General features: G+C 46.4%; 8 protein-coding genes, 5 long non-coding RNA genes and 3 other non-coding genes across 31 annotated transcripts; 13 read left to right on the plus strand and 3 right to left on the minus strand.

The window, feature by feature from the left end:
* Positions 1-16,451: 16,451 nt before the first annotated feature.
* On the plus strand, positions 16,452-17,361 carry LOC100844825 (osmotin-like protein). The gene has a single exon (XM_003578855.4). The coding sequence runs from the start codon at positions 16,498-16,500 to the stop codon at positions 17,185-17,187; it is 690 nt and encodes a 229-aa protein (XP_003578903.2). The 5' UTR covers positions 16,452-16,497; the 3' UTR covers positions 17,188-17,361.
* A 5,599-nt stretch (positions 17,362-22,960) lies between these two features.
* On the plus strand, positions 22,961-23,810 carry LOC100823933. Its single transcript, XM_003578872.4, has one exon. The coding sequence runs from the start codon at positions 23,058-23,060 to the stop codon at positions 23,556-23,558; it is 501 nt and encodes a 166-aa protein (XP_003578920.1). The 5' UTR covers positions 22,961-23,057; the 3' UTR covers positions 23,559-23,810.
* Positions 23,811-25,691: 1,881 nt separating this feature from the next.
* Positions 25,692-26,545, plus strand: LOC100822077. The gene has a single exon (XM_003578866.4). The coding sequence runs from the start codon at positions 25,789-25,791 to the stop codon at positions 26,278-26,280; it is 492 nt and encodes a 163-aa protein (XP_003578914.1). The 5' UTR covers positions 25,692-25,788; the 3' UTR covers positions 26,281-26,545.
* A 1,327-nt stretch (positions 26,546-27,872) lies between these two features.
* LOC100846046 lies at positions 27,873-28,688 on the plus strand. The gene has a single exon (XM_003578859.4). It carries the CDS (start codon positions 27,953-27,955, stop codon positions 28,454-28,456), a length of 504 nt encoding a protein of 167 aa, XP_003578907.1. The 5' UTR covers positions 27,873-27,952; the 3' UTR covers positions 28,457-28,688.
* Positions 28,689-40,601: 11,913 nt separating this feature from the next.
* LOC100843308 (heat shock cognate 70 kDa protein 2) lies at positions 40,602-44,458 on the plus strand. Its single transcript, XM_003578850.3, has 2 exons — positions 40,602-40,947; positions 42,509-44,458. The coding sequence occupies exons 1-2, from the start codon at positions 40,734-40,736 to the stop codon at positions 44,239-44,241; spliced, it is 1,947 nt and encodes a 648-aa protein (XP_003578898.1). The 5' UTR covers positions 40,602-40,733; the 3' UTR covers positions 44,242-44,458.
* Positions 41,837-41,923, plus strand: LOC112269038. The gene has a single exon (XR_002960628.1). It is a non-coding gene; the product is annotated as a small nucleolar RNA Z195/SNORD33/SNORD32 family (small nucleolar RNA).
* On the plus strand, positions 42,027-42,108 carry LOC112269039. The gene has a single exon (XR_002960629.1). It is a non-coding gene; the product is annotated as a small nucleolar RNA Z196/R39/R59 family (small nucleolar RNA).
* On the plus strand, positions 42,177-42,317 carry LOC112269069. The gene has a single exon (XR_002960656.1). It is a non-coding gene; the product is annotated as a small nucleolar RNA F1/F2/snoR5a (small nucleolar RNA).
* Position 44,459: 1 nt separating the features above from the next.
* On the plus strand, positions 44,460-47,498 carry LOC112272414. Its single transcript, XR_002966179.1, has 2 exons — positions 44,460-44,967; positions 47,200-47,498. It is a non-coding gene; the product is annotated as an uncharacterized LOC112272414 (long non-coding RNA).
* Positions 47,499-50,321: 2,823 nt separating this feature from the next.
* Positions 50,322-59,648, plus strand: LOC100843826. Of its 4 annotated transcripts, none has more exons than XM_014902782.2 (3): positions 50,322-51,830; positions 52,989-53,227; positions 59,302-59,648. In XM_014902782.2, exons 1-3 carry the CDS (start codon positions 50,483-50,485, stop codon positions 59,434-59,436), a joined length of 1,722 nt encoding a protein of 573 aa, XP_014758268.2. In that variant the 5' UTR covers positions 50,322-50,482; the 3' UTR covers positions 59,437-59,648. The 4 variants fall into 4 exon arrangements, with proteins under 4 accessions (XP_014758268.2, XP_014758269.1, XP_014758271.1 ...); XM_014902783.2 differs by having other exon boundaries at positions 52,989-53,173; positions 59,248-59,648; XM_014902785.2 differs by lacking the exon at positions 52,989-53,227 and adding an exon at positions 56,594-57,941 and having other exon boundaries at positions 50,325-50,482; positions 59,099-59,648.
* Positions 53,937-54,628, plus strand: LOC112272413. The gene is made up of 2 exons (XR_002966178.1): positions 53,937-54,164; positions 54,396-54,628. It is a non-coding gene; the product is annotated as an uncharacterized LOC112272413 (long non-coding RNA).
* On the minus strand, positions 54,888-67,749 carry LOC100828945. Of its 3 annotated transcripts, none has more exons than XM_014902779.2 (7): positions 66,951-67,749; positions 66,734-66,868; positions 65,267-66,362; positions 64,998-65,125; positions 64,802-64,913; positions 63,421-63,562; positions 54,888-55,106 (listed from the first exon to the last, which is right to left on the minus strand). In XM_014902779.2, exons 1-5 carry the CDS (start codon positions 67,598-67,600, stop codon positions 64,859-64,861), a joined length of 2,064 nt encoding a protein of 687 aa, XP_014758265.1. In that variant the 5' UTR covers positions 67,601-67,749; the 3' UTR covers positions 54,888-55,106; positions 63,421-63,562; positions 64,802-64,858. The 3 variants fall into 3 exon arrangements, with proteins under 3 accessions (XP_014758265.1, XP_024318874.1, XP_014758266.1); XM_024463106.1 differs by having other exon boundaries at positions 54,888-55,157; XM_014902780.2 differs by lacking the exon at positions 54,888-55,106 and adding an exon at positions 59,421-59,964.
* Positions 67,750-72,836: 5,087 nt separating this feature from the next.
* LOC100831294 lies at positions 72,837-76,118 on the plus strand. Of its 2 annotated transcripts, XM_024463109.1 has the most exons (3): positions 72,837-74,352; positions 75,509-75,655; positions 75,692-76,118. In XM_024463109.1, exons 1-3 carry the CDS (start codon positions 73,005-73,007, stop codon positions 75,880-75,882), a joined length of 1,686 nt encoding a protein of 561 aa, XP_024318877.1. In that variant the 5' UTR covers positions 72,837-73,004; the 3' UTR covers positions 75,883-76,118. The 2 variants fall into 2 exon arrangements, with proteins under 2 accessions (XP_024318877.1, XP_024318876.1); XM_024463108.1 differs by having other exon boundaries at positions 72,838-74,352; positions 75,509-76,118.
* Positions 76,119-78,328: 2,210 nt separating this feature from the next.
* On the plus strand, positions 78,329-85,457 carry LOC100835476. 4 transcript variants are annotated; one of them, XR_002966434.1, is made up of 6 exons: positions 78,329-78,533; positions 79,767-79,931; positions 80,020-80,069; positions 83,302-83,692; positions 83,794-84,523; positions 85,002-85,457. It is a non-coding gene; the product is annotated as an uncharacterized LOC100835476 (long non-coding RNA). The 4 variants fall into 4 exon arrangements; XR_002966437.1 differs by lacking the exon at positions 85,002-85,457 and having other exon boundaries at positions 83,302-83,453; positions 83,558-83,692; positions 83,794-84,151; XR_002966435.1 differs by having other exon boundaries at positions 78,331-78,533; positions 83,794-84,075.
* Positions 85,458-85,907: 450 nt separating this feature from the next.
* LOC100844424 lies at positions 85,908-91,598 on the minus strand. Of its 7 annotated transcripts, none has more exons than XR_002966438.1 (9): positions 91,461-91,598; positions 90,641-90,771; positions 90,407-90,541; positions 90,091-90,314; positions 88,639-88,732; positions 88,394-88,557; positions 88,027-88,283; positions 86,315-86,525; positions 85,908-86,150 (listed from the first exon to the last, which is right to left on the minus strand). It is a non-coding gene; the product is annotated as an uncharacterized LOC100844424 (long non-coding RNA). The 7 variants fall into 7 exon arrangements; XR_001407991.2 differs by having other exon boundaries at positions 85,908-86,234; XR_732059.3 differs by having other exon boundaries at positions 85,908-86,237.
* A 3,134-nt stretch (positions 91,599-94,732) lies between these two features.
* Positions 94,733-96,732, minus strand: LOC112272511. Its single transcript, XR_002966440.1, has 2 exons — positions 96,179-96,732; positions 94,733-95,874 (listed from the first exon to the last, which is right to left on the minus strand). It is a non-coding gene; the product is annotated as an uncharacterized LOC112272511 (long non-coding RNA).
* Between the last annotated feature and the right edge of the window lie 9,864 nt (positions 96,733-106,596).

Below are 106,596 nucleotides of genomic sequence, written 5' to 3' on the forward strand. Positions count from 1 at the left end.
TTACTTATACCCGCGGTGCAGTAAACAGGGCGCGTATCCCCCGCGCCCACGATCCCAGTGGCCAACGGGAAGAACGCGCACGATGTTGGGGCCGTTAACCCCATTAAAGCGCACGCGCTCGATTATCGCATGGCGTGGCGCCGAGAATCCCGCAGGATTCGGGAGGATAAGTGTCTCTGTGGGAACAGAAATTCCCCTCTTAATGGCTCTGTCGGCTTTACTGCCCGACGGGACGACGCGCTCGCCTCAAAAAGCGCAGCGGCAGTAACTCGAGTCTTATCCTCCCGTTATTTTATAGAAGCGCAGACTACAAGCAACAGATGGCATCAATGTCGGCAGAAGGAAGTTTTCTACTGTCGGCCATGGAGGAGAAAGGAATCTCGGTCAAGGGCTGATTAGGCAGGCCGACTCGGTATGTCGGGTTAACTTGATCTCGGCTAAGAGAACTCGGAGTTGTCTCGGCATCCTCTTCGGCTGAACCCTTGTAGGCTTTGGTGGTTTGTCTATGGAAAACTGTCGTGGCCCGACATTCTTCCCTGCCGGACCGCAACAGCTTCGGAGACTAGTGTCGGGGGGATGACCCCGGGTAGGGTCCTGACGACATGCTCTAGCCGAGATGACGAAGGCAAAGCCGGCATGGTCAAGTATGCCGACATCGTAAAGCTAAGTTAACACTAAGCCGGCATGACTATCTTGTCTTATGAACTTGCAGCATAAGGACGAGCCCCTTAATCTCGGCCCGGGCCGAGATCCTTCAACGGTCTTATCCTGACCACGCGGCACAAAGAAAAGCAGCGTCATCATTATCGTGGGAAAACTAGTGGCCACTTATGTAGCGGTGTCAGGCGACTGCACAAAAGAAGCACCGAAAGAGAATTTCTGACGGGAGCCGGCAGAGGTCAATAGTACTTGTTGCATGATGCCAGGAAAAGTAAAGTTGTCTTGTCTCCTGCGGTGCCACCCGGAGGGAACCAAGCCTCGTGCCCGGCGGGGCCCAAGGAAGGTGACGTTTGTACTCGGCCCACATGTCAGTGTGACATGGGAGGCCTATAAATAGAGCACCACCCCTCTGTGGAAAGAGAGGGCACTTAGTCGTCTAGGGTTTCCCCTTCTTCTTCTTCTTTTTTCTCAAGAATACAACTCAAGGAGCGCCATCGTAAGAGCTGGTCTATCTCGGCTAATAAAAAAAGTAGGAGTAGGAGTCTTACCTTGGCAAGAGGGCTCCGAACCTGGGTAAATCGCGGTCTGCTTGTGTGTTTGTGCGAGTTTCCCTTCACGACCTCCCTCCTCCGGTTCCTCCTTCGTCCATCGGCCCCAAGTTAAGCCATCCTATGGCATCTGCCGTGACACCACCACGGCAGTTGGCGCCCACCATGGGGCCAGCAGCGGTGCTGGCTAGAGTCTTCATCCAGACGGGAAGTTTTCTTGCCACCGAGAGCGCGTGGTCTCCGGTTTGGTCCAGAGATTCGGCTCTCTGGGCTTCATCGACAACAACGCGGGCTGCTTCAACGACGCACCGCTTCCCTGCGCGGGCCGCTTCATGAGGTTTATGTTGCTACTGACAGCCCTGCAGGTACCCAGAGCAGGTGGTGGTGGTTGAAGACCCCCCCGCCGTTTGCACGGTTCCCGGCCGGCATGTTGACTGCCCCGCTGACCGTGTGGAAGTCATGGTGACGGCTCATGGTGCCGATGCTGGAAGGGACGCTGCGGGAAGTGGAGCGGTCCCAACCAAATCCGGCAGAACGGCGAAGCTCCCCTTGGAGAAGCCGGAAAATATTGTTGCTCAAGCCGGCACGTCGGCCCTACCACCGAAGCGAACTCAGCTCCAGGCCTCCATCGAACGGCTAACTGCACCGGTGGCGTCGAACACTAACCCGGCCTAGCTGCAGGCGGAGCTGGAGTTGGAGCGACAAAAACTGCTGAAGGAAGCTGTTGACGTCGCTCACGCGCGGGAACAACTTGATATTTTGCTCCGTGAGTATAACAAAGCACATGGTCTTAGTTCTACTGCGTTTACTAACCCTAGCCGAGTTGGGGAGGTGCGTAACCGTGGCAAGAACTTGAACGCCGAGATGACTAGAGATGGCAGGGGTGTGCCGGCAGTGTTAGCAAGTTTGCCTCGGCTGCTGAGGCTGCAGCCGAAGAGTTGCCGAATCTTACAGGAGAGGCACTCCGGTAGCATCAGCTGCACGTGAAAGAGCTGCTCCGCACAGCTAATGAGCAGAATGAGGCATACATGAGAATGCACGGCAAGCCCGGTGCATCTCAGGTTATTCACTCGGCAGCAGATGCTGGAGGCCGAGTTGACAAGCAAGTCTCTTCGCCTGGTGGCAAGCGAGACAAAAGTGTCAATTCTGGCCGGGATAAGCAGCTGGAGCGTTATGACCCGGCCCTGGCCGAGAAACAGATGATCAGAAGGGTTGATGACAGCTAGAGTGGCCTACGTCCCGGCGACAATCGCCGAGACCAGCAAGAACGTTCCTCGTTTGATCATGGACACCGACCTCAGGGTCCGGCACCCAATACTGCTGCAGGTCAGCAGGGTGTCGGGCGCAACCCCCCGTATCGAGGTGAAGATCGTCGGTATGACCGTTACGATGATGGATACTCGGCCATGGGTGACGAGGGTTAATATCAGGCGAGAGCGTGATAATCTCGGCCCGCTCGGAGCCCGAGTTGGGAACAGGCAAGTGTTGCCCCTGGATGCCCGACATCGGCTTGACATAATTTATCTGTCTGAGCTTCTGGAGGAGCAAGGCCCTCCAGGACCGCGTTGTTTTGCGCATCGGATCATGAGGGAGAGACTAGCCTCGGGTTTCCAGCTGCCCAGGGTTACGAGAACATATGACGGCAGTACTAAGCCGGAAGATTGGCTGGAAGACTATGTCACTGCAGTAAGCGTGGCAGGCGGCAACCGCAGATGGGCGGTACGTTATGTACACCAGATGCTGGTAGGGCCGGCAAGGATATGGCTGAGCAATTTGCCGGAAGGCAGCATCAATTGCTGGATAGACTTTGAAGAAGCTTTTGTCAGCAATTTCACTAGCACTTACAAGAGGCCAAATCGCCCTCAGCAGTTGTCCATGTGCAAGCAAAGAGACAACGAGACTGACCGGGATTACCTGACAAGATGGAACAATCTACGCAATTCCTGTGAAGGGATAGTGGAATCGCAAGCCATAGTGTGGTTTGCCCAAGGATGCCGGCACGGCAGCATGTTACGGCAAAAGCTGCAAAAAGAAATGCCGGCTACCCTATCTGAGATGATCCGGATCGCCGACATGTATGCGCTTGGCGATCCGACTTAGCCATCGTTGATGCCGGCAGAACCGCAAAGGGAGCAGCCAACATACAATCCTGCCGGGGTATTCCGGAGGAATGATCATCAAGATCACCGCAACAAGAGAAGGGATGACAGGGCGGATTACCGATATGGGCCAGCCCATGTCACCGCTATTCAGGATCAACCTGATGCCGGTTCCAGCCAACGTCAGAAAACAGGAAATCAGCAGTGGGTCAAGAAGGGAGAACAAGATATCCCGGGATATGCCGGAAGAAATGAGTACAAGGAGTGTCACCAAAACTACATGATCTTCATCACTGAGCCGACTGACAAGCAAAGTCAGCACAGGCGAGAGATGGAGGTCAATGCTGTAATGCCGGTTGTTCCGAAGTTCATGTACTGGTCGGAGCAAGAGATCAACTGGAGCCGAGCAGACCATCCCAAGGTTATGCCCAACCCCGGTGGATACGCTTTGGTGGTTGACCCGACACTCATCGGGCCCGACATTAACGTCAAGTTCACTCGGGTTCTCATTGATAATGGGAGCAGCATAAATATCTTGTACCGGGACACGATAATTAAACTCGGCATTACTGATAACATGCTTGAGCCTAGCCGTACTACCTTTCACGGTATTGTGCCGGGAGTGTCTTCTGCCCCGGTAGGCAAGATCCGAGTCGACGTCCTATTCGGCACCAGGGAGAACTGTCGGACCGAGAACCTAGTGTTCGAGGTGGTGGACCTTAGCAGTCCGTACACGCGCTGCTTGGAAGACCGGCACTCGCCAAGTTCATGGCGACTACTCACATTGGCTATCTGAAGATGAAGATGCCGGGATCAAATGGTACCAAAACCATCACTGGCAACTACAAACACTCAATGGAGTGCGCAGCGGCTGGATCTGCTTTGGCCGAGTCACTGGTCATCGCTGGCGAGAAGAAGAAGTTACAAGAAGCTGTTGCAATGGCTCAGGTGGCACAAATTGGCCTGCCGGCTATGACCAATCCCCATGGAAGTGTGGTTGTTCAGGCAGCCAAGGAGACAAAGAAGGTACAGGTTGACAGCGAGTTCTCGGACCGCACCGTCATCATTGGTGCCGACCTGGGTGAAAAATAGGAAGGCGAGCTCACCAGCTTCCTCCGTGAGACTGGGGACATCTTCGCATGTTCAAATTAAGACCTGCCGGGTGTGCCGAGGGAGTTGGCTGAGCACTCATTACATGTCAGACCAGATGCAAGACAGGTGAAGCAGCCCCTTCGATGCTTCGCCGAAGACAGAAGGAAAGTCATATCGGAAGAGAAATCCCGTCTTCTAGCTGCCGGCTTTATCACGGATGTGTTGCATCCTCACTGGCTAGCAAACCCGGTCATGGTTGAGAAGAAGAAAGACGACCCAACTTCTGCCAAGGTGTGGCGCATGTGTATCGACTACACCAGCCTGAACAAGGCGTGTCCCAAAGATCCTTTTCCGTTACCTCGGATTGATCAAGTGATCGATTCTATAGCCGAGTGTGAGTTGCTGTCTTTTGTAGATGCGTACTTTGGTTTTCACTAGACACTGTTGAACCCTAATGATCAAATAAAGACATCATTTATCACCCCGTTCGGGTCTTATTGTTATCGCACTATGCCGTTTGGTTTGAGAAATGCGGGGGCTTCTTATCAAAGATGCATGCAGAACTGCTTGCACGACCAACTCAACAAAAATGTGCAGGTATATGTCGACGATGTCGTCATAAAAACCAAGGAAAGCGCCACGCTTCTGGATGATATCCGGGAAACATTCGCAAATCTGAGGAGATTCCGGATGAAGCTGAACCCGGCCAAATGCACATTCGGTGTGCCGGCAGGGAAGTTGCTTGGATTCATGGTATCAAGCCGAGGTATCGAAACAAATCACGTGAAAATTGCCACCATAGAAAGAATGAAACTGCCGAAATGACTCAAAAATGTACAAAAATTCACTGGATGCTTAGCATCACTAAGTCGCTTCGTTAGTCGACTGGGTGAAAAGGCAATGCCCTTATACCAGCTGATGAAGAAACCGTCAAATTTATGTGGACGCAACAGCCAGACGTGGCTTTTCAAGAGCCTGAAGAAGATGATTTCTACGGCACCAATATTAGCCTCGCCAATGGAGAAGGAGCCAATGCTGTTATACATAGCAACAACGAACCAAGTCGTTAGTGCCATCATCATGGTGGAAAGAGATGAAGATGACAAATCCGTGCAAAGGCCGGTATATTACTTGAGCGAGGTGCTATCGTCGTCTAAGCAAAATTACCCCCATTACCAGAAAATGGCGTATGACGTGTATATGGCGGCAAAGAAACTGAAGCATTACTTTGAGGCACATCGGATCCGAGTTATATGCAAGGCGCCCGTCTCGGAAATCATGAGTAATAAAGACGCGAGCGGCTGGGTCACAAAGTGGGCTGTCGAGTTAGCACCCTATGCACTGCAGTACGACAGACGGGATGCCGTGAAATCTTAGGCTCTAGCGGATTTCTTGGTGGATTGGGCCGAGATGGTAGTCCGGCAAGCTTCCGGCAATTGGGATGCATTGGATGCCAATATGGCGCAATACATTTTCCATGTTCAAAGATCAGTGGCCACTTCGAAGGGCATATACCGCGGGCGGAGAACGAAGCAGCCGACACATGGTCAAAACTCGGCTCAACACGACAGGCCATTCCAGCTGGTGTGGCATTGGAACATTTACGCTAACCATCCATCAAGCCATCGCCAAAGTCGGAGTCAATCTTTATCGCAGCGAGCTCTGAAGCTGACGTCACCCCCATGAACATTGACAGTGGCAGCGGTTCTGGTAACCCGGAGACTGAGCGCCTTAACTCGGCAGAAGCAATGGCGGTTGAGCCAATGGAGATAGACGTACCGAATGAGCCGATTTTACCACTCGTCCCGTGCTGGCTTGGGCACAACCGATAATGTCCTACCTAAAAGATAGGAGTCTCCCGGAAGAGGAGGTGTCGGCAAGGCAAATTCAGAGAAGGGCGAAGGCGTACACCATCATCAATGGCGAGTTATACAAGAGGAGTGTCACTAATGTACTACAACGATGCGTTGAGCCGAAAGAAGGGCAAGAGATACTCCAGGATATTCATCAGGGAGTGTGTGGACATCATGCATCTTCAAGAACGCTAGTGGGCAAGGCATTCCGGCATGGTTTCTACTGGCCAAATGCACTACAGGAAGCAGAAGACATAGCCAGGAAGTGCAACGGCTGCCAGAGGTATGCCAGCAAAATTCATATGCCGGCATCCGAACTCAAGACTATTCCAATCACTTGGCCGTTTGCGGTTTGGTGTTTGGATATGGTGGGACCTTTCAAGCGGGCGCGAGGAGGCATGACGCATATCTTGGTCATGGCCGACAAGTTCACCAAATGGATTGAGATAAAGCCGATCCGAAAGTGTGACGGCAAGACCGCGTTGTCATTCCTGAAGGACATCATCTTGAGATATGGGTACCCGCACAGTGTTATCACGCATAATGGAACGAACTTCGCGGAGGGACCTTTCGCGCGGTTTTGTGCGGAAAAGAAAATCCGGCTGGATATCGCTTCTGTGGCACACCCTCAGTCCAACGGACAAGTTGAAAGGGCAAACGGTATGGTTTTAGCCGGCATAAAACCTCGGCTGATTGAACCACTGGAACGTACTCCGGGATGCTGGCTGGATGAACTCCCAGCTGTGCTATGGAGTCTCAGGACGACTCCCAATCGCTCTACAGGCAATATGCCATTCTTCCTCGTATACGGGGCGGAAGCTGTCTTACCAGCCGACATTGAACATGACTCCCCGCAAGTGACCATGTATACCGAAGCCGAGGTAAAGGAGGCCCGAGAAAATGATGTTGACCTGCTCGAAGAAGCACGGGAGTTAGCTCTATCTCGCTCGGCCATCTATCAATAGTACCTAAGGCATTATCACAGCCGAAAGGTCAGTCCGCGAGTATTCCGGGAAGGAGACCTCGTTCTCCGACTTGTGCAGCGCACAGCCGGCATGCACAAACTGTCACCCCCATGGAAAGGACCCTTCATCGTGAGCAAAGCGCTTCACAATGATTCCTACTATCTTATAGATGTGCAAGATCCCAAGGCGAACAGGATGGACCGATCAGGCGAGGAGACCAAGAGGCCATGGAACGTGGCTTTGCTTCGTCCGTTCTATACTTGAGAGATGAGTATTTATATCGTTTTCTCCTTATGTTGAATGTTTTAAGACAATGAAATTGTTCTCCAGGTTCTCAAAAGGAACTTGGGGACTTCCATGTTATTTAAATGATGTGTTGCAATTATCTTTTGTATTTCGGCATGGCTTACTTGTGTAATCTTATGTCGCTTTAGTAGTGTGTCGGTCTCGAAAATCCCCTCTATGACTTCGCTGCTGTCCGCAACCCGGCTTCATGGCAAGCTAGAGACGGTATGAGATAACCGAACACATGAAAAGCGATTGCGGAAACAAACAAAGAAGCGACCCGAAATGTGCATTGTCTTAACCCGGCATTTCTTTTTTAACTCGGGTATTGCTAACGAATTCGTCGAACGCTGTCGTAGCACGGGGCTTTGCCACCGGGGATGCACGGACACCCCCTTTTTGGTTCAGCAGTGGGCGACGGGGATCGCTCCGGCGATCGCCGGCGAGGCCAATGCGAAGCGTGCCAACACACGATGAACACGAGCGCGCGTTTTTACCCAAGTTCGAGCCATCCGAAGGTGTAAAATCCTATGTCCTGCTTGTCTAAGCTAGTATTGACAGGAGAACAAGTGTTTACAGGTTGCCGGGGGGAGCCCCCGGTTGCTCTCTTTTTGGCTAAGTGTCCTTTGATACTTTGGGCTACTGCTAGCGTGGTACTACGAGTTGGTCCAGCGAACCCTTTGACCGTTGACGGGGGTCCTCCTTTTATAGCCAAGGGGATACCACAAGTGCCACGGTGCATGGTCTACAAGTGGTGAGCAGGGAGCTCGGGCAGCTCCTCCTCAATGTGCTGGCACATGCAAGAGTAGTAGCCCTGTAACTAGGGGTCTAAAGGTCTAAAAACTACTCTTGAGCAGTCACTGTTTGCTTGACTTGATGGGGATTCCCCTTTCTGTCAGTTCATTAAATGCGCCGTGCGCCTCACTCCTTCTCCTGACGAACCCTGCACATAGGGTGCCTGCCGTGCGCCCACGTGGCGTCGCTGTTCTGCTTGCTCAGTCCCGCTCTCGTAACGGAAACCTGCGCCCGGGAATGCCCCTCCCGGCAAGTAGCTTCTCGGGAGGCTCCCAGGCGGGAATTCTCCCCCGAAGCCCCACTAGTCCTGCCGGGCTGGTAGCTTGCCGGACAGCTTGTACACTATTGCCCGGGGTGTGATCCTCCTGGGGAGCAAGCGAGGCGACCCACGCGTCGTGCAGCGGTGGTACCCCGGGTGCCACTGGTGCGACAAACGCCGATAAGGCAGACAAAAGAACCGGGGTCATAAAATTTCACTGAAAGGAAAAATGTACTCGGGGAATCGGTTGGGAATTTGATAAGCAAAAGACTTATATAAATTAAAAATATGATGTCTTACAAACAAAAGTATGTTAACCCGGTTACATATGCACCTGGCATTCCGGGGATCTGATAATTTTCAAGTTCTTTTTGCTGACATGACTAAGAAGAGATGGAGGGATTGTTGGCGCCAGAATTCGGAGCATCCGTGGCGTTGGACGCCGACTCGACGACAATCTCTTCATCGACTGCTTCTTCTTCGTCTTCGTCGGCCATCTCGGCCTCTGCCTCGGATGTCGGGCCCTCCACAAACTTATGCACATCGGCATACTGAATGAAGGAATAGGCCCGCTCTTTGCCCTTGGCGATCAACGCAGGATCCGAGAGATAGGGGGATCCGACTCGCATCGACTGCAGCATTGAGGTGTCGTACCAAGATAGTACGAACGACAACGCCTCGTCGGCGCCGACGCATGCGGCTGACTCCCGCCAATCATTGAGGTGATCCTCCACCTCGAGAAGCCACGTCGCCAGTTCCGGGATGCCGGTCGGAGCCTCTTCTCTCTGCCATAGAGCTCGGAAGGCCCGGATGCCTGCGTTCAACATATTAACCCCGAACGACTTCAGAGGCTTTACCCGGCTAAAAATGCTGACCAGATAATCCACTAAATCATATTCGAAGGGGGTTGTTCCGGCTGGATCCCTCTTCCTGCACACCTTGATCATGGCAGCTTGGGCGGTCTCGACTGATTGTGGGAATTTTTTTGACAAAAGCACAAAAAATAGTAATGAGTCTCGGCATCCTGTTACTATTACTCGGTGATCAGATGAAGAAATTTGTGTCAGGGCAGCTTACTAGTCAGCATATTGTTGATCTTGACGACCTCATGCCGAACAACCTTAAGCAGCCGGGTCTTCTCAGTATCCTCCTTCTCGGCGGCAGTGGCGCGGGTCTCGATCTCGGCGACCAGACCCTTGCATTTCTGCACCTCGCTCTCCAGGCAGATCTTTTCATCGGCCTGGGTAGAGAGGGCCGAGGTGAGTTGACCCACCTCAGTCTTATGCGCCTCCGTCTGCGCCGTGACTTGTGCCTGCAGCCGGGCCACTTCCTTCCGATGCTGCTCGGCTAGCCGAGTCTTCTCATCTGTGTAGCAGACATATATTACAGAAGCTAGAGTTTAAAGTGGATGGAGCTTGAATAAGGATAGGATGATACCTTGGACTTTGGCGACGCGCTTCAGGAGCTCCGCCACTTGAGCATTGTCCCCGGCTGTGAACAAGAGCACGTGTTAGGTTTCGCAACGCATTGATACTCGAACAAAGGTTTTATGGCAGTAAAATATATTTACTCTGGCTCTCGCGATCGGCTTTCAAGGCCTCATGCTCCGCCTCCAACTTCTTGTACTTTGCTAGCAAAGTCTTGAAGGTGGCGGTGCGCTTATTTATGCAGGACTGCAGAACGATGATTCACCGATAAGTTTATGCCAGTAAGAAGTCAACAACTATTCGCTTCAGGCCGACTATTCTAAACCCGGCCTGAATCTCGGGGAATATGTGTTTTAAGTTTCTAAAGCTTCAGGCTGATTATTCTAAACCCGGCCTGAATCTCGGGGAATAAGGGTTTGAAGTTTCTAAACCTTCAGGCCAACTATTCTAAACCCGGCCTGAATTTCGGGGAATAAGTGTTTGAAGTTTCTAAGTGTTGCAGACTGTTTGAAGTTTTAAGGGGATAAGCTTCAGGCCGACTAATTCTTACTCGCCCTAAACCTCGGGGACTAGGAGTATGAATACTATACTGGAATTAAAAGTAAAATCTTTTAAGGAATTCTTCGTGCCTCTGCAGATCGGGTGGCCTCAAACAAGCCACCTTTGCTTGGTATATCCGGGCAGACACCGATTCTGGAGTCGCTGCAGGTGGAGGTCCCACCAAGGGGCTTTGCCGCGCTGACTGGAGGGTGCTGGAGGTCATCTCATAGTTGTCGGCGCTGTTCCAGTCCATTACGAACTGGCCCAGCGACCCCCAGCTGTGCCCGCTGGTCGTCCTGAGGGGAACTCCCTGGTGCCTCCGGGTAGGCTGCGGGTTGGAAGAATCTGGAGGCGCTGATCCCGCCGGGATAGCAGAGCCCTTAGCCTTCTTGGCTTTTGCCACAGCAAGCTGAGTAGCTTCCGGCTGCGGTGGTGACGATGGCGGCGTCAGAGTCGGCTGTGGTCCTTTGGGTTCTTGGGGCCCCGTTGCCGGTTGTTGTGGTGTCTCCGTGACCTGCGGCTCCAACGAAGTCTCAGCCGTTGCCGAGGAAGGAGCAGCACCGACTGCCGAGGTCCCGGCCGCGGGCATCCCGGCTGGGACGTGTCGGATCCGCAGCAGTCTTGGTCTCACCCCTGGCCTGGTTTGCAACCTCGGCGCGGGGAGATGGAGCCGCCGGGATCTCAGACACGATACACGTCTGAGATTGCGTGGCCGTCATAGCCGCCCTGTAGAAGTAAAAGTTAGTCATCTGCGTGACAATAAAGAAGAAAACTGACATCAAGGATCGAGATAGTGTTAGCCTTACCTGGCGATCAGGGGTTTTGGCTTGGGTCCACGGCAAGCAGTCTTCTTCCGCTTAACAGTCTGCGGAAGATCCTTCTCGGCGGCGCGCTTTGGGATGGCGCGCCTCTCTCGGCCCGATGCCTCAATGGCAGCCGGACGCGACGTCTCCGCGGCAGCAGGCTCGTCCGATTCGACTGTTCCCGGAACAGTGCAAGTGTAAGTATCTTGATGAGGAATGTTCTAAGGATTATGAGAAGATAACGGAGATCCTTACATTCGACGCGACGAGGGCCGGCATGGGCTATCGGCATGTGGTTCTCTGAATCCGGATCCTCATGATCGATGGTCCTGCGCGGGACCGCGAAGCGTTTGTCCAGGGATTTCCCGTCTTCGTTGCTTTGACGGGCGAACCTCTGCACAAAAGAATCAAGTGCCGCCGAGTTATGTCTTAATCAAAGTAAAGCCAGTATAACCATATGTCGGATGAGAATAGAAGATACATATAAACAAAAAACTTACCGGGGGCGCACGGTGCTTCTGGCTGTATGCCGGCATACCCCAGTTCCAGCGCTCCGGCATGCTGGTCTTCGCAATTGCTTTAACCCGGCGCCGGACTTCAACCTGGTCAAGCCGGACGGTCGACACCCGGTCCGGGTCGAACTGACGCCGTAGAAGCACATTTTGTGTAACTGGCGCTGAAGTGGGCACAGCCACCGGTATACAAAAGTCACCAATAGATCATCGGTCGTCATCCCCTCCTCCTTGAGCTCGAGGATGCCGGCATGGATTTCGTTGATCTCGGCGTTGGTCTCCTTCGGATCGAACGTCCAGTTTTTCTTCTCCTCCGGCGGGCTGACTACAAATTCCGGCAAGTTGATCTTGTCAGCTTCGGAGGAGTTCTTGACGTAGAAGAAGGTCTTGAGCCATTTTTTACAAGACTCAAGACCTTGAATCCAGAGAAACACCAAACCCCGGCGAGGTATGACAGTGGCGGCGCCGCACTGGGTCATCGGCTTAGCGGCGCCAGGATTTTCTTTGTCGGGAAGAACTTGGGGCCGGAACATGAAGTACCTGGCCCACAAGTCTACGGAAGGCCAGAGGCCGAGATAGGACTCACAGCAAGTGACGAATACCGAGAGCGTGAGAATGGCATTCGCCAAAAGATGGTGTGGCTGGAGGCCGAAAAAGTCTAAGAAATTTCTAAGGAAATCGCTGGCCGGGAGGGCAAAGCCGCGTTCAAAGTGAGCGAGAAACACTACATGCTCACCAGGCTCCGGGGTCGGCACAGTCTCGTCGCGGGAATCCGGCACTCCACGTCCTCCGGAATCCGCCGAGAACGGCGGAGCCACGCAACGTCCGCCGGGGAGACGTCGGAGCTCTCCTAGCCGGCTCGCTCCAAGCCTGTCCTCTCTTCCATCTGTTGAGCAGCAGAGTCGACGGCGGCGGGGTTTCGGGAAGAAGAACCCATGGTTGGGAGCAGATCTAGGGTTTGCTGTTTTCGGTGAGAGGATGCTCGCGCGAGGCTCGGGCGAGCAAGGAAGTGCAGCAGAGACTCAAGCGAGCGCGAGAGAGCTTGCGGCTGCAAGTTCGGTGGCGGAGAGCTAAAGACCGCAGCGGCGGAGGACCTTCGGGCTGGCGGCAATGGCGGAGTGCGCCGGGAGCAAAGAGGCAGAGGAATGTGAGGAGGACGAGGAGTGTGAAGGGTTTTTACCCTCCCCCTCCCCCTTTACTTATACGGGGACGTATCATGTGCATCTAGAGGATTTGTACATCCGTGCATCCGGCCATACTCGACCATCCGATTAAATCACAGGGACAACAGGGCAACCGAGACTAATTTGCACTTGCACGCCCGCCTGGACATGTTGACTCCTTGAATAAACGCCCCCGTGCGATCACTCCAAGCCATCCATGTTTGGGTAGACAGTGGAGGCTTCATCCCAGAGACAATATGGTTAAAACGAGTAAAATCTCAGATGTTCAAGAACTCATATTTGAGACTGAGACCATTCATTAACCAGTCCTTCGCGGCGAGGCGAGTGCCTATCGATGCATCAGGACGTACGAAGGACCATATCTCCTTCATCGAAATCTCTAGCCTGAATAAGTGTTGAGATCACAGGGCACCTAATGCAACATCGATAACTTGTGGGGTGGGCAATGGCTGGCCGAAGCCGAGGTACGGAAGTGCGTCCGCATACCGGATGTATGTCGGCATGACTATCTTGTTTTATGAATTTGCAAGATAAGGACGAGCCCCTTAATCTCGGTCCGGGCCGAGATCTTTCAACGGTTTTATTCTGACCACGCGGCGCAAAGAAAAGCAGCGTCATCATTATCACGGGAAAAGCAGTCGTCGTTTACGTAGCGGTGCCAGGCGACTGCACAAAAGAAGCACCGAAAGAGAATATCTGACATGAGCCGGCAGAGGACAACAGTACTTGCTGCAGGATGCCAGGGAAAGTAAAGTTGTCTTGTCTCCTGCGGTACCACCGGGAGGGAACCAAACCTCGTGCCTGGCGGGGCCCAAAAAAGGTGACGTTTGTACTCGGCCCACATGTAAGTGTGACATGGGCAGCCTATAAATAGAGCACTACCCCTCTGTGAAAAGAGAGGGCACTTAGTCGTTTAGCGTTTCCCCTTCTTTTCTTCTTCTTCTTCTTCCTCCTCCTCAAGAATACAGCTCAAGGAGCACCGTTGTAAGAGTTGGTCTATCTCGGCTAATAAAAAAAACAGGAGTAGGAGTCTTTCTCGGCAAGAGGGTTCCGAACCTGAGTAAATCGCGGTGTGCTTGTGTGTTTGTGCGTGTTTCCCTTCACGCCCTCTCTCCTCCGGTTGCTCTTTCGTCCATCGGCCCCAAGTTAAGCCATCCTATGGCATCTGTCGTGACACCACAAGCACCTGAAAACTGGGCCTAGTTAATTTGAGTGATGTCGTGTATTGGATAAATAGTTCTAAAAGAGAGAATTGGAGAAATCAGTCGAATTCAAAGCACCTTATTAGAAACCAGTTGAAAACTGCGCTTTGTTAATTAGCGACCTCCTCCAGACCAAGCCCCTGCAAGCTTTCTGTCCGCATTGACATTCCATTCAGTTTTACCATTTCTGGCCGTGCTTCCTTTCGACAAACAACAAAAATTGCAACACTTCAATAGTGCGATCTGAAACTGGAAAGCCAATTGTCAGAGAATTTATTAACTTTCCATTCATTTGTCAACTCGGCATGATCAAAATAGCAGTTTCAAAGAACTTTTAGATCCCTACTTTCTGGTCCGTTCATCTGGCCCATTAAGATCCACAATTTGGCCCAGTATATGCCTTTTGCGGTACTTTCTTGAGCTTTTTAAGGTAGGTTCAAAGTTTTTTTTATTTAAAAAGCGGCTACGCATCTTAGTGGCAGCATTTTTCAGCCGATAAGAAAGCTGCTGTGTTAAGCAATTTACCGTTTCTCTAAAACAAGGAATTTTTCATGAAAAATAGGCATCATATATTCATATCATCTAAGAAATGTGACAAGAAATGATGATTGTGAATAAAAGAATTGCATAAGTGCATATTACATAACCAGGTCCAACTTTCAAATTAAAGCCAGGAATTTTTTAGGCCTAGCGGGAGAAAGTAACGCTATTTTCCTCCCCAATTTAGCGTTGTAGCACGATTTAGCAAACTATTAGCGGTACTAGTTTCTATAAAATGTTAAAAGTGCATACTTTTAATGGGAGTGGCCCGGATCTACAGCTATCCTATAGCGCTGAGATAGATGAACATGCTATTTAAAAACTTTGGGTAGGCTTCCGCTAAACCTCCTCCGTTGATCTAGAATTTTTTTGACAAAATGCCACACTTTTTTTGGAATTTGCCACAAACGCACACGTTTTCCTGTCTTAGACAAGATAAACACTTTTTTCTTTGGAACATGGACAGAATAGCATTTTTTTACCCGCTTTTTCCATCCGGACCCACATGTCAGGACGAAATTGCCCCTGCCCCTTCGCATACTTGTGGTTTCATGGATTCCAAAATAAGAGAAGAGGCATCTTCATTTTCATGTCTTCCGTAGAGTTCAATATCCTAAATAAAAGAGCTCAATATGTTCTCAAGTAAAAGTGAGTCCATATCTCACTACAAACAGACTAAGCACAATACTCATAAGTTCAAACAGATTAAATCACAAAATAAGGAGATCTCCAGAAACAGCGGAATGCCATAGCACAACGTGAGGCCAAAATCCTCATTGTCCAGTGCATGCTGCATATTGCTCTGTTCTTCCTTTTTGGTGTAATCTTCTTTGAAGCCGTCACAACAGGCCTAGGTGGAGAAATAGGTGTTTCCGAAGCTCCGTCCAATGCCATTGCAACTTGCAAGAGCAAGTTGGCTGCGTAATACACCAATTTTATCCATATAAATATAGCTAATTGAATAGAAGAATTTGAATAAAGCATTATTTTGTACCTCCTTGTGATAGGACCAGGGATGTCTTGTATGACAGCCAGTGCAGATATGCCTCGAACAGGAGTTCCAATAGCAACTTGGCTGCATAATCCAACAATTAATGTTTTGTATGAAAAATCTCGTGTATCAAAAGAAAGCGAACAGAATCATCAATCCTTTACCTCCTTGTGACAGGACCAGGACTGTTTTGTACAATAGCCAATGGAGTTGTGCCTCAAACAGGTGTTTTAAGAGCAACTTTACCGCAAAATTTAACAATGTTTTGGATGCGACAATGCATCTCACTACCTCCTTGTGGCAGGACCGGGGCTTCTTTGTATGATATCCAATGAAGTTGTGTCTCGAGGGGGGCTGTTTTTTTAGGGATCTAGGCTCTAGCTTTGTTTTGTTTTTTAAGGGGAATCTGGGCTCTAGCTTTTTTTTCCTTTTGAGAGGAAGATCAAGGCTCTAGCTGATTTGGGCAGCAGCGCCCATTGGAGAAGACCACGTTTAACATGCAGCCCATCGATCTCCCTCTTTTGGTCCGATACTAAATCTCCCCACGGCCCACTGCATTGCGCTCGCACGGGCCAACTTTAAAGTGCGTTGTTTCTTCAAACCACCGGCCCAGGAATTATACCAGACCCGGAAACTACAGAGCTTCTCAAAGACGACTCTGCCCCCACATGGCTTCGCTTATAAAAACCAGCCAGCCATTCTACCCAGTCCCCACCAGCTCAATTAGCTCAAGCCATCAGCCATGGCCATGAACCGCGCCATCGCCTGCGCGCTCCTCCTCGCCACTCTCTTCGCCTGCTCGTCGGCGACCACGCTGACCATCCACAACCTGTGCCCGTACCCGGTGTGGCCGCTCATCACCCCCAACACGGGCCTCCCCGCCATCTCCGACAACGCCGCGCGCCTCGACACCAACGCGCTCCTCTCCGTCCGCTTCCCCTCCACCGCCTGGGCCGGCCGCGTCACCGCGCGCACCAGCTGCGACTCCGGCGGCGGCGGCGGCCCGCGTAACTGCGGCTCCGGCGCCGCGCCGCCCTCCACCGTGGCGCAGCTCCAGGTCCACCAAGGCGGGAGCGCGGACGCGGCCGGCTACAGCGTCTCCCTCGTCGACGGCTTCAACGTGCCCATGGTGATCAGCCCGCAGGGCGGCGGCTCCGGCCAGTGCCCGGCCCTGGGCTGCGCCGTCGACCTCAACTGCGACTGCGACCCCGACCAGCGCGCCGCCGAGGGAGCCGCGTGCCGTGGCCCCCCGGAGTACTTCAAGTCCCGGTGCAAGCTGACGAGGACGACTCCCACCGACGTTGAGCCCGTGCCGCAGAGCTGCCGCGCGCCAGGGGAGCTCAAGATCGTCCTCTGCCAGACGTCCATGCTAGCAGCCCACGGCGCCGCCGCCGACACGCTCGTCGGCACCGTCGTGGAAGCCGACAGCTAGACCTCTGTTCCTCTCTGTTCTGCTCGCTTCATTCGCTGTACTGCAGTGCACCGTGGCTGTTTGTGTTTAGACTTTTGAGCTCTGGCTTCGTCGGTCTGTACTCTCGGTGTACGCCCTAAGCATATGGGTTAAGACAAATAATTGAACAGTGAGTTACTCACTTAATTTGGAACATCTCTTGAAACGAAATCTTGAAATGCTGCATCTTAATTGATTGCAGGTATGTCATGCTCACGATGCAGAGAGATCTGACAGACTGTTGTCCAAAAACACTTACTGAACTAATTGCAATTTCAGCAACATAATTTGACCCCAGCTTTGCATAGAAATTATGTTCGATCGCGTACTCTTCGGAAAATCAGAAGGGGAGCAAAAGCTAGAGTCAATATTGAGTCCATGGTTCGTAAAAAAAAAATACTATTGAGTCCATGAACCAGGTACAGAGATGGGCATTATGACTTTATCAAGCTTTTGGCATGCGTAGATGCTTTGCTTCGTTGCATAGAAAAATTAAAGTGCTTAGCTAAAGCCAAAGTTAGATCCCAAGCCAAAGTGGTTAACTAAAGCCAAAGCTGCATGGTTATATGCGCTTTCCATCAACTACAATCTGAATTGTTTGTTTCATATGCCAAAAGTGAGATGTCAGAGCCTAAAGTGGCACGTCGGGCTGAAACTGGGCCTTAGTTAATTTGAATGGTCTCGCGTATTGGATAAATTGTTCTAAAAAAGTGAATCGGAGAAATAAGTCGAATTTAAGGCACCTCATTAGAAATCAGATTAGTATTGGGCTTGGTTAATGAGCGACATCCCCGTTGACAGATCCAGCCCTGCAAGCCTTTTGTCCTCATTGCAATTCCATTAGATGAGCGTTTTTCCGATACCCTTAAATTAATTTGGTGCGTCCATTGACTGAAATCTAACGGGTACGGTTTATTTGTACTCCAGCACATGATTAGGGAGTACCACTTTAGAAAATTGAGGAGTATCAAGTTTGGAGGGGTATAATTGTAATCATGGGTAATTAGTTAGGCAATTACGTATATGCAATACGTGGATCAAATCTTCCTTTTTCGGGTAAATACGTGGATCAATACAGCCATTGGTATCCAACATCAAGACATGCCCAGCTTGTTTAAACCTAAAGCGCCGGGAATTGAGAATTTCTCCGTTTCAGTTTTGCTCTTTCCGGTTTGCGCTCATTCTTCCCATCATCAAACGTTTATCGGGTTGTATGCGTGATCCTTCCTCGACTGAAACTATCTAGATCAATCCATTCTGTCAAAAAAAAATCGAGATCGATCCTTATCAACGAGTTAAAGGATGATGCCAATTATCGAGTTAAAGGAAGCTGCCAATTATCTAGATCGATCCTGATTAACATGTGATTAGATCGATCCTAATAACATATGATTAGACAGTTGCGTCGAAATTGTCGTGTTCGCGGGCGGCTCCCTGATGATCAGGGTGAAGACGACCATGGATGCTAAAGCAAAGATCTCAGCAATCATGGCGCGGCAGCGGCGCGCTGCACCGGGAGGAAATCCCTCAACTAGGAATTGCATGGGAGAGATGGCAGCTGCGGATGCATCAACTGCGATCAAGCGACAAGAATCATGCCTAATCAATTCGGAGTAATTAAATTCTGGAATGTATAGATTAAATTAGATTCTTCAAATATTTACTATCCTTTTCCCCACAACAATCGGCCAGAGGGGGATGAGAGATGACCGTAGTCTAAATTAGCAAGTGCATTATCTAAACAAAAAAACTAAATTACCCTTTTAAATGGATGGCTAGATTTGTCTGGTACTCCAACCATCCTTATGGAGTACCTAGGGTACTGTAAAAATCCTCTCAGTTTTTCCATTGCTGGCCATTCCTGCTTTCGATAAACTACATAAGTTGCAACAGAACTGCAATCTGAAACTGGAAAGCCTATTGTCGGAGAATTTTTTACCTTCCCATTAATTTGCCAACTGAAACAAGAGACAGTTGCAGAAATCTCATCACTGATATGGTGGCTGGCAGTTTCCTTTTCTCATCAAAATAGCAAGAGTAAAGAACACGGCATGATCAAATCTAGCAAGCTACGTAACCAATAGCAGTTTTCAAAATAAATATGCCACCTTATCCTTGCTACGGACAGAATCAATTTCTAACACCAACCACATCACATCATAGGAAAGAGAGCAATGATGTACCACAGACGAAGGATTGAACTTTCATTTTTGCTAGTTGATGCCTGAAATACATTTTCATATGCATTTTCCTACAATCAACCTTCTCGTGCTACAAAAAAGCAAGCAAAAGCTAGTGTGCCATTTGGTTCATGAGTTATGACTGATTTTGACTCTTTGCACAATAGACTGCTCCCTCGGATCCATAATAATTGTCTCAGATTTTGTATTTAGTACAAAGTTGTACTAAATTTGAGACACTTATTATGGATGAGAGGGAATACAAGATAAAGAATGACAAGTGGATAAGGATCACACCATTAACTGTTAAGAGGATAGATAATCTGAAATATGTCTTTGCAGGATAGATTTTACATATGCATGGCTACATGATCTTATGTAAGTGTGGCATGTTTTCATCTGATGCGACAGTGCTCCACCTCCAACATGAATTTCTGGTAGAAAAAAACACATAAATTGTTAATTAAGATGACAACATAGAACAAAGAAAAGACGTTGTTGGAGAGACGTGTTTGAGTCGCTGGAATTTATTCAGACTAAAAGGCAACACATGGCAATGACATTATAGACAGAACAACAACGCCAGCCTAAAACACCAATTAATGCTTTATTTATGTTTGTTTGGTGATTTCTTCAGCCCTTTTTGGCATCTTTTACCAACAATCGAGCCCAAGTTCATTGCATCCTCTGTAAAATCAAGACAATAACTTCATAATTAGATATCCCTTAGTTACATGAATGTAAAGAAACATCTATAGGAAGTGTCTGCGTGCCTTCAGAGACAAAATTATTATGCTATCAATCCCTCAAGTTCATTACTGACAAAACATAGTACTATATATGAACAGTAGCTAATTTAAGTTGGACTTTGAGTTGTACCCGCTAACACCAAGACATCCGACTTTTGTTGTTTTCAGATGTTCTAGTTCAGATTCGTTTTGAAATTTCACGACAAGATTTTTTTGATATGTATTGTATCCATGTTGTACAGAAGTCTTAGGTTTTCTTACAAGTTTTGTTATGTGTTTCTTAAGCTTGGGCACACCTGGCCACAAAGCTTGGGGGCACATGATGATATCTCTTGCGAGTGACGACGGCTAGTAGGAGTGATGATATCTCTTGGGGGCACATGATGCTATCTCTTACTGGGCTGGGCTGTGCACTTGTACGTGGTGGCCCAGGTGCTACCACGACTTGACTCTATTTCTTCTTCTTTTTCGCACGACTATACTAGAGACTATTCTCAAAAAAAAAGAGACTATACTAGAGACTAGAACCAACGTGCTATCTGCTATGTGTCGAGCCAGGAGCCATCCTTTTATGCTGTTTTTACAGCCGTACACTCTAGGAGTACTACAGTAAAGATCTGGCGCGTCAGGTGTTGCCACGGCTTTTTCATATCTCACTGCCGACATGGTCGCCAATCAGTACGCGAGATTTCCTGCTTTATGCAAGGAGGACATATGTCGACGGTCTGAGGTGACTGGGCTTAAATTTTTGAATGCTCTCGAACGTCGCGGCTTAATTTTTGAATGTCACTTCCGACATGTCGACAGTGTGTCACCAACTGCGCATCGAGAAAGTAACTATATTCGTTTACGCCTAATCAAGTGCCACTGATACGTGCATACTGCATCGGAATGTCACATCTATTGTGCAGACGACTCGTTATCGGCATCAGCACGATATCCAAAGCTATTGCTTTATTTTCTTTCAAAAAGTTTTTGCTTTATTATTAAGAGCATGTCCAGGAAATTATCCATGCCGGCTATATTTTTTAGCTTGATGGCAAAAAAATTACTCCCTCTATCCCATAGTATTAAGTGACGAGATATTGCATGTGTTAAATTTTTTTGGACGTAGATACATCACTTAATAGAGCCAAAAAATGTTGTTAGCTTGGGCCAAACATGATCTCAATGCTGATTCTAAGGAGTTAATTAGAAACAAACAAATCGATCTGTCGCGGCAGGCTGTATTTATTTATTCAAAATCTATCGATGAGTTTGCCTGTGACTGAAGGTGTTATCGCTCTGTCTCCTCTTTTTTCACCAGTCGATCTGGCTCCTGTTAGCAAGGAATTTGCTGGAGATGTTTCTACTGTCTGTCTGCTAGTTAAACGGTAAAATGTCGAATGTCCTGCTAAACATGGATGCAGTAGAGAAAACCAGCAACGTTTAGTTCTTGAAATGTTGTTGTTTTTCAGACACAAAATGTTTTTTTGCTTCTTCTTGTAAAATTACACATGTACTTGAGCGCCAACACGCATGCCTTATTAATTTACGGCTTTTTTAGATACACTTGCTTACTATTTATTCAGGGTGCAGGTGTGTGGACATAAAATAAAAGGAGGAAACGATGTTTTAGGAACCAGCAGACATTCCCAGTCACTAAACATAGGGGCAGGCTTTAAACTACTCATGTTATTGTTGAAAAACTTAACTCTAGCACTAGTCGGCAGGGATTCGTGCTAGCCTGCGCCGAGGGCCGTGGTGGCACTAGGCCGTGTCGTTTCGTCCTTGACCGGCCGGTGGTATCCAATGCTTTGCATGCCCCGGTGCCCCTGGCCCTGGCCCTGCCATGATCTTCGAGCTCAGCTGGGGCAGGGCAGGCTCAGGCAGTCAGGCTAGATGCTCGGTCGGTCGGTCAGTGATGTAGCTCAGATCTCCATGCTCATCTAGAGAGTACCCGCAGAGCTGGTACCAAAGGAACAGTTTTCCTTTTGTTTACGCCGTTGCTGCGTACTTCCGTATGTATAAAAAAAAACATTCCTTCCATCCTAGACTTTTATACAAATTTATTTTGGGATGGAGTGAGCATAAAATTTGCGACAAGGACTGAGGGAGTACAAAATTTGCGCTGACTTAACTTAGTACAAAATGGACGGAAGGAGTAATGTGGAACGGATGACAAATTTTTTGTAGAGATGTCTGTAGCCTGCCGGAGGTACGCCTAGTTGATTTTGAAGTGTTGAGTTCTGAATTGTTTTAAATAAATTGAAGTGTAGATGAATCCTTACAAAATCTCGTTTTGATTTCGTCCATGTAAATGTGTAATTACCACGTGTACATGGAGAAGGGGAGACAGGAGAAGGGTACTGCATGCCACGACTGTGGACTGTACACGAACCATGCATGCATGCGTGCAGGAACATGTGCACCCCCATGAATGCTCACATTTGAATGCTGAACGACCCCGCACCAATGGAAAGTCAGGAACACACGTACACGGGGGACCCATCCATAGCACTAAAAAATTGCACAGTACTATAGTGATATTGTCTGATTCGTGTGAATCTCAAAGCAACGGTAGATATTTCATCAGTTGGTCCCGGACCAGCAATAAAAACGCTTCAAATACTACACACACACGCATGTTGCAACTTCACTCTTCACCTTGGAGTAAAAAAGAAAAATCAACACTTTCGGAACGAAAAGAGCAACATGTCGACGGTACGAGAGCTTGATTGAAGCGGACGTACGCGGCTTACACTTTTGAAGCTGCGTACTCGTTCCAAACAAAAACAAAAAAAAGCAAGCCCGGGCTAACCCTTGGCTGGGCCTATAAATAGGCCCAAACCGCAAGCCCCTAAACCTCACCCAATCTCAGTCAGTCTCCTCATCTCTCTCACACACACACATTTTCACCACCTCACTTGCCAGAGCATCAACAATGGCGTCCATCTCGAAGCCCGTCCTGATGCTGCTGCTCATAGTCACAGCAGCGGCGGCCATGGGCGGCGCGGCGGCGCAGGGCAGCCAGGCGACCTGCAACGGGCACAAGGTGACAGTGCAGAACCTGTGCGGGCACGACCTGAAGATGGACGAGCTGACGCCGGTGGCGGACAGCAAGGTGCTGTTCCCGGCCGGGTGGGTGCTGCCAAACAACCAGCACGCCGAGTTCGCCGTGTGCGCCTGGACGGGCCGGCTGCGGGCCCCGGGCGCCGTGGAGGTGGACCTCCACCTGGGCCACGAAGGCGGGGCCTACTACTCCGTCAGCACGGCCCAGAACGGGATGCCCGTCCGCGTCTCCGTCACCCCGCACGGCTCCCCGCTCCAGGGCCACTGCCCCACCGCCGGCTGCAACTCCGGCGGCCACTGCTTCGAGTACTCCGTCCCCGGGAACAAGTGCAGCGGCGTCACCGAGATGAAGGTCGTCTACTACAGCCCCTAAGGCGTTCGATCGGGCTTGTTTAATTAGTGGAGTAATCAATAAGTTTGCAGCTCAATCGTTCGTATTAGTACTAGTTCAGAGTGATTTGGAGCTGCATGTGCCACTTGTTATTGTACCGTCAGTGTCGTGTCGGATTAAGCTAAAAAAAGTGTCATGTCGGATTATTTGAAGTTCAACTGGCTTGTACGTACTGCTTACTACTTGTACGTACTACCGGAGATGCATGGGCTTAATTAGTAGCCGTTGTGTGGATGTCGTCACTCGTCAGCGTGGCCAACAAGTACTCATCGAGAAAATAATTACTACGCGTTTACGCCTAATCAAGTGCTACTAATTCTATCGGAGCTCCTGTTAGCACCAAGAAACAATCTCCTGGAGATGTTTTTAACTGTCTTAAAATGTAAAATGTTGTATCAGAAACATCAAAGCCACAAAATGTCCTGCTATTTAAACCTGAATGTAGTACAAACTTATGGCCTTTATAAAAAATAACAAAGTTTTAGTGCTTCAAATGTTGTATTCTAGGAGCACCAAATATTTTTAGTTTCCGTATTATAGAAAAAATTCCTTCCTTTTCTTGTAAATTTACACATGGACTTGAGCTCCAACATACATATGATTAATTTTTTTTTACGGGTTACTTTAAGAATATATTTTACTGCTCTTTATTCAGCATGCAGACGTCGGCACAAAAAAGTAAATGGAAATGACGTTTTAGGAACCAGCAGATATTATCCTCAGTCGACAAATATAGGGTAGGCTTAAACTATACTCATCATACTAATGTTGAAAAACTTAACTTGTCCGCAGAGTTTCGTGCTAGCCTGCCCGGCGGGCCGCGGTGCACTAGGCCGTGTCGTCTAGTCCTGCTCCGGCCGGTGGTATCCTATGCGAGCCCCGGTCTATGATCTTCGAGCTCAGCTGGGGCAGGGAAGGCCAGAGAAAATTGCACAAACTACTCGTCGTTGTGAATTTTGTTACGCAAAACTACCCGGTCTATGGTTTATGGCAAGGCCGAGATGCCATGTTGGCACTGATTTGTGAGTTCCATCTGTCAGAAACGTCGTTAACATGATAAAACTCAAATTAACACTTATGTACAACAGATTAAGCGAATAGCAGGCGTATTACGCAAAAGATATGAATAGTGCGTGTTTTTGGCGCAACAAGCCTCACGACGACGGTGGTTTGTGCGATTTCGTCGGGAAGGCTCAGGCTAGATGCTCGGCCGGTCAGTGCTGTAGCTCCGATCTCCATGCTCATCTACAGAGTACGGCACCACTACTGCTCCTTCGTACGCGCAGGCCTGCTAACCAAGGAAAAAGAAAACGATTTCCTTTTGTTTGCATGCACAGCCGTTGCTGCCTACGAGAGTCCCTACCTAATGTGCTTAATTTGTTGTACCGATGTCTGAAGCCTGCCCAGGAGAGAGGCCTAGATGATTTTGAAGTCTGGCTGAAGCTTTGAAAATCTCGTTTTGATTCCTGCCGTGTAAATGTGCGTTACCACATGTATATGGGAGAAGGGGAACAGCCAAACAGGCGTCGTGCAATAATTTCAAGAGGTAAACGTCCTTGCGTGCGACCCATGCATGCTCACATTTGAATCTAGACACACGTCGCAACTTCACTTTTCACTTTGCAGGTAAAAAGATGCACACACACATGCGCACTCTGGAAGTATGCATGGCACGGTGTGTACAGGGATGCGTAAAATGCAGCATGCAGGCCACTACCGTTCACTGGACCACAATGCACAACAACAAGCCACTCAATTGGGCAGAGGGCTGGCCACCCACTCGATCCATGTGCCCGTATGGCAACAGTAATTAACATGTCGCGTACAGTAGAATAATAAAAAGTGAGAGCATAGTATTCCCTCCGAACCTGGAGAGTCACGAACGCATTTCAAAATCATCAATTTAAAAACATATGATTAAAATATTTATTCGATTACAAATCAAATGATATTTTTTTACGAAACATAATTTATATTTTGCTAAATTTATAATTTATATCGAGACAGAGGGAGTAGTACGGACACGCGTTCCACAAGCTAGACCAACCATAGGCTACACTACAACAATCTTGAAGCTTCGTGTTAAGCCCTTGGGTGCGCCTATAAATAACCCCAAACCATAGTCCCCTAAACCCCATCCCAATCCAGTCTTCTCATCCCCTCTCTCTCACTCACACAAAGTCACTCACTCACTAGACAGTAGACACCAGCAATGGCGTTCTCCAAGCCCCTTCTCCTGCTGCTGCTGATAGCGGCGGCGGCCATGAGCGCGGCGGCGCAGGGCGGCAGCCAGGCGACCTGCAACGGGCACAAGGTGACAGTGCAGAATCTCTGCGGGCAGGAGCTGAGGATGGAGTCGATCCAGCCGGTGGCGGACAGCAAGGTGCTGTTCAACCCCGGTTGGGTTCTCCCCAACAACCAGCACGCGGAGTTCCCCGTGTGCGCGTGGACGGGCCGGCTCAAGGCCGTTGGGGCCGTGGAGGTGGACATCCACCTGGGCCACGACGACGGGGCCTACTACAAGGTGAGCACGGCCCAGTCCGGGACGCGCTGCCGCGTCTCCGTCACCCCGCACGGCAAGCTCGCCGGCACCTGCCCCACCGCCGGGTGCGCCGCCGGCGGGAAGTGCTTCCAGCACGAGTCACCCAAGGGCGACTGCCGCGGCGTCACCGAGATCAAGATCGTCTACTACGCTGCCGTCTAGTTCATTAGTTATGTTTAGCCAAGCCCAAGCTAGCTGCGCGGCAGTGTTTCAATAAGTCAGTTAGAGGAGTACTCCCTCCGTAGTTTGCTACTAGCTCGATGAGTTGGGCTAGCTGGTTGTTGTAATCTGTCGTGTGGTGTTTGGTGTCGGAATTGTTGCCGGAGCAGTACTATTTGCTTGCCGTGATGCGTGGCTACCTCGCTTTGGTTATGGATAGAGGATGTTCGTCAGCTGTGCTACCAATTAATCGTTCGTGTTTGATTCATGTTAAATTTCCTAAATGATCGTCGTGGTTTTGGTTTAAATTTGCATCAAAACCACGACAGGAATTTAGAAACGGAGGAAGCAGTTATCTGATTCCAAAAACCGACGGAAGGCCCGAGCGGTGCCAGTAAGGAATGAAATGACGATCAAAGAAGAACTTGGCACGAAACGAAACGTTTTCCCGGTTCGAAACGGACCGGCCGGGACCGTGAAGGAACCTAGCTAGCAGAGCAGGGCGGATTCCATGGCATAATCCCTTTCTCTCCCTCTCTATACAGTCACAGTGCGTCCTTATCCGACCGCATCGATGGCCGGGAAAAGGCGGGCGCAGGGAAACCGGGAAAGCAAACAGAGAACGTGGGGCGTGGCAGGGACAGAGACGAGATACGTACACGCTTGCCCGTACGGTGTACCTGTAATTGCACTTTCAACGCTCTTTGGATAGTTATTTTGAATATGATTTTGTTTATACGTAACATTCGTATAAACTGCAAACTTGCTTAATTTATGCTAGGTGTGGCATCTCATACGTTCGGTTTTTTTTGTCAAATACATGCTTAAATCTCTGTCGAAGTTTCACACGATTAAGATCTGTGTGACATCGTCGCTCCCTCCTCTCCCACCGTTTACATTAGGTTAAATCCGATGACCAATCGACTCGGCTAATGTCTAACTAAAAACATGTGACTTCTCAACAACAAAGTTGTACAATTTTAGAAATGTTAATGGCTGATTTTATTGCTTAGCAAAATTCGTTATGCGGACTCTACGGGGCTGACGGCACTACTAGCAAGAAGATGCGCTGCTCTGTAGATTAGGAGAATGCTCAAAACACACCGACTCAAAATTAAGACAGGTAAAAAAGGAGTCTTCAAAGGTAGCCGCTCCGAGGGCAAGATTTACTTGATTGCAAGTTGTAGAAAGGCAGCTCCTATGCGTAGCAGAGATTGTGCGTGGGACGGAATTACCACTTCTCCTCTTATCGACTCCGTCGAAATATTAAGAGATATGCATACTTCGTAACGAATACATTTCCATCGGAGTGAAAAGGGGCTAAAAAATATATTTCCATCGGAGTATGGGGTAGCGTACGTGGTTTAACCTAGTGGCCACGATTTTAAAAGCCGTGTACCGAGACACGACGATCGATCTCAACGATCAGCATACAATTAATCTTGAAGCAGCACGACGAGTTAGCATTTTTTTTTTAAAAACTAGCCTGATGTCGTGCTTTACAGTGTCAGGTTTATCAGACGCATCAGCAGCTAATCGTGAAGCATCCTCCTGCTGACCAAGCCCTAACCCATCGGTGCGCCTATAAATACACCTTTAATTGAAGCAACCGTGGGCCAAAACCAGAGACTAGTACTCACTCCCTCACTCCTTCCCCCGCCCACACCCTCGCAAAATGGCCTTCTCCTTCTCGAAGCCTGTGGCGACGCTGCTGCTCGTGGCGGGGGCGCTGGCGGCGGCGGCGGCGGCGGCGGGGCAAGACAGCTGCGGCGGGCACAAGGTGACGGTCCAGAACCTGTGCGGGCACGACCTGAGGATGGACATCGAGCAGCTGGCCAACAGCAAGCTGCTGTACAGCCCCGGCTGGGTGCTCCGCAACGGGCAGCACGCCGAGTTCCCCGTGTGCGCGTGGACGGGCCGCGTCAAGGCGCCCGGCGCGCCCGTGGTGGAGTTCCACATGGGCTACGACGGCGGGGCGTGGTACCAGGTGAGCACGGACCAGTCGGCCATGCCGGTCCGGGTCTCCGTGACCCCGCACGCGAGATCCCCCAAGGAGCCCCTGCAGGGCCACTGCCCCACGGCGGGTTGCAGCGGCGGGAACCGCTGCTTCGAGCACGCCGTCCCCGGCGGCAACTGCCACGCCGTCTCCGAGATCAAGATCGTCTACTACAAGCCCTAGTAGTACTAGATTCCGTCGATCCGTTTGTGTGTGTGTTCAATAATCGTGTCGAGAGTTTGCGTGCGCGGTTTTTTAACTTTTAGTGGCAGAGCTCGATCACGTGCATGTGTTGTAAGCCGTGCGAATGTCTAAGTGCTTGTCCGCCCTCATCGGCATCGTTCCGTACTTGGTTTCGTTGCAAGATGTCGTGTCAATCTGAGTTCTGAATAAATTTTCTAGTTAATCTGAGTAAGATTCCGGCCAGGGTCACCGAACACGCTGCACTTGGCTTTTTTTTTGTTCTTCTGATAGACACTACTACTTGGCACGCGTGGAAATGTTTATGCATGCTGCTAACTAAAGGACAACAGTAGTGCGTGGCAGCACGTGCTTTACTGATACTGCTGAGTAAAATTACTACTCTTGGTAAAACTGACAGGAGGTTTCCACATTGCGGAGGCCTAACCGGGGCCAACGTGGCTAGCTAGGATCACTTTGAAGCGTGGATTAATATCTCCAGGAGTCGGAAACACTGGAGATCCCAAAATTGGTTTGTACGTACAGAGACCTTAGAGGAGTAAAGGACGATGACGAAGATGTCCATCTTTACAAAATGTGGACAAGATATAAGCAAGATGTGTCGCTCAGAAAGATAAATTTTAGACGTGTATAGATCACAATGAACACGTCGTACAGTTCAAAATGATGAGCGATCGCTACTACAGAAAAGCTTAACAGTAACGGTCGAAAAACAACATCAGTAACGGTTAGTGCCGCCGTTACTAACTTTCTGCCAGTAATGATGGGTATCATCAGTAACGGTCGATCCAACACTGATATACCATCATCAGCGGCGGGCGGCCCGAACCAACCGTTACTGATGAAGACCATCATCAGTGGCGGTCACGTTTCCGCGCCTGTTGACGATAGGTACATCAGTAACGGTCGCTTTGCCACATCAGTGTCGGGCGAGCGACCCACACTGATACATTTTCAGTAATTAAAAAATAATTAAAATCACAGAAAATACATAGAAAAATATATATTTGGAATACACAACACAGCACAGCACAGAAAAATACACAGCCACATCATTTAAAGCATACAAATTTATATAAAGCCGCATCATTTAAAGCATATGAAGAATACAAATGTACCTCACTTCACGACATTGAGTACAAAGTGTCAAAATTTCATAGCAAAATCAAGTTTGAAGCTATTGCTGTGGGTGAACCCTAGTCACCACTTGTTCCACGCGTTCGTAGAAGTCCCCACTAGGCTTGATAATCTCATTGTTGATGAGATGGGCAAACTCCCTTTGAATGTTATACACGACCCATTTAGATCGGTGTGCCATTGTCATTCGGAGCCGTCGGTACTCTTCCATCGCCGCGATTGACCCCTTCCACTCAGACTTGAACATGCTGGCATTCTCCATAAGGATGTGACAGCAGTAGTAGCCACAGTACACACTGCCGGCCAGCTGTTGCTGGCAAAGGAACCTGTGGTTGTGGTGAGGCTCGTCTTTATAGCCTTTACCAGCTAGTTTTCCCTTGGTCGCAACTTTCCAAACAGTGTTAATAAGTGATTTGATGGGTTTCCAGTAGCGACCTCGAACACTCTTCTTCGGAAGTAGTGAACCGAAATAGTACACCGCGCACCAAGGCAAACAAATGAGTAATGTCACCCAATGGTCTCTGTTTTCAAAAGAAACAAACTTTAGTATCTAAGAGTGTATAAGAAAGACTGAATTAGAAAAAACAAACGATTCCATATATAAAATTCAACTTACTCCAAATTAAGGAAGAAGAGGATAAAGTCGTGGTCAGCGTATTTCTCCAGACATGCCACCAACTATTTAAACGCCAGGGTTCTTGAGTGATCCTTTTCTGGCTCAAGACCGATGTCACCGTAGTTGAACACCGCAGGGTCTAGAATGGCTACTTTTTTTACCTCCATTCGCCGCATTTTCCTCATTTGGTAGGCAGATCACAGCCTTAAGAGGTTGATATCAAGCTTTTGGCGGTTGAAGAGGTGGAACAGTTCATTGAACTCCACACCAAAGGTGATAGGACGTTCCTGAATGCTCCCGGTTTCTTGGTCAAAGAAGCCATAGTCTCGTGGGATTCGAACATTGATTTGTTGCGCATGCTGTTGACAACCAGCTGCTGCTTGCATGTAGAACTGATGAAACACTTGCATCTCTCTGGACCCGGCACGCAAGGAATCTTCGGTGAGCATCGGTCTTCCAGGATAGTAAATTAGCACCCGGTCAAGATCCCTAGCCACGAAATAGAATCCGTCTTCGAATCTCTGGCCTTGACGGGGGTTCTTCATGAGAATGTCAGGCCTATTGTCTTCCCTCACTCCAGTTATGTCAGGCACATAGTGCATCTCATCTTGCTTGATATTCGAGGAGTCCTTGATGGTCTTGCCGCCGCGCCCCCTCTTTTTATGCCTCCTCTTATTGTCCCACTCCTTTTGCTCCTCTGCCTTATACTTGTCATCGATCTTGTGGCCACCCATGGACTCAGCGGCACCCAAGAGAGAGAAGGTAGGAGGGACGCTTTCAGCCTGTGCCGACCCTGTGGTCTAACTGTCTTTAAGCTGTGAAGGCATCGACATTGTCCGCTCTTCATCTCCACCGGCATCGACAGGAGGCAGTATCCTAGGGGAAAGACCGGCGATTGAGAAGTACCTTTTGTGGGCGGAGGGAGCTGGAGTCATAGAGGGCCGGCATTGGTTGTAGAGAGATACCAAGCTCTTAGGCCACATAATGTGGTATTTTGGACAACAGCTTAGGATATCCACGCCTTCCTCCGGAGGTAGCGGGATAGCATAATCGGGATGCTCCTCGACGACAGAGTCCATCATCACACTCACTTGTGTGTCGTTCATAAGAATGCCATGCACCAGTGGCGGTGATTGTCTGGGCATCAGGCGGCCAGTGGCGCCTACAGGCTTGTCTACGTGAATACGACACTTCACTGGTGCCTGCGCGTAACAAGAAGAAGGCATATGTGTGTTATCTTTATTCATGAAGGTAAGGAGTGAAAAAGAGTTTGAAAAGTATGCTTACAAGGATGTTGTCGCTCGGGCCCGGATCGTTATCCCGGATGCCCTCGCTTGGGTCCGGTTGGCTAGCGGGGGGGTTGTCCATGCTAGGAGCCGGGCTGTAACCTGGGGTGTATGTGTCATGGTATTCCATACGTGTGTCGGAGCCGGCGCTGCTCTTCAGCGGGGTGCTCTTTCGCGGGGGAAGAGGAGAAAGAGGATGAAGGAGGTTCCTCAAACCGTCCACTCCTCCCCCGAGTATGGCGTCAAGGGCGGGGTGGTCTTTGGCCAATGCCGACACCAAATGATGGACGGCTTGCACGGCATATTCTCTTGACACCTCTTGACACACCATAGATGCCTGCTTTTTCTGGACCCTGCAGAAGCGGGGAGCTTTTTCTAGACCCTGCTTTGCTTCGGAGCAGGCGGGAAATAATCATCCCAGCAGGCCCCTCCGCCTTCCCCCAGAACACGGCACGTGTGCTCCGCCTTTTCCAAGCCGGCGGTCACAGCCGAATCTCACCTCTTGCTCTGCACGGAGTCGGCGGATGTTTCTGACCTCTTGCTCTCCTCCCATTTGTGGTTATTTTCCTGTTATCATATAATACAGGACCTGAGTCTATATGGATCGCGCGTGTTATAATTAACGCTGAAAACAAAGTAATGCACATGAACCCTTACGGTAAAAAATTTAACAGGCGGCTGCATTGCCTCAATGCCCGCCCACTCCTTTGGTGTCATGTGCTGACGTGCATATTCTTTAGCACGTTTATCCTCCAGAATATTATGCACTGGAGGCACCCTGCCTGCCGCCTCGAGAATTCGGTCCTGCTTGCGCCAGACCTTCCTCTTCCCCTCTTTACCTGCACTCCCTAGCCTGTGGTTCAACGGCTTTCTCGCGCGCAACGCCCTCATACGTTCACTCTTCGCAATGAAGGCAGGGTCAGACGATTTCTTCTTGAATTTTTCCCATTTGGCCTCATCAGTTATCGACGGCTAATTCTTCTTGATGATCGCATAGGGTTTGTCCATCCACTTTCTAGCGGTACATTTCCAAGTAGCAAGACCATTCCGCACTGCTATATTGATGGACGCTCAAAATAGCTCGCGCCACTCGTCACCTGGCATGAAGTATTTCCATTCACGGGGTAGTCATGCACGCAGGTCAGAAGCGCTGCTCTCATCGTGAAGTACTCCCTCCTGTTTGCGTCCCAAACCACTCTGCCGGGGTTTCAAAACTGCTTCAGCTCATCCTTCACTAGCTGCAAATACACATTTAGGTTAGCTCCCGGCTGCTTTGGACCCTGTATGAGCATGCACATGTGGATTTACTTTCTTTTCATGATTAACCATGGAGGAAGGTTGTAGACAAACAAGATCACTAGCCATGTGATGTGCTTGTTGTGCATGTTTCCAAAAGGATTTATCCCGTCAGTGCTGAGACCGAGCCTCAGGTTTCTGGGCTCTGCCCCGAAATCTGGAAATGCCGTGTCGAAGTTCCTCCACTGAGTCCCATCGGCAAGGTGTCTTAGGACCCCAGCTTCCTCCACACGGTAGTGCCCGTTGAGATCGAATGCTGCCTGCGCCGGATCGTGATGGACGAGATACCTCGCGTCCTTAACGTTCTGCATCCAACGCTCAACTCGGCCACCTGCCATAAGATACCAGTCAGTCTTTGCCGGCATGTCCTTCATCACTTCTTCCCCATCGTCTTCGCCAGCTCTGGCGTTTTTCTTCTTGTATCTCGATGCACCGCATATGTGGCAGCTCTCATGGTTCTCGTATTCTCTAATGTATATCATGCAGTCGTTTGGACATGAATGATGTTTCACGCAATCTAACCCAAACGGGCATGTAATCTTCTTCGTCTCGTATGTGCTCTTCGGCAACTTGTTTGGCTGTGGAAAAACCGAAGCAAGGTAACTCAACAAGTCCGTGAAGCCCTTGTCCGACCAGCATGATGTTGCCTTCAGCCTCAAAAGTTCGAGCGTTACTTCGAGCACGTTGTTTTCTACGCCAGCTCCATCATACAAGGGTGTGTTTGTGTTCTCCAACAATTTTTTGAACTGAGCAGACTCTGCCTCATCTTCGGGGTCCTCCAGCTGGTCCCGTAGGTACAGATCATCTAGCATTTCGGCCATCCTGCCACATGGAGCTCCTTCACCTTCCACATTTGCATCCTCATCGACCCTTGTTTCTTCCTCGGAATCATTCGCCAGATCATACCCCGGGACATCATCATCTTCGCTACTGCTACCGACATCAACCGCATCATCCCCGTGACAAGTCCACCGTGAATAACCTTTCACAAAACACGATGCCAGCACGTGCATCTAAACATCTTCAGGCTTCATCATGCATGTGTTTTCACATTTGCGACATAGATAACACATCATGACAAGTCCTTTTCGTTCCATATCACCTTTCGTGACTCCAAAAAAGACCGTCCATTTGGTTATCCATCGAGCATTGATTCTTTCCGTGACGTACATCCAAGAACGGTCCTTCGATCTACTACACAATACACAAGAAAACACGAAACAAAATAGTTAGCCTAATCATTAACAAGGAGATTAAGGTGTTAATTAACCGGGGCTAACTAAAAATTTGAAATTAGAGACATTCGGAAAGAAATTGGAGGCCGGCAAGAAAGATCGGGAGGGAGAGAGAGCTCGCAAGGGAGAGGGAAGCTCCGGGATACGACGACGAGGCCGCATTTTGGCCGGCGGCCGGAGCTCAAAAAATTGAAATTGGGGAACTTCGGAGAGAAATTGGAGGCCGGCGAGATAGATCGGGAGGGAGAGAGAGCTCGCAAGGGAGAGGGAAGCTTCGGGCTTGAAGATTGGAGCTCGCCGGGGATATGGCCGCTGCTGACGGGGGGAGAGAGGAGGAAGGGGAGAGGGAGGAGGAGGGGCTACCTGCTGGGCTCGCCGGCGGCCATGGCGGCTTCGGGCAGGGCTCCGCCGTCTCCGGAGAAGAAGGACCCGCAGCTGGTTCGTTACGACGCGTAGCGCAACCAGCTGCGACTCTGCCTCGCGTATTTAAACCGCGACTATCATCAGTGGCGGTCAGGAATTGGGCTACCGTTAGTAATAATAGGGATACATCAGTAACGGTCGCTTTAATTTGGCCCGTTACTGATGTACCACACATCAGTAACGGTCGGGCCGAGAGCGACCGTTACTGACATGTATCACACATCAGTGACAGGTACATTAGGGCGACCGTTACTGATGTGTGGTACATCAGTAACGGTGGTCTCTTACTTGACCGCCACTGATGTCTCTTGCGAGGAATGATGGTACATCAGTGGCGGTCACCTCTTGCGACCGTCACTGATGTATGGCTGGGCGGGGACGGGCAGATCCCGCTCTGTTCATCAGTAACGGTCACGCCGAACCCGTTACTGATGCGCCGTGAGATATAGACCATTTTGTAGTAGTGGATCTTCCATCGTGCAAAAAGAATGGGTTCTCTTATATTTTCACAGCCCAGTTGCTAGCCGTCCCCGTCGCACAGTGAAAGTAAAACCAGCCATGACCATATACTGGTGAAAATACCATCGTCCTCTTCTTCCCGGCTGGGAGCAAATACAGGGTAGGTGGCTAGTTAGGTACTCCTAACTCCACTACAGTAGCAATAGATTTCATGGGCATACAGTCACCATCCTTAGAGCAACCACAATGTGGGCACAAGTATGGCCATAAGGCAAAAAGATGATCTTATTGTTTATCTTATACATTGTGAGAGTTGGCCATAAGACAAAAAACTTATGGGTTGGTCATAAACTTGTCGCTAGCCACAGGAACTAAAGTATAGTATTTCTGTTCTTTTATATCTCTTGTTTCTACAAGTGACATATATACCATGCAGGACCCATCTTATAGCCTATGTTACCATACATATTGTACACATTGCCACAAGCTTTTGTTTTAATTTGTGGGTTCTATGGTCAAATTGTCCACAAACACTTGTGACGCCCTTGTCCCACAGCATCGGTCGCCGGGAAACCAAAGGCAGAAGCAGGTCAGAAACCGTGGAAAAGCAGGCAACGTGGGCGTGGCAGGGACGAGGTGCATGCACGCGTGGACCACCTGTACGCTGCTACACTTTCATCGGTGCCTTGCACGGATCACAGGGTGCATTTGCATACATTTTAGCTAGTACTATCACGTAGGTTGGGGCTGCCTCGGTCGACCAGTAAAGCAAGCACGTGAAGCACCAAAGCAGCTTTGGACTCACTCCACCTCTGAGCTGCTGTGGTCACTGCCTCGCTACTGACTGACCCAGTCGGCCTCATGATTTTGGATGTGTTGATCCGCGTGGTTGGTTGGGGCCCGGCTCTAGGGCGGCGGGTCGTCTCTTCTAGTATTTCAGTTGATTTGTGCACGATTAAGCCGGCAAAATACGCAGACCGTTGGTGTGCTACGTGACCGAATCGGTCATGATTTCAATGGGTTGGCTCTGATCCGATCCAGTCCATCGTGGTAAGATGCTTAGTCCACATTGACACCGACATAAGGTGTGTCAAAACGTGGTTAGCTCGTCTAACACGCTATTAAGATATCTCTGTAACTCATTAAACTAATATGCGATGAAATCTGTAAAAAAAATGGTAAAAATGATGTTCTGCGCAACATCGTCTTCAATAGACGATGAAATGTGCAATTCCATCTAACGAAGGTGCATATTCCAGATGGCAATTGAACATGCATGTATGACAGCCCGACTGAAAAATCACTCGGGCTACAGGCTGATCATATATATACACGTCGATGTCGTTGATGCCTCACCAGCCGCTCATCTCACCTCTAATGTCCTCGGCGAAACGGTTTTGCTATATTAGTATCTTTTCCAAAAAGTTTGAAGGAAGAGAGCGAGAAACTCAAGATCGAATAGAAGTAAGCTGCTATGTGTAATACCACCAAAATCAAGAAAACGATGACTTATCTGGTACTACCTGATATCCCTAACTTGGAACACGTACGGTATGTGTTCGTATGTTATTAAACTCAACACCACCTAAAGTGGTTTATGTACATGCATGCATTCCCATTCTCTTCTGTATGCATGAGTGCATGACCGTTTTGTGCCAACTTTCAAACGAGTTAGGGCGAGATTTTATTTCTTTGTGAAGCAACAAGAAAACACCTGACGAGAATGGTCACTGGATTATATTTGTTTTACTGAAATTTTAAATTTATCTGCAGTTTGAATTTTATGTCAAAAAATCGATACGAAAGTAAAACAGCAAGTTTCTCTTAAACCACCTGTCAATTTAAGCTAAATCTTTATAATACCAGTCACTAAACTATGTTTGATTTTATTGGAATTTTTTCAGCATTTTCTGTGCGGTGAGCATCGTGAACGGTTTCGAGGGTTCCGGGTTGTAATAAAAATAAATTATATATAGGACAAGTGTAGAATGAACTTCTCTCATGAAAAAAAAGCCAAATCACTGCATGGTAACAAACAACTTGTGTATCGTGACATAAAATTGAAATCCATGTTCAGTCCACATCTTGCGAAAAAAGATGCGAAACAAAAGTTTTTGGGTGCAGATTCAACTAATTAGGCTAGCACCTCAACCATTATAACTATCAGCATTAAATTTGTATTATTTCCCCCTCAAATTGTCGTTCGGACTTCGGAATAGAAATGTGAATGCGTGCAATGGTAAACACGACGTGTTGTATCTGTCTGGTGTTTCTTTTTCGAAATTGTAGTACAGGACCTCGCAAGAAAAAAAAAACGTACAGAGAAGAAGCGTTTGTGGTAAAAGTCTCGAGCATATCCTCAACTGGGCCTCCCCGGGGCCATCCGTCGCCGTGTCTCTTGACAGCCCAAATCGGGTTCATCTAGAAAAAGGATACATGAAGCTCCGTGTAGAGTTTCAGGTCCAACCGTCCAAGTGCGCATCCGTTCCGCGTACAGGCCCAGCGCGGCCTAGCGAGCAGCGGCGGCGAGCTCATTCAGCGATCAAATTGAGACTGGAACTGGCCCACGATGCGCAGCGAGGGAATTGACTACGAGGCCGTCTTCCTATGATTGTGATACTAGGCCCGGAGCATGTGTTGTATACAGGAAGAAAGAAGTTCATATTTCATTCCCAAATATATCTCAAGGGACGCATAACTCGTTGAAATCGAAAATCGTTTATTTTTAACCATGTAATTAATAAAACCGGACAAATCATCCCATTAGGCGGTTTTCGTGATGATGGGGCCAATTTAGGACGGTTTTGTTGTTGACTAAAAAATTGACGTGCTGATGTGTCTCCTGTTCTTCCCCTCTGCACGTTCCTCTCTGTGCCTGAACTACCTCCCGTGCCTTGACGCCTGTCCCCGTCCCCAGGCCGCGCCGCCGCCTGCCTGCTGACCCGCTCGCCGCCGCCCGCCCCTGCTGGCATCGCCCGCGCCCTTGGCCGAGCTGGAGCTTGAGCCGAAATCCATGGCCTCCAGCCGCGCCGCCTTCTTCCCGACCACGGCGAGATCCGCCGCCTTCGAGCCTTCCCGCGCTGCCGCTGCCTCCCGAAGGCGCGCCCGGACCCCACGTGCCTCCCTTCGCCCTCACTCGAGCCCGCGCCTGCCCAACTCTTCCCGTCTTCGCCAACGCCCGCACCACGCAACGCAGGTCGGCACGCCAGTCACCCGCGGAATGCGCAACGCAGGGCGGCATGCGGCCGCGCATCTTGGTGTGTGACCCGCGCACGGAAGCGATGTACAAGGCGGCGAGGCAAGGCCTGAAACAGCCAGTGAAGCCAAGTGCCACCGCTGCTCGTCGGCGGCGGCGGCGGCCGTCCATTGCGACCGCGAGAGACCTCCTTTCTTCAATTCCTTCAAGCCACAGCACCACTGATACCTCATGGCTATTTCCCCTCTGTTGATTTCAGATTTGGAGCCCTCCGGCGATCTCGTGTCGAGCGCAACCGCCGCTCGTTGGTGGCTGCCATCGCCCTGCGTCCTCCACCTGACATCGTTCCCCAGAAGCTGCACAGGAGGACATCATTGAACTGCTGATCCGTTCCTCCCCCTTGTCCAGGCTGTGCTCAGAGTCAGAGAGGTCTGCAACGACAATCTAAACAAGTTCCATCCCCGCCGCCGCTAGCTTCCTCGCCGCCTCTATGGCTCTCATGCTTGGTTGCCCTGGCCGGCATCTCTGGATGCGCTGAAAGGGGATTTTTTGTCAAAAAAAGAGACATGAAACCTATAACTGCCACGCCATCAAGTCAAAAGTGAGGTCAACAATCCTAGTCAGCGGCAAAACCGTTCTAGATTAGCCTAATGGGGTGATTTATCCGGTTTTGTTAATTTCAGGATTAAAAATAAACGGTTTTCGATTTCAGGGGGTCATGCGTCCCTTGAGATACATTTGAGGGTGAGATATGGACTTTTTTCCTATAGGAAACGATAGCCTATAGACTGCAATGCAAGGCCTCACATGTTCTATGTCTCCGATTTTGGGCCTCAAACGATAGCTGAACTTGCAAACCCGCTGTAACAGCAAGTTTTTCTTCCTCTAAAAAAAACAAGTTTTTCTTTCATGATCTCAAAAAGGAAGAAAAGAAGGAAGTTTCTCTTTCACATTGGCAACCATCCAAAAGATCCATTTCTCGAAGAGCACATTAACACTTGACACCAATGAGACATGGAACAAATGACCAACTATCGTTTCTCATCAAAGGGCTGTACTCATATGCCATTGTCGAGTTACTATTTGGATCCTTAAGGAATGAGAAAAGGAAGATGGGACGCGAGAGATGCCGGAAAAAAAACTAAAAGATATGATATTTCTTTGTGCATGGAATAGCCGAATTGCGACATGCAATCATTTGGTGTTGGTTGTTGGATGTTGGGTGGGTCTACCAGAATAGCGGCATCTTGGATGGCAATTTAAAGTGACGACTTGGGAATAGATAGAGGAGGATGACGCAAGGAAATTTGGAGGAGAGGTGAAAACGTCATGGTGACTGCGACACATACTGTGGGGCTGATGTGGTCGACGTCAGGGGCAACTTGAAGGCATTGGACTACGTAGGGTCGAAAGAGGCAAGAGAATTTGGCGTCATCCCATCCCAAAGGGATATATCACGGGATGCCTACCGGATTTTAGGGGTGGGCCCGCAAGGACGGTGGGGGGGGGGGTATGGTGGTTTTGTGAAGGAACCTTTGTTGGGGGGGGGGGTGGAGTTTTTCTAGGAACTTTGTGAACTTAGGGTCAGTGATACCAGAGAACGTCACACGACAGGTGTAGTTTGGCAAGACATGCCTAAGTCCAAGGATGTCGGGAGCATATCACAAAATCTGTTGCGGATAGGAAAAGAGAAGTGCCACACTGGAAAAAATTGGGATCGCAACGTATGCAACCATAGATATGCTCCTGACTATAGACACGCCCTTGCTGTTGGACTTGTAGACGTGATCACCATTGCAGTCATCGTTGACGGTGTCATTCCCGTGGACTACCATAGCGACATGACTTTTGTCCTTGGCATGCTATTGGATGACGAGCTCCTCGAGGGCTAGCTTCGAGCTAACGATATCAAAGGAAGGTGACGAGACAATGTTGTTGAGAACGGTCACCAAGGTTTGGAACTCGTGCTCCTAGGCCTGATGAGTTGCATGGTGAGACCCTTGTCAAGAACGTGCGAGCCAATGTTTTTAAGACAAAAGACAATGACTTTTCCAATGCGTGGAATTTTTTATTTCTTGTTGGATATTCTTGGTTCTTAAGGATCTGACATGGAAGAAAGTACAAAATAATATGCTACGAAGAATATTTCCCCTAAAACCAAACGAAGAAGAGGATGCTGCAGAATAGAGTTCACATGCTAATCTTTTTTTTTAAGGAAGTTCACATGCTAATCTTTGCAACGAGTGATTAGATTCCTTAGAAGCATATCAGAGCAAACTCTTTTGCCAAAGCCCCTTTGCCAAAATAGCCGTTTGAATCACCGAAACCCAAAGGCGCCGCCAGCTGCCCAGCCACAAGGACATCCCCGCTCGCCCCGAGCCGCAAGATCAGATCTCAACGGCTCGCAAATACCTAACCCTCACCCAGGAACCTTCTAGAGCCTCACGAGCCCCTCTCTCTCCTATAAAATCTCTGCCTCCACGCCCTGCCCTCCTCCTCTCGAAACCCTAGTCCTCCCCCCTCCTCCGCAGAACCCGCCGCCACTTCTCCGCCTCCGGGAGAAAACACAAAAACCCTAGAGAGATTTCAAGTTCGCCGGAGCTAGAGAGAGATGGCGGCTAAGGGCGATGGGCCGGCGATCGGCATCGACCTCGGCACGACGTACTCGTGCGTGGGCGTATGGCAGCACGACCGCGTCGAGATCATCGCCAATGACCAGGGCAACCGGACCACGCCGTCGTACGTGGCCTTCACCGACTCTGAGCGCCTCATCGGCGACGCCGCCAAGAACCAGGTGGCGATGAACCCCATCAACACCGTCTTCGGTGAGCGTCTCTTCACTTTCATCCCTTCCATGCTCAGATCTGGTTACTGTTTGATAGAGTGATTGGTTTTTGAGTGTTGAATCTGCTCCGTTTAGTGCGTTTTATATTGGATTAGCGGTGGTTGTATGTATTTATTGTTAGGTGGTCGCTCAGATCCAGTTTACATGTAGAGATCTATCATTATTATGTTGAGCTAGCTGTTAGCTAGTTGTTGATATAGCTCTGTTAGGTGTAGAGCAGATCTGGACAGTTGATCAGTTCAGAGTGTTTTGTCACTTCATTGACATGGAACTCAGATCCGATATTATTAGTATATATTCTGTATTTCGGTATTACATTGTTGCCAAAACGCATAGTATACTATGATTCTCTCGGTACGCAATTAGTAATTTATGAATTGTAGCGATTATTGTTCGAATCCAACTAAATTGTATGGTAGATAGCTCTTCTTGTTGCACAATGTGGTATTCACATTGCTTATTTTTTGAGTTCGTGGTTATCTATTTCTGAAGCTGCCAGATTGATGATGAAAAAAAATTCCAAGCGCCTTTATCCTGACTTGTATGATGGATGGCTATGGCCTGTTTTTGTTTGCTATCATGTTTTGCGAAGCGAAATTGGGGCAACTCTCATTTGTGATGTGCTCCTGTTTTGCCCGTTTAATTTTAGGCGTGGCAAAGCTGGCAGCAAGCAAAAAACATGGTCATGGCTTTCATGGTTTTCAATCTGACCCATCTGCAGCTCAATCGTTGCTAATCCTTTTAGTACTTGGTTTTAATTGTATCTTATTATTCTAAGGTAAACCTTTAATTGTGAATTGTTACTTTGTTAGTGTTGTCCAATCCTTTTTTTCATATTTATTCTGTTTTTATTTTGTGAAAAATTGGATTGGAGAAATGACGATATCAAATCCATACCACATTTCTGCATTCACTGTGATGATCAATTTACATCATGCACTACCATCTGATCTCCCATCCAATTTTTATTTGAGATATTTTTAGGTTAAACATCTTTCGTTTTCTTGTGAGATTTTTAAAGTAAACCTGATGCTATACAATGCCTAACTGGTCTTGTTGTGCAATCTGTGATGCAAACAATCCCATTTACTGAATCACTGATTATTATAATCAAGATCACCATCTTTCGGCTGAGATTGCACACTCATTATGATGTTGACTCGTGTTAATAGACTGATTATCCTGCTTTTTGTTGCATTGTTAAGGATCAAATGCCATTGGTATCTGACACGGAGTCAATTTTGTGATTCCCTGTCTCGAAACATGGCAGAAAACAAGCGGGAACGGACCTTTGCGACACTGGCTGCTAGTACTTATGAGCTTCCAGTTACTTTATATCCGTTTACATGGCTTTGCATTTCTTATCTGTTTTGTTGACACAGTAGAGGTGTGTGTTGTGTTAATTTCGTAGAACTTACTGTCTAAAGTATTTTACTGTTTTTTATCAGAAGCATTACTGTCTTAAGTTTCATATCTTGGGTTGTTTACATTCTCTTGCATTATGTTGGCAGCATTTGCTCACGCATGACTCTATTATGCAGATGCCAAGCGTCTCATTGGCCGGAGATTTACTGATTCCACCGTCCAGAGTGATATCAAGCTCTGGCCCTTCAAGGTTGTTGCTGGTCCTGGTGACAAGCCCATGATCAATGTCCAGTACAAGGGTGAGGAGAAGCAGTTTGCAGCTGAAGAGATCTCCTCGATGGTCCTCATCAAGATGCGTGAGATTGCTGAAGCATTCCTTGGAACCACTGTGAAGAATGCCGTTGTCACTGTTCCTGCATACTTCAATGACTCGCAGAGGCAGGCCACCAAGGATGCTGGTGTCATTGCTGGCATCAATGTTCTGCGTATCATCAACGAGCCAACTGCTGCTGCCATTGCTTATGGTCTTGACAAGAAGGCTTCCAGTGTTGGTGAGAAGAATGTCCTCATCTTTGATCTTGGAGGCGGTACCTTCGATGTCTCCCTTCTCACCATTGAGGAGGGTATCTTTGAGGTCAAGGCCACAGCTGGTGACACTCACCTTGGTGGTGAGGATTTTGACAACAGGATGGTCAACCACTTCGTCCAGGAGTTTAAGAGAAAGAACAAGAAGGACATCAGTGGCAACCCAAGGGCTCTCCGGAGGCTGAGGACATCCTGTGAGAGGGCAAAGAGGACTCTCTCCTCCACTGCCCAGACCACCATTGAGATTGACTCGCTGTTCGAGGGCATTGACTTCTACTCCACCATCACCCGTGCCAGGTTTGAGGAGATGAACATGGATCTGTTCAGGAAGTGCATGGAGCCTGTGGAGAAGTGCCTCAGGGATGCCAAGATGGATAAGAGCACTGTGCATGATGTTGTCCTTGTTGGTGGTTCCACCAGGATTCCCAGAGTGCAGCAGCTTCTTCAGGACTTCTTCAACGGCAAGGAGCTGTGCAAGAGCATCAACCCTGATGAGGCTGTTGCCTACGGGGCTGCTGTCCAGGCTGCCATCTTGAGCGGAGAGGGCAATGAGAAGGTCCAGGACCTGCTGCTGTTGGATGTCACCCCTCTTTCTCTTGGTCTGGAGACAGCTGGAGGTGTTATGACAGTCTTGATCCCAAGGAACACCACCATCCCAACCAAGAAGGAGCAGGTCTTCTCCACCTACTCGGACAACCAGCCTGGTGTGCTCATCCAGGTGTATGAGGGTGAGAGGACCAGGACCCGGGACAACAACCTCCTTGGCAAGTTCGAGCTCTCTGGCATCCCTCCTGCACCCAGGGGTGTTCCTCAGATCACCGTCTGCTTTGACATTGACGCCAACGGCATCCTGAACGTGTCTGCTGAGGACAAGACCACTGGCCAGAAGAACAAGATCACAATCACCAACGACAAGGGCAGGCTGAGCAAGGAGGAGATTGAGAAGATGGTCCAGGAGGCTGAGAAGTATAAGTCCGAGGATGAGGAGCACAAGAAGAAGGTGGAGTCCAAGAACGCCCTGGAGAACTACTCGTACAACATGCGCAACACCATCAAGGACGAGAAGATCGCCTCCAAGCTGCCGGCGGACGACAAGAAGAAGATCGAGGACGCCATTGATGCTGCCATCCAGTGGCTGGACACTAACCAGCTTGCTGAGGCTGATGAGTTTGAGGACAAGATGAAGGAGCTGGAGAGCCTGTGCAACCCGATCATCGCCAAGATGTACCAGGGCGCCGGTGCTGACATGGAGGGCTCGGGCATGGACGAAGACACCCCTGCTGCTTCCGGCGGCCCTGGCCCCAAGATCGAGGAGGTCGACTAAGCGAGTCGCCGTCGTTTTGTGGCAGCTGCGCGCTGATGCGTTGCTGCTAGTTATCGTCGTATGGTTACTATTATATCGTGGTCTGTGAAACTTTGAGTTGTGGTCGTGTTATTATTTTGGACCAAGTGATGGTCGGTAGTACTAGTATGGGAACATTGGAAACGAGTGCCACGTCTCTGCGACGTGGATTGATTAATATATTCGGTTTAGCGGTATCTGTGATGCGCCTCATTATTTTGTTTGCCACCATTCTGCTTTCACCGTCTCTCCTTTTTTGAGTCTCTTGGGAAAATTGCGTGCAGCACCGAGCGCCATCTCTTGAGGGCACCACTAATTTTTCTTGTTTATTTTTTTCTAACTATAGTCTGATTTGTATAGGCGATAGATACCAGTATTTGACAAGACATTTTTAATGATTTTGACGTTGATACTGATAAAACTGGAGAACAAGCTTGAGAGCAGGCAACATTGCATTTACCTTCTAATAATACTCCTCGAGAACAAACTGCTTTTTTTGTTCCAGGCGTACGAGGGTGAGAGGACCAGGATCCGTGACAACAACCTCAACTTGCACTCTGCCTGTAGCATCTGTTATAACCATGGTTATAGTTGCTTTGAGAGGCATAGGAGCTGGTGAAGTACATTGATTGAAAATATGCTTACAGGTGATATTGACCAAAAGAAATTCTTTGGTCGGAGGTGTTAGTTCCTCACTTGGTCTGGCAGGTAAATGATGGTTTAATTTGTATGAATGATACACGGAGTATAATTTATTACAACCAAGTATGGGCCTGTGGAAAAGTTGGGAACATTTAAATCTGTTCAGTACATTGAAATGCTTACTGTAGTGTGCAAAGGAATTTTTTTACTGAATACATGTAAATCTAAAAGTTCTGTCGATAGTTGCAATAGCCAATGGTCCTTTTCCTTCTGAAGTTGTAGTTTGACAAAGAGTATTAACAAAGGCAAAAACAAGATGGATAATTTAGCAGCTTATTTTCTGAGTGTGCGGAAATATTGTATGTTATGTCTAACATTTGCCATTTTTAACATATGACTCATAGGAAAGGCTTCTAACATTTGCCATTTTTGTGTGTGTTCAATGTGAATCCGCGTCCAACCAAATTCATAGAGTGACATGAAAGAAGAATAATGGAAACGGTCGTAGTGTTGGCCTTGTATTATTTCTTTAAAATTTTGGCCTTGTATTATTTCTTTAAAATTGGGGTGCATTCCCTCTCCAATCAAGAGTAATATTTGTTATTCCAGTTAGCAGCTTGTTTGAAACTCACGTATCAACTAGAGGAGTTGAATAGAAGATATATTCAAATCATTGCATGATTTATGGATAAAACAAATCAATTAGTCCTAGGACTGTCGCCTAGGGGCTCAACTTGTTGAACCCCGGGCGATGGGCCATGTTGTGTTGTTTTGTGTTGGAACCTGGAGTCGGATTTCATTCTAAGAAGAATTCTGCTTCGAAATTTAGACAATCGAGCATAGATTACATTTCGAGCTAACCACCGCAAAAGTTCTTCATGTGCACTATTGCCACTAAATTATTCCGTTACGAGAAACAAATTCAAAATCACAGTGCAGAAAATTGATACTGCAGGTATGTACTCCCTCCTATCCTAAATTCTTGATTTAAATTTGTCTAAATATGAATATTTATTCTTAAAAACTGTCTAGATCCATGTAATATTTCGACAACAATTTAAGATCGGAGAGAGTAGTAAAAACATTACAAAAGCAAATATTGCTTCGCCTTAAGGATTACAGTCATGCTTGTTCTGGTAGTACAATAAAATCAAATTAGAGTAACGAATTCCGAGGGTTCAGCTCCAACTACCATAAGTTGGCCGACAGTAAGTATGCCAACCAAATGTTTCGAGTTATTTCCTTCGAGGCCTCGTTTGGTTGTGCCCAGCCCGGCGGGGTTTCCGGCCCGATCCACGCAGGGCCCTAGGCGTGAGCCATTTAATACATGTATCATGTAGTAGTGATTTGGCAAGAAATAACTAGCACTCGATTAGCCCCAGGCTTCCATACTTAGCCTAGTTTAGCCATAAGCCTTTGCACGATTCTAAATCCGCCACTGACTGCGCGGTGGGAAAAGAAAAGGACAAAAGGGCTGCATTATGCAGAATTTCTGAAACTGCAAAAATCAGGCAAGCATAAATGTAAGAGTCACTCATAAATCTGAGTTGTGATCATATCATGCATAGACTCTTGATTCTCAAGTGTTTAAGCACCTTTGAATTTGTTGCAGTGACGTTACCTTCTGAAACGTGAATTGAAGAGAAAAGTCTGGTTGCCTTGCATTTTCCTTGGGATATAGGCATATAACAGTGTTAGGGTGGGAATATATTCATGCTGCTGTTGATTTTTTAGTATTTTCATTTTGTGAATTTGGTGCAGTGATATTACCTTCTAGGTTGATGATAGAGTGTAAGAAATACTATGGAACTGTTTTTAAACCTATAATCGGTTGATGTTCGTGCTATGGAAATTAGTTGATTTGCATTGATTTCGACCTTTATGCGTATGATGTCATTTAGGGATGTTTTCTAGCGTCAATTAATCCCTGAAAGTATGTTTATTTGACAGTTACTCTTTTTCCTTTTGGGCATTGTGATAGGCTTTTTGGTCACAAATTACTAATTTTACCATAGTATAACTGGAATTCACCTGAACTTTGAATTATGTGGATGGTCTATCAGGAATAGGAATCTATCCTTTCCTTTTTTTGCTTCCTAGAATACGACTTTCTTCTCCAATGCTTGGCCAATACCCACCAGCCACCTTGCACCCATATTATGTTATCATGGACTGTTGATTGAGCCTGCACTACAGCTTTTCTATCTGTTTTAATCACAGTGATAATACACTGCATAGAGAGGAACCCCTTCTATTATACTCGTTTTTGTGCCTAATCCACTGTCTTGCCAATCACAGGATCGTATCATTCCCAGCAAACATGGATTTCATGATCTTCAACCACCGCGGAAGGGCGCTGCCATCAGACGCCGACTTGAAGCTGAAGATATGAACAACTATTCACCGACTTTGAAGATATGAGCGAAAATTAACCGATCCATCCATACTTTTTGTGTCACCCATGCTAAAGCAGGGGAAACCTTACCAGACCACAACTTATCTACTTTTTAACTCTAGAATTTGTAACACCATTCCATATGTTATATGAAGGTTAGCTCTGAGCTTCTGTCCCAGCCTGATGTAATGCAAGTTTTATGCGAATTGTATCAATTCATCATTAATGCATGCATGCACATTATCAGTCTCCATTTTAGCTTTTGATAAAGTTCATATCATCCATCAGTGCCACGTGTAGCTTGTCTGTTTGATGCAAGAAAATCCTTGCCAAAATGTGGTAAGCACATGAATAATTTGAATCCTTTGCTTTCGCTACCAATACTTTAACTTTGCTTTTGCCATTGTTCTTTTTTTCCGGTGCCAATCGTATCAGTACCCTGTGTTTGGTTTCTGCCCAGCTATGATGTTACCGAAATTTTTGATGCCAAAATTTGGCCTGTGTTTGGACGGTGTCATGGCAATGACCTGCTAACTTCCACTGCATTTCCCGTGCCAATCTGGGTAAAAGAATGAACGACAGGCAAGCAAGACCTTTCTCCAAATATGTTTGAACCACATTTCCCTTGCCAATCTGGGCAAAAGAATGAACAACACCCAAGCAAGACCTTTTTCCAAAAATATTTGTACTACATAGCATTTGTTTTGGGCAAAAGAATGAACAACAAGCAAGCAAGAACTTTTTTTCCAAAAATATTTGTATAGCAATTGTTTTGGTAACATCAGCTTGGGCATCAATCCAACACAATGACCAAACTTGGCTATAAATTAATCATAAACCAAGCCAAAAAGTTCACCAGCCTGCCAGTTTCGGCACTGCCAAATCATCAGTTTTTTGCAATCAAACAAAACAAAGCAGGTATTACGTGGTGTAAACCAATGTTCCTGATTGGGACGTGATGCTCGGATCCCGACCGTCCACCGGGGAATCCGACGGCCGCTACCAGAGAGAATCTGACGGCTTTCCCATCACAGCGAATGGAGCAAGCAAAAGAACAACTTCGATCCAAACCGCCGAAGAGGTTAGAGCAACATAGTTATTTTCTGGCTCTGCTTAATTTGTCATATTATTTATCATTTATGACGTATGTAGAAATTAGTTGAGATTTGTTTTACATGATGGAATTATTTGGCCACACCCTGTCTTCTGAGAACTGCATAGTGTTAACATGAGTGCCATGCCTACTTTAGCAGACTATTGGTATTTCACTTTGATAAAATCTGAGGCAGTATTTTTTTCCTTAAATGATATGACCTGATTTTTATGTATGGAATTTGCTACTTTGCTGTAACTATGGTAGTTCTGATGAAATGACTTGATTTTTATATGGTATTATAAAGCTTGATTTTGGCTGTAGAAATACGGCCAACACTGCACCTGCTAGACTGATTTATTTTTGTTGTAGGTTCTCAGACAATTGGTGTTATCACAAAGGTTTGTTCCTTAACCTTAAATTTTTCGTTATTGGATTGAAAAACTTACTCCACTTCAGTGTCATGCCGCTTCTGATTTTGGATGTTCTTCTGTTTCGTTACAGTAGGACACAATGGACAAGGGCTCCGATGCCCATAACTTTTTGCTGGGAAATGTCATCCCATCACGACTTGGTTATGTTGGCGTTGTAAACCGCTCCCAGCAGGTACATTAATTTGCTGCATATTTGCTTAGTTTAAGGATGTAGATGTGTTAATAATGAAAAATTAATACTGTGTCACTTTCTTTCGCAGTTCAATAGTGACTCATTTGATCTCATACTGCATAATAATGTTAACTTAAAGATGAAAATGACTCAGCTTTGTGGCTATTTGATCTCATACTGCATAATAATGATAACTTAAAGATGAAAATGACTCAGCTTTGTGGCTATTGATCTCATACTGCATAATAATGATAACTTAAAGATGAAAAAAATCATCTAGCAGTATGGACTGTTGCCTGTTCATAAATGCCATGGTAAGCATATTCTTTCGTAGCACCGAATGTTTTATTTTTACCTGTCTAAAGTATTCTGTCCTGAATGATGTAGGATATCAACTCAGATCTCAGTATCAGGGATGCTCTGGGCCTCGAAGAAAAAATATTTCATTCTCAACAGGTATGTTGCAGTGAAGCTAAATTTTTCTCGTTACTCTGAATGTGTCCTTCGTTCTTCCCACATTTAGCAAAAAGAAGCTAAAGAAGGTACTTTTATTTGTAGGCATCCGTTACTCCATGACTTTCGGGTGTAAGCTGTGATTTACGCTGAAAATGCACCTACGTGGTTTCAGATCTTGGTCCAACATATAAAGACTATTCTGCCAGGACTGAAGTCATGCATAAGTTCTCAATTGGAAGTTCTTGCTCCACGACGGCATTGATTGGGAGGGGATTCTTGTGCGTTGGTGTGCAGAGGAGGGGGATGGACACTAGCATTTCCTTCAATCTGAGTCCGATTCTGGTGAAACAATATGCACCATCATCTCTTGCAACCACCGCCGTTATTTCACCATGGTAAGCATACACAAGTTACCCTTTCTAGACAAATTTTGTACGAGGGAGTACTAGAGCTCTCTTTCTCTCCCGTGAGTTCTCCTCTCTCCGGCAAGAACAAACAGCAAGCAAACTGCAGAACGAAACTTAGATGTCGTTCCTGGCCTTTTACTGCAGTATATATAGGCTCAAAACTGAGCAAATCTAACACTAACATCACCCGAGATGAAAAAGTGAATACGACTAGACTACACACTAAACTGTATACTGACATGCGGACCCAGTCCCACCGGTCATTGACTCCTGGTCGGCTCTGCTCCTCGATGAACGCTTCCTCAGGTCAGCCCCTGCACAGGCCATCGGGTACCACGACACATACAATGGATGGGTCTTGGGCACATACCGTAGATGGGTCTTGGGCTCTTGGCAAACTGCCCTGAGGGCCACCGAGGCCAGAGCAGGGGCCCGACCAATTTTCCTAGCCACCCCCCGCCTGTGGCCCATTTTCTCTCCTCAGTCCCCAATCCTCACTTTCGCTCTCCATAGGGGGGAACCCGGCCGGACTGCCGGCGCAAATCCGATCTCGATTCCAGTTCCGATTCCTTCCAAACCCCCCCACAAAAATCAAATCGAGTCTAGGCTGTAGAGGAACTTGAGATGAAGGATCTCAAGTTCCGATTCCTTCCGCCGCATTACGACTCCGGCGACGCAAGGCCATGCTTTTCGCTGCTAGAAAAGCACGCCTACCTCGTCCGCCGCCAAAACGCCACAACCGCCGCCTGCGACCTCGACAGCGGACGGATCCAGGCCACCTTCTGCGCCGCCCACCCGCCACGCGCATCCTACTTGTGCATCCATGCCACCGGCTTGGGTCGCACTAAGCTCCGCGCCGAGCCCCAGATCTTGGCCACGGAGGGGCCCCTCGCCGTCATCCGCGTCGTCGTCAACCGTCGCAAGTCGTTCGTGGAGGTGGAGTACTTCGTCTACCACGCCGGCAGCAGCTCCTCCGAGGGACGCCGGCCGCCGTCGCTCAAGCGCATCCCGAACCCCGCACCCTACTTTTTCTTCAACGAAAATACGGTTGCCATCGTGCGCCACTGCCCTCGTCAAGCCAGCACCCGGCGTCGCCCCGGCGGCCTCAGTGCCTGCGCCCTGCGCCCCAACCGACGAGACAGCAAGGAGGAGGAGGATCATGACTGCGGCGACTGCAACTACATCATCGCGGCACTCCGCAACGACGGGTCCAACACCAGGGCACCCTACCAGCTCTGCCGGTACCACTCCAAGACTGAAACTTGGAGCCCTCCCGAGCCAATGGAAACCGAGTGGGAGCACGGACCTTACCCTTCCGGTTCCGCCTGCAAGGCCATTACCATCGGAGGAGAGCAAGGCACAGTGGCCTGGGTCGATCTCAACAAGGGCGTCAGGGGTATCATCTTTTGCGACGTGCTCACAATAACAGACAGCAGCCCCCGGCCTCCGGTGCTTCGCTGCCTCGACATGCCGCCGAAAATCAAGACTTTCAGTGGACGTTCATATTATGTCCGGGAGATTGACCTCGTCGACGGCTTCATCGTCTACATCGAGTTGCAGATACGTGACCTTGCGCCAGACACACCTACAGATGAATATGTTTGGATGGCCAGCACATGCAAATTCAAGATCGACTCATCTTTGCCGTTTTCATCTATCCAATGGCAGCGGGGATGCAAGTTAGGCTCCTCTGAGGTCAACAAATCCATGCGTGATAAGCTTAAACTTCGTGATGCCGAAACAATCTGCAAGATAGGCCTGCCCGTCCTGAGCCTTCATGAGGATGGCATTGTTTACATCCTCACCACCCTTTTCCGCGAGAAGAGGCACACCAAGTCATGGGTGCTTGCCATTGACATGAAAAAGAAGATGGTGCAGGAGCTGGACGAGTTCGAGAACAACCGAAAAGTCTACTTATTCGGGGGCTTCTTGATTCCAACTAGGATCACCAAATATCTCCAACTTGATCCAGGTAATTCAAAGTCCCTGTTGCCTAACCAGCTGTCGTTAGGAACTGGTATTGTTTATTCTTGGGGTTTAATTTCAGATTTTAAACGAGGACCCACCGGGGAAGGTCCTGATTGAGCTAGAGTTCACTTATAGTCTCTACATTGTTATTATACCTTTTCTTTCTTCTCCATAGGGATAGGTAAAGTAAGGGTTACTAGTTAGAAGCCCGTGCGTTGCTACGGAACAAAAAAAAGTTCAACAGACAATAAATATGGTCCTACGTATAAACAAAATCATTTAGTCCCTCTAGTCTGATCAAGATTACCATCTCCTTACTAAGCTTCTAATTTTTTTTAAATTTCCTATATGTACGTAGCACTGTTTCGATAGTTGTGTAATGACTGATGAAATGGACAAAACCCAAACTGCTATTCGGGGCCTATATTCTTGGGATGGTTTACACTTAATAGTGGCACCTACATATATATACTCAAAAGTGTTACATCTATGCTACTATTATATTGTTAGCCCCCATCTTTGTATTAAACTTTTAAATCTCCTTCCTGATATATACTTGGCCCTACCTTTGATCTAGTTAATCATATGATGGCATCCTATCCTAAAAATCCAGATTTTCTCCAAAGTATTATGTAAATCAGGTAACAGAGGTAAAGAATCTGAAACTGAACAAGGACCAATTTATAATAAACTGATGTTCCCCTTTTCCCCTCCCAACATTTCTTCACAACCATGCATCAGATCAGCACAGAAGTAAATCAGTAATCATTTTTATTCAAAAAATTTGTGCCATGCCGTACAACATTTCACCTAATTGGTTGGGATGTCTTAAACTGATTAGAGATGGATTTTGGTCACCTAAGCTCCCTGAATTTTCCTTTTTGATGCCATGAAGTACAAGGTTTCACCTGATTGGCTGGGGATGTCTTAAACTGATTGGAGATGGATTTTGGTCGCCTAAGCTCCCTGAAATTTCTCCCCTTGGGATCTGGTAGTCTAAACAATAACCTAGGTCCTTGCAAATTTCTCCCCTTGGGATTTTGGTCTTCTAGGTTCCATAGGGATAGGCAGAGTAAGGGTTATTTGGGGCTGCCTGCTACGGACTAGTTGTTTAGGAATCATTTTCTTTTGCTAAACTAAAGACATGTTTTTTGTACTGTAGATACAACAAAGCAAAACCACAAGCGACAAAAGATGATGCTGCAACGACACTCGTGCGTGGACCTGCCCGGAGTCTCCATTGAGTCCCATTCAGATATGGAGTTAGATGATGATGAGGAGGAGGAAGAAGAAGAGGAGGAAGACAATGAGCCATCCCTGCCAGAGCCAGAAGCACAAACCCCAGAGGAGCTAGCACTTGAATTGGCATGCAAGCCGTGGCTTCTTAACTTAGAGGAGTTGGTACTGGAGAAGTCAGGCAAGTCGTGGAACGAGATACTCCAAAGCCGAGGCAGTGCAGTTCCCGTTTCGGAGGGAGAAGTGGAGGACGTGGAGGAGGCGAGCAAGAAGCCACGGACATATGATTGGATTGTCTGATGCCTTTTGGCTGCTTGACATTTGTGCACACTTAGATTATCCTGTGTCTTTTGTTTAGTAAGAGTATGCTAACGGATTCACTTGGGTGTCGCTTAAGATTAATGTTAGCTATGGGGTCTCATCACTAGCACCTGTTTTGAACTCTGCGTGTCATCTGCTTGTCAGTTGTTCGTGCTTTGTCATTGCTCAAACCTGGTGGATTAGGTTTTATTCAGCCTTGTTCATTTCCTGAAATTATGACCAACTCATTAAGCCTGAAATTTAATCCTTTGTTTGTGCAGAATTTTCTGCTGCAATCAAGATATTCGATAGAAAATAAACATACTACCCGCATGATTGTTACTGTTGTGCTATTCTGATAACTAGTGGCTGGGGCGCGCCTCCTAGGGCGGTACTGAGTGCACTGACAACACTTTTCAGAAAACTCTCCGCGAATAGAAGGATCAACCATCTTTGACAGAGAATCAAAGTCATGAAGCTGACAATCGGCCCATCTAACAAAATGTTGCTCAACACGCGGGCGAGAACTGCATATTTCAACAAAAATGTAGGCACATGAGGAAGTACATTCACATTTTTGTGAAGATGTGTGATCTAAAACAGTTACAGAGAAGGTCCTGATTAAGCACTGCGAATTACATCGAATCACTCACCTGTCATATGGTTTACGGCCAGCGAGAAGTTCTAGCATTACCACAACCAAAACGGTGAACATCACTTCGATACGGTGGAACGGTTTTGGTGTGCCTCTGTTGGAAGGAACGACCAACAAAACAAAGGAATGTTGAGGACTCTTGCCCAGGTTTGATTTCTGCTCATTCTTACAGTTTAGTTTCTCCACATCTTTTAGGATTCTTGCCTAGGTTTGATGATACCATGGAAATTTTGGCCGACTAAATTTTATTTTTAGCCGTGCACAAACTATTTCATGTAATTTTTGTGCACAAAATGGATATTCGGAGAAAATGATTATTCTTCTTTTTACTAATCACCCCTGTTTGATCATAGCTTAACGAATTTCCCTTTTTTGTAGAAGTATAGCCAGCTACAAAATGCTGATGCAAATGATATCCATGGACCTTCACAAGCTCGTCCTATATTTTATTTTTCAAGTTTGTAATTGTTTTCATTTTGGAAAAAGTTCATCTTTGGCCGAAATGCCAAACAGACTCAACTTTCAGAATGTCCCAATCTGGCCCCTCAACTTTCCGTTTGCTCTGCAATCAACTAAATTATGCAATGGTGCAATCGAACATATTTGAGCCATCCGATGTGCATCCTCTGGCAATGACTCACGCACGGAGCTCCCACCTTTTTTTTTTGCAGGTGAAGCTCCCACCTCTGGTTGGATACATCTTTGCAAACACCACCCCGCGATCAGCCTTCATTTTTCAAAAACGCCCCTGGAAACAATGACCTCCCCCGATCTTCTTCTCTCAATAGATGGATCTCAGTTTTGGCGATCCTCGCTGCTATTGCTGCCGGCCGGCCAGCCACAAGTTTCCCGGAAATAATCCCCATATCAGAACGAGAACACATGGAGTACTCGTTCATATTGTTCGAATGAACGCGTTCATTTTCAATGTCCATTGGAAGTTGAGCATCCCCACCACTAGGTCCACTACTAATCAAAAACATTTCTCAACAAGTGAACCGACAGGGCCATAACCTTGCTGAAATGTCTCTAACAAACCACCATTCTATCTGATTCCTACTCAGATCGAGTACTTGTGATTGTGACCACCTGGGATGAATGAAACATAAAGGAAGCCAACAAGACACCGATTAGCTCTATCTGTAGAAAAGGAATGTTTCGTATAAGCTATATATCTTGAGGAATATGGAATGCCCAAAATAAATGCCACGAACCTTGTTGACTTTATTTTATTTTTACATAATGGAAAAGGATTCATTACCATAGTTTCCAACTTTCCATAAGAAACAAGCACTGCTAAATGCTGATTAACATGTCAGTACTAACACGCTGTGGTAAATGCAGTTGTCGTAGCCCAACTTCAACACTATATACTAATAACACATAATAATAGTATAGTCTGTGCCCAGAGCTAGTTGAGGGAGGGATTGTCAGCCTGCAATATGCAGATGATACTTTTTTTCCCAGAATGAATTCGCCCGACACGACGAATCCCGCCCCCCATGTCTTTCTTTCTCATTGAATGAACCACTGCATGGGACGCCCTATGCCTATGAATTCAATGATTTAAGGGCCCTGGGGGGAAACTTCGGAAAGAAAGCCTACTGGTTGGTCTGGTTGTCCCCCCGACGGTGCCCGGGCGGTCCTCGGTTCAATCTTGCCGATTCTACCTAGACATGGCTCAAAACGAAAGGGTAAGGCCAAGTGTTCTTAAAACAAAACTCTCGGTGCACACTCCGGAGCACGGTCTTCTGCTTTTTGTGGCAGATGGCACTAGGAAAGCCACCAACCTTAAGTGGATCCTCACCTGTTTTGAGCAGTCATCGGGGACGAGAATAAACTATCACAAGAGTGAGCTCATTGCAGTTGGCATGGAAGATGTAGAGATTAGACCTTTTATTGACATTTTCTAATGTGCAGAGGGGCATTTCCCCGGTAAGTATTTGGGGATTCCCTTGCACTTTGAGAGCTTAAAAAGAGCTGACTTGCAATCTGTGGTAGACAAATTGATGAATATGATTGCTGGCTGAAGGGGGAAATTGTTGTCAAGTGGGGGTAGACTTGCTTTGATCAAAACTGAACAAATCCAACGTGCAACATGATATGAATCCGTATCTAACACTAACATCACCCGAGATGAAAAATCAAACTCGGTTTACGACCTAGTGAATACGACTAGACTACAAACTAAACTGTATACTGACATGCGGACCCAGCCCCACCGGTCAGTGACTCGCTGGTCGGCTCTGCTCCTCGATGAACACTTCCTCAGGTCAGCCCCTGCACAGGCCATCGGGTACCGCGACACATACGATGGATGGGTCTTGGGCACATACGGTAGATGGGTCTTGGGCTCTTGGCAAACTGCCCTGAGGGCCACCGAGCCCAGAGCAGGGGCCCGACCAATTTTCCTAGCCACCCCCCGCCTGTGGCCCATTTTCTCTCCTCAGTCCCCAATCCTCACTTTCGCTCTCCATAGGGGGGAACCCGGCCGGACTGCCGGCGCAAATCCGATCTCGATTCCAGTTCCGATTCCACAAAAATCAAATCGAGTCTAGGCTGTAGAGGAACTTGAGATGAAGGATCTCAAGTTCCGATTCCTTCCGCCGCATTACGACTCCGGCGACGCAAGGCCATGCTTTTCGCTGCTAGAAAAGCACGCCTACCTCGTCCGCCGCCAAAACGCCACAACCGCCGCCCTCGACCTCGACAGCGGACGGATCCAGGCCACCTTCTGCGCCGCCCACCCGCCACGCGCATCCTACTTGTGCATCCATGCCACCGGCTTGGGTCGCACTAAGCTCCGCGCCGAGCCCCAGATCTTGGCCACGGAGGGGGCCCTCGCCGTCATCCGCGTCGTCGTCAACCGTCGCAAGTCGTTCGTGGAGGTGGAGTACTTCGTCTACCACGCCGGCAGCAGCTCCTCCGAGGGACGCCGGCCGCCGTCGCTCAAGCGCATCCCGAACCCCGCACCCTACTTTTTCTTCAACGAAAATACGGTTGCCATCGTGCGCCACTGCCCTCGTCAAGCCAGCACCCGGCGTCGCCCCGGCGGCCTCAGTGCCTGCGCCCTGCGCCCCAACCGACGAGACAGCAAGGAGGAGGAGGATCATGACTGCGGCGACTGCAACTACATCATCGCGGCACTCCGCAACGACGATTCCAACACCAGGGCACCCTACCAGCTCTGCCGGTACCACTCCAAGACTGAAACTTGGAGCCCTCCCGAGCCAATGGAAACCGAGTGGGAGCACGGACCTTACCCTTCCGGTTCCTCCTGCAAGGCCATTACCATCGGAGGAGAGCAAGGCACAGTGGCCTGGGTCGCTCTGAACAAGGGCGGCAGGGGTATCATCTTTTGCGACGTGCTCACAATAACAGACAGCAGCCCCCGGCCTCCGGTGCTTCGCTGCCTCGACATGCCGCCGAAAATCAAAACTTTCAGTGGACGTTCATATTATGTCCGGGAGATTGACCTCGTCGACGGCTTCATCGTCTACATCGAGTTGCAGATACGTGACCTTGCGCCAGACACACCTACAGATGAATATGTTTGGATGGCCAGCACATGGAAATTCAAGATCGACTCATCTTTGCCGTTTTCATCTATCCAATGGCAGCGGGGATGCAAGTTAGGCTCCTCTGAGATCAACAAATCCATGCGTGATAAGCTTAAACTTCGTGATGCCGAAACAATCTGCAAGATAGGCCTGCCCGTCCTGAGCCTTCATGAGGATGGCATTGTTTACATCCTCACCACCCTTTTCCGCGAGAAGAGGCACACCAAGTCATGGGTGCTTGCCATTGACATGAAAAAGAAGATGGTGCAGGAGCTGGACGAGTTCGAGAACAACCGAAAAGTCTACTTATTCGGGGGCTTCTTGATTCCAACTAGGATCACCAAATATCTCCAACTTGATCCAGGTAATTCAAAGTCCCTGTTGCCTAACCAGCTGTCGTTAGGAACTGGTATTGTTTATTCTTGGGGTTTAATTTCAGATTTTAAACGAGGACCCACCGGGGAAGGTCCTGATTGAGCTAGAGTTCACTTATAGTCTCTACATTGTTATTATACCTTTTCTTTCTTCTCCATAGGGATAGGTAAAGTAAGGGTTACTAGTTAGAAGCCCGTGCGTTGCTACGGAACAAAAAAAGTTCAACAGACAATAAATATGGTCCTACGTATAAACAAAATCATTTAGTCCCTCTAGTCTGATCAAGATTACCATCTCCTTACTAAGCTTCTAATTTTTTTTAAATTTCCTATATGTACGTAGCACTGTTTCGATAGTTGTGTAATGACTGATGAAATGGACAAAACCCAAACTGCTATTCGGGGCCTATATTCTTGGGATGGTTTACACTTAATAGTGGCACCTACATATATATACTCAAAAGTGTTACATCTATGCTACTATTATATTGTTAGCCCCCATCTTTGTATTTCACTTTTAAATCTCCTTCCTGATATATACTTGGCCCTACCTTTGATCTAGTTCATCCTATGATGGCATCCTATCCTAAAAATCCAGATTTTCTCCAAAGTATTATGTAAATCCGGTAACAGAGGTAAAGAATCTGAAACTGAATAACGACCAATTTATAATAAACTGATGTTCCCCTTTTCCCCTCCCAACATTTCTTCACAGCCATGCATCAGATCAGCACAGAAGTAAATCAGTAATCATTTTTATTCAAAAAAATTGTGCCATGCCGTACAACATTTCACCTAATTGGTTGGGATGTCTTAAACTGATTAGAGATGGATTTTGGTCACCTAAGCTCCCTGAATTTTCTTTTTTGATGCCATGAAGTACAAGGTTTCACCTGATTGGCTGGGGATGTCTTAAACTGATTGGAGATGGATTTTGGTCGCCTAAGCTCCCTGAAATTTCTCCCCTTGGGATCTGGTAGTCTAAACAATAACCTAGGTCCTTGCAAATTTCTCCCCTTGGGATTTTGGTCTTCTAGGTTCCATAGGGATAGGCAAAGTAAGGGTTATTTGGGGCTGCCTGCTACGGACTAGTTGTTTAGGAATCATTTTCTTTTGCTAAACTAAAGACATGTTTTTTGTACTGTAGATACAACAAAGCAAAACCACAAGCGACAAAAGATGATGCTGCAACGACACTCGTGCGTGGACCTGCCCGGAGTCGCCATTGAGTCCCATTCAGATATGGAGTTAGATGATGATGAGGAGGAGGAAGAAGAAGAGGAGGAAGACAATGAGGAGCTAGCACTGGAATTGGCATGCAAGCCGTGGCTTCTTAACTTAGAGGAGTTGGTACTGGAGAAGTCAGGCAAGTCGTGGAACGAGATACTCCAAAGCCGAGGCAGTGCAGTTCCCGTTTCGGAGGGAGAAGTGGAGGACGTGGAGGAGGCGAGCAAGAAGCCACGGACATATGATTGGACTATCTGATGCCTTTTGGCTGCTTGACATTTGTGCACACTTAGATTATCCTGTGTCTTTTGTTTAGCAAGATGCTAACGGATTCACTTGGGTGTCGCTTAAGATTAATGTTAGCTATGGGGTCTCATCACTAGCACCTGTTTTGAACTCTGCGTGTCATCTGCTTGTCAGTTGTTCGTGCTTTGTCATTGCTCAAACCTGGTGGATTAGGTTTTATTCAACCTTGTTCATTCCCTAAAATTATGACCAACTCATTAAGCCTGAAATTTAATCCTTTGTTTGTGCAGAGTTTTCTGCTGCAATCAAGATATTCGATAGAAAATAAACATACTACCCGCATGATTGTTACTGTTGTGCTATTCTGATAACTAGTTGCTGGGGCGCGCCTCCTAGGGCGGTACTGAGTGCACTGACAACACTTTCTTTTCAGAAAACTCTCCGCGAATAGAAGGATCAACCATCTTTGACAGAGAATCAAAGTCATGAAGCTGACAATCGGCCCATCTCACAAAATGTTGCTCAACACGCGGGCGAGAACTGCATATTTCAACAAAAATGTAGGCACATGAGGAAGTACATTCACATTTTTGTGAAGATGTGTGATCTAAAACAGTTACAGAGAAGGTCCTGACTAAGCACTGCGAATTACATCGAATCACTCACCTGTCATATGGTTTACGGCCAGCGAGAAGTTCTAGCATTACCACAACCAAAACTGTGAACATCACTTCAATACGGTGGAACGGTTTTGGTGTGGTTCTGTTGGAAGGAACGAGCAACAAAACAAAGGAATGTTGAGGACTCTTGCCCAGGTTTGATTTCTGCTCATTCTTACAGTTTAGTTTCTCCACATCTTTTAGGATTCTTGCCTAGGTTTGATGATACCATGAAAATTTTGGCCGACTAAATTTTATTTTTAGCCGTGCACAAACTATTTCATGTAATTTTTGTGCACAAAATGGATATTGGGAGAAAATGATTATTCTTCCTTTTACTAATCACCCCTGTTTGATCATAGATTAACGAATTTCCCTTTTTTGTAGACGTATAGCCAGCTACAAAATGCTGATGCAAATGATATCCATGGACCTTCACAAGCTCGTCCTATATTTTATTTATCAAGTTTGTAATTGTTTTCATTCTAGAAAAAGTTCATCTTTGGCCGAAATGCCAAACAGACTCAACTTTCAGAATGTCCCAATCTGGCGCCTCAACTTTCCGTTTGCTCTGCAATCAACTAAATTATGCAATGGTGCAATCAAACATATTTGAGCCATCCGATGTGCATCCTCTGGCAATGACTCACGCACGGAGCTCCCACCTTTTTTTTTTGCAGGTGAAGCTCCCACCTCTGGTTGGATACATCTTTGCAAACACCACCCCGCGATCAGCCTTCATTTTTCTAAAACGCCCCTGGAAACAACGACCTCCCCCGATCTTCTTCTCTCAATAGATGGATCTCGAGAACACATGGAGTACTCGTTCATATTGTTCGAATGAACGCGTTCATTTTCAATGTCCATTGGAAGTTGAGCTTCACACTAAGAGCATGTACAGTGCGACGCTTATAAGCCGACACTAGGATCAAAATGCTGCCCAACTTGCAGTTTTCTACTCCAATCGATGCTAAACCCCATGTAAGTATTTGGGGATTCCCTTGCACTTTGAGAGCTTAAAAAGAGCTGACTTGCAACCTGTGGTAGACAAATTGATGAATAGGATTGCTGGCTGGAGGGGGAAATTGTTGTCAAGTGGGGGTAGACTTGCTTTGATCAAAGCATGCTTAGCTTCTGTATATTTGCTTTCCTTTTGAAATTCTCTAAGTGGGCTTTGGAGATTATTAACTCCCAAATGGTAAACTGCATGTTCAATGATTGTGATGGGCACCACAAGGTCCATTTAGCCAATTGGCAGTCCCTGTGCCTAAGGAAGGAGTTTGGAGGTTTAGGAGTGCCAAATGTACAGGACCTAAATATCTGTTTGATAGGTTCCTGGATGAAGAGGATTTTGCAGCACGAGGACCGCTTGTGGAAACAAGTAGTTGATGCCAAGTATAAAATACATGATCCTAATGTTTTCTGTTGTAAGGAGGGTAACACTTCTTATTTCTGGAAAGTTGTTATTAAGTATGGTTTTAGATGGAATGTTGGTAAGGGCAATAGGATTCGTTTCTGGGAGGCCACATGGTTTGGTACTGCTCCTTTGGGACCTCTACTCTATTTTGAATGAACAAAATGTGACTATTAGAGAGGCTTGGGATGGGACCCAACTTAGATGCACCTTTAGAAGAACCTTCACCGAGCTTATGTTGCAGCAGTGGAGTGAGTTAGAAGTGATAGCTGCTAGCATCACTTTTAGTGATGAGCAGGACTCTGATCTGGAAATATGAGAGCAATGGAGTGTACTCCTCAAGCTCTTTGTACAAGATAGTTAACAATAGGGGAGTTCTTCCTGTTTTCTTGCCAGTAATGTGAAAGATAGTGGTTCCTCCCAGAATTCATATTTTTCTTTGGCTGCTGGCCAAAACAAATTAATGACTAGGGATAATATGGAAAAGGGAAAAATGAAGAAACCCTTAGAATGTGCCTTCTGCTCTGAGCAGGAATCAGTGAGACGTCTGTTTTTTGATTGTGTGGTAGCTAAGCACATGTGGTTTGATGTGGCTTTGCTGTTTCAAATATCTATACATGACTTTGAATCTTTAGCTAGACACTGGATTAGACATAAGACGATGGCTGTGTTTAATTTGGTGCCAGCTGCAGTCCTGTGGGGACTGTGGAAATGCTGCAATGACATTGTCTTTAACAATGTTTTGTGGATTAACATTAAACATGTATGGGGGCATGTGCTCAGAAATATCAAAGGCTGGATGACCCTACTCGCTGAACCTGCATGGGAGCAACTGGCCCTGGAGCTTGCAAAGATCCTGGAGCTCATACGGCGGCCTTTGCTGCTGCAATAGAGGGGGACTGGCTTTGATTGGTGCTCTCTACTGAGACCACGAGGGTTAACATGGCGGCGCCTGGGCCAGATGGTGATGCGGTGCTCTTGGAGACAGAACACCCAATCTACTTGCTGTGATGTTTGGCAAATTTGCCTGTGAGCTGGTGATGAAGATCCCGGGAGTTGTCCTGATCCTGATGTAGTTGTAGTTGTTTTAATCTGTAAGATCCGGCAGCTGTTTACCTGGCCTGGAAAAGACTTCCGTTTGGTTGTCTTTTTTTAGCTCCTGTAGTTTCGTTTATTCGAACTGTTACAGACTTCTATAAACCTGGAGGCGAGGGCTTCGTCTATTAATAGATGGGGCTGGGGAGAGTCTCCCTGTGTTTCTAAAAACAATAGGATAGACGTATAGTGATTGATTGGTTGACCAGAAGAGTTAGCATCCAATGCTATAATAGCACTGCTGAGATTTTAAAGTACCGTAGTCATGTTTTTACAAAATATAATGATCAAATTAAAACCGGAAGACCATTCGATGTCCAAAATGACATGCTTTTGGACCCAAATTGTTTACTCCTTCCTATAGGAATTCTCAGTTGTTATTGGTGATATGCTCCTTCCTATTCTCCTTTTATTTTTCTAAACAGATTTAAACAATTTCTGGAGACGCATGCAAGCGCAAGGTGTCCACGCGTCGCGCTTGGGTATCACTCCATCAGAAGGCATTTTCTAATACTCAAGTTCATACATGGTATAATTTTTGTGGTACCGTAACAATGCGCAAGGCCTTCACTAGTTTTTAAACATAATCTCAAAATTTCTTACAGCAATGAACGGGCATGACATACTACTCGCTTTTAACATGCTAATTTACTAGGACATTTGACATCAAGCACCTAGGACTTCAGGTTTTCTAATTGTCGGGGGCAGAGAATATCAGTAGGGCAAAGCGGAGTTGAGCGCATGATTACAGGATCATTAATAGGTGATTCCATAGTCCACGTACATAGCTATAAGAATGTAATAAAATGATTGCAAATACATGCGCACCTCAATTATGCCTCGCTCTCGTCCAGTGGGCAAGACGCAATCAGGAAATAGATAGAGAGTTTAATCCGATAGCTTCAACTATGTCCCTCTGTAGAGAAAAAACTGGGAGAGCGATGACATCCTGTCTACAATCATGACCAACCTGTGATAGCAGAGAAGATTGTTTGTTAACTAATAAGCTAAGCTAGTGGAAGATAGAAAATTGACAGAAAGAAACGATGAACATATAGGCCAAAGGATGAATTACTATATTATCCAAAGGATGATAGATAACACATTTTTAAGATTTATTAATGAATTCAACTTCAGACATAAATAATTTTGCCACACTATGATTAGCTAGTCGTGGCATAAATTATTATGATACGTTGCCATTTTACATATAGGCCACATGTTAAAAACATGGTGGAAAGATGGTAAACTCTTAAACTTTACCAACTACCATGTGTCTGTGTCAAATGAATGACTAGAATCTAGCGCAAGTAAATCAAAGTGAGAACAACCCGTGTCTGCAGCAGCACAGAATTGTTGCCATGCATCAAAAGTAAGAATGACCCCAAGCCTCTGCCATCGTCATCTTTTGAAAATATTAACAGTATAGTCCTGATGCTCCTTGTAGTAGGACTTAACAACTTTATATCATTGATGAAATTAACAAAAATACAGCAAGCTTTAGTGAAACAGCACAGACCTACTATGACTAAGTTGCAGTATAAGACGATAACGCTGTTTTCTTTACTGAAAAGCATCAAACTGGAAGGGCCACTGACAAAACATATATAACTTTGTGTTCAAACGCAACATGCTTACTGCAGGTCTGAAATAATATATACTTCTTCATATACACAATGATATTACAAACTTAATTGTTCGATCTAGTTATCAACAGCAGTAACTGCATGAATGATGTTAGTAATTAATTGTCCTGAAGAGCTATATAATTATTGTCTTAGATAATATTGCAGCACAAAGAAGGAGGGGAAACTTGAGCATGATTCATAAGCAAAGCACAAGCCCTGGATAAAAAACAATTGAGGTATAATATCAAACACATAACCCGAGTTGCACTTTGTTAATCTGGCTGCCTCTCCCAAGCTTATGATATTTTGGTGCACCAACCTTTACAAAGTACTCCCTCCGTCCCATAATTCTTGTCGAAATCTTACATGTATCTAGACGCTTTTTAGGAATAGATACATCCATTTTTGGACAAATTCGAGACAAGAATTATGGAACGGAGGGGGTACATTTTTAGGATAAAGATAAAACAGTACTTCTTTGCATTGGATAATGCGGCATCATAATTTAAATCCTATAAGACAAGGAATCGAGCGAGCAAAATTACACGCTCTAAAGTCACAAATTAAAGATAAAAGAGTACCTGTTTGCGTTGGAACCTTTACTAAGAAGGACTGGAAGTCATCATAATATTAAAATGTTAGTTAAAAATCACAGTACGAGTGGCGACGTAGATCTTCCATTCTCTTTGAAACCTGCAATTGAAACTAAGTTTAGGTAAACAAACATAAATATAGATATTCTAGAGTAAATAATAAAATTCTGAGCAATTGTCTTACTCGTCAACATTGATCTTCTTATGCTTAAACATCAACTTTATCATTCGAGGCAACCGATTTTCGTCTTGCACCGCCGCTAACATTGCCAATTCTAACTTGAATTGCTTCAAACTCTGTTTTTGGTTCAACTACAAGGTATATAAGCATAGTGGCGAAGTTAGAGAACTAGGTCATTGGTTCGATATAGCAGCTCCGCCACTGTACAAGCATATAAATATATTTTTATGCATAAATTGATGCTGCTGAATATAATCATCTGATGAACTTACTTCTGTATGGTCCATGCCATGATGGATCACCATCCGGTGGTACTTATTTGCATCTCTAACATTGTTCAAAAAGGGTTGCGGCTTTTTGGGGTCCGAGGGGTCCACATCCAAACGGATACGGCCAAACCAAAAAACTTTATCCAACGCTTCATGTGTTTGGTTATTCCAATCTGGTGCCATAAAAACATCTGTCCATGGGGGTGGGGGCCCCATGGCCTGAGAATGCAGCACCGGATGGAAGGTATCGTAAAGAACTTTTCTCCAAGAATGCTCTCTATGAAGTTTCTGGTTCTTAATCTCGTAATACCACTCAACCTCCAGATTTGAACTGGCGAGATAGTGCATGAGGAAAGGGTGGTGAAGAACAGTAACAACCCATTCATCGTATTCCTCTTTGGTTGGAGGGACTTGGCCAGCTGCTGGGATTGAGTTAACTTGAGCTATGGAATTAACCTCCAGAGACATGTTTTCTATTTCGTCCACGAAGTTCTGGCAGAATACTGGTTTATAGATCTTGTTTAACTTTGCAGACCCCGGAGATGGGGGGTTGTGAAGAAATTGTTTTGGCGCCGAGAAATGACACACTGGAATGAGCTTATGTACGACTGCCAGCAAATCATTCAGCCCAGATGACATGTCATATGCTGAGGGAGGTTTGCATAACCTAAACTCAGTTAATGGGGTAATTTCCCAATGCTTGTTTACCTTCATGGAGTTGATGACTTCCCAGTCCTTAATTGACCACTCTCCGTTCCAGCAATGACCATTCTTATGGCTGTCCGTGAGATACTTGATGATAAAACTGTATGTGTGTCGTCCTTTTTCCTCCAGGTTGGCAACCTTCCACGTATAGGGCTTCACAATTGTACCTTGGTATTTGCCTACCAAGTTTACATCTATCATTTTACTGACCTTACTCTGCAAAAATGCATCCAATGGGCATATGCTTTGGGGCATCCCTTCCACTGCGAAAACCGTATCTTGGGCTAATTTCTCCCTCAGCTGTTGTTCGGTGTATCTTTTTTCTCTCAAATTAAGATCACTGAACGGTTGTAGGAAGAATCTTCTCACGGCTGACTTCAAATAAAGACCCAAACTGTCAAGGAACAAAGTAATTAGAGCTAATGTCAAATTAGGTAAAATTACATTGCAAAGAAGAGCATTCGGCTACATAAGAAAGAAACCACAGCTAAGCTCATATTAAGTAAAGAGCCAACATACTGCATTGACTTTTATCTCTTTAAGTAAAGAGCCAACATGCTGCATTGACTTTTATGTCTTTAAATTACATGATATCTCTTCAGTTTGTTCTGTGAGGATTGAATCCTCAGTTTCAACAGAAACTAAGGGTCATCCGATTCTTTCCAATCATTATAATGCAAAGGCCTATAACCATATTGTACTCTATTTCATACAAATTTACCTATTTACATGTTTTGCAAAGGGGTTTTGTTGCAAAAGAGTTACCTGTGACGTTGCTGACTGTTGCAGTTGCAGATGGTGTACGCCAGGCTCTTGTCGTTTCTTTTGAGGTCGACAAATTTTATCACCAGACGAAATGATCCGTATTTCCATAACTGTGAAGGCACATCGCAGCAGTATCTGAAATAAGAAAGTCAATTGGGATTGGAAATGGTAACTGATGACCAAAATTTGAATTAAATATAAGAATAGAGGAACTCACCTCTCCATGTAGCTCAGGAAGCCGTTAGCAGTTGGGAGATGTTGACTCGTTTGCGCTGTACTCAAATACGACGGCGGGCTGGAAGATGGAGGCGTTAAGAAGAGCGGTGGTGGCGAGGGCTGCGGTGAGGATGCCGGGCTTTGCACATGTCCAGCCGCGGGGATGGGGGTGGTGTTTGCTGGCGCTGCCGTTGAGGGCTGCGGTGGGGATGCCGGGCTTTGCACATGTCCAGCGGCGGGGATGGGGGTGGTGTTTGCTGGCGCTGCTGTTGAGGGCTGCGGTGGGGATGCCGGGCTTTGCACATGCCCAGTGGCGGGGGTGGGGGTGTTTGCTGGCGCTGCTGTTGATAAGATGAACCCCGGCGACCCCTGTCTTGGCGATGTGTTCAGAGCAGTGATAGTACAAGCAAACGAACCAAACATGACCTCAGAAACCGCGGAACTTGAAGTCGTCGCGGGAACCGCCGGCTCCAGCGCTGTGTCCCCGCCGACATTGGCAGCTTGCGGCGGCGTGCCGGTGTCCTCACCCTCACCCGGCGTCCCTCTCCCCCCACTCCCAGCGCCACGACCCGGCTGCGTCCCTCTCCCACCGCCACGCGAACCTCTGTTGCCTCTCCCCTTCGCCCTCTTGCTCCCTGCTCTCCCCTTCATCGTCGGATTCGTTGGCGCCGCCGCAGTGCGCGCTAGGGTTCACGCTCGCAATGATCGATGAGGACAACAAGGCCCGTGAGTGAAACTAGAAGCGGCAGCGTTTGTTGACCCCACAGGAGACTCCTGTCCTATGTACGTGGGGAGAGAGAGATGGGAACGAGGGGAGACAGTCTTTTTATTTATTTTGAGGGAATCCGGTCGCTGGGTCTCGAACAAGGCCGTACGTGCGAGGGGCTGCGTTGGAGGCCGACGGTCTTTTTCATTCGCAAGAAGTCCATGTTTCATCCCAAAATATATCTCACGGACACATAACCTACTCATTAGAAAACCGTTTATTTTTCATTCTAAAATCTTTAATACCGGATAAATCACCCCAGATAGCGGTTTTCGGGCTGACGTGACATATTTAGAATGGTTTTGCGTGTGATTATACAAAGTTGACAATTTTTGACCGCTGACGTGGCTGCCGCGTTGTAGTCGCCCCCCTTGATCTCCTCAACCTTCCAACTCCCGGTCACGGCACAAGCCCCGGTCCGTCCTCGTCGTCTCCGCCGACCAGAGAAGGCTTTCCCGGCCGTGATTCGCAGAGGAGCGTCGTCGTAGGAAGCCGTCAACGAGCTCCTCTTCTCCGCCGCGCGCAGGTCCCCTACAGCAGTGCCGCCTGTCACGCGCGTGTGTGCTGCGACCCTGCCGCCGTGTGTGCGGCCACGTGCGCCAGATCCCATCCGTCAGCCTGCGAGAGCTGCAAGCGCCAAGTCGCCCAGATATGCGTCGTCGTTGTTGATGTCGCTCAGTTCCGCACCCAGGAGATAGAGGCTGTCATCGCCGACGGCGACCAAGATAGCTCCGAAACTTGTATGTATGTGCTGATGAAGATCAACTAGGCCAAGTCAGCGGTAAAAAAAGTCAACTTTGCCTTAATCACGCGCTAAACCGCTTTAAATGTGCTATGTCAGCTCAAAAACCAGTGGAGTTATTTATTAGTATTAATTTCAGGTTAAAATCAAACGGTTTTCGGTTATGCGTTCGGAGTTCAAGAATCGGGCCGCTGGGCCTCGTTCTCTCAGACACTGTTTGAGCCTATGCGAGGGGGCAGCGCTGCTGTGTTTCTTTTAACCTAAATGCTTCAAAGTGCTACTTTCTGTCGTCGTCGGGTGCACACGTCTCAGAGCCGTCCGATGCATCGCGGGATCAGTCGACGGCGCGATACCGTAGCGCCTCTTTTCGGACAACCATTAGACGCAGCATTTTCAACATTTTTCCCCACCCTCTTTTCCCCTTTTTTCTCCCCCCGCACAGTGGTTCTTCTAGTGGCGATTTCGTTCGGCGGCCGCGAGCGGCGCCGCTCCGCTGGACTAGGATATTGGGAGAAAATGATTTTGGCCGACTAAATTTTATTTTTAGCCGTGCACAAACTATTTCATGTAATTTTTGTGCACAAAATGGATATTGGGAGAAAATGATTATTCTTCCTTTTACTAATCACCCCTGTTTGATCGTAGCTTAACGAATTTCCCTTTTTTGTAGACGTATAGCCAGCTACAAAATGCTGATGCAAATGATATCCATGGACCTTCACAAGCTCGTCCTATATTTTATTTATCAAGTTTGTAATTGTTTTCATTTTGGAAAAAGTTCATCTTTGGCCGAAATGCCAAACAGACTCAACTTTCAGAATGTCCCAATCTGGCCCCTCAACTTTCCGTTTGCTCTGCAATCAACTAAATTATGCAATGGTGCAATCAAACATATTTGAGCCATCCAATGTGCATCCTCTGGCAATGACTCACGCACGGAGCTCCCACCTTTTTTTTTTGCAGGTGAAGCTCCCACCTCTCGTTGGATACATCTTTGCAAACACCACCCCGCGATCAGCCTTCATTTTTCTAAAACGCCCCTGGAAACAACGACCTCCCCCGATCTTCTTCTCTCAATAGATGGATCTCGAGAACACATGGAGTACTCGTTCATATTGTTCGAATGAACGCGTTCATTTTCAATGTCCATTGGAAGTTGAGCTTCACACTAAGAGCATGTACAGTGCGACGCTTATAAGCCGACACTAGGATCAAAATCCTGTCCAACTTGCAGTTTTCTACTCCAATCGATGCTAAATGAGTCGCCCAACTCTATCTCACTTTTTGGCTCACGACGTGAAAATCGGAGGCATCTGGATTTAGCGCCCAGCACTGCAGGGTGGGGCTCTTAGCTGGTTTTTAATTTCCCGGTTTAGAAGTGCTTCTGTGCTTTGCTAAAAAAATTGCACGACTTTTAAAGCAAATGGAAGAGTCAAATCCTTCCGTCTATGATAGTCCAAATACGTGTAACCCTAAAGCCCACAAAGTCCGGCGGTTAACCCTTTATCATGATGCCCAGTTGGCAGTTGCTCGCGTCCTTTCGTTCTTCTCCACGACCACCTCTACTCGGGCCTCTTCTTTCTCCATGGCTGCCTTTTTGAGTCCACGGTGGATCGGACTTAGGGGAGTCAATACGAGAGATGGTTCCAGACTAGGGTGCTCTGCCGCTCTGGCACTCTTTTGTCGATGCACACATAGGTTGGGTCAACGGAGATCTGCCCCACGCACGAGCGACGGCGATCCGCACCAGGAGCTTGACGCGGTCGAGGGCAACGTCCTGACAGGAGGCTTCTCTGTGAGGAAAACGGTGTCAGCGTGTGGGCAAGCTCGGACACTGGATACGGGCTGGATCTGAAGGCCGTGTTCTAGCAATTTGCATTACCGTTAAGTACTAACACTTCTTTGGGATTCATGCTGAATTTTTTTCCAGCAAAGTAGAGAAGCACTTCTCTTATTTTTCTCATTCTAAGCTGCTAAATAAGCACCGACCATTGGACATGCTCTAAACGGGTTCCCACAAGTTGCCACGTGCAAGCTCACTGCCAACTGAGATCACGAAAGGGGGCGCGGCTTGCCTGCGGCCCTCGCGTGCGACCATCCGTGTGACCCGACGCAGCCGTTCTTATCAATCTAACAACTCCCGCAGATTTCCTCGTCCCGCATCCCATTTGGAGTAGTAGGAAAAAAAAACAGCGTATTTCATCTACTTCCCGTACATACACGTGCCCGTACTTTTTTTATCCAGATGTCTTAGAGGAAGAAACAGGAAGACATACGGTCAGGACCAGGTGGCAGGAGGCCTATAGTGGACCGTGGAACTCGTTGTCCAGGACGTTGGACTCGAGGTCTTTGAACGTGTTTTGCCCAATTGCCCGGGTCCAGCGTCCTCGAACCGGAGGAACTCGTCCCGCCCGCGGCAGCGTCACGTACAGTCGACCACAGCACCGATTCCCAATGAATGCGGATTCGATATGCAAACCGCAAAAAGGCCTAGCAAACGAGTCAACACAAGCGCGGGCGATTGTTGCGCCGGACTACAACAAGCACCTTAGAAGAAGCAAGTGTGCAATAAATATTCACCTGAGAAACTGGTTACAGATTTCCAGGTGTCAATCTTTCATGGTTCCAGACGGATCAAGCAATCGAGTCATGTCATGACTTTGCCGATCCTTGGGTTCCGTTCCGAAATAATTGGTGCCAGTAGTTTTGCAAAAACACCCTTGATGTTTTCTGAAATCAACCTGCAGGACACACCTTCAACTGAAGGTGGACCACAGCTTGATTTCAGAAAACAGGATTTTTTTTAGCAAAAGTTCCGATAGAACGTGGACTGCGAACCAATTTCGGGAAACAGCAGGGGTGTTTTTGTAAAACAACCGGGACCAATCAATTTGGTACCGAGGGAGCAGCAGTAGGCTAGCAACAGCATCCCCACCACTAGGTCCGCTACTAATCAAAAACATTTCTCAACAAGTGAACCTACAGGGCCATAGCCTTGCTGAAATATCTCTAACAAACCACCATTCTATCTGATTCCTACTCAGATCAAGTACTTGTGATTGTGACCACCTGGGATGAATGAAACATAAAGGAAGCCAACAAGACACCAATTAGCTCTATCGGTAGAAAAGGAATGTTTCGTATAAGCTATATATCTTGAGGAATATGGAATGCGCAAAATAAATGCCACGGAGCTTGTTGACTTTATTTTATTTTTACATAATGGAAAAGGATTCATTACCATAGTTTCCAACTTTCCATAAGAAACAAGCACTGCTAAATGCTGATTAACATGTCAGTACTAACCCACCGTGGTAAAAGCAGTTGTCGTAGCCCAACTTCAACACTATATACTAATAACACATAATAATAGTATAGTCTGTGCCCAGAGCTAGTTGAGGGAGGGATTGTCAGCCTGCAATATGCAGATGATACTTTTTTTTCCCAGAATGAATTCGCCCGACACGACGAATCCCGCCCCCCATGTCTTTCTTTCTCATTGAATGAACCACTGCATGGGACGCCCTATTCCTATGAATTCAATGATTTAAGGGCCCTTGGGGGAAACTTCGGAAAGAAAGCCTACTGGTTGGTCTGGTTGTCCCCCCGGCGGTGCCCGGGCGGTCCTCGGTTCAATCTTGCCGATTCTACCTAGACATGGCTCAAAACGAAGGGGTAAGACCAAGTGTTCTTAAAACAAAACTCCCAGTGCACACTCCGGAGCACGGTCTTCCGCTTTTTGTTGCAGATGGCACTAGGAAAGCCACCAACCTTAAGTGGATCCTCACCTGTTTTGAGCAGTCATCGGGGACGAGAATAAACTATCACAAGAGTGAGCTCATTGCAGTTGGCATGGAAGATGTGGAGATTAGACCTTTTACTGACATTTTCCAATGAGTAGAGGGGCATTTCCCCAGTAAGTATTTGGGGATTCCCTTGCACTTTGAGAGCTTAAAAAGAGCTGATTTGCGACCTGTGGTAGACAAATTGATGAATATGATTGCTGGCTGGAGGGGGAAATTGTTGTCAAGTGGGGTAGACTTGCTTTGATCAAAACTGAACAAATCCAACGTGCAACATGATATGAATCCGTATCTAACACTAACATCACCCGAGATGAAAAATCAAACTCGGTTTACGACCTAGTGAATACGACTAGACTACAAACTAAACTGTATACTTACATTGCGGATCCAGCCCCACCGGTCAGCGACTCGCTGGTCGGCTCTGCTCCTCGACGAACGCTTCCTCAGGTCAGCCCTGCACAGGCCATCGGGTACCACGACACATACGATGGATGGGTCTTGGGTTCTTGGCAAACTGCGCTGAGGGCCACCGAGGCCAGAGCAGGGGCCCGACCAATTTTCCTAGCCACCCCCCGCCTGTGGCCCATTTTCTCACGGAGAGTCCCCAATCCTCACTTTCGCTCTCCATAGGGGGGAACCCGGCCGGACTGCCGGCGCAAATCCGATCTCGATTCCAGTTCCGATTCCTTCCAAACCCCCCCACAAAAATCAAATCGAGTCTAGGCTGTAGAGGAACTTGAGATGAAGGATCTCAAGTTCCGATTCCTTCCGCCGCATTACGACTCCGGCGACGCAAGGCCATGCTTTTCGCTGCTAGAAAAGCACGCCTACCTCGTCCGCCGCCAAAACGCCACAACCGCCGCCTGCGACCTCGACAGCGGACGGATCCAGGCCACCTTCTGCGCCGCCCACCCGCCACGCGCATCCTACTTGTGCATCCATGCCACCGGCTTGGGTCGCACTAAGCTCCGCGCCGAGCCCCAGATCTTGGCCACGGAGGGGCCCCTCGCCGTCATCCGCGTCGTCGTCAACCGTCGCAAGTCGTTCGTGGAGGTGGAGTACTTCGTCTACCACGCCGGCAGCAGCTCCTCCGAGGGACGCCGGCCGCCGTCGCTCAAGCGCATCCCGAACCCCGCACCCTACTTTTTCTTCAACGAAAATACGGTTGCCATCGTGCGCCACTGCCCTCGTCAAGCCAGCACCCGGCGTCGCCCCGGCGGCCTCAGTGCCTGCGCCCTGCGCCCCAACCGACGAGACAGCAAGGAGGAGGAGGATCATGACTGCGGCGACTGCAACTACATCATCGCGGCACTCCGCAACGACGGGTCCAACACCAGGGCACCCTACCAGCTCTGCCGGTACCACTCCAAGACTGAAACTTGGAGCCCTCCCGAGCCAATGGAAACCGAGTGGGAGCACGGACCTTACCCTTCCGGTTCCTCCTGCAAGGCCATTACCATCGGAGGAGAGCAAGGCACAGTGGCCTGGGTCGCTCTCAACAAGGGCGGCAGGGGTATCATCTTTTGCGACGTGCTCACAATAACAGACAGCAGCCCCCGGCCTCCGGTGCTTCGCTGCCTGGACATGCCGCCGAAAATCAAGACTTTCAGTGGACGTTCATATTATGTCCGGGAGATTGACCTCGTCGACGGCTTCATCGTCTACATCGAGTTGCAGATACGTGACCTTGCGCCAGACACACCTACAGATGAATATGTTTGGATGGCCAGCACATGGAAATTCAAGATCGACTCATCTTTGCCGTTTTCATCTATCCAATGGCAGCGGGGATGCAAGTTAGGCTCCTCTGAGGTCAACAAATCCATGCGTGATAAGCTTAAACTTCGCGATGCCGAAACAATCTGCAAGATAGGCCTGCCCGTCCTGAGCCTTCATGAGGATGGCATTGTTTACATCCTCACCACCCTTTTCCGCGAGAAGAGGCACACCAAGTCATGGGTGCTTGCCATTGACATGAAAAAGAAGATGGTGCAGGAGCTGGACGAGTTCGAGAACAACCGAAAAGTCTACTTATTCGGGGGCTTCTTGATTCCAAGTAGGATCACCAAATATCTCCAACTTGATCCAGGTAATTCAAAGTCCCTGTTGCCTAACCAGCTGTCGTTAGGAACTGGTATTGTTTATTCTTGGGGTTTAATTTCAGATTTTAAACGAGGACCCACCGGGGAAGGTCCTGATTGAGCTAGAGTTCACTTATAGTCTCTACATTGTTATTATACCTTTTCTTTCTTCTCCATAGGGATAGGTAAAGTAAGGGTTACTAGTTAGAAGCCCGTGCGTTGCTACGGAACAAAAAAAGTTCAACAGACAATAAATATGGTCCTACGTATAAACAAAATCATTTAGTCCCTCTAGTCTGATCAAGATTACCATCTCCTTACTAAGCTTCTAATTTTTGTAAATTTCCTATATGTACGTAGCACTGTTTCGATAGTTGTGTAATGACTGATGAAATGGACAAAACCCAAACTGCTATTCGGGGCCTATATTCTTGGGATGGTTTACACTTAATATTGGCACCTACATATATATACTCAAAAGTGTTACATCTATGCTACTATTATATTGTTAGCCCCCATCTTTGTATTAAACTTTTAAATCTCCTTCCTGATATATACTTGGCCCTACCTTTGATCTAGTTCATCATATGATGGCATCCTATCCTAAAAATCCAGATTTTCTCCAAAGTATTATGTAAATCAGGTAACAGAGGTAAAGAATCTGAAACTGAACAATGACCAATTTATAATAAACTGATGTTCCCCTTTTCCCCTCCCAACATTTCTTCACAACCATGCATCAGATCAGCACAGAAGTAAATCAGTAATCATTTTTATTCAAAAAATTTGTGCCATGCCGTACAACATTTCACCTAATTGGTTGGGATGTCTTAAACTGATTAGAGATGGATTTTGGTCACCTAAGCTCCCTGAATTTTCTTTTTTGATGCCATGAAGTACAAGGTTTCACCTGATTGGCTGGGGATGTCTTAAACTGATTGGAGATGGATTTTGGTCGCCTAAGCTCCCTGAAATTTCTCCCCTTGGGATCTGGTAGTCTAAACAATAACCTAGGTCCTTGCAAATTTCTCCCCTTGGGATTTTGGTCTTCTAGGTTCCATAGGGATAGGCAGAGCAAGGGTTATTTGGGGCTGCCTGCTACGGACTAGTTGTTTACGAATCATTTTCTTTTGCTAAACTAAAGACATGTTTTTTGTACTGTAGATACAACAAAGCAAAACCACAAGCGACAAAAGATGATGCTGCAACGACACTCGTGCGTGGACCTGCCCGGAGTCGCCATTGAGTCCCATTCAGATATGGAGTTAGATGATGATGAGGAGGAGGAAGAAGAAGAGGAGGAAGACAATGGGCCATCCCTGCCAGAGCCAAAAGCACAAACCCCAGAGGAGCTAGCACTGGAATTGGCATGCAAGCCGTGGCTTCTTAACTTAGAGGAGTTGGTACTGGAGAAGTCAGGCAAGTCGTGGAACGAGGTACTCCAAAGCCGAGGCAGTGCAGTTCCCGTTTCGGAGGGAGAAGTGGAGGACGTGGAGGAGGCGAGCAAGAAGCCACGGACATATGATTGGATTATCTGATGCCTTTTGGCTGCTTGACATTTGTGCACACTTAGATTATCCTGTGTCTTTTGTTTAGTAAGAGTATGCTAACGGATTCACTTGGGTGTCGCTTAAGATTAATGTTAGCTATGGGGTCTCATCACTAGCACCTGTTTTGAACTCTGCGTGTCATCTGCTTGTCAGTTCGTGAAATTATGACCAACTCATTAAGCCTGAAATTTAATCCTTTGTTTGTGCAGAATTTTCTGCTGCAATCAAGATATTCGATAGAAAATAAACATACTACCCGCATGATTGTTACTGTTGTGCTATTCTGATAACTAGTGGCTGGGGCGCGCCTCCTAGGGCGGTACTGAGTGCACCGACAGCACTTTTCAGAAAACTCTCCGCGAATAGAAGGATCAACCATCTTTGACAGAGAATCAAAGTCATGAAGGTGACAATCGGCCCATCTAACAAAATGTTTCTCAACACGCGGGCGAGAACTGCATATTTCAACAAAAATGTAGGCACATGAGGAAGTACATTCACATTTTTGCGAAGATGTGTGATCTAAAACAGTTACAGAGAAGGTCCTGATTAAGCACTGCGAATTACATCGAATCACTCACCTGTCATATGGTTTACGGCCAGCGAGAAGTTCTAGCATTACCACAACCAAAACTGTGAACATCACTTCGATACGGTGGAACGGTTTTGGTGTGGTTCTGTTGGAAGGAACGACCAACAAAACAAAGGAATGTTGAGGACTCTTGCCCAGGTTTGATTTCTGCTCATTCTTACAGTTTAGTTTCTCCACATCTTTTAGGATTCTTGCCTAGGTTTGATGATACCATGAAAATTTTGGCCGACTAAATTTTATTTTTAGCCGTGCACAAACTATTTCATGTAATTTTTGTGCACAAAATGGATATTGGGAGAAAATGATTATTCTTCCTTTTACTAATCACCCCTGTTTGATCGTAGCTTAACGAATTTCCCTTTTTTGTAGACGTATAGCCAGCTACAAAATGCTGATGCAAATGATATCCATGGACCTTCACAAGCTCGTCCTATATTTTATTTATCAAGTTTGTAATTGTTTTCATTTTGGAAAAAGTTCATCTTTGGCCGAAATGCCAAACAGACTCAACTTTCAGAATGTCCCAATCTGGCCCCTCAACTTTCCGTTTGCTCTGCAATCAACTAAATTATGCAATGGTGCAATCAAACATATTTGAGCCATCCGATGTGCATCCTCTGGCAATGACTCACGCACGGAGCTCCCACCTTTTTTTTTTGCAGGTGAAGCTCCCACCTCTCGTTGGATACATCTTTGCAAACACCACCCCGCGATCAGCCTTCATTTTTCTAAAACGCCCCTGGAAACAACGACCTCCCCCGATCTTCTTCTCTCAATAGATGGATCTCGAGAACACATGGAGTACTCGTTCATATTGTTCGAATGAACGCGTTCATTTTCAATGTCCATTGGAAGTTGAGCTTCACACTAAGAGCATGTACAGTGCGACGCTTATAAGCCGACACTAGGATCAAAATCCTGTCCAACTTGCAGTTTTCTACTCCAATCGATGCTAAATGAGTCGCCCAACTCTATCTCACTTTTTGGCTCACGACGTGAAAATCGGAGGCATCTGGATTTAGCGCCCAGCACTGCAGGGTGGGGCTCTTAGCTGGTTTTTAATTTCCCGGTTTAGAAGTGCTTCTGTGCTTTGCTAAAAAAATTGCACGACTTTTAAAGCAAATGGAAGAGTCAAATCCTTCCGTCTATGATAGTCCAAATACGTGTAACCCTAAAGCCCACAAAGTCCGGCGGTTAACCCTTTATCATGATGCCCAGTTGGCAGTTGCTCGCGTCCTTTCGTTCTTCTCCACGACCACCTCTACTCGGGCCTCTTCTTTCTCCATGGCTGCCTTTTTGAGTCCACGGTGGATCGGACTTAGGGGAGTCAATAAGAGAGATGGTTCCAGACTAGGGTGCTCTGCCGCTCTGGCACTCTTTTGTCGATGCACACATAGGTTGGGTCAACGAAGATCTGCCCCACGCACGAGCGACGGCGATCCGCACCAGGAGCTTGACGCGGTCGAGGGCAACGTCCTGACAGGAGGCTTCTCTGTGAGGAAAACGGTGTCAGCGTGTGGACAGGCTCGGAGGCCCGTGCTATGTCAGCTCAAAAACCACTAGGTGGAGTTATTTATTAGTATTAATTTCAGGTTAAAATCAAACGGTTTTCGGTTATGCGTTCGGAGTTTATGAATCGGGCCGCTGGGCCTCGTTCTCTCAGACAGTGTCTGAGCCTGTGCGAGGGGGCAGCGCTGCTGTGTTTCTTTTGACCTAAATGCTTCAAAGCGCTACTTTCTGTCGTCCTCGGGTGCACACTTCTCAGAGCCGTCCGATGCATCGCGGGATCAGTCGACGGCGCGATACCGCAGCGCCTCTTTTCGGACAACCATTAGACGCAGCATTTTCAACATTTTTCCCCACCCTCTTTTCCCCTTTTTTCTCCCCCCGCACAGTGGTTCTTCTAGTGGCGATTTCGTTCGGCGGCCGCGAGCGGCGCCGCTCCGCTGGACTAGGAGCTACACGCGAGAGGCGCGCGTCGCGGGATCCCCCGAGCGGCGGCGTGGTTGTCGTCGTTTTTCTCAGCGGCGGCGAAAGGAGCGCACTGGTGAGTTCCACAGGGTTTGGGGTGGCCGGGGTAGGGGCAACGGGGAACTGTATGTTGTGGGGGGTGGGGTGGGCGTACTGTTGCGCGAGATAGGGTTTTCTGAGCCTCGCATCGTGCCGCTTGGCTAGACGCATGATTTCCCATGATTTGAGCATCGTATCGAGCAGCTTCGGGGCGATTTCGAGCATGTTTGTTACCGTTTACTTAAGCAATTCGTAGCAATCCCCACAGCGTGTTGCAGACGTTGGGTTTGGCTATAGGCGCAGGTGTTCGATCAGCTCGGGTTGCTGCTTGGGGGATGGCGCAGTGGATTTTTTTTCTGGCTTTGGATGTGTGCTATAGGCTATATCGGTGTGTAGCCTGGGGATGTTTTATCTGGTTTTGGATGCGTCTCCTAGCCTGGGATGTTGTGCTTTTCTTCAGGTTTGTGCCTTCCAAATTTCCAATAGACATGCAAGTTCAGAAAAGTTTTTTGCGTCCAATATGAGGCAGCTTAGTTCATGTCTTTGATAGCCAATTGTTCAGGGCACCAAAGGGCTGTAGATGGTATAGAGCATATATAGTTGTGTAGATGTCATAGAGGATATATAGGTGTGTAGATTTGGGGCAGGGCCTGCATTTTTTTCCAGATGTGTGTTGCCCAGCCTAGTTGCTGTTTGCTACTTCAGAATGTTGCCTCGTAAACACAATCAAGCTTTTTGTCCAACAATGAGTGTTAGTGAATCAGAGGACAACTGCATTTACATATGGGGCCTCCGCCTAGCCTCCAAGGGAAAAACATCTTCAGGAAAGTGAAGGCCATATTACTGATGCTGTCATCTCGTGTCCTGTCATCCAGCAGAGAACAAAATTGTTTCTGACAGCCTTGATAAATGATAATGATAATGATAATGATAATGATAATGATAGGACTGTGATAATATGGTTGATGAACATGCACCACTCTTGGGTTTATCTCAACCCAAGGTTTCCCTTCTTTGTTTTTAATCTAAGTTCATATTTCGGTGAGACATCTTCTTTTGCTTCTCCAACACACGCAAAGCTTTTTGCCCAACATTTTTGACTCATATTTGGGAGATGGTGCAGGGGTCTACAAGGGTTTTTTAGATGGTATGCATCCTTTTTTGCTTTTGGTATATGGTCTATAAGGGCTCTTTTTTTGTGTGTCCCTCTTGTTTTGCCTGGCTATGTATGTGCGGTTTCTGCAGCTGACATCGTGTGTGCCTCCCGCAGTTGATATCATGAATTCAAATGAGGACGAAGTACCAGGGGGAGCCCCCGAAGAAGATAAATCTACAGATTTAATTCCCAACACAGTAGACGAAAACCACTGGCAGTCCAAAACCCATCAGCTGAAAATGCAGGAGCAGCTGTCCGAGAGGCTGTAACGTGTCGCAGGTTTGTTGTCTTTTCTCTCCATGCTCGCGCGCCCTCAAGGTGCTTTTTATAAAGCCGCTATGTAATCCTTTCGTGCCTTTTTTTTCAGGTGTCAACGCCAAGGTCCAGTGTAGGTGTCCCAGGAGCACGGGGCAAGAGGTGACCATACACAATACCCATCTCCCTGTTTTCTTCCATTTGATGGGTGCTCGTCTATATATGGGGGCCTATAGGTGGCTTCTTGCATTTTCTTCATGCTAAACGGCCTCCCATAGTGATTCTTCTATTCACAACCTTCTCATAATGTAGTTGCTTTTTATTATCCCTATTTCCTAATTAGGTTTGTTTTAGCCAGTCACACACCGCCTTATAGTACCTTTTGATTTTTGCCTTGTCGCTTACGCACACGCCCTCCCATATATAGTTGCTTCTTACAACTCAACTAAATGTAGCCTAGCTTTTTTAGGTTGTCGCTTTTCTTGTCAACAGGGCCGGCCCTGAGATTTCGGCGGCCTGGGGCAAAACTATAAAGCTGGGCCTTTCATATAAATATTAAATAATAACCAAAATAATATGTATATGTGAAATTTTAACAATAAACACTTATAGTGCATAAAAGAATGTATTAAATATTTTATAGATATTATCTTAAAATTTCTTCTACTTCTAACATTCTTAAGTAGACGCGAAATTGTTGACGATGGTCCCAATATAAATTCCATTAACCAATTTCTTCGTAATGTGTCAACTCGATAGAATCTTAATATCTTACCGACGAATCGATTATCTAGACGACTCGGCACTCGACTTTTCACCTTTTTGCCTTGATCTTATAAACGTGGATTGGTGGGGGCGCCACGGCGATGGCCGACGGAGCGACGCAGTGACCGGAGTGTCTAGCCTCTGGACACGTTTGTGGCGATGTGCCGATTTTGGCAATGGCGCTACCGTCAACCGTCTACGCTTGTGGTAAGCGCTATGAGTCTCGTGGTATCAATCGCCGATTGTGATTTGTTGCCTTGTGGATGTGGTGAGTGTCGGTCGCCGCTTAATTTGTTTGCGTGTGGACACCGTGAGTCATAACTACAATTACAATTGGACATGCCGTAAAGCTATCCTTATGGGCCATCGGCAAGGCCTAGTGCACTTTTCCTTTAACTTTACACGTATAGTGGCCACACCATGCAATCTGATGCAAGTACACAAGTAACAGAACAAAGCCTATACCTATGCATAAGTACCTGGTTAGGGGCCTCATGATTTTTTTGGCGTGGGGTAGCCGCCCCTCCTGCCCCCCCTCAGGGCCGGCCCTGCTTGTCAATATAGTTGGTCACGCATATACACCTTTGCTTCTTCCCAAGTGAACTAAGTAGTACTCCCTTCGATCCATAAAAAGTATCGCCCATTTTGCACGTTAGTACAAAATTTGTACTAAGTGGACGACACTTTTTATGGATCAGAGGGAGTAGTTTTTTATTTTGCCAAGTCACTCGCACTTTTGACTAAATAAGTAGCTTTTGTGTTCTTGTAGTTTTGTTGCCCAACTAAGCTATAGTTGCTTTTTCTTTGTCAATATACTTGCTCACCCCCACGCCTGAAGTCGTTTTTTCATCTTAGCTAATTTAGTTGATTTGAATTTTTTTTAGTTGCTTTGAATTACTTTAGTTGCTGACACTAGAAACTATAGTAGCTTCTTTTATTATAGTTGGTCGTAAGCTAATCTAGCTACATGCCTTAGCTAATGTAGTTGCTCTTTTAAATGCAACTTTCTTTTTAGGTTAGTTTTCAGAACCTTAATTAGTTGATTATCTATATTATTTTGTCGCTTCTTCTTGTCGATATACTTGCCCACCCCCACGCGTGAAGTCTCTTTTTCTAACTTAGCTAATTTAGTTGCTTTTAACTAGTCCCTCCGTTCCATAGTTCTTGTCGAAATATTACATGTATCTAGCCACTTTTTAGGAATAAATACATCCATATTTGGGCAAATTTGAGACAAGAATTATGGGACGGAGGGAGTACTAGTTACTCACACTACAACCTATAGTTGCTTCTTCTGATATAGTCGGTTGTAAGCTAATATAGTTGCATGCCTTAGCTGATGCAGTTGCTTTTTTCAATATGTACCTTTATATTTAGGTTAGTTTCAAGAACCTTAATTAGTTGCTTATTTATATTATTTAGTCGCTTCTTCTTGTCGATATACTTGCCCACCCCAACGCCTGAAGTCGCCTGTTCTAACAATGCTATTAGTTGCTTTGAACTGGTTTAGGTGCTCACACTAGAGACTAGTTGCTTCTTTTAATATATGGTTGTTGTGTTAAACTAGGGATTTAGTTGAAATTAAGCCCCACAATTCACTTTTTTGCATGCAAATTAGGGGTTTGGCAGTTATGTTGATTACAAGTAGCATGACCGATCGTTTTTTTATGGATATAAATTTCTGTATCTAAATTATTTGCAATTTACTATGGTTTAAATTATCTGGCCGTGGATTTTTTTTTTTGCATTTAAGTCTGATGCAATCCGCTGTCCAGGCAGTGCCTCACAATTTTTGCTTGCTTGATTAAACAAGCTTCAATTTAGGATTTGCTTCAGCTTTTGCTTGACTAATTCGCCTTTGTTAATTTGCATCACTGTTTAGGGTATAACAAGACACTTTTCACAAGTTGTTGGAGTAATCAATTTTAGTAGTAGAAGTTGCATCTCCTAGCTAAATTTTGAAAAAAAAGTTGCTACACTATTTTACCATTTTTTTGCTTTTATCGTATAGTTGCTTTTTTGTCTCGTCAACAATTTACTAGAAATTGTATTAGGGAGTCAATTTTTGCCTAAAATTTGCTTTAACTTTTTTCCTATTATAGTCAGTTGCTTTTCCAACCACTCAACATTTTACGGGTAAAAGTTGCATTTGCTTGCTAAATTTTGAATTAGAAGTTGCTACACTTTTTACCCTTTTCCGTTTTTGTCATATAGTTGGTCTCCTGACCTCTCAACAATTAATCGACTATAAATTGTACGAGAGAGCCAATTTTTGCCTAAACTTTGCTTTACCATTTTTTCTGTTATAATAAAACTTTGAATTAGAAGTTGCTACACTATGTACCATCTTCTTCTTTTTCTTAATGTTAAAAAATGACTAGAAATTGTATCAGAGCGTCAATTTATTTGCCTACAATTTGCTTTCACCATCATTTCCTGTGATAATTGGTTGCTATCTGAACCACTCAATTTTTGTGAATAAAAGTTGCATCTCCTAGCCAATGTTTGAAGTAATTTCCGCATTATTGAGCATTCAGTTTTTTGCTCCTTTCAATCACTCAACTTTTGAGTATAAAGTTACACAATTCAGTTCGTAGACTAAGCAACTTTTTCTTTTGGGGGCAAATAGGCATTAATGAACACAATTGAGGAAGAAGAAGCAGCAGGCTGAAATTGTAGACTTAGTGCATCGTCGCAAGAGGCGCAGTGCACGGGGATGGGCAACTTTCAATCAGAGAACCTTAGGGAAGGACAACAAATGTTGTTAACAACACGCTGCAGGTTCAAACTCTGATCCCATGCCTTTTAGAATTAAAATCACTTGATTAGTTCAATTTTCTTGCTTAACTAATTCTTGGCTTTTGTTAATTATTAATGTACTGGAGTCAAACTGTCCAATCTGATCTCCTTGCACCACTAAATGCTTGTTTGCATTTGTATTATCATTACGGGATTCGCCAAAACCACCTTCATTATGTTGTGCATCTTTGCTTGGCATGGACTGTGGTGCAGTATGACAGGTATAGAAATGTTGCGTAACCAGGTGCTTTTTCTGGGATCAGCATTTTGATCGATAGGCAACTCGTTAAGGCCAATCATAATTGTGTGTACTTTGAACCAGGTGCTTTTTCTACAATGGATATGTACATGTGGCAGAAATAAAATGGAAGCAAAAAACAGTAGGTGCAATGCACGGAATGAAAGAGCAATATACTTTGTTGGGGGCTGCAGGCATAAGACCAAGGGGCCAAATCTAGCAAGATTAGGGAAGGAAAAAGCAAGGTTTAAATTAAACAGTTGAATGATCTTTGAAGCATGTGGTGGTGCGGTGGACTGTTTCTTTTGGATGTAGCATTGTGTCAATTTTTCTCAGGAGCTTTTCTATCCATGGAATACTGTTTTTGTATGTGTCAATTCTAATGCTTCTTCCTCTATGCATGATACCTTCTTGTATGCTTTTTATGAGTTGCTTTTCTACATGTTATATCTTGCCTAGTCCTTTCTGTATGTTTTTTTGTTGATAAAAACATGGCTTCTGGAGGCATGCCCAGTTTATTTTCCTGACCACAAAGAATTCTGGGGGTGCAGGATCATGAGTACATGCAACATGATAGCAAAACAAAAGAGATGTGGTGTTGTGGGTTAGTTTTTTCCGCAACAATTTAACAAACCCCTAAGTAACTTTTACTTTAGAGTTTCCTAGGGGTTTTGAGCAACAATTTGTTGGTCGGGAGGAGGAAGAAGTGCTACAGGGGTATCCACATGACAAGCTTCTTTGAAGACCTACAGCAAATTTTCGGGTATGAAGGGAGGAAACTCCTGGTGCTTCAAGCAAGATTCATGGAGGTCAGGTAAGAAGGGGAAAGGGGCAGGAAGGCTCTGGAGAAATGGGATCGGGGCAGGGGGCCTGAGAATTTTTTTTAGTGCTGGATTTTTTATGCCTTGCTTTTTCACTTTTCGCTCGGGGCAAATTTCACCCCGGCTCTGCCTGCACGGCAGCTGGGACCCTAATGAGGCAAAGCTGCATGGTCGGGAGGATTTTTGCGGAGCGGATGGGCGACGTGCCATAGAGGACCAGAATTTGCCTTTTTTGGAAACGGGGATGAATACTTACTTTTTTTGGGTGTGCACCCCGAGCACCCTTAAACTGCATTTCTTTTAAAAACAAAATGAAACATTACACTTATTTTATAAAGAAGATGTAGAATATCATCTCATATAAATGATCAATCTTCCGTCTTACTACTAGTAGTATCAAATAAAAATTACATCTAGTAGTACATATACAACCTCTTATGCAATTCTCATGCTATTTTTTTCCTTCTCAAGGGTCATGCGGCGTCTACAGGAGAGGTATTACAGTCTTGTCCGGTGTGTGGAAAGATTATCTCTGCTTGCGTGCTGAAGAGGCCGAGGCGCTCGCCTGTCTGCTGGAGTTGGAGGCGTGTGTTGGTAATGTTCGTGGCCCCCTGGTAATCAAAGGGGACTACGTGAATACGTGATGGTGGCAGATACTAACACAACACTTAGGAGATTGCCAGTTGTTTGAAATCGTTCCGGACTATCAAGTCATAATCGTGTCGCGCATGGATTGGCGCATTATTGCTGGAACTGGTAGCTACAAGTAGTGGTTTTTGTGGCACCTGCCTGTGCTTTCCGATCCATAAAAAATGTCGTTCATTTTGTACTGAGTTAGTACTCCTTCCGATCCATATTAATTGTCGAAATATTACATGTATCTAAACGTTTTTTAGATATAGAAAAAAGTGTCGTTCATTTTGTATCTAGACGTTTTTTAGGTAGAGAGAGTATTTTACTTTTAGATGAGCAAAAAGTAGGAACACTGTTTAGTTAAGAAAGCACCCTTTTCCCTGTAGAGGTGGTCAGCCTCTCCGCTGGCGACCTTGTGTTTAGGTTGTAAACTTTTCTGTCATCCGTCTGATATATTAGAATAAAGCCATATGAGAATGCATTTGATGTTAACAGCCTGAGCAATGACCCTAGACTTCTGGAGCAAGAGAATGTAGATAAAACTTTTTGATTCACCATATTAAGCATCAGTAATTCTCATCGTTCTTTGCAAAAAAGAAAAGTAATTCTCATTGTTCACAAGGAAAAGTATAGAGATTAACAATCTGTCATGTGCCCTTTCGCAAAAAAAAAAAAAAAAAAACCCTGTCATGTGCCAAGAAATACAAAAAGGACGCCGCCTGAATTAATAACGCTTGAACAAACGAAGCAGAAGACCTGGCGTCACTAGAGGCCCTATTTCTGGCAAACCTGAAGAACGTACGGCCACACAAAATGTACACAACGTAGTGTTTAACAATAACAACATTGAAGGCACTCCAAAATTATATACACTTGGTATCGAATGCAAACAACAACGTAGGCTAAGTATTGGAGGGCCACTTGTAACTTGCTGACAGCACTGATCTGGATTTCAGATGGCTGGATATGCATTTAGCTTTTCCTGCACTGAATGATGTGGACATCAACATGCTTCTGTGCAAAGAGCCTTTTGGATCGCTGCAGCATAAGCTTCAGCAACATCTGAGATTCCTACTGATGCAATAACATGTATGTTTTACATTTAAGTTTACGCGTCCTACTTTGAATAAGCATCAGGCCATTTCATGTACCTGTTGTAAAACTAGTGGAGACCTTTTCAACATCCTCAGAGATGCACTGCGCCTTACATATCTGATGATTTCTGCTTTTGAAATGGGATCTTCAGGCCAATCAATCTTCACATCTTCATCATTATTTGATTTATTAGCAGCATAAATAACTGATTTCCCAAGTAGAGGTCAGAAGCTGAGAAACTGCAAGGCAGCAAATATCTGACAATATCTGCAAGAGGAAAATTTGTCATATGCTGATATTTATAACTTCGAGTTTGAGAGCAAGGACATCTATCAGTGTAATATGAATATATATGAACACCCTCCGAGTGAATGGTCTCTACCCTATCTGTAGCTCGTTTGATGATCTCATTCGGAGGATAGCCCACCCCACTTAAAGCGGCCGTGAACAAATGTGGTAGAAAAAGTTTAAGCCCCTGATCTATCATGTGTGGTCTACCCCCCCCCCCCCCCCCGATCTTCTAACCATGCAAAACTCCCCCCGACCCGACATTCCTTATACCGCTGAAAGCACCCCTTAGGGCCATTTAAAGCTGTTCTGTTACCCGGTTTTGCCGCAAGCAGAGCACCCCGGCAGCAGCTCCACAGACGCGCATGCACGAGCCATCTCCGGGTGGCGGCACGCAACGCATGCCATGTCGGACCACCACTCGCTAAGCAGCTTCACTGGCTGCGCTCACCTTTCACCTCGTACACCTATCTCACTGGATGTCAGCCACGCTGAGCCACCGTGCGCTCTGCATACATCTCGCGGGGCTCTACGGCGGGCCGGGCCGCTATATGTACACCTCGCCGAGCGGCCAGCCACCCGCACTGAGTACAGATAAACGGCAGCGCCGCGCACCACGACATGCCGAGCTGTCCGTCCTCTACGTAGCTCGCCGATGCAAGCCACGCCGGGCAGCCATGGAACGAGACAACGACCTGGCGACCTGCTAGTCGCAGTCCTCTTTCTCTCGCGAATTCTAGGCAACGAGAGGTAAACGTTGGAGTGGAGACTGCGATTAATGAGAGAAGAATACAGCAGGAATAAGAAGCGGAGCAGCGACGACTTTTTGACCAAGACCGACCATCCATGGCCTAATTTGTCATCTCTCCTTGCCACATATGCAAAAACCAGCTTTTAGCATGTCAGGTGGTGTTTTTAACCGGTACATGGAACATCAGGGGGAGTTTTACACGGTTTAGAAGGTCAGGGGGAGATACACACTAAACCTGATAGATCAGGGGTGCAGAAATAGATGTCGAGGAATAAAGCTCAGCAATTTCAAGATGCTCTGCACAAGTAAAACTGAGCTTACTCATGGACAGTGAAGCATAGATTATGGGTAGCTTTAGCATGTCATTGCTGCCTTGTGTGTATGTATTCAGTAGGACTAACATATCAGACACAACATGTTATCTAATCCTATTTATTAATTAATGCTCAAACATGTCAACTAACATTGCTCATATTCTTCATCAGTAGGATTTATGCAGTCTCAAGTGGTTCTGTATGCCTCTCAGGTCAGACAGACCGTGAATTTCTGGCATTCTATTCTGCATTGGGTAAGTGGCTTTGTGCAATCATCTCCATTGCTTTTCTTAGTTTCAGTTCCACATACTAATACGTGAAAATGATTTCATTAATTGCATCACTACTTGACAAAACCAAATAAAAAGTGCTGACATACTAGCTTGACTTTAGAGAGTGAATGAGTTATGCCTACCCTGCAGCCATTTTCGAAGCCTTGCTAACACTTGAGTCACATAACTTCTTCATCTCTGCATCCCCGTCGGTATCAGCTGCTTCAATCTTCTTTCCTTTGTAAGAGTCTGGTCAATTTTCCCCAGTCTTGGAAATAAGACTAAAAATCTGTTGTATTTCTTTGATCTTTCCATCGTAATATGTTTTCTGCTCGGCGACAAGTTTTGTCATTTTCCTATTAAATAGTAATGCATAGTGGCTTGACAATGCTTCCAGCTCCTATAACAAATAAGACAACAGTCAAGAAAGAAAGGGGCAAAGATTTCTAACCAATCAAATGAAAATACTGTTGAAAAATGCACCTCTACAAAGGGGCAAAGATTTCTAACCAGTCAAACAAGACTTCTTCAAACTGCTCCTCTTCTGTCTGCTGCTCACCTTCGTCGGTACCTTTATCAATTTCCATACCAGTCTCTTCAATGATCAGTTCCATTGTCTCCTTTCCAACACGCTCTATCATTTCCATTCCTTCAGCTGTAGATGTCTCCCCTCTCTGTGATTATTGAGGTTTTGGTATCAAAATGGTGCCGACAACTGTGAACAACTAACATTATTACTGGAACCTAGGATTTACCTCTAAAATGGTTGGTGCTATTACAGATGCCTTGCCAGGTAGTATTTCTCCTTGCTGAATGGTTACTGCAAGGCTTGAAGCAGAATTTTCCAACCTGAAAAAGTAATGTTAACTCCAGGGAGAGAAAAGTGCAGGCTTGTTGGTGTCGAAAACATTCTTAGCTGTCCACCACCAAAATAATTTAACTTGATAGACTGATACCACAAAGGTATCCACGCACAAATTTACTGTTTGATAACATAGTAAAAGCTTTTTGTTGAAAATATTTCGAATTGAATGCTATAGAAAGCTAGATACGGACGTGTTATGCATGGGAAGCTGAAATCAAGGTTTAACCTAACAACAGGTAAAGGCATCCGCAATCCGCATATTCATTTAACAACAAGCAACAGAAAGGAAAAGCATGACAGTCAGTTTCCATCCATTCAAATCAAGGAAGTCTATAGCCATAGTGAGTCATCTGTTCGCCATTGCTCAAGGAAAGAAGGAATCGGTTAGACTTGCGCAGGGAAGATGAGAGGTTTGCAGAGAATGAACTCTGAAGAGAAGGCACTGGCCTTCATCGCTTTGTGGGAGAGGATACAGGTTGTTATACTCTCGGACAAGGAGGATCAATTTCAATGGAAGAGAGGCCCTTCCATGGTTTATTCGGCAAGATCTGCCTATCAGTTCCGTTTCATGAGCAGGATTCCACAACCACATCTGCAGATCGTTTGGTCATTGAAAACCGAGGGGAAAATCAAGTTCTTCCTTTCGCTTTTGCTGAGAAATAGATTGTGGACTGCCGATAGGTTGCAAGCGAGACATTGGGATCACAATGATAATTGTATGTGGCAAATTCTACAGTACCTAATACTCCTTTTCATCTAATGGAGTATTAGGCAGGGGTAGTTTAGGCTTTTCACATCTGAAATAAAAGATTAATTATATTATTCCTGGTCGATTCATGTCCCTTCGATTGATAAAAAAACGTTTGTCTCTGTGGCCGAAGCCCCTACGTCGTGCCTCGTGCGCCGTCCGTTCCTCTCCATGGCGGCAGCACGCCGCCTAGCCCCGCGCCGCCCCGTCCACCTGCCCGCCCCCGCTGGTGCTCCTTGTCTGTCCCAAACCGCCGCCTCATTCACCTCGTTCCGCTGTCCCTCATCTCAGCATCTCGCCCGTCTCCACCTGCGCGCCCGCTCCGCCGCCGCTCGTCGCCCCGGTGCCTCCTCTTCATCTTGCCTGAACTGTCTCTTACTCAACTTGCACGCGCCGCTCGATCCTGATCCTCATCGAGAGTGAAGAGCTATCATGTCCTTCTCAGATCGGCCGAACCGCGGCTTCTTCAAGCTCGGCCGTCCGTAGAGTCTCCGTGCTGCTGCAGTCCTCCACGTTGACTCTTTACTGAGGCGCGTGAGAGCTTATTTTGCATTGTTCATACTATCAAGAAAATTGCATGGTGTAGAACAAAACCTTTGTCATGCACCGATCGAAACCATTAGCTAAAGAAATGCCGGGATTGTTTTTATGAAGCCATTGTAGGCTCTCTGAGAAGCACATTGAGGCGGAGACTGACTTGGCGCCTTGCATAAGAGGAGGGCGCGCTGGAAATAGCTCCGGAGATCCCACAGATTCCACCAGGCACGAGAGTGCCAGCCTGAGCGAACAAACTATCTACCACCGTGTCAAAACTTCACCTAGAACAAAAGAAAGGATAACATGTAGGAATTAGGAAGGAAGAATGCAAACAAACCCCAGCGAATTGAACATATATTCATTTAATACCCACCTAGCCACCTGGAAGCCATCTTCTCCCCTATAATCTGACAAACCTGGAGCTTGCACGACCTTCAATACTTGCACTCTTTCCACGACTAAATAGGAACTAGAGAACATAGAGAAAATCGCTTGCACAACCTTCTTTCTGAAAATTACACATAATGAAATTGCTTCAGAAGTTGAGTAACTATAACCTGTTAAACACAAGAAATAAAGAATTTGATTTTGAGACATCTAACCTCACCTGTTGTACTCTGCGGTTTGCCGAGCTTGAAATCCATATCACTTGCAGCTAAACTGAAGTTGGCAATGCTTTGACAAAAATGATGGTCCCCTGAGCAGCTTGAGAGGAGGAGGTGATTTTTTCTTTACTTCCTGCACATTCAAGATCATTGAAGTTGCAAATAACACTGGATTAATTGCTCATGACAACAATGTGCTTCCTACAAGCTCGACTAGTGCTCCTGAAAGTGATATAAAAGTAATCTGATAATTTTGTAAATATCACTAATGTACAAAGACCCATAAAAGTTCATCTGACTATCTGAGCTAGTAGGCACAGCCGAACTGCAAAAACAACCTAGACCGTAGTCACCATCTGAGTTCCTGAATTTACTTTTTGCATTATGTTCAAAATATAATACCCATTTCTGTGTATTGATCCTAAGTTTTGTTATGCTCCTTCATCCTCTAGGTCACCTGATTCATGTGAAATATTTTGAGTGGTGGAAATACTGCTCCCTTGATACTTTTCACTGTTGTTGTTGTTGTTGTTGTTGTTGTTGTCCAGAATTAACAAAAAATATCAAGAGAATTTAGACTTCCAGTAGAATCGGAGGAAATATGTAATAAACGCGTTTAGTACAAATATCAAATTGACTTGTATGGTAAAATTCTAGTTTCAAAATTCAAATTAGTTTTCAAGAGGTGACACTGGAAAAGCTAAACTTTTAACCGAAAGTTTCATCAGTTTAGTGCACATTCTTGTAATCTTGCTGAAGTTTAGCAGCGGGACATGAGCCAAGAAGGAGAGATGCCAGCGGGAGAGCATGGCGCCTGCATACCTGGAGACCCTGCTGGTTGAGGCGCTTCACGGAGACGGTGATGCGGTCCCCTTTGGGATCGCGAGGGCGGAAGGAGCCCTTGTAGATGCCTCCGCCTTCGACCCAGCCAGCGCCGTACTCGCCCTCCTCCAGCGCGCCGCCGCCGCCCTCGCCGCCCTCATGGCCGGGCCCGACGAGCACCACCTCCGCCCTTGGAACTCCGCCGCTTGAACCACCCCAAGCTGGCGTTGGCGGTAGAACGCTCGCACAAGGAAGGGGGCGGCACCAGAGGCGGAGGCGGAGGGAGCTCGAATGAGGTATTGAGGTGGTCTGCGGCGGCCTGCGAACCACCGGGGAACAGCCGAACAGGGGAGAAGGGGCAAATGGGGGAACTGTTTTTCGGGATTATTTTTGCAGTCGTTGGGTTATGTTTTTGTCCCTGCCTGTGATACTCCATGATAAAAGTAGATTACAAACAAGGCAATAATGGAACCGTGATCTTTATTGATGATTGATTGTACAAATATATAGGGATCAAATATGACAGTTCCTGGAGACAAGATTTCTGAAAAGCAACTTCCGGCAGTTTTGGAGGGATCGTGGGATGCCATAGTTAAGAAGTGATTTTCCTTAATTAATATTTGTTAATTTTTCTTAACACTCCTCCTAATCAGGGCTTGACTGCATAGAGTGATCCATCATCTTTGATTAAGTCTCCTCCAAAATCCGGTGGGAAAAATGTGAGGAGTGATGTAGGATATGCTGTTAAAACTCTTTTAAAACCCTGTGGAAAAAATAAGAAGAAAATGATACTGCATATTATGGTTATTGCCTCTGTTAACTCAATATGAATAAGATCCATAGAATATAGAGGACAATAATTATGCCGTGTATACTTTCCCTAAAAATCTGGGTGGGAAAAAACAGAAAGTATGGCATAAATCTTATATTGATATTACCTCGTTAAAAACCTTAATGAGAACATGTAAAGTAAACTCATAGAGGGGATAAGAGTGTAATATGATGCTTTGAACAGGAATAATTCAGGAGGACACTCCTCCTGATTCTTACAAATCACATAGTCGTCGTATGCCAATCCCATGGAATGTTGTAGTTGGTAGAGACTCTGTGAATAGATTAGCTAGATTATCGCATGATTTGACTTGCAAGATGTTTATTTGCCCACTCTTTTAGAGTTCATGGGTATAAAACAATTTAGAGCAATATGCTTAGTGATTGTCTTTGATGAATCCTATTTGCAATTATGCAACACAAGTAACATTATCTGTATAAACAATGGTTAATGATTCAAAAACCAATAACACATGACTGATGTATGTGGTTTATCATTCCACAAAACTACATGCGTTAGCACATAGTTTTGTATTTCAGAATGATTGGTAAGTACAGTATGCCAGAGTCTGTGTGGAAGACGTCAATAGAGTGACTGTTCTACCATGTAGGCACGCGTTGGCATAGGCAACTTGGTGTACCATAATATTTGAGTGAAGGCGCTCGTTTCTTTGTAGTCACAAGCACTATATGGTTTTATCCAAATCCTTCGACTCAAATTTCATCTTTTAGATGATCATGTGCTTCGCAGTGTAGGAGTAATCCCTATGTACGACAAAAACACATGTGTAATCATCATTGTTGGAGCAGTCCTTGTGTATAAGGAACTTACTATGTCGGTTGTACCAAAATGTGCCAACAATAATAAGCCATGCAATGACTTATTGATTTTTACACAATGTATGTTGCATTTGCATTTCGATTCGGATTGAGATTCCACCAAGAACCATACATGTCTGTATCTAGTGATCCACATGGATATGTAGTCACTACATCTATCAACTGCATAGATAGATGATTTTGTATTGCCAATCATATAGTGTATCGGAAAAAGGGATTCCACTCGTGTCTGGAGAATAGGTCTCGGATCTCTGTGGAAAAACCGACCTTATGCTATAAGCCTTGCTTTCTCACCACCTTGTTGTTCTCGTTCCGTTTCTGAAAGAGTCCCGTACGTAGGGAATTCATTTGAAATTGCGAGGCTATTTTTTCTGCTTGGATTGCATCCTTCGATTGTTTCAGTTCAAGCGAGTGGTTTACACTCTGCCATGGCCATGGTCTTTGGATCTGAATTATCAATAAGGTTGTTCGCAATCATACAAGAGAAGTGTTTGTCGACAGTTGTAGGCTTTTGTTATATGATTCTCCAGAATCGATATAGTCGATGGAAATCTAATGCACCCTTGATGACTCTTCATGATTTCCCAATACGTTTGAGTCTGGGTGTTCCGATATCCCAGCCAGTGTGTGCAAAGCTGAAGCTGGGTTGTGGAGGTTTTCCTTCCACTAGATGTATACTTCCCATCAGGTGTTCATCATCAATGCTAGATTGACTTGCATTTACTGATTTAGAGGATCTCTCCTCGTTTTCCTTTGTTGCTTGCGGGGAAGCTAGATCCTGATTAGAGGCCGTACTACTCCCCCTCTTTTCAGGATTAGGGAGTTGAGTGATTTTTATTGGTACCTCCACTCTTTCGGACACATTTCTAGTCGGATTAAGAGACTTCTGCAACACCTTTAAGATCAGTAAATGAGTATGGCAGTTATTTGCAATATGTTGCAAATTTGTGAATTCCGAACGTAGAGTCCAGATTCTTGAGTACGTGGGTATGAGGTGGAACGCGGAGTCCCAATTGATTTCCTGGCATTATATGTGGTACTAGAAGTCTCCCCCTAATGCCTGAAAATAAATCCATCCTTCAATATAGCAATCAACGTACTGGGCTATAAATGGATCCCATGCGAGGGGTTCAAGGTACTTAGTGATCGACGAAGATCTGTACCCCACATAGATCCTTAGTATGTCGGCCCATTGATGTACGTCGCGGTGGTGAGATCGGTACGCTGAAGCGCTTCCGAACTAACTCAGATGGGAAATGCTCGGCGGATTTATTTTTTCTTTCACGTATCGATCGCGGAGGGAAAGTCTCGCAATATGCAGTTAGTTGGTAAACAATGTGTAAAACTATACAACTCCAACGTGAAGTTGGTAAATTGCAATTCATTAACAAAGGTCTTGCAATGAGTTTGATCTACGGGTTGGATATACATGCAGTATAGTCCAAAACAATAGAGAGGGTATTATTTTGCAAATACTTGTTCCTCATCCATCGGATTGACTCCCGTAGATATCTATATACAGAGTTAAATAATTCCTATGGAAATTATTCTCATATATATAATACATACAATCTTATTTATATCAGAGTGCTGATACAATATAAATGTCAACAAATACTTATGTTCTTATTACAACTTCATAAATAGACATACTTAAATTGACCACTAAGGAGATAGAGGAACTATTCAAAGTCTCCATACATGTCGGTTGAGGTGAACTCAACCATCATCTCCTCCGTGCCCACGGGATCCTTTGACTGCGGGAGAGTCACGGCGTTGCTAGGTCCTAGAGGAATGTCTTGCAAACCACTAACTTCATTGTTGCCATTTGGATGGAGGTTGAAGTTGGCTTCAAACCTATTCCCTTGAGGGGCCTTGCGTCCTTGGGATTGCTGATACAGAATAGTCATATGCTTTGGGGTCCTGCACTTGTTAGTAGGATGCGAGTAGCATCCACACTTGTCACAAAGCTTAGTTTTGTCGAACTCGGGCCTTGCAGTGCTTTTCCCATGGTCTGAGTTCCTAGGCTTCCTGTTCCGGTTGCGTTTTCACTTTCCCTTGAAGTTCGATGGCTTACCATTGTAAGCACCATCAAACCTTTGTCTGTTCACGATATTCATATGAACTTCAGGGAGAGGTTGAGAACCAACCGGGCACTAAGAGCCATTCTTAACGAGGAGCTCATCATGCTTTTCTGCCTGAAGGAGGACATGAATAAGGTCTGAATAGACTTGGTAGTTACGAGCTATGTACTGTTGCTGGAGAAGCCTTTCAGATGGGAGCATAGTAGACAAAATCTTTTCTATTTTTTCCGCATCAGTAGGTTACTTCCCACAAAAGCACAGTTTGGAACTTATTTTATGAACCTCATGATTGTACTCTCCGATGGACTTGAAGTCCTGAATGCGGAGATGGGTCCAATCATGGAATGCTTCAAGCAGGACAACTGACTTCTGCTGTACATACCTCGTTTTGAGGGCCTCGAACAAATGAAGTGGGGATTCCTCCTCCAAATACTCAGACTTCACATCTATGTGGATATGGTGCCTTATAATGTACAAGGCAACATATTTCTGCTCATCTCTAAGTGGTACAACTCTAGCCGGAACGGGATCCTTCGGGGTTCTGGATTGCATGCACTATCCCATGGGACGCAAGAGCGATCTTGACGTCCATTGTCCAAGTAGGGTAATTGTGGCCATTGAGTTCGAGTACTTCAAACTCTTTTCCAGCCATCGGTTACCTACACGGATAAACCAGAGATTGTCAATTTGCACATGGTAAACCAATTTACACATGGTAAACCAAAAACCATCATGGTTATGTTGTAATAACGGATACAAAATTAAGGATAAATTCAAGAAATGGGCTTGAAATTATTTGTGTGGACTTCGGATTGTTAAGTTTGACACGTTGTAGATACCCTCCAAATCAAGTTGGAGTCAATCTCTCAGCGCTAGAGAGTCTGGATGGCACCCGACGTGATTAACGGGTACAGCCCTACCATACCCGTACCCGACGACCATACCCGAAACCGCTACCCGTACCTGCGGTCGTTAATGAAATTTTACCAAACCCACCACCCGCCACGGGTACGGGTTGCCCGCGGGTATTTTTACCCGACCCGCCGTCAACAGTAGCTCACAGCAACACGAGCAAATCACGGAAAAAATCCTCCATTCCGGCGATCCTCGAAAACCGCAGTGGCGTGCTGGATCCACGGTGGCGGGGGCAGGGTCGGCCGGATCCCACGGCGTCTTGTCCCGATCCGGCGGCGGTGGGGCCACGGTCGGCCGGATCTCACGCCGTCGGGTCCCGATCCAGCGGTGGCCGGCCGACCTCTTCCACGGCGACGAAGGGGACGGGTGGAGGAGGCGGAGGCGTGGGGACGGGTGGAGGAGGCGCGGGGCGCGCGGCGGACTGGTGGAGGCGGGGCGGGGCTGGCTGGTTGAGGCGGCGCGCGCCGGCGGGCTGGTGGAGGAGGCGGCCCGCGGGAAGGCGGGCTGGCCGGAGGCGGGGCTCGGGGGTTCAGACGGCGGGCTGGTGGAGGGCAGGAGACAGGAGCAGGCGGCGGCTGGAGGACAGGGGAATGGAGTAGGGAAGTGGAATGGGTTAGGTCCAAGGGGCCGAGGTTATATACAATAGATATTGGGTTGGGCTTTTACACGATGGAATGGGCCTTTTGTGCTGGGCTAGGTGCAGGTACACGGGTTCGGATACGTCAATACCATACCCGTACCTGTCAAACCCGTCAGATACAGAATTTAACCATTTACGTACCCGTTGGTATAATTTTTTACCATACCCGTATCTTAAACGGGCAAATACCCGTCGGGTATACGGGTATCGGGTACCCATTGCCATCCATACTAGAGAGAGTATAATCTGATGAAATCAGTAGATACTCGTATTTCTAGTGCCTTATGTACTGCTCGACGGCAGACTGGAGAGCGGAAGCCCGAGGGCTATGAGGGGCACCCGTGCATGGCGTCGCCGGCGGAGTGGCAGGAGGCCACGGGCGTCCTCCACGGCGTTGAAGCCGAAAACGGACGTAGGCGAGGCCAGCGTAGCAGAGGGGCCACTAGCGTCGTTGCTCGCGGCTGTTGGAAATCAGCTCAGATCCTAGCTCTTTGTCTCGCAAGCAACAACAACGATCAGCAACCTGATTGGTTCCGGCGAGACATGCACATACAACAAGCAAAGCTAAACCAGATCGATTAGAAAAACAAACAGCACTACTACTCACGTCAAGCACTCACAGCGATGATTGATTTAGATAGCCAAAGGCTCGTGTCGAGCCTTGCCTTTTTCTATTTCTTATTTTCTCTGGGATTGAGCTTACAGAGCACGTATGCCCATCCTTTTATACACGGCCAGCTACAGACCGAATCAAACAAGTACTACTCTAGCTGAATACGACTAGAAAAACAACTCCTAAACCGACTAGGACTTGAACCGAAAATAAACTCCTATACGGATTTGATCTTAAGCCTACATTCTCCCCCTAAGATCAAAACGTACTTTTACTTGATGACGTCGACGCCGATCTTCTTCCTCATCTTTTGAAATTTCACTCTCCCAAGAGACTTCGTCAATATGTCGGCCAACTGGTCATCTGTACTGATATAATCAACATCAAGCTTGCCTTCTTTCACGCATCCTCGTATGTAATGAAACCGGGTGTCGATATGTTTACTTCTATCATGAAACACCGGATTATTACACAGAAATATAGTGGACTTGTTGTCGATCTTCAACTCAAACTTTTCTGGTTCTCGGTTTAGTAGATCAGCCAGCAATCGCTCTAGCCACACTCCCTGGCATGCTGCGGTAGCTGCTGCAATGTATTCAGCTTCACACGAGAATAGCGCCACAACCTTCTGCTTCTGTGACATCCAGCTCACAATATTTCCACCAAGGAAAAATGCCGTGCCCGAAGTACTTTTACGGTCATCAACGTCGCCGGCCATATCACTGTCACTGTACCCGACTAGTTGTGTCTTCTCCTCTTTCTTCTTTGAGTAAACACACCCATAATTCAGGGTTCCTTTGATGTACCGCAAAATCATCTTCACCGCTGCAAAGTGTTCCGTTGTGGGGTTCTCCATGAATCGACTAACGATCCCAACCGAGTATGCCAAATCTGGCCTTGTATTCACCAAGTATCTCAGACTTCTCACAATACTTCTATATTCCGTACTATCAACAGGATCTGCTTCGCTGTGTTTGCTCAATTTATGCCTTGCTTCCATCGGTGCTGAGGTAGCATTGCAATCTTCCATGCCGCACTTCTCAAGGATTTTCCTCACATAAGCTTCTTGACACAAAGTTATTGAGTCTCCTCACTGACATACTTCTATCCTGAGGTAGTAGCTCAACAAAGCAAGGTCACTCATCTTGAAAAGATCTAGCATCTGCTTCTTGAATCTTGCAATCTCCCTCTCATCTGCACCCGTGATCAACAGATCATCAACATATACTCCAACTAGGAGCCGTTCCTTCCCATCACCTCGTTTGAACATAGCTTGCCGTAGCCCGTACAATGCCTTGTGCAGTCGCAACACCTTATGTTCCGCTCCCCCTTCGACGAAACCTGGAGGTTGTTGTACATATACTACTTCTTGTAGGTCACCGTTCAAGAACGCTGATTTCACATCCATCTGATGCAGCTTCCAGGATTCTTGAGGGGCCAAAGCAATCAGCAACCGTACCGATTCCATCCTTGCGACCGGAGCGAACACTTCCTCAAAATCAACGCCTTGTTGCTGCACATAGCCCTTTGCTACCAAGCGTGCTTTGTGCTTTACCACATTGCCATTCGAGTCTTTCTTCACTTTGAATACCCACTTGAGGCCTATGGGTTTATGCCCTGCAGGGAGATCAACCAAACTCCATGTCTTGTTATCTTGGATTGACCCCATCTCCTCCTCCATAGCCTTGCGCCAACTTTCTTCCTCGCTAGCTTCTTCAAACGAGGTTGGTTCTTCGGTACTTAACAAGCACCTTTCCTTCGCTGTGTGCTTCATCTTGACCGTCTTCGTCTTGCGGATCATCTTCTTTGGAGAAGGGTACAACTCCGATAGAGGTCGAAGTCGTTCGGGCGTCGGGCGTCGAGTCTGTTGGAAATATGCCCTAGAGGCAATAATAAATTTGTTATTATCATATTTCATTGTTCTTGATAAATGTTTATTGCCCATGCTATAATTGTATTGATTGGAAACTCAAATACATGTGTGGATAAATAAACAAATACCGTGTCCCTAATACGCCTCTACTAGATTAGCTCGTTGATTAAAGATGGTTAAGGTTTCCTAACCATAGACATGTGTTGTCATTTAATAACGAGATCATATCATTAGGAGAATGATGTGATGGACAGACCCAAACCTAAACATAGCTTTTGATCGTGTCACTTAAGTTTAAGTTGCTTATGTTTTATTATGTCAAGTATTATTTCTTTAGACCATGAGATCATGCCACTCCCTAGTACCGGAAGAATACTTTGTGGGCATCAACCGTCATCTCGTAACTGGGTGATCATAAAGGTGTTTTTCAGGTATCCCAGAAGGTGCTTGTTGGGTTGTATGGATCAAGACTGGGATTTGTCACTCCTTGTGACGGAGAGATATCTCTGGGCCCTCTCGGTAATATAACATCCTAATGAGCTTGCAAGCATGCGACTAATGTGTTTAGTTGCGGGGGTATTATATTACGGAACGAGTAAAGAGAACTTGCCGGTAACGAGATTAAACTAGGTATGGCGATACCGACGATCAAATCTCGGGCAAGTAATATATCGCGAGACAAAGAGAATTGGATACTGGATTAATTGAATCCTCGACATAGTGGTTCAACCGATGAGATCTTCGTGGAATATGTGGGAACTATTATGGACATCCAGGTCCCGCTATTGGTTATTGATATTTGATCATGTCCACATGTTCTCGAACCCGTAGGGTCACACACTTAACGTTTCATGTTGCTTGGGTTAGATGAGATAAATGATGATGATATCGAATTATGATTCGGAGTCTTGGATGGGATCCTAGACGCAACGAGGAGCTCCGGAATGTTCCGGAGATAAAGATTTATATATGGAAAGTTGTTTTCAGGGTTCTGGAAAGTTTGGAATATTTCCCGGTTTTGACCGGGAAGCTTCTAGAAGGTTCCGGAGGGATCCGGAGGGTTCCACCTTGAGGCCCACCTATCCCTGGGCTAAATGGGCCTGTGAGGGAGCACCCTGGCCTTAATGGGCCGAGGGGCTAGCCCATAGGGCCCATGCGGCCAGGAGGAGAGTCCTGGCCGCGGGAGAGTCCTGGCCGCATGAGAGTCCTGGCCGCCGGAGAGTCCTGGCCACGGGATAGTCCTGGCCGGCCACGCCTCCTCTACCCCTATATAAATAGAAGGGGGGGCAAGGGAGAGAGACACCCCAAGCTTTCAGTTGGATCTCTCTCCCCTGAGCCCTCCTCTCCTCCTCTTCTCACGCGCACGGCGTAGCCCTGCCCGTGAGAATATTCACCATAGTCACCACGCCGTCGTGCTGCCGGGATCTCGTCTACCTCTCCCTCTCGCTTGCTGGATCGAGGAAGGAGGAGACAACGTGAAGCTGAACGTGTGGATACCAAGGAGGTGCTGTCCGTTCGGCACTGAGATTGATCTCATTGAAAGTTCCACTACACCAACAACGATCTCGTGATCGTAACGCTTAGCGGTCTACGAGGGTATGGTGTTCATGATCCCTCTCGTTACATACATCTAGTATATATATTCTTGGGTTTTCTTCCGCACTTCTCGTAGGAAATTTTTTTGTTTCCTATGCAACGAACCTAACAGTGGTATCAGAGCTAGATCTATGCGTAGATGTTTTGTACGAGTAGAACACAATTTAGTTGTGGGCGTTGATGTTCATATTGCTACCTCCTTTGTGCACTATCGGATTTTGCGGGATAGTGGGATGAAGCGGCTCGGACCAACCTTACTTGTCTTCGTACAAGAGACCGGTTCCGCAATTAACATGCAACTTGTATTGCATAAGGCGGCTGGCGGGTGTCTGTCTCTCCCACTATAGTTTAAATCTGATTTGCAATGGGAGGCCTATATGGTTAATAAGCAATTTGTATATCACCGTTGTGGCTTTTGCGTAAGTAAGAACGGTTCTTTTAGTGCAGCCCCTAAAGCCACGTAAAACATGCAACAACAAAGTAGAAGCGTCTAACTTGTTTTTGCAGGGGCATGTGATGTGGTATGGCCAAGATATGATATAATATATTTGATGTATGAGATGATCATGTTTTGTAATATTTCACGACTTGCATGTCGATGAGTTTGGCAACCGACAGGAGCCGTATGGTTGTCTCATTAATTATTGTATGACCTTCGTGTCAATGATTTAATCGCCATGTAATTGCTTTACTTTATCGCTAGTAGTAGCAATAGTCGTAGTAGCAATAGTTGGTGGAGGCAACTATACATGACGCCCGAGGACCTAGGCGCCATGCTGGTGATGATGGAGATCATGCCCGTGCTTTGGAGATGGAGATCAAAGGCACACGAAGAGAATGCCATATCATGTCACATTATTTATGCATGTGATGTTTATCCCTTTTATGCATCTTATTTTGCTTAGTTGACGGTAGCATTATAAGATGATCCCTCATTGTTAATATCAAGATAATAATGTGTTCTCCCTTAGTATGCACCGTTGCAAAAGTTCGTCGTTTTGAAGCACCACGTGATGATCGGGTGTTATAAACTCTACGTTCGCATACAACGGGTGTAAGTCAGTTTTACACATGCAGGAATACTTTGGTTAACTTGACGAGCCTAGCATGTACAGACATGGCCTCGGAACACAAGGAACCGAAAGGTTAAACATGAGTCATATGAATGATGTGATCAACATGCTGATGTTTACCATTGAAGCTACTCCATCTCACGTGATGATCGGACTTGGTGTAGTGGATTTGGATCATGTGTCACTAAACAACCCGAGGGATGTTGATTTTAGTGGGAGTTCATTAGTAATTTGATTAGCTTGAACTTATTATCATGAACTTAGTCTAATTGCCTTTGCAAATATGCTGTAGATCAATGGCTCGTACTACGTTCAATATGAATACTCTCCTAGAGAAAGATAAACTGAAGTCCAATGGAAGCAACTTTACGGACTGGTTCCGGAATGTGAGGATTATCCTCGAAGCTGCCAAAAAGGCTTATGTTTTTGATGCAACGCTTGGTGCAGAACCCGCAGCAACTGAGTCTGCTGACGTTAGGAACGTTTGGCTGACTCAATCTGAAGACCACAATGTAGTTAGGTGCGGCCTCTTGCTTGGTATGGAACCTGAGCTCCAAAAGCGTTTTGAGCACCACTCGGCATATGCTATGATTGGGGAACTGAATACTTTATTTCAGACCCAAGCCCGTGCGGAGAGGTATGATGCCTCCGAAAGGTTCTTTAACTGCAAGAGGGAGGAGAACAGCTCCGTTAGCGAGCACGTGCTCAGAATGTCTGGGTACGCCGACCGCCTGAGACAACTGGGAATTGAGATTCCTAATGAATTAGGCATTGACCGGGTTGTTCAGTCACTACCACCTAGCTATAAAAGTTTTGTGATGAACTACAATATGCAAGGGATGGATAGGACACTTCCTCAGCTCCTCGCGATGTTAAAAACCGCGGAGGTGGAAATCAAAAAGGAGCATCAAGTGTTGATGGTCAATAAGACCACCAGTTTCAAGAAGGCAAAGGGTAAGAAGGGAAATTTCAAGAAGGGTGGCAAAACTGTTGCCACTCCCGCGAAGAAGCCCAAATCTGGACCTAAGCCGGATACTGAGTGCTTCTACTGCAAGGGGACTGGTCACTGGAAGCGTAACTGCCCCAAGTACTTGGCAGATAAGAAGGCTGGCAACGTCAAAGGTATATTTGATATACATGTTATTGATGTGTACCTTACTAGTACTCGTAGTAGCACCTGGGTATTTGATACTGGTTCAGTTGCTCACATTTGTAACTCGAAACAGGAGCTACAGAATAAACGAAGACTAGCAAGAGATGAGGTGACTATGCGCGTCGGGAATGGATCAAAAGTTGATGTGATCGCCGTCGGCACGCTCCCTCTACATTTATCTTCGGGATTAGTTTTAAACCTTAGTAATTGTTATTTGGTGCCTGCGTTGAGCATGAACATTATATCAGAATCTTGTTTAATGCAAGACGGTTATTCATTTAAATCAGAGAATAATGGTTGTTCGATTTATATGAGTAATATCTTTTATGGTCATGCACCACTTGTGAATGATTTATTTCTATTAAGTCTCGATAGTAGTGACACACATATTCATAATGTTAATGCCAAAAGGTGCAAAGTGGATAATGATAGTTCAACATATTTGTGGCACTGCCGTCTAGGTCATATTGGTATAAAACGCATGAAGAAACTCCATTCTGATGGACTACTTGAATCACTTGATTTTGAATCATTTGAGACATGTGAACCATGCCTCATGGGTAAGATGACTAGAACCCCGTTTTCAGGCATAATGGAACGGGCCAGTGACTTGTTGGAGATCATACATACTGATGTGTGCGGACCAATGAGTGTTACAACGTGCGGTGGATATCGTTACTTCCTAACCTTCACAGATGACTTGAGTAGATATGGGTATATTTACTTAATGAAAAACAAGTCTGAGACATTTGAAAAATTCAAGGAATTTCAGAATGAAGTGGAGAATCATCGTAACAAGAAAATTAAATTTCTACGATCGGATCGTGGAGGTGAATATTTGAGTTACGAGTTTGGCACGCATTTAAGACAATGTGGAATTGTTTCACAACTTACGCCGCCTGGAACACCACAACGCAATGGTGTGTCCGAACGTCGTAATCATACTTTATTGGATATGGTACGGTCTATGATGTCTCTTACTGATTTGCCACTGTCGTTTTGGGGTTATGCATTAGAGACAGCCGCATTCACTTTAAATAGGGCACCATCTAAATCCGTTGAAACGACACCGTATGAATTATGGTTTGGCAAGAAACCTAAGCTGTCCTTTCTTAAAGTTTGGGGATGCGAAGCTTATGTAAAAAGGCTACAACCTGATAAGCTCGAACCCAAGTCGGAAAAATGCGTCTTCATAGGATACCCTAAAGAAACAATTGGGTACACCTTCTATCACAGATCCGAAGGAAAAGTGTTTGTCGCTAAGAACGGGTCCTTTCTAGAGAAGGAGTTTCTCTCGAAAGAAGTGAGTGGGAGGAAGGTAGAGCTCGATGAGGTTATTGAACCTTCTCTCGAATTTGAGTGTAGCGCAGCACCAGAAACTGTTCCCATGCATCCTGCATCAGCTAGAGAGGAAGCTAATGATAATGATCATGAAGTTTTGAATGAGACAACTACTGAACTTCGCAGGTCGACGAGAACACGTAATACTCCTGAGTGGTACAATGTTCGTGTCATGAATGTCATGTTGTTGGACAACGATGAACCTGCGAATTATGAGGAAGCGATAATGAGCCCAGACTCCAAAAAATGGTTAGAAGCCATGAAATCCGAAATGGGATCCATGTATGAAAACCAAGTATGGACTTTGGTAGACTTACCGAATGACCGAAAGGCCGTTGAGAACAAATGGATTTTCAAGAAGAAAACAGATGCTGATGGAAATGTTACCGTCTATAAAGCTCGACTTGTCGCAAAAGGTTTTCGACAAATTCAAGGAGTTGACTACGATGAGACTTTCTCACCCGTAGCGATGCTAAAGTCTGTTCGGATTATGTTAGCAATTGCTGCATTTTTCGATTACGAAATCTGGCAGATGGATGTCAAAACCGCGTTCCTTAATGGTCACATTGAGGAAGAGTTATACATGGTTCAGCCCAAAGGTTTTGTCAATCATAAGGATGCTAATAAGGTATGCAAACTTCAGCGTTCCATTTATGGGCTGAAGCAAGCATCTCGGAGTTGGAATCTCCGTTTTGATAAGGTGATCAAAGGGTTTGGATTTGTCCAAACTCACGGGAAAGCTTGTATTTACAAGAAAGTGAGTGGGAGCTCTGTAGCATTTCTAATACTGTATGTGGATGACATATTGCTGATTGGGAATGATATAGAACTTCTTAAAAGTGTTAAAGGCTATTTGAATAAAAGTTTTTCAATGAAAGACCTTGGTGAAGCAGCTTACATATTAGGCATCAAGATTTATAGAGATAGATCAAGACGCCTGATAGGACTTACACAAAGTACATACCTTGACAAAGTTTTGAAAAGGTTCAAAATGGATCAAGCAAAGAAAGGGTTCTTGCCCATGTTGCAAGGTAAGATATTGAGTAAGACTCAGTGTCCAGCTTCGGCAGAAGATAGAGAAAAGATGAATAGTATCCCCTATGCCTCAGCCATAGGCTCTATTATGTATGCCAAGCTGTGTACTAGACCAGACGTGTGTCATGCTGTTAGTTTGACTAGCAGGTACCAAAGTGATCCAGGAGTGGAACACTGGACAGCAGTTAAGAATATCCTTAAGTACCTAAAAAGGACTAAAGAAATGTTTCTCGTTTATGGAGGTGACGAACAGCTCGTCGTAAAGGGTTACGTCGATGCTAGTTTTGACACTGATCCGGATGACTCTAAGTCTCAATCCGGATACGTATTTATTTTGAATGGTGGTGCAGTTAGCTGGAGCAGTTCCAAGCAGAGCGTTGTGGCAGCATCAACAACTGAAGCGGAATATGTGGTTGCTTCAGAAGCGGCACAGGAAGGAGTTTGGATGAAGGAGTTCATATCTGAACTTGGTGTGGTTCCGAGTGCGTTGGATCCCATGGACATCTATTGTGACAACACTGGTGCCATAGCCAACGCCAAGGAGCCGAGGTCTCACAAGAATTCCAAGCATATTAAACGCCGGTTTCACACTATTCGTGAATATGTCAAGGATGGTGACATAAAGATTTGCAAAGTACATACGGATCTGAATGTCGCAGACCCGTTGACTAAACCTCTTCCACGAGCAAAACATGATCAACACCAAGACTCCATGGGTGTTAGATTTATTACAATGTAAACTAGATTATTGACTCTAGTGCAAGTGGGAGACTGTTGGAAATATGCCCTAGAGGCAATAATAAATTTGTTATTATCATATTTCATTGTTCTTGATAAATGTTTATTGCCCATGCTATAATTGTATTGATTGGAAACTCAAATACATGTGTGGATAAATAAACAAATACCGTGTCCCTAATACGCCTCTACTAGATTAGCTCGTTGATTAAAGATGGTTAAGGTTTCCTAACCATAGACATGTGTTGTCATTTAATAACGAGATCATATCATTAGGAGAATGATGTGATGGACAGACCCAAACCTAAACATAGCTTTTGATCGTGTCACTTAAGTTTAAGTTGCTTATGTTTTATTATGTCAAGTATTATTTCTTTAGACCATGAGATCATGCCACTCCCTAG

The sequence above is a fragment of the Brachypodium distachyon genome, chromosome 4, assembly GCF_000005505.3.
Source record: "Brachypodium distachyon strain Bd21 chromosome 4, Brachypodium_distachyon_v3.0, whole genome shotgun sequence".
Classification (NCBI taxonomy): domain Eukaryota; kingdom Viridiplantae; phylum Streptophyta; class Magnoliopsida; order Poales; family Poaceae; genus Brachypodium; species Brachypodium distachyon.

Excerpts from the sequence above, each read along its gene's own strand:
- LOC100843308 (XM_003578850.3), top strand. The coding sequence starts at position 40,734 with ATGGCGGCTAAGGGCGATGGGCCGGCGATCGGCATCGACCTCGGCACG. Across the intron at positions 40,948-42,508 it reads CCCCATCAACACCGTCTTCG|ATGCCAAGCGTCTCATTGGC; the intron begins GTGAGCGTCTCT and ends TCTATTATGCAG.
- LOC100828945 (XM_014902779.2), bottom strand. The coding sequence starts at position 67,600 with ATGAAGGGGAGAGCAGGGAGCAAGAGGGCGAAGGGGAGAGGCAACAGA. Across the intron at positions 66,869-66,950 it reads TTCCTGAGCTACATGGAGAG|ATACTGCTGCGATGTGCCTT; the intron begins GTGAGTTCCTCT and ends TTCTTATTTCAG. Across the intron at positions 66,363-66,733 it reads AACAGTCAGCAACGTCACAG|TTTGGGTCTTTATTTGAAGT; the intron begins GTAACTCTTTTG and ends GTTCCTTGACAG.
- LOC100843826 (XM_014902782.2), top strand. The coding sequence starts at position 50,483 with ATGAAGGATCTCAAGTTCCGATTCCTTCCGCCGCATTACGACTCCGGC. Across the intron at positions 51,831-52,988 it reads ATATCTCCAACTTGATCCAG|ATACAACAAAGCAAAACCAC; the intron begins GTAATTCAAAGT and ends TTTGTACTGTAG. Across the intron at positions 53,228-59,301 it reads TTCTTAACTTAGAGGAGTTG|GTACTGGAGAAGTCAGGCAA; the intron begins GTACTGGAGAAG and ends TTAGAGGAGTTG.
- LOC100831294 (XM_024463108.1), top strand. The coding sequence starts at position 73,005 with ATGAAGGATCTCAAGTTCCGATTCCTTCCGCCGCATTACGACTCCGGC. Across the intron at positions 74,353-75,508 it reads ATATCTCCAACTTGATCCAG|ATACAACAAAGCAAAACCAC; the intron begins GTAATTCAAAGT and ends TTTGTACTGTAG.
- LOC100844825 (XM_003578855.4), top strand. The coding sequence starts at position 16,498 with ATGGCCATGAACCGCGCCATCGCCTGCGCGCTCCTCCTCGCCACTCTC.
- LOC100823933 (XM_003578872.4), top strand. The coding sequence starts at position 23,058 with ATGGCGTCCATCTCGAAGCCCGTCCTGATGCTGCTGCTCATAGTCACA.
- LOC100822077 (XM_003578866.4), top strand. The coding sequence starts at position 25,789 with ATGGCGTTCTCCAAGCCCCTTCTCCTGCTGCTGCTGATAGCGGCGGCG.
- LOC100846046 (XM_003578859.4), top strand. The coding sequence starts at position 27,953 with ATGGCCTTCTCCTTCTCGAAGCCTGTGGCGACGCTGCTGCTCGTGGCG.